The sequence below is a fragment of the Pholis gunnellus genome, assembly GCF_910591455.1.
Source record: "Pholis gunnellus genome assembly, chromosome: 9".
Taxonomy (NCBI): Eukaryota; Metazoa; Chordata; class Actinopteri; order Perciformes; family Pholidae; genus Pholis; species Pholis gunnellus.
The window spans coordinates 22,232,366-22,376,139 of record NC_136535.1 but is presented as its reverse complement, the minus strand read 5'-3'; the positions used below and the strand labels follow the sequence as shown (position 1 = coordinate 22,376,139).

At 43.5% G+C, this 143,774-nt stretch overlaps 6 protein-coding genes and 1 long non-coding RNA gene across 11 annotated transcripts; 2 read left to right on the top strand and 5 right to left on the bottom strand.

Annotated features, from left to right (window-relative positions):
- Positions 1-31,273: 31,273 nt before the first annotated feature.
- On the bottom strand, positions 31,274-32,704 carry LOC306700858. The gene is made up of 4 exons (XR_013767216.1): positions 32,592-32,704; positions 32,270-32,289; positions 31,918-32,070; positions 31,274-31,488 (listed from the first exon to the last, which is right to left on the bottom strand). It is a non-coding gene; the product is annotated as an uncharacterized lncRNA (long non-coding RNA).
- A 1,670-nt stretch (positions 32,705-34,374) lies between these two features.
- On the bottom strand, positions 34,375-36,966 carry LOC306700857 (uncharacterized protein). Its single transcript, XM_079165987.1, has 4 exons — positions 36,885-36,966; positions 36,534-36,619; positions 36,096-36,383; positions 34,375-34,548 (listed from the first exon to the last, which is right to left on the bottom strand). Exons 1-4 carry the CDS (start codon positions 36,904-36,906, stop codon positions 34,543-34,545), a joined length of 402 nt encoding a protein of 133 aa, XP_079022113.1. The 5' UTR covers positions 36,907-36,966; the 3' UTR covers positions 34,375-34,542.
- Positions 36,967-38,599: 1,633 nt separating this feature from the next.
- LOC306700853 (uncharacterized protein) lies at positions 38,600-49,067 on the bottom strand. Of its 3 annotated transcripts, none has more exons than XM_079165980.1 (29): positions 48,959-49,067; positions 48,300-48,457; positions 47,737-47,859; positions 47,127-47,189; positions 45,680-45,764; positions 44,917-44,969; positions 44,733-44,822; positions 44,322-44,405; positions 44,084-44,200; positions 43,837-43,953; positions 43,429-43,477; positions 43,267-43,328; positions 43,137-43,182; positions 42,917-43,035; positions 42,671-42,745; positions 42,357-42,449; positions 42,169-42,267; positions 42,007-42,075; positions 41,839-41,901; positions 41,674-41,745; positions 41,482-41,577; positions 41,317-41,397; positions 41,122-41,187; positions 40,945-40,986; positions 40,572-40,676; positions 40,378-40,437; positions 40,182-40,280; positions 40,041-40,085; positions 38,600-39,887 (listed from the first exon to the last, which is right to left on the bottom strand). In XM_079165980.1, the coding sequence occupies exons 1-29, from the start codon at positions 48,978-48,980 to the stop codon at positions 38,943-38,945; spliced, it is 3,198 nt and encodes a 1,065-aa protein (XP_079022106.1). In that variant the 5' UTR covers positions 48,981-49,067; the 3' UTR covers positions 38,600-38,942. The 3 variants fall into 3 exon arrangements, with proteins under 3 accessions (XP_079022106.1, XP_079022105.1, XP_079022107.1); XM_079165979.1 differs by having other exon boundaries at positions 44,084-44,204; positions 44,323-44,405; XM_079165981.1 differs by lacking the exons at positions 44,322-44,405; positions 44,733-44,822; positions 44,917-44,969; positions 45,680-45,764 and having other exon boundaries at positions 44,084-44,146.
- Positions 49,068-52,657: 3,590 nt separating this feature from the next.
- On the top strand, positions 52,658-59,634 carry tp53i13 (tumor protein p53 inducible protein 13). The gene is made up of 9 exons (XM_079165985.1): positions 52,658-53,091; positions 53,292-53,369; positions 53,645-53,680; positions 54,000-54,058; positions 54,260-54,338; positions 56,360-56,488; positions 56,648-56,842; positions 56,959-57,991; positions 58,145-59,634. Exons 1-9 carry the CDS (start codon positions 52,996-52,998, stop codon positions 58,249-58,251), a joined length of 1,812 nt encoding a protein of 603 aa, XP_079022111.1. The 5' UTR covers positions 52,658-52,995; the 3' UTR covers positions 58,252-59,634.
- A 3,236-nt stretch (positions 59,635-62,870) lies between these two features.
- On the bottom strand, positions 62,871-81,353 carry git1 (G protein-coupled receptor kinase interacting ArfGAP 1). 3 transcript variants are annotated; one of them, XM_079165982.1, is made up of 21 exons: positions 80,990-81,353; positions 77,334-77,467; positions 76,988-77,100; positions 76,090-76,195; positions 75,632-75,718; positions 75,387-75,517; positions 75,200-75,294; positions 75,021-75,063; positions 74,278-74,304; positions 73,463-73,511; positions 72,623-72,695; positions 71,919-72,016; positions 70,856-70,967; positions 70,233-70,357; positions 68,883-69,035; positions 67,360-67,716; positions 66,071-66,142; positions 65,577-65,653; positions 64,854-65,027; positions 64,448-64,511; positions 62,871-64,316 (listed from the first exon to the last, which is right to left on the bottom strand). In XM_079165982.1, exons 1-21 carry the CDS (start codon positions 81,039-81,041, stop codon positions 64,101-64,103), a joined length of 2,358 nt encoding a protein of 785 aa, XP_079022108.1. In that variant the 5' UTR covers positions 81,042-81,353; the 3' UTR covers positions 62,871-64,100. The 3 variants fall into 3 exon arrangements, with proteins under 3 accessions (XP_079022108.1, XP_079022110.1, XP_079022109.1); XM_079165984.1 differs by lacking the exon at positions 67,360-67,716; XM_079165983.1 differs by lacking the exon at positions 74,278-74,304.
- Positions 81,354-82,696: 1,343 nt separating this feature from the next.
- ankrd13b (ankyrin repeat domain 13B) lies at positions 82,697-116,232 on the top strand (the record flags this gene model as incomplete). The annotated part of the gene is made up of 15 exons (XM_079166113.1): positions 82,697-82,804; positions 95,504-95,639; positions 97,155-97,279; positions 98,332-98,377; positions 98,770-98,913; positions 99,944-100,184; positions 102,896-102,962; positions 104,876-104,957; positions 108,488-108,552; positions 109,647-109,783; positions 110,573-110,730; positions 111,017-111,205; positions 111,552-111,715; positions 113,378-113,454; positions 116,028-116,232. 15 exons carry the CDS (start codon positions 82,697-82,699, stop codon positions 116,230-116,232), a joined length of 1,944 nt encoding a protein of 647 aa, XP_079022239.1.
- A 4,583-nt stretch (positions 116,233-120,815) lies between these two features.
- On the bottom strand, positions 120,816-138,600 carry ssh2a (slingshot protein phosphatase 2a). Its single transcript, XM_079165767.1, has 14 exons — positions 138,162-138,600; positions 131,139-131,251; positions 130,477-130,541; positions 129,947-130,068; positions 129,776-129,838; positions 129,515-129,580; positions 128,683-128,877; positions 126,401-126,494; positions 126,142-126,270; positions 125,934-125,980; positions 125,479-125,625; positions 125,182-125,382; positions 124,140-125,088; positions 120,816-123,095 (listed from the first exon to the last, which is right to left on the bottom strand). Exons 1-14 carry the CDS (start codon positions 138,287-138,289, stop codon positions 121,449-121,451), a joined length of 3,966 nt encoding a protein of 1,321 aa, XP_079021893.1. The 5' UTR covers positions 138,290-138,600; the 3' UTR covers positions 120,816-121,448.
- Positions 138,601-143,774: the final 5,174 nt, after the last annotated feature.

Here is a 143,774-nt window from a genome sequence, read left to right as displayed (position 1 = left end):
TTCATGTTTGCAATTACGTCAAATAAATAAGAATTGATTTGATAAATATACTATTATAATACTAATATATAATTTGGCTTTCTAAAGCTGGTATTTCAGGATGCTATTTTGATGCTGCATTGACTTCCTGTTTACATAGTTGATTGCTTTTGATTGGATAGTGCTACAGATGTTTTTTAGCAACGGATTTAAGCTTTGCCAAGACATTCCTTAAGTTTAAATTGGGCGACCCAATTTAGTTAATCACCAGTTTGAAACCAGCTAGTGGTTACTAAGAATTTAGGAAGGACTTAACACACAAATTTAGTGATGGATTTACAAACAGCTGGTGCAACCCAATCCTGATGAGCACTTATGCTGAAAAAAATGTACATATAAAATATAGTTGATCTAAAGGACTTTCAAATTAGGAAACCGGGGGGGTATAGTCTGTGCTCATGAAGCCCAGATTAGGATTTGACAGCTTGTGGAAAGTGGTTGGCGTGGGTGTATATGTGTGGTCAGAGAGAAACGTTGTGAACTAGAGTGTGTAGAGACATCCAGAGATTTAAAAGAGGGCCAGACGAAAAGCAAATATTAGCAGGAGGAGAAAGAGGAAGACATCGTTAAAAATGGACAGGATGAAGAAAATAAATAGATAAATTAAGACCCATGAGAAAGAAGGAGCAGTCCGATTGGGATTAAGTGGAGGCAGGAGAAGGAAGGTGATGGAGAGTTAAAGCTTGAATATGAGAGGAGGAGTGGCATCATGATAAAAAAGATGCAGCTGCGAGGGATCATAAAATATAGAGAAAAACAAGAAGAGGAAATGCTACAGAAAATAAACTAGAGCGACAGATAGAGGAGAGATACTGAGCACTAAAACGTAGTAGAGGAGACAGCAGATGGTGGGGATTATTCTGGACTAAAATACTCTGGGATCTACACAGGGAAGGCCGCAGACATAAACCGTTACAGACTCCATCTGCCAGAAATAGACCAAAAAAAAGCTGTAGGCCTACCATCGGCATAATGATCAAATGCTGCCTAGATCGCAAAACCCCCCAAAAACGTCATCCTAGACAACACCATAAATACGTTTTTTAAATCTCAGGATAGAAAGAGTGCTGATGTTCTATTAAGTCAAATCAGTTGGGAGAGACATCCTGTCGAGTCATTAGCCAAAGACACAGTACATGCAAAAATACGCACAGCAGGGGACCTTTTAAGACATTTGTATCGACTAAAAACTTAGCTAAGCCAGCATTACCGTCTCTCGGATGGCATTTGTGTCGAGACATAACATAAAACACGAACAGGTACTAGTTGCATTCATTTTTTTGCAGCAGGTGCATGTGTGCTGGAGTATTTCACTCTGTGTTTGTGTGTGATTATGGCTGATACCATAAGACACCCCTAATCCACATTTTATGTTCACCATGATTAGGATAACAGGCTGCCGCTAACAGTGTGCGCATATGTGAGTGTGCAGAGAAAACGACAAACTGGCCCACAAATCCCCCCCCAGTAATGCCTCTATATCCATCCGCACACAAACCTGAACACACATAGTTGCAGATACAGTCTAATGCCTGCCAATCAAATCATCCCGTCTCCCTCCGCATGCAGAGAGAGAAAAAAAAGAGGAAAGAGATCTAGAAGGAAATGGAAGACTTTTGTCTTACCTTTCCCTGTGTGTAGATCAAACCTTGAACCTGCAAAAAAAGGAGAAAACATAATTACTGTTGTGTTCTGAGCGCACATAAGTGGGGCTGAGCAAATCATACAGGGAGCCGCCGCACTGATGAAGCAATTTAAACATAAAATCAACAACAATAGCTTTGTGTGCAGGCAGAACCCACACCAGGCTCGCTTTCTGTCAGCAGCTTTTCTCAATACTCCTCTATAATTGCCTATTGAGCCGTGTCACTCAAGACTTGTACTTTATGTTCCTGCAACAGCAAGTAATTGTTAGTACATTTTAGTCTCAGCGTTAGTATTAGCTTTGCAAACATATTGACTGATTCTATGTGAGTTTTGAAGGAGAGAGATGCGTGTGCATGTGTGTTTTATTGACTAATTATCTACCCTGGCTGGGGACAGTTAATTAAATCCTTTCCCGGCACTGAGCATGAAGTAATTATTGTGCAGGGGTGCATATCCACCAAAAGAAGTCAACATCCACATGTGCTAAGTACACATACTGAATGCACTTCTGTAACAGAGACAGACATACAACAAGCATTTCTCTTGCGCGCCTGCACACACTACTACACACCGGTACCTTGGATTGCAAACAGACACCAAATTGTTGCATCGTCACCTTGTCTTGTGAGCATTCGTACAAAAGCATCGGACATCTTTCCATCACCATCAGCTGCTTGACAAGAGCACGTACGGCCCAAACTCAATTTCTCCCTCAATAAAATCAGATGGCAGCTGGATGCATCTCCATTGACTTGCATCTGACAAGCCACCAGAATCATCTTCCTGCCATCATCATTACAATTGGCCTCAGTCAACCTTTTTGATTTCTGCTTGGCTGCACCAGCATGGTAGCAGCAAACAATGCTTCTTACATTTATCAAAGAATAAAGTCAGTTACAGAGATTACTGCCAGTGCGAGGGAACATTTGATACATTGTTACAGTGCAAAATATGATTAATTATTTCAGCTCTGAGCTAAGAGGTTTGGTAATGCTCATTGGCCACAGAGGACATAACAGAAAATACTTTGTAGATATGTTTGCATCTTCATTTTGATACATAATAAATCATGGATTCACTGGGAATTATAATGAATGTTTTATACGCCTCCCAGTGCCAAACTGTGCCCACCAACATTGCCAGTAGGGAAATCCCCAAAAAGAAAGAAATTCTCCCCAATTTCTTGAAGTACTCAATCCTCAATTATTGGTTTCCAGTCTGAAGTTGATGCACTTGAACCAACCAACTCATGTCTGCTGGATCTGGACCTGTTGTTGCTAATGGACACTCGCTACATCTGCTGCCTGATAACTACATCTGCTCAGTGGGAGGGTCAAGCCCCGGATTGATCAGAGACATTAATCTAAGTCGCTAACGTTTAAGATACTTTACCTTCACTCAAACGGCTTTGAATGCTATCATCAGTGAAAAAGCTGTTTGCCTTTGGATTCTCCTGGGAAAGACAAACATTTAGCTGTATCTCTTTGCTTTACTAAATCACAGTACTTTCTCAAGACCAGACTTAATTTCAAACTATTTGTCTTGTTCTTTAATGTCATGCAAAACACATGCTTCATTGTCGTGCACTGTTACGTTTACAGACTTGTGAAAAGAAGGGACTCTTTGTTACGATAAGTTCTGTGCCGAAAACCTTTAACTCACTCAGGCTGAACAGAGACTGACCAGCCAAGCTACAGGCGGCCTGGAAGCAACGGGAGCTGCTGCGGCATACAAATAAGCTTTACAATCTGCTTCTGACACACACAAAGGCACTAACATGCCAATGCTGTGCATGTACAAGTTCATTTCTGAGGTTTTCATCCAAAAAATGTGCACAAAAGACATTTACACAAAAGCTATTGTGTACATGTCCTTATGGTATTTGACACAAGTAATGTCTCAGTATTGCTGTTTTGCGTAACCAATGCAAATGACATTTCGTAGAGAGCCGAGTGCATATGATCTTGGAAACATATGCACTTGCTCAAATGGAGAATCCTATTACACCCTCTTCACGTGTGACAACATCAAATCCAACAGCAGCACGCCAAACTCCCGAGAAAAATGCTTTGTGCTTGTTAAGGCGAAACCTACGTTTACACATTTGATTCCAAGTCAACTAAAGGTTCTCAATGATGTATTCAGTGGTAAAAAAAAAAAAAAAAAAACTGCACAGAGAAATAATTGCCCATATTTTCAGCATGAGCTGGCTGTGAGGGCAGAAGTGTGAGGCTGACGCTTCGCCTGGCTGATCCTTTTCAGTTGCAGATGTTCACGGGCCCATCAGCAGCAGGGCTTAACACCACATACGGCTAAAGAGTTGGAGTGATCATTTCATCATTTGTTGAGCAGTGGTGCCTGACCACTTACATTCAGATTGGGCTTTCAGGTGGATCAAAGGCTCAAAAGGAAACAGGGAAGGTGTGTAGAAATAAGGAAAACAAGGGCTGCACATGCTGTATTCTAACAACTGATATATGGGATATACAGGCAATGCTTCAAATGACCTGGTTGGACGAACAGTTGGATCGGCCTCTCAGGAATATGAGCAATCAGTGACTATCGACACAAGAAATGATTCTAAAAAGAAAGACAAGTAATATCTGTGTGACTGACTGGCAGCCGAGAACAAAAAGAGCTCAAATAAACATCCAACCTGTGAGTAACAGACTATATATCTCGCTGTCTGAATGCCATCACACTCCGTCTTTCCTTTCCTTTCCTCTAAAACGGTGTGATTAGTCACTGCCTGAGTCTACAGCCGAGCAGGTTGAATTTAATCTCAACCTCTGAGGCACTTTATGAAGAATTTCAAACCATTACCCAAGCTCAACAATTGGCGGTGGCTGCCAAGCACCTTCAAGGGAATGTCAGTTTCCATGGAGACCAAGCCACCACCCCCCCCCACCCCCCTCCCATACCACAAGTAAAAGACGGTAAATGCCCATTGACGAGCACATATCACAAACCTCGTTTAGTGTCTCTTGTGTACTGTCTCGCCCTTTCTTTCTCTGCCTGACATCAATGTGTGTGTTAATCTATACGTCTCTGAGGCAGATGTTTGAACTGAGGGCAGTGTTTGTCCGTGTCAGTAATTGCTCATTTGCAGTTCCCCGGCAGTTTCCCCGGGACTCTGGGGGCGTTCGTGGGAAGAAACAGAGAGACGTATCACATTTGAAGAAAGTTAAAGAATAATAAACTAAGTCAGGAGGATTAACGCTCAGAGTTAAGTGCAGATGGAACCTAATAAATAGGAAGTGTTTTTGACAGTGGTAGTAGTTGGCCGATTAAAACGACTGTAATCAACATTTAACCATTAAGGATGGATGGAATGACTGTGTTTGTGAAAGGCGTCACTCCTAGTGACAAAGCCAGTCCCCCTCAGTACTACAGAGCGTTTCCGCACATTGTTTCCATTTTTCAGTCGCAACTTTACTGGTTTGGTTTACTCTCATCAGCACAGCCGGGCCTCGGTTCCCGAAAGAGTTCTTTAAACTGTTCACTTCCTGCTCAATACCAATCAGCAGACTAACAAAGTCAGCAACTCGCTGGTTGAACATAGCGGAGCATTTAGCTGCTAAAGAGACAGATATGTGTGTCTAGTTTATGGAGACCAAGACGGAGATAATCAAAGTCAATGGTCTTCCATTCGCCAGGTGGCCAGAGGCACAACTCCAAATGAATGATAATGTTGCTCTATGTCTGCTGCTGGATGTGTAAATGAGCAACGGTTTGCCATCATTGTGACATATGTGAAATAGGGAATACAGTATGTCCGTGTTAACGGCTTGTTTCTGTTGTCCAGGGGATGAAATTGGGCAAAATCACCCCAGAGCTCAGCTCCACTCTGATGGAACTCAACTGAATCTTCTTCAGTATAACAGCATTGCAAACTCTTTCAGACACTAACCAAACAGATGTGGAATGAAGGCTCCTTGTCTTTGACTTTATTAAATAGCTGAGGCCACCACACAGCAGCAGGATCGGTACTTGTGTCTGCAAGTGAAAGTTGTCACTGGCAGTGTATTTGGGAATAGGTCTATATATTTGGAGTGTTTTATTATTGGCTTCTGGGACTTCAGGTGGAATTCATATCAAGGGTAGCCTCATCCAAATTACGCAAAAATAAATATAATACAAAAATGTTTAAATGTATAATATCAAAATGAAAATGTTCTTGCTTCTCCCCAATGGTATCTGGCTATTTAGATTCAGTAGTTAGATGCAGGTGAGCGGCCAGGCAACTGCCGAACTAATGAGGGAAGTGGGAACAGGTGTGTCGATGTGTGGGGCAGTTCGGTGAGGAGGAGAGTCTGAGGGCATCTGGTGGATGGCTGGAAAAGGGCAATGAAGGGGCCTGGGGAATAGGGAATGTGGCTGTAGGGGGGGGGGGGTTAAAAGTGCAATAATTGCAAGGAAGCAAATCCCTCTTTAGTTATGCCTGCATTCCTGAGGTTACCATTTGAGCTGTGAAAACAAGCGTTTTACAGTTTTATTGCTAAATATATGCGTACTGTAATAAGTGAAATACCTTTAAATAGTCACGGTGAATCAAAGTTTATGTCCTGCATTGGTGCCAAGGTAAAGATTCACTCCTTGTAATCTAAGGCATTAAATCTGAATCTTTTAAGTAGAGTCAGAAATGTGTCTTTTGTTTGTCTGCCTCACACACAGTTTTTATTCCATCTTCGCGAAAGGGAACAAGTAAAAGGAAGAGAAATGCTCAATGAATGCAGCTTCAAGGAAAACAAAAATGTGTCTCCCAGAGGCAAACCTACGCTCTTCTCTCTCCTGCCAGCGTGTTCAGCCAGAAGATGCTCAATAGGTAGCGAGCGGCAATGATGGAGACAACATGCCCAAACAAACTCCCTCAGGAGGCGCAGCATTTCCTTAAAACCCACACAAACTGCATCTTTAAAAACACATCCTTGGCATGCATTCACACATGATTTCATGACCCACGGTGTTCACACCTGATTCTCTCCCCTCCTGAGTCTTAATCAAGTTGTTTGTTTCAGAAAGGCGTTGTTAGTTTCATCTTTTCTTTGATTGTGTAGGTGTGAATGCCTCTGAGTGAGCGTGTCTGCCCGCTCATGTGTGTGCACACTGTCCCTGAGAGTATTGTGAACACATTTAAAACGCAAGTAACAAAAAACCCCTCATGACTTCATCACATTGATCATTTTTAATCATCAGCACTCTTTGTTATTGGGAATACAGGTCATCACAATGCAGCGGAGAGGGTGTTAAAAGATGTTTTCTTTTATGGAGGATGATTTGTTTGTTTTGCGTTCCAGCTAGCTAGCCTCCTGGGCCCTAACCTACATTACAGCACAAAGACCATTAATCATTGACGATAAGTCCTTTTAATATTGCTCATATAAAATGTATCTGCACGTGATCAAACGCATGAAGAGCTCTGTTCCAAAGTACCGCTACACAATTTTGAGGTAGAATTATCAAGTCTGTTTTGTCGATATGTAATTTGTTTAAATGTGGTGCGATTTGACCACTTTGAATGCTGGTAGGAAACACATTATTTAAGTCCCCAACATCTTGAAATGTAAGTAAAGCCTAGAAATATTTCTAGTAATATTATGGAAATATTTCTGACACAGGCATCAAAGAAACATTTAAAATACGAGAAGTGGTGTGTCTCATTTAAAAAGTAATGAGCCACCTCAGAACTCAAAAGCTCCTGACAAATCTCAAATCTAAAGCAAAATGCAGAATAATCGCATTCAGACCTTCTTTATCACTGAGGAGAGAAACGTCTCCAGAGGTCAATTAACCCGGTGTGTGAACTGAGAACCCTTGGCGCGGGTGTCTAATAAGCCAATATAATAACGACACACTCACACAGTCACACGTGCACATATATGTGTATATATATTACACATAACGCATGGTGTGATCTCACATGCGCGCCAAAAGGCCAAGATAATAGAGCCAATGTCACAGAGACACTTGCCAACATGGCCTCACCCGCACAAAGGCCTGTTTATCTCCCTCTCTATTAAACTCACATACACTCACACATACTGTACATATACACCAGGCAGACTGCCGGCCTTTAATCACAAGTCATGTTTTAATTGGAAAAAGTGTGAAGGAAAAAAAAGACCAAAGTGACTCAGTCTGGCACAGATACGTTAGAGCGTGAGACTGCTGGAGCCAACTTAAGTGGATCCACATATGCTTTTATCAAAAGGTCATTTTATAGTCAATTTGTCGGTGGAGGTAGCAAGATTATTTTTACATTCTCTCCCAATCAGGCCTCCATCACTTGTCAGAAGCCAAAACAACATAGTAAGCGTCTTTCTGCAAAATGTAAACTGCTAGATTCACCTTTTTTCATCCCTAAATTAGCCTGGAAATGTCTTGATGACATGCAAACAGTTGAAGTCAGGGATCAAATCGCCAACCTGGTGGTTATAGAGTACAACCCGCTCTACCCACTGAGCCACAGCCTCCCATTACCCTGACAGTCTAACAGCACTTCTAAAGCTCATAAAAGAACATGTTATATGTCAAAAACCATAGTATGAAAACGATATGTTGTGGTTTTACATGCAGTTACGGTGCGTACCTGACCATTTCATGGCCTGTCACAGCTGCTTTCAGCAGTCCAGTCATGACTGTGAGGTTGCCAGGCAATCACCAGACACTCCAGTCTTTGTGCTAAACTAATCCCTGTTTGGTCAGATTTACGTAATGCTTCATCAGAAGTGTTTTCAAACTGTATTTTTCAGTTTTACAAAAGAAAAGGACTCAGTGGTTGGTTTGGCAAATGTATATCTGATTAATTTCCCAACCTCCAATAAAAAGAAGCGCACGACCGCTTCCCTTCAGCTTTTCTATGGGGAGCATCCGGTTCTCAGCAAGAAACACAATAAGCATATTTCTAAAATTGTCAAACAATGTTGGATTTTGTCTGCTTCTCCTTTATTGGCCAGGTATCTTCTTTCAGAAAAGGTTTCTGGTTCTCGATTTAATTTTGGATAAATTAAATAACTTTCAATAAAATTGATAAAAAAAAAGATCTGACTCAAAGCTAATTCTGTGTTTTATTCCTTTTTATTTTGTACTAGCAATTCCTAGAGGGCTTTAGCCTTCAAAACGCCCACTCCAGACACTCAGTTCCCCTCCACCTGAGTTCGGACCACAGACAGTAACTGGTCGTCTTCATAATACATGAGGCTTTAGCCCACAGAGGAGCCATTTTCTGGGTAACTGCATCTGTCTTGAATATGCTCAATCGCACAGGCTTCATGGGTGTTATTCATCTACCCATTTATACATATTAAGTGCGTGTAAGCGGCATGCGATCTCTCACCGATGCAAGTCGAAGCATTTCAATGTTGCTTGCGCAAGCAGTTTAAAGCACAGTACACACATGCATGAACACATCCATATAAGAGCCCACACACCCACGCACACACACACATATATATACCTGCCCTGACACACACTGATTCCCTGCAAATACAGCTTTACGACACCTCAGGTTAGCAGAAGGAGTCATGCTGTTGGGCCCCCTCGGCTATTCATGCCCTTAAATTGGTCCCAGTGAGATGAGAGAACTCAGACCACAGGGTTGACCTCTAACTCTACGCTCGCGTTTCAAAGAACTAGTCTGTGTCAGCTGGATCAATACCCCCAACAGCAGCTAGAGACCCAGCTCCGATGTAGGGAGACTGTTGTAGAGTATTACTGGGCTGATAATGATAATGGCAAAGGTCATCTGCTTGGTGGTTCTCCTCAGAGCACAGGTCTGATTCTAGGGAAGAATTTCCCCCTGTTGGTTGTTAAAATTGTCTTGGGATTTGATTAAGGAAAGCAGACTCAGGTCATCTGTTTTTTTTAATTAGTAGCATGGTCGACACTTAATACAAGATGGATTTCCCCTTTTTGGGGAGAATTATTCATAATATCAGTCAAATATACCTTTATTTAAGATTAATTAGGAAATAGTCAATCAACTTTATGACGGTATCACCTGGGACGCTCGGGTGAAGAAGAAAGCGAAGTTGTCAACTGATCACCACCTGGTGGTGACCCTGGTGGAAAGAGCACTTTGAGGAACTCTCCAACCCAACAAACAAGCACTCTGTGGCTCTGGACAGTGTTGGGCTGTGGATGCTGACCGAGGTGGTACCTCCAAGTATGAGCCAATGGTGTTTTGAACCATGATGTTTTTCCTTAACTCAACTGGTGGTTTTTCTTTGAATTCACCACATTAACCACGTATTTACCGCGACCGAAGTGGATCATAATAGTTTGACGCGCTGGGCTATCCTAGTGTGTCGTACTTAAAATGAGACTGCTATTGTAGAATTCAAGATTATTTCATAAAGTATCTAAATCCAATCCATAAGAAGCCAAATCATTTGATGTTTCTGAATGGTGTCTCTCCATCTCATTTCTTGCCGGCTGCCGAGATGCCAGTACAGATGGACTGAATCTGGACGAGGCCAACAGCAGTGTCTGTGGCACTAAACTCCTGGTAAATTGTGCCAGCGCAGAACCGCACCACGTTGGGGCCTGGCCGCTGTGTCGCTTGAGTCCTGGCAGAGAGAACAGGGCCCCACTTGTTTGGCAGAGGCGTGTTGACAGGAAACATAATGCATTCACATGATAATGAGCCAGCGAATACATGTCCCTCGTACTGCCCTGCTTCCCCCCCTTAAATACAGTACACGTCATTTCACAGATAAAAAGCAAAACACACACTTTTCTACTGTACGCTGACACAAACACACACACACACACACACACGTAGGCACACAAACATGCACGCTCAATCACAAACCCCTCAGTGTCTGGTGCGGAACGGCCTGATCGCCGGTCTCATCACCAAGGAGACCGGCACTAAGCGGGCGCCTGGCAGAGACAGACTGGCATTTAGCATTTAGGACCCCACAAAGCTTTCAGACAGAGTATACAGGCCTTTTTTCAATGAAGAGAGGGAGGCAAAGAGAGAGAGATTAGTCACGTGGTCATGCAGAGAAATGGAGAAAAGAGGGGGAATGAAATACTCTTTGACAGTCACATTAAAGAGCAGAATGATGAAGAGAAAGATTGGGGAGCAGAGACCAGGATAGCAGCAGATAGAAGACGAAAAGAATACAAGACTGTGGCTACGAGGCGGAAAAGCAGGCAGGTGGAGAGAAAAAAAATGTTCTCTTCTGTTATATTCTGACAAGTGCTGTACAGCGCTGACTAAATAACTGCTGAGAGTGATGTTTCTAATTAACATAAAACACCTCTGAGCGTTAAGAAGCGCATGTGTGATTTCAGCTGACGTCACGAACGAAGGAAGCTATTAATACTTATGCCCACCTGAGTCTCCACCAGGCTAGGCTGAGAAAATGCAGTGCAAATTAACGGTAAAAATATTAATAATTTCTTTTTTTTTTAATATTCATTCACAACTCCCCCAAAGCTGGGAATAAAGAAAGGAAATGAAAAGAGGGGAAATCAAGCATTTGGGTTGTCAAGAGCCCTCTGCCCTCTGAAACCAAAAGCGGGAGATCAAGGGATGGCACGGAGAGAACAAGTGTTAAATGGTTTAAGAGAGAGAGAGGGATTTAGACTATGGTGAGTTCCAGATGTTTTGGAGTTGGAGAGGAGAGGCCAGATGACTTAATACTTCAGAACTGGATAAAAGCTGCCACGATTCCTGCATCTCCTCACTCACTCTCGGGTTCTCAGGTCTGTCATCCTCCGACCAATTGTTAAACCAGGTGTGAAATCTGTCTGTGTGGCTGATTTGTTCTCTGAGCTTCATGCTCATCTGTCTATCAGTCAACTGGTCTCCAGTTATTCTCACACTCACGTTCCTTTAATAGTGTAGCTCTCATTCTCGGTGTCTGCGATGCTTTGATAACCGGCTGTGGAAAACTGTATCATCTCTGCCTCATCTCACATCTGCACGGCCATATTAATTTTTCATTGTAATTCAAACAAGGATTAATTAAAATTAGAATTAAAAAAAAAATGTTCTGGCTGCTGTGCATGGCGGTGGTGTAATCCATTAGAGTGGCTGCTTCCTCTCTTCAGTTCAACCTGTATTCATGATCTTTTATCTAAGCAGGGTTTTTTTATAACAATGGTGAATAGCGTCTCGTGTAGCATCTGATGGCCGTCTCCATGAGCACTCCTATTCCTCGTTTTAACAAAGAGGATTTTTTTCCCCCATTGTGCTCTAATATACATCTCCACGTCTCCCTCATCACCCAGTGGTACAGTAGTAAAGACGCGCTCTCTGCCCATCTCACACCCACTCTTAAGGCATAATATAGCCCTATTCTACTTAATTACAATGTACAATAGAGGGACAGCCACACATTGAAACTTGGCCATTGGAAACCCATATTCCAATGGAGAAATCATCCCCAACACTGTCCAATGTTGATAAAGCACCCTCAAGCCGAGTACAATAGAGTCACTGATCAGCTCATGTCATCGTTAAAACCCCGTGTTTCATCTCACAGCTTTAATTACGGGAAAATGTCAACCGTTTACAGGCCAGAGAAGATGGATCACTTGATATTCTGCCATTGATTATGAGAAATGTTTATGAATCCTTAGGATGCAACTCTCCGTGAGAATACTCTGTCCTGCTCTCCCTCTGACGGAGCTCACCCTTTCCGCACCCTGCGGTTTCTATGTTTGTCAATATTATAAAGTACAGTTTGATCATCTCAGCGCCCCCTCCGCCATCTTTACTTCACATCACTTTGGAGCAATTACAGTGAACTGTAATTGCACATCATTGTTGCTTTGCCATAATTACAGTTGTGATAGTGCACAGGGAGAAAACGACTTAATAGTCTCTGGCTAATTACCCCAATTGACTAGATGGTAGCAAATTGGATTGTTTGACATTGTATGGATGTGTGTACATCTTGCATGGGTGCATGTGTGTACGAGTTTGCACATGTGTGTGTGTGTGTGTGTGCGTACGTTGTATATGGGAACAGATGACAATAAGAAAATAACCGCAGGACACTATTTGTAGGAACAGCAGGACAAAAGCATACCATCACCGTTTTCAACCACCTTGATCTCTGGCACAGCACACACACTAAATGTTACTTCAGGAATCTATTTAGAATCACTCCTAATGACTTTCAATGTGCTCTTCATGTATTCATAATTATTAATGAGCTATGTAATCTCTTTCATTCTGAATTCTTGGACAGACTTTCAGTTAAGTGATTATTTCAAGAGTAAACTATGCTAAACATTTACACCACCACTAAAATCTGTCTTAAGAGCAATCTTACAAAGGCAGTGAAGGATTTAAAGCTTTGTTAAGATTCCAAAATCTGATTTAAAAAAGAAAAACGCGGGTGTGCCGCAAGGTTCATTCCTAGGCCCATTGCTATTTTCTATCTATATGTTACATGTTGGTGAAGTTACAAAATGATAATAATCATGACTTCATTTTTGACAGCTTTGCAAATAATACCCAAATCTGCATTCTAGAGCGCTGGAAGAACAGCCTCTGCTACAAGTTTAGCAATGAAACAAAATTGCATTCTCTGCATGTTTCATCAACAGTCACGCATTCCAATGCCATGTTTTCCAGACTACCAATAAGCAGCACCATAAACATTTAACCCTTCAAGAATATTAAATCAAATCAGAATCTGGTCACACTGCAGACATTCTGACCTCCCTTCACTGGCTCCCAGTTTGCATTAGATGTGATTTCAAATACTGCAGCTTCTGCGAGCCTATAAATAGCAAACAAGCTCACACAATCATGTTTATCTGATCTCACCATCCCATATGTACCCTGTCACGCCTTCCGATCACAGGGTGCTGGCTGGCACACTTTCACCGACAATCAAGAAGAAATTAGCAGGCAGTGGAGCGTTTCCTACCAGGCCACATATCTTTAGAACCGCCATCCTCTCAGGAAGATAAACTTGTGTAAATCTACACATCCAAACCGCTGTTTATCTTGGGAAAGAAACACTATCTTACTTTACTGTAATATAGAGTAGTACACACAGAGTCAGGCCTCAAGTGTGTTTGTCTCTCTGCTTGTCCGGACACCATCATGTACGGTGGTTTTACAGTACCTGACAGTGGATGCAAAGTCCTTTAAGAGATTCTTAAGGTGTTGAACACTGCAAGTACTTTAACGCAGCAGTCATCTCCTTCACACATCTCCAAGTGGATTTCGATGTCGGGAATGTACTGACAAAAATGGTGAACAACTGAAATGTGTAAAATGTAAAAATAAAAATATATATAAGATATATATACAGTAGTTTGAATGGTGTAAAATACAGTGTATAAGTGTGGCTTATGTGTATACTATAAATGTGTTTGCACGCAAGGTATTGCTCTTGTGTCACTGAACTGATCAAATAAAGCCAAAGCTATCTATAAGCCAGGGTCACAGACCAAATGACAGTCATAATCTGCAGCAAAGCCCGTCTTAGCAGATGATTTGGGCCTTGGCTCAATAGTTTACACATTGTTCCATATTCACAAATCACCTCTTAGTGGACAAGCTGGCTACGGATCAGCAGCCGCGGCTCATCAGAGGAGGCAAGTGAGCAACTCACAGCCTCCCCGGTCATATAGAAGCAACAAGGTTTTAATTTGGTGATAATACAATTACAGCGGAGGAAAATATATCAAAAGCAGAAGAGGAGGCTGCATGCGAATGCAATAAATTAAAAAGGTTTCATTTATGAACTTCACATCGCCTCACTTTCTCTTTTAAGTGAAGTCACGAGGACACCCATGTAGCCTATTTCTCTTGACTTGCTGAGATATTTAAGCTAATGCTAAGGTGAATCATTTAAATGATCATGTTCCATCATACTATATTCCAGCAGAGAAAGTAACTGTATATGGTTTGTACACTATATATATATTACACTCTATACTTTAGTATTAGAAACTAAATCAATCACTGAAATACACAGTCCATGTTGATTTTGCTATGCAACTGTAATGTTAGAGATTCAAATAAGAAGCAAGTCAAGGGTTTTTTAAGGCTTCTTAAGTCTGGGTTTATCTTGAGGTGAGTACCTTTAACTACAGGAAACTTTATCATTTTGAAGAGTGTCATGACAAAAGTCAGTGTCAAGGTATTTCTCCAAAGTTGGTTTCCTGAACAGAGTGCTTCTGTGCGTCCAGCCTAAGCCCTCCCCTCACTCCATGTCATCTGGGACAAACGTGCATGGACGGACATTCCATTATTGTGTTACGCTTATTTAAAGCTCCTCCAATAGCTGGGATCTACTTAAAAGGCTTTTTGTAGGATAGTGGACAAATAGGACACAAACACACACTATGGGGTCTGTGACAACACTACTATCTGGCATTATCAGTTAAGTCCGTGCAATATCCTCGTGATATGAATGCGTGTGGGAGGGTGGGGTAAAGGTTCTTTGTGTGTGTGTGTGTGTGTGTGTGTGTGTGTGTGTGTGTGTGTGTGTGTGTGTGTGTGTGTGTGTGTGTGTGTGTGTGTGTGTGTGTGTGTGTGTGTGTGTGTGTGTGTGTGTGTGTGTGTGTGATTATGTGTGGGTGGGTAGGTATATCCTTAACATGGGTGTTTGTGTGTGGAAATTTGGCCTTTGCACATTCTGGCAGAACTATCTAGGGCCGAGTGGATTTGCAAATTGAGCACATTACAAATACAAAGCAGTGTGCAGCGTACTGGACAGTGTTTCCCTGCCCCCACCACCAGTCTCCAGGCTGTCAGGGAGGGCAACCAGATAAGGCAGTAGAGGCATGGATTAAGAGTTGAAGGGAACCAGCAGCATATGGTGCCCCCTGATATCAATGCCCCTGCTATCCTTGTTAGACTAGAACCGCCTACGTGGCCGCCACGAGAAGCAGGTCTCGCGGGATGGAAGAAAACAGTGCTCATCTTATCATTTTTATCCAACTATTAACTTTAAAAGTACCCTCAACAAGGCTTAGTGGCCAAAGTTAAACCGACATGTGAAACATAAGTATATAAATAATAGTTTCAAAAGACAACTTATTATGCAAGCTGTGAGTAAGTCTGAAAATGAAATGTGTTTTTGCCCCAGGTGTCTCCGTTTGTGCATGAGCATGTCCCATGCGTCTGTGTTTGTGTAGGCATGTGCATGTACTGCAAACATACTGTATGTCTATGAGATTAGTTTGCAAGGGCATCTGAATGTCTGTGTGTGTGTGCACGCAACTGGGCAACTGTGCGTTCCTCAGTTTGTCAAAGTCCCACCTGTGCCCCCTCCTGTTCTATTGGAGATAAAAAGCAGCGATGTTAAGGTGAAGTCTGCTGTAACAAAGCACAGATGGGATCTCTCGTGCTAGCCTCTCTCTCTCTCTCTCTCTCTCTCACTGTACGCCTTAACTCGCCCATTCTTCCTGGCTGTTCACATGCATCAGATTTGACATGCTCATTCGTTGTCTGCGAGGACAGAACAAGCGGGGACCACTTTTCAGTCTCACCCTCATCCCTGGAAAGTCATTTGCGTGTGGGCAGAGTGTGTTGGAGGACGGAGAAAAAGAGGCAGAGAGAGAGAGAGAGAGAGAGAGAGAGAGAGAGAGAGAGAGAGAGAGAGAGAGAGAGAGAGAGAGAGAGAGAGGGTGAAAAAGAGACACAGCGAAAGAGTGAAATTGGAAAACAGAGTGATGTAAAGGGAAGCAAAACACAAATATAGGGATGAGTGAGGTTGGAGGGAAATGTAGAAGGACACAAGAGGGAAAGGGAAGTTGGACCTGTATTCTGAAGGATTGTGACCTGAGAGAGAGAGAGAGCAGAAGACACAAGTGAGAGAGTATGGCTGTGGGGCACTGTGCCAAAGAGGGACTTATAATGAAACTCCTGAGAACTGATGCACAACCTTTCCTAAAGGGAGCGACTCAGGCAGTTAACACACATTTACTGAGAGCCAAAGTGTGTCACACCAAGAGCTCGCCTTCCACTCCCGCAGGGAGATCTCATTTCTGAGTCCCAACTAACCAGATAGAAACACTGTAGTGTGGTGCTGACCCAACATTAAGAGCAATAGGCTATGTGGGATTAGCTGCACACACACTATAGTTGGCTTTGTTGGAATTTGTGTTTTTTTTGTCCAGACATTTGACTTTGAAAGATCATTTTCAGTCATGTTTATTGCCTTAGTTTCTTACCGTCCTTCCGATCGGTGACAATAACATATACTCATCAAAACATTGCTTACATTGCTCCATCAAAATGTGAAAACTAAAGCTGTCACACGATTTATAGTATTTAGATCAAAGTGAGGTCCTGAATTAAAGACTGAGAAAACCTTGAGATTTTTTACAAATGTGAGAAAGTGTATATACAGCCCATTTGCCTTCCAAATAACAAACCTGTGAGTTTGTTTTCTTTAGTTTCTGACTTACTTAATCAGCTTCAGCTCTGTTTGTATTTCTTGTTCATAGATTGTGAGAGTAGAGACATTGAGCTAGATTAAAAGAGCAAAAGCACTGCCTTACCCCCCAACAGCCAGTTTATGAATTACCTATGGCTGTGAAAAGCCCTGGGCATATTTAATGCAGGAGAATCTGTCCCCTTTTTCACTTTGTTCCCCTCTGTTCTCTTCAGTATTCTGCATTTTTCCTCCATTAGCAGACGTGAGCATCAGGACGAGAGGCAGAGGGTTTCAAATTCAATTCATCTGCTTCACCCTGATCACATGGATACACCAAACTTAACATGTTGCTGCCAGAGGGATACAAACATGATTTAGGAAATGTGCACACAAAGGAACGAATACAGAAGCAAATGCTGACTAGTTCTCCATCTTTTTTGATACGACGTCATGTCGGAGACCTCTGACCCTCAGAAGCTTTTAAAACTGAATAGAGAGAAGTCATTTCTGTAGGTGCTCTCAACCAGGCAGCTAATCGCTAAAGGTAGCCATTACAGAAGAGCGCAGACAACCCATTCTGTGCGACACTGAGCAATTTACAAAATGACATTCCTCGTATGAAATTATCCACAGTGTATTTTTAGAGTCTGCACAATTATCTGGTCAAGACAACTCAATGGACCGCCACGCAGACAAAACAGGTCACACGATCTGCATTATCTCTCAGCGCGACACACAAGCGAGTTCAGCTGCCGGGTTCATCAAGTGCTGTAAGGTCATTTAGTCGCGGTGTGGATCAATTAACAATCAATTTCAAATTAGTGATGCAAGGCCACAGTACTCCAGGGAGTAGAGTTGAACATACCTATATATAGTCCGTGCTTCAGGACTCGCTCGCGTCAGAAAACTGAAACCACCCGTCCTCCTCCCTCTCGGCATGCTGTAAATCCAGCTCCCACTACGATATTTCCTGTAGCGGTCTGTCTGCTTGCCTCCTCTGGAAGCAGTGAGATATTTGTTTTTGTATATAAAACACTTTAGTGATGTGAAATCTGTAACCCTGACCCAGTCAGTGCTCCTCCCGCTGTCTTGTGTTTTTACTTTTGCAGGTAGAGATGGGCAGGGCCATTGGCAATTTACCTAATCCATTGTAGAACTGATTTCATTTAGCCTACCACAGTTTTATTTATATGTTATATGTATGTACTTCTGATTTCGGGATGAATATCGTTAACATTACTTATACATGCTTTCTCGTGATATTGTTTAGATTGTTTCACTCTGAACAAAATAGATAAATAACAATAATAAAAAAGTAAGAGCAAATGTCTGTAGGTAACCTGAGAACATGATTTCTTAATTTTCAGGGAATCAATTTGCAATTATTGGAAACAAATTAAGTGATTTGAGGGTATGAATTACTAATTTGGGATAATAATTAATCAAAAAACATGTAGCCGATACCTTCATGGCTTTAAACAATTTTTTAAGTTTTTGAAAGATTTCCAATTTATTTCCCAAAAGGTTTGACTGACCAAGTCAAAATGCTATTCCCTCTATACGCATAAAAAAATAACAGGAAGCCTGAAGTTTCCTTTCATCTTAACATTAAGCTCACTGGACAGCGTGAATCTGCCTCACAAGACAAACTGAGTGTCTAGAACCTGATGATTCCTGATTGGTTGATCAAACTGATGAGGTCATTACAGTCCAGAGGAAACCTTGATCCTTTGGGATCCACAGTAATCTATTTGTCCGGGGAATATGGGGTCCCAGACACACACACACACACACACACACACACACACACACACACACACACACACACACACACACACACACACACACACACACACACACACACACACACACACACACACACACACACACACACATACTGCCTGTTAGCACACACTTGTGGGAATAATGTGTGCACAGGAGCATTTCCTTCGCCATTGATCTGAGCTCATACTGGCCTACAATGAGAAACACAGCAACCATTCTTATTAATACTAGAGATCAACTTAACGACGCTCTGGCAGACACTGATTGAGAGCAGCAGTATATCACACACACCATGAGGTTAATGTTGGGGGTTTTGTAAAATACAAGTCAACGAACGTAACCCTTTCATTGTTGCCGACGTGAGAGCAGGTGCCAGCGTGATTTCTTTCACGTTTGTGAGGATAGATAAAGTCTGAATAGGACCTTTAGTCAAGTTTCAAATTGTAGCTTTTAGATGCTGGCACATACATATTATGGGTTGAATGTAATTAATGTTAGAAAACTGTTTGGAAACAGGTTTAAATTGATAACTTTTCTGATATGGATGTAATATTGCGAAGGATCTTGTGCGTCTACTCTAAACAATAATTATTCTGTTGGGAGTGTAGTCTGTGGAAAACCCCAATGTGTGACTGTAGTTTATGGCGCTAGATAGATAGAGTAAACTAATGTCCAAAGTTTGCCCTGGGTGCCAATTTCCCCTCAGGAAGTCTGACTCGCACTCATGACTTTGCTCGGATTCATGGAATGAAAGAGACTTTCTTTGTCCTCCCTTTGTTCATTCTGAGCCTTTGAGACAACCCTTAACAGTAAGCAACTGTTATACATGAATTTGTTATGCACGTAAGCAGAAAACTAAAACTCATTGGTAGTTAAAGAGAGTTGAACATTTGTTTTTTTTACCATATGACACTCCTCAAAACTCTATTATACTCTATTATCTTAATGTTACATCTGCATGTACCAAATGTCTGCCGAGCTACTCGTGTAATGAAGGAGTCCTGTCAGCAAAGGTCCTGTCAAACCTCAAGAGCCAGCGAAGCAAAACTGCTCATTTCAAGGAGAGTATCTTCAGGGTGCCACGACAGGAGGAAGACATCCGCTTTAAATATGTATAAGCCCAGGGCTCTTCTCACACACACACACACACACACACACACACACACACACACACACACACACACACACACACGAAAGGTAAATCAATTTAAAGACGGTTTCAACCGAATGGTGCCGAATCTGTCACAGTATGTAACGGACCAAAATACTGTTTTATATGCATTAAGCGTGTAGATTGAGTTATGCTTGGTGGTCTTGTCAACAGACTGTATAAAGGAAATGGACGAAGCCACCGTGACATCACCCGAGTACCGTTTTGAAGCCTCAAGTTTGGCATTTTGGCCGTCGCATCTTGTTGTTTATGTAACCTGCTTTATGGCCTGTTTTACTCTAAAGGGACGATAATGTACTGAAACACTTCTATACAGACAGATTTATTTTTGCAACCAGAGGAGTTTATACGGTCCATCGTCTTGCACTGGACTTCCCTCCTGCACCAGACATACAAAGCATTGTTGCGGGACTGCAGTGATTCATTTTGCATGCTTGACTTATAAAGTGGAGGTGTTGCCTTTTCCAGGTTCTTAACTAACATCAGGTTTCATAATAGCGCTATTATCAGACTTCCTCCACGGAGAACATATCTTACCGCTCAGGGCAATTATCTCTTTGTGGCTCCAACATACTGAGATGAATCTGCATATTGCAGTACTGCAACACACATTTTTACTGTAACCGTTTTGATTCGCTGATGAAAACGTAGAATAAAAGTTGAAACCCTTGCACAGAGTGCTGCACACTTTGTTCATCTAAAATGAATGAATTTTCACTGAAAAGCAAAGTGTTTGCCACTGTAAGAGTTACAGATGACTAACCTGGATCTAAAACCGGTTTGACACGCATACTACCTGTCCATGGATCAGCTTCTGTTCCGATAAGCAGCCCCCTGCTTCCTTTTTTAAATCATTTAACCCAAATGCAGTTATAAACATAGCTGATAACATTTCAGCTTCAACAAGCATCACCCTGCTCCCCACACACTCATGATCCGCTCGTGCTTCCCTCGTTGGCCACTCTGATTAAAAAAGGTACAACCAAGCCCAAAACCTCAAAGCCCCAAACCTCTGTGAACTGACCACATCAGATGTTTGCTTCAGATGCTTGGCCAACTGCCGTGCAGCAGCCTGAGGACTCTTTGGGGCCTAGTTTAATGTGTGCTTAAGAGACCGTGGGACCAGGGCGAATGCTGCGCTCTCCTCCTCCAAATATCTGCCCATCATTTATTCATTCACACTCCCAGGATGGCCGCTGCCGCCGTCATCTGAGGAGCCCGTCGTCTGAAGTCGTCTGTCGCTCAAACATACACACGCACATGCACTTTGCAAGCGTTCCCAGGGGTCTTTTAATTTTTTGAGAAGCTATTTTTAGTTAGAGAAATAATCGAGGTGGAAAGTTCCATCTGTCCAACACTCTTGTTCCAGCTGCTCCTTTTTAGCAGCAGGCGGAAAGAGGAGGGGAAAAAAAACGCTACTTATCAGATAAAACTGACACAGACGGGATTTTCCATCACATGCATTCTGCATTAGCGGGATTTTTAGACTGAGAGGCATGCTCTAAGATCACATCAAAACAACAACAACAACAACAACAAAACTGCAAGATCGCCGGAGGTTACAAGCTGAGCTGTGTAGCTCTCGCCACCTCCTTAACGCTTGTTCTTGTCTTTTCAAAGCTCTTGTCTGTTTCTCTCATCTGTCATCCGGCAATCGTTTAAAAGAAAAATAGAAACACAGTAAACGTCATTTGGGTGATTTGCAGATTTATTATGTGACCGGCTATATATTGTTGTATTTAGTTATTTCGAAAGAACTTTTTTCAAATTTCCCAAAATTTAGCCCGGCTTTTACCTCAACTGCTGGATGTATTTTGGGCTGCAACTCACCAAAACCATCCTCACTGATACTGTGAACCCATCATATTTGAAGAGATTGATTGAGATGTAATCAGCAAACTGAGCAAAGGAGACCGTGTAAACAACAAACAGACCAGGCATGCTATATCATTTCATACCGGGACTTTTAGCCAATCCACAAAAGGTTAAGAAGCTCACACAGAAAGTGGAGAAGGGAGCTGGTCTAAGTTCAGCTTTGATGCAGACGTGAATGCCCTGAATGTCAATGAGCTGAAAAAAAAAACATTCCATGTTGTCTTTTTTATTTATGCTTGAGTGCTCCTCGTCCTCCCTGGACTCTTCATTTCAAACATACAGAACAGCGGGATTGAAGTCTGGAGGCTAATCCAAACATTTCACTTTATGCAAATCTGAAATGTTCTATATCTATATATATATAGATATATATATTATGCAGACAAGCAAAACAAACAGTCATTGTTGAAGAGTTCAGAGCCACCACCTCTGCTTGAATTTAATTTACTAAAATTGATTGAACCTCCGGATCAGTCCCTGCATCACCCTTGAGGGTTGTTCTGTGAATCGTTAACTCGGGGCATCGTGGACAGATCCGCTCTGTGTTGGTATCGCCATGGGGGTTCGTTGTGACAACAGCTGAACCAATCAGTTTATTAGCATAGAGCCTCCACTGTTTATTCTTTCAACTTCTACAAACTTCCTCCGAATGTTTTCAGCACGGCACACATCTGAACGGCCCAATATTCCTCCGCTGTGTAGCTGTAAGATTTCTAAATGATATAATATTTATAATATGTGTGACTGGGGAGGGTTGATGGCAGGAGAATGTCATGGCATGTCCTCCAACTGATGAGGAGTACACGTACAAACTTGGCCGTGGTTGACGCATGTCCAAGTCATTTATTTATTGGACTTCTTCCTGTCATAGTTGCTCACGGTTTTCTACTTTTCAAAACTTTCCTCTTTTCACCTCCTTTTAAATGTTGAGTGTACGTCAGCTACAAACGCACAAGTCTGTGGCTCAGTGGGTAGAGTGGGTCGTACTTTAACGACAAGGAGACGTGGTTTGATCCCCAGCTGTCAAAGTGTCCTCGAGCAAGACACAGAACCCCAACGAGCTCCCCAGGAGCAGAAGCCCTCTGCTCCTAAAATGCTTATAGGATGCGGAAGTTAAGTTGTGTGTATGGAACTATGTTTAAGTACTGTCTGCATTAAAGCTAAAAAAACACTTTTTTGTCAAACAGATAGAGATTTTGTTAAAAATTTAACTTTTCCGGTCTCACTGTGCAATAACCAAAACAATCCGGTGTCCGCTAACACACTGAACAGATCAGATCAATCTGGTGACAATGTCTGACATGCAAGAAGTGGAGGTCAGTACACAAAGCCAAAACAAGCACCCACAATCAATACGGACTTTGCTGCATCAGAATGTATTTATAGAAACACTGGCAGCCGTCCACCAAGACGTAAAAGTACAGAAGAAAAACTGCCCAGTAAATGCAGAACAAGCAGGCTTGTTAATAGAGCTGCTAGGCACCGACATGCTGAGCAGATTGTTCTCTCTATGAAGTCATATATACTTGAACCTTCGCTCATGACAATGGCTGTGGAGTTTTGGGAATTGGATGGACACGTGAATGACTTAGAGGAAAATAAAGAGTGGCCGCAATCCACAATTGTTTATTTCAAACCGTTTTTTTTTTCCAGACAAAGGGTTGGACATGGTCAACTCAAATAAGCTTGTGTGCATGTGTGTGTGTGTGTGTGTGTGTGTGTAACCCTGAGTGAAGCTGACAAGACACCATAAAACCCCTCACTCCAGAGGTATACAGCTAAACAAGTGAGCAGCGGAGTGAAACACCTGGGCAATCAGGACTGAATTCAATCTCACACTGTTGTTCTGTCTAAATTGACATGTCAGGCTGACGTGTATAGGCGTGTGTGTGTGTGTGTGTGTGTGTGTGTGTCTGTGTGTCTGTGTGTGTGCATGCGTGGCTCAGTGGAAATGCTTTGTGTGTCCTGACATGGGGCTCTAAGGGGACTAGGTTGGCATTGTCTAGGTTTTTTTCTGCTGTGCTTTGCCATTTCTCAACAATATAAAGATTTGTACACAATGTGAACTTCTTTACTCATCAGCCTATATCACATGAATACATTTTTTAAATGATGCTAATGTATTGTGTCATTAACCTTTTCTTTAATGGTAATTATTGTTCTTCCTAAATCCCTGAACTACAGGAGATCTCGTATAGCATTCATAAAGAACTTATTTGACAAATGTCATCGACAAGACTTAAGTGTCTTACAACAAAAAGCCAACACAAACATAGGAAAAACTTGCCTTCACCTCCAATACCTGTATTGTTGGATTACAAACAACACAACTAGACTAAGAAGGAAGAGATGGTCAACGAACTGTAAAGTGCCACATGCAAACACACACATTCCCCACAGGATAGGAGGATATTGTGATTTTTTTTTCAGGTTTTCCCCTCCTGAGTGGCCTGGTCTCCATACTTCTCGGGTACCCACCGTCTTTCTTTTTCAAAACACAGACTCTCTCACTGTGCCATGTTTTCATGTTTCATTTTTTAATTTTTTGTTGTTGTTTTAAAAGCAGTAATTTTACTCCGTATGTTGTGTAAGACGCGCAAAGCGATATCAGGCACGGCATGGCACATTACGGATAAGACGTGCACAATCAAAAGTGCTTTTGGGAGAGATGATACGACTTACCGGGCAAAAGTCATCCTAAATCGGTGCTTTAGTTTTTGTGGAAATGCTGGGGATTTGTCTGCCTGATCCAAACATACAGTATTAAGGAGGACGGGGGATCAAATGGACGTGGCACGCGCTCTCGGAATGGAGAGGTTGAGCTCATGGCAACATTTAATTCCAAATACATCTGTTTTTGCAGTATGATGCGGATGCATTGTAGCCTAATGATTCGTACACGTGACAGAAAATATGTAAGTCCTTTGGAATATTGTCCATAACTTATTATTGTTGTTGTGAAATTTGTATTATCATTACTATTATTTGTATGAAAGCCGCATTGTGCTTGCAGTTGAGGATATAGCTACACAAGTTTCCAAGTGTCACACAACTTACCCTCCATGCAGAAAATGACCATCCAGGCTATCCATAGGTCCGAGTTGTGAAACTTCACCATGGTTCGTAACTGTTCAGCGACTGGTTCTCAGTTTTAACCCAGTGCCTCCTTCTTGATGAAATCTCAGCTCCGCTCAGAGTTTCCTTGAAGATAAGTAACTGTTCCTCCTGATGGCGTGAGACATGAAAGCGGTCCGGGGGTTGTTTTTTTTACGCAGCGCACACCAGCGACATTCCCCGGAAACAACGTGAAATGTTCGGAATGAGTGGTACAAATAACACAGAGAGCATTTCTATCCAACGGGCACTCGTCGGTCCTTCGGGCGCTTTTCACTCCTCCTTTCCTCCCGTTCTTTGGTAGCTGCTGGTCACTCCAAGAATTTTCTTTCACAGACCTCTCCAGTCAATTTGCGCACGCTTGGGGGAAACGCAACATCCACCTGCTGGTGAACAACAATATGCCGACAGTCCCTGAAAGTGACTTACAAACAGATCAGAAACTGGCACTCATCCCGTCCGCTAGGCGAGTCTCTCCAACGCGTCTTGTTGCGCTCCATGGTTTCTCGTGTGTTCTGCTGCGGCTGAGCAGACCTGGGAGCAAATTAAACGGCATTAGAAGCTATGCGACTTCCTGTTGATTTTTATTTCAAAATAAAACACCCGAGGAGGTTTTTGTCATGAGGTGGACAAAGGAAGGACCGTCATTGCGTTACTGCGCTCTGAAACCTTGCGCTACAGCTTTTTACTGAGCAAAGTGTTGGGCACAGTGCGCCTGCGCCGTGCGCTGAACCCAGCGTCGAGCTTGAACCACTTCGCTCCTCTACCTGGGTGCTCCCCACACTTTTAAAAATAAAAAGAAAATATTTTAAATATTTTGTGAAGTCAGTACAAGTTGTAAGAAAAAAACAACTTAGCAAAATGTCTCCTCCAGTCCAAGGTGAAAACAAACCACTTTACTCCACTGAAGACCGGAGGGATCCATTATAGTCAGCCAGCACTCGTCTAAATAAATAGGGTTACAGTAAATGACTCTGTGAGAAACACACCTGAACTAAGTGTGCTTTTATTTTGTAGTTAAACTCTACCTGGGTTCCTGTTTTAGGCGGTGTGTCTGTGCGGCGTGACTGCGCTCACCAGCGGATGATTAAGACGAGCCCAGAGCCCGGCTGTTGCTGGGAGACCGCTGACGCCAGACGTGCGAGAGAGAGCGAGAGAGAGGGAGAGAGAGAGAGAGCGAGAGAGAGAGAGACAGAGAGAGCGAGAGAGAGAGAGAGAGACGTTCGTGCCCTCCTGCGGTGCGATTCCAGAACGACTTCTTTATATAGTGACTCCGTTTACACAGATAAGTGGAACCTTTAACGTTTTACAGTAAATAATAAGTAGGCTGCAATAGAGAATCAATAATAGAATATAATTAGACACACAACTGCATAGTTCTGCTGTTAGGGGAATAAAAAAAGACTATTTTCTGCCATAACGATACTGGAATGAATCAGCCTCTTTGATGATTGTTGCTATATTAGGCCCTATACATTCTGTGTCATTTTCAAAATCTGTAATGTAAAAATCTGTGTCAGTGCAACACTTGTGAGTGCTTCACTCAATCCAAGTATGTCACATATCAGAGGCAAGAAACACACACAACACAGACTGAAGACAAACTGCATAGAAAGTGGCATCTCTTTGTGTGTGAATGTGTGTTTTTATCTTAATGAATCAAATCATTGCATGTAATTCTGTAGCAAAGCTGTGACTGGACTATGTCTGGTTGCTGCACAGGTTATTAGCTGAAAAGATTATCCAAAAGATCAAAAGTGTTTTTTTTCCTTTTCTTCTCCAATTAGTTTTTTAGGCTTTAGGAAAGGGACAATGAAAGGCAAAGACATGATGGGGGCAGTGGCCTACATCAATCCCTCCGTTCTTTCTTCTGCCCTGAAGCTGTGGGCAGAAATTCACAAACGTTTAGTTGTCATTGGAGACAATTAAGGTACAAGTTATATGATCCCCGTGGCCTTCACATCCCTACGTTCTTCATCTCTCACTCACTTTCTCTTTGTGCCCGAGCTTTAAACTCTTCTCACATTCACACTCAGCTCCCTCTGAGAAGAGGTCATACAGCTTTGGTGTTGCAATTTTCCTGAAAACGCTTTTGAAAAAAGATTTGCTGCAAGCAGCACAACATTTAAATCTTTAGTCATTTCTGAGTCCAAGACATTCTTTTTTTTTAAATGCACAGATGCATCCACTTCTCTTGGATTGTATAACATATGTTGCCATTGTTTTTCATTTCTGGTTACACAATATATTGACTTTGTAAATGTTTGATCTAGCCTTTTAGTCAGTAGGTTCTATTTAGGGCTGTAATAAATGTTTTCATCATCGTTTATCTTGCTTTTTAGTTATTGATTAGTGTCCTGATTAGTTAAAAAGTTAAAGTTAAAAATGTAAAAATAAACATTTGAAAAAATGCCCATTATAACTTTCAACACCAAAAGTTACATCTCTATTTTATAATATGTTTGACCAATAGTCCAAAACCCCAAAATAGCCGAATCACTTTACTATCACACAGGGCTAAGACAAACAAAAGTGGCAAATCACACTTGATAAACTGGAACCAGGATATAGTTTTTAAAAAATACTAAAATGATGAATCAAATATCAAAACAGTTAAGATAACGTATCAGTCAATCAGCCAATCATGTCAGCTCTAGTTCCCATTGTGCCAAAATACTGTGGTGTTATGTGCCGCGGTGTCGTGTCTTGTGTTTTCTCCCTCCCCTGACTTGCCGCTCCAGTGAGTGATTGTATGCAGCTGATTTCAATCAATCACTCATCAGGGTCTGGAGAGCCGGAGAGGGCTACTGACGGGGTCACGTGGGCCGGTACGCTGATGTCTGTCTCCTTTGCAGACTTCAGCCAGGCAACAGTAAGGCCGTATGTAAGAAGGGTGAAAACATGCCCTTCTGAAAATAGACACACACGTCACATACATGTAAGCAAATGTTGTTGTAAATCATCCACTGATGTCTCCCTTCAATATTCCCTAAAATGAAATAAAGGTTTAAACATGATGGATGAATTGGGTTTCCTCAGCAGCCCCAGAAAGATGCACGCCTGATTTATTATTGATTCCTTTTTGAAACTGCTTCATTTTTCTTTTTTCTTCACCCCCATAAAAGATGCAAACGACCAGAAGGAGATCCTCCGTGCTAGATGTTGTAGTTCTCTTCTCCTGACACTCCTGGCCGGAGTTCATGACAACTTGAATACTTGCTGTCGGGTATGACGGGTTATCCTTTGTTTGGGGCATGGTGTCGTATCGGCCATTATTGACAGGCTTCACTTACTCTACAGTGCGTCCACTGCAGTGATGGAATACACGTTTTTATTACTCAAGCACTGTACTTGAGTACAATGTTGAAGTACTTGTGCTTTACTTCCATTTCACACTGCTTTATACTTCTTTTCCTGTTGCACGTCAGAGGGAAATATTGTGATTTTCCTTCTTTTTATAGAATAAAATTGCATCAACTCCTACGACCTTAAAATCAGTAATAGCAATAAAGTATACTAACACTGCAAACGTACATTCTTCTAAACAGCAGCCTACTTTTACTTGATACTTTAAGCTATATATTTTACTATAGTGTTTTTAATTGAGCAAAAATTTAAATGTTGAACTTTTATATGTAAGAAGAATATTTTTATGTTGTGGCTTCTTTAAGTGTCAAATGTTTTAAAAGTTTCAGTCCAAACGAGCTATTTAAAAAAATTACACTTATTCAAATAAAATGACAACATCAAACGCAATTCATTGATTTATTCTTTATCTGAAGAAAATGTATTTCTGTTCAAAATCTATTAAACGTTCCCTTTATTTTTTTGTGTGTTCTGTAAATTTAAATCTTCAAAATAAAACTGCTTTGATCTTCGACTTGGACTTCAAAACTGTTATTAACCTGCAAAAAGAGAGATAACACTGCCATCTTGTGGCAAAGAAAACACACTTTACTTGACAGAAGAACTTGTAAAAAAAAAGGCATTTTGTTGTCAGAACATTTATGTTTCTGTCACACCAATGAAAAGACACAAAGAAAAGCTGGCACTAATCCACACTCCTCATTTTGTGAACAGAGAAGATCATAAGAGACGAACAGAGCAGTCCGTCCTCCCAGGAAGCATCAGTTCTGAAATGACAAAAGGGACAATGCTGTTACTGCAGAAAGGATACATGATGTATTAAATCAGGCCTTTAAGTACTGCAGCTCCTTCAGTATCTTACATTGTAGTGGAACCAGCATGAGCCATAACACCAAAAATACTTTCCATTTTGGAGCAGGAATGTCCAGTCAGCCCATGACAGGTTTAACAGTTCACTTCCATTGAGGCGATGAGTCAACAACAACTCTTTTATGACTCCACTATCTGACCTGCTTCCCTTCTCTACCTCCCTGTGCTTGGTTCTTTACTCCTTTGCTTCAGCCATTTGCGTGGTAAACCTATATTATTCATACAACTATGACAAACGTGTTGTTCTGTTTCCTCTGAATAAAGGAAGGTAGCTGAAAGGTGATGCGATAGTAGAAGCTTGGCAGCAGGATAACATGCTAAAAAATGCAGATCTGGAAGATTTTTCACTTGACAACAGTGTGAGCCTTGAATGAAAACAGCATACACACACACACACACACACACACACACACACACAAAGGAGGGTATGGTGTGTCACGTCTGATTAGAACTGGCACCGCATGGTAAGACATGTTGTGGATGTTGCCAAGCTTTGACATGAGGCATGACAAGAATGTTACCTGTTGAGCTGCACTTTATGCTGCTATTCAACGTTCCGAAGAACTATAAATAAGTGTAACGTGGGAACACCTTCACAAACAAAGCACTGAGGGGAAATAATAGTGGGTCACAATAAGGTCGAGGTCAAAGAGTAAAGTTATTTCATATCAAACATTAAATGAGCACGATATCTCTAAAAATAAACTGCAGCATTGGGCCTATACCTCATCACTGCTGGAGGATGAAGATGAGGACGAGGATGAGGATGAGGATGAAGATGAGTTGCCAGATTTTCCTCCCTCTTTATTTCCCTTTTTCTTGTCCTTTTTCTTGTGGTCTGTGACTGACTTTTTGCCCGACTTGTCGTCTTTGCCATGCTTGCCTTTGCTGCTTTTCTATAGAAATGGCAAAAGCTGACTCTGAATAAATCATTGATTGTGTTGCTTTCGTCTTAAGGATTGTGTTTGAGTCCAGTAATCACAACTAATCAATTTAGATCAACGTTTTGGCTTTGCTGTCAAAAAAAACTGTTAAAATCACATGTTGATTCATATCAAACTTATGAACTATATGAGATTTTTCGATAGAATGTAAACATGAAACACTCTTACTTCATCCTTATGCTTATCGTCATCCTTATCCTTGCTCCAGGGCCATTGAAAATGATCTTCATGAGCATCCTCCTTCTTCACCTCGTCTTCCATCCAACCTACAGACAGTCGTTGTTTACACATTTAAATTTTGTCTCAAAAGCATATCGGATAATTATTGAAGTTGTCAGGCGCAACACAAATGCCTGTTGCTCTTCATAGACTTGAGAAATGTTGTTAAACTCAGAGACAAGCGTTCACATTCAAGATATTCCCCCAAAATACAGTCAACGTAGATTTGAGCCTACCTGAAAAGAAAGCCATAGTGACTCCTCTTCTGCGCTTTTCCAAACAATTAACCTCAGTGATACTCATAGGTAACCTGGATCAACCTTATCGTAACCATGTGACATAGCCATGCCCCCCCCCCTTGCATTTACTTCAGGAGCTGCTTTAAAGTGCAGGCGGAGACATCAGAGTTAGAAATGATGTGCACGTTACAAACCTGCACAGTGGCAAGTCTGAGTAGGACAAACTATTGTGTGATGTCGATGCTGCGATATTTTTATTTCTAGATAGATGACCTCCCTTTTTATTACTTTTAACTTTTTACTTAAAGTTGCTGTGAGTAAAGGTTTAAAGGATCTATACACGGTCTGGTCCGATGACAGTGTCAGCCATCACACATTCACTGAGGTTTTAAATTTTCATGGTTTCAATCCAAAACAACTATTTAACAAGTTCACTCTTATCAATGAGAAACGACTACTTTAAATATGATACATTTATTTATACTTTGTTTTCATTTCTGTTTTGTCTTTTCAACAAAATTGATTAAAATCTATTACGGTGACAAACGGCACTCTTACTCTTAAAATATACATCTTGAAAGTAAAACTCCTTTAAAATACTTTTAACTTTGATTGAGTTTAAAAATAAATAACACTGCCATCTTGTGGTGAAGAAAACGCACTTTATTTTGACAGAGGAACTTTTGCATTTTGTTGACAGAACATTTACTTCTAGGAATCATCAGGCTTGTTTTTACACAAGACCAGCATGTTTCTTTGACATCAATGAAAGGACAGCAGGGAAAGTTCCTTCAGACTCATGTTGTTAAGAGCCAGGGTCATAAGAGACCGACAGCAGTCCGGTGTCAGCTTCATCACTGAAATGACAAAAAGGACAACGCTGTTACTCAGACAGGAGACATGAATTATTAATAGCATCTTAAATACCACAGCGACTTCAGTATCTTTAGGGTATGAATCGTTGTGGCAGCAGCGTGAGCCAAAACAAACAAAAAAAAAAGCAAACAGCACACACACACACACACACACAGGAGGGCGTGGTGTGTCACACCCATAGCTAAAACTGGAACTGTGGGTCACACCTGATGATTATCCGGCCCCATCCTTTGAAATTAGGTTTGACCTGCTCAGCTGCATTTTGCGAACACTTTACAGTAACTTGGGAAGACTTTGACAAACTGAGTACTGAGGGGTAATAAAAAGCAAAGGCCTAGAGTAAAGCTATTTTCTATCAAAAATGTAAATGGCAAGAGATCTCTAAAAATGAGCTGTAACATTGTTCCTACCTCCTTGTCGCTGGAGTCTGAAGATGAGGAGTCTGAGCTTGAGCCTGAACCTTTCCCCTCACCCTTTCCCTCCTTCTTGTCCTTCTTCTCCTTCTTGTCCTTCTTTCCTTTGCCCTCTTTGTGCTTTTTGCCGTCCTTCCCCTTGCATCCTCCCTAAAAATGGCAAAAAGTTTGACAGTTGAATAAATCATTGATTGTGTTTGGTTTGGTCTCAGAGATCATGTTTGACTCCAGGAATCACAATTAAGCAGATTAAAAAGACTTAATGGAAAAGGAACTTTTTTTTATTTATTTTATCACAGAACCACTAGATTCATACCAGACTTATGATCTACACATGCAAAGCTCTCACCTTATCCTTCTTATCCTTTCCTGTTCAGGTAAGAATGAAAAAGTGTATCAGGTTAGAATAAAAGTGATAAAAATAAGAATTATCCTGTGACAAAATATAACTCTTTACACATCAAGAGAACAGCTACAAATAAAATACAACTTGCTTAGACTTTGCTTACATTTTCCTTTTTTCTAAAGCATATTAGATAATGAATAAACTTGTCAGGTGCGAAATAAGCCTTTAAAATGCCCGTGGCTCATCAAGTGTTACCGGGAATTAAAAAAAAGACAAGCATTCAAAGCGTTCCTCCTAAATAAAGTCAACATAAATGTGAGCTTACCTGGGCAATCCATTGTGTCTCCTGCTCGTGTACTTTCACAAACCACAGAGACTCAAACTTAAGTAGCTGGATTACCGCACCTAAACCACGCGTTTTCAACCTAACCACGCCCCCAAAGCACCGCTCCCTCTGGGTTAAGTGGAGATGGAGACACACAAGTATACGCACATTAGAAACCTGCACAGTGGCAAATCTAAGCAGGACTAATTCTTGTGTGGTGTGAATAAGTCAAGGTAAACATAATTAAAGTATCCAAAGTAACAAGTAGTCATTATTAAGAATGGACATTTTTTGAGAGTTTTATTACAGAAATATATATTCACCTCTGCATAAGATGGGAAAGCATTCGCATGTAAGATTTCATTTCAAATATTCTTAAACTCTTAACAGTTCCAAATAAGGAGTCATTGTATTATTATTAATACTATGGTGTTATTGTTGTTGCTGGGAATAAAGGGCTCCGCCCGGAGAGAAGGCTGTGACTGAACATACCAGTATCTATAATTATGGTTTGATTAAATAATTGGGGGGAACAGTGTGTACTGTCTCCTTTCAACAATGAAAACTCATGTTAGAGAATGCAGAACAGCTTGTATGTCATGTCTTATAATTACCAGTTTATTGTTAGAGTAGAACTGAAGGAGCTCTCTACGAAACAGGGAGTGCATTTACAAGAGAATTCACTAAATCAAAAACAGAGGAGTATTAGATACTAAAACTTAAGACTAAAACCAACAAGCTTTCCCTCTGAGCAAGATTCACCGACTGAAATGGGTTCTTTCTCAAATGCAAGGCATAAATAAAACACAACGGCACAGCTTTACTTTACTTTGCCAACCTTTAAAATCTCCACTACTGCAACAAAACACACGAAACAAATGTAACCTTAGTCACCAATTGGCTAACCAGTTTTTGAAATGCGATTGTATTTTGTATTACTTTTGGTGGAATGAAAATACTGCATAATGCCATCAAGTCTTACGGTAGCATACCGGTTGTTTAAATCTACAATCATTTACTGTATTTTGGAACACAGTATTGTTAGAATTTGGCTGTATTTTTTACAGCAGTTTACTCCAGTGAACGAACAGGTATTTGTGTTGATGTACAGACGCAGAGCAGGATGAGAAACAGTTGCGTGTCACACATTGCTCGGGGAAAACTACCTCAGACGTGGAACAAAGGCATACAGGTAGTGTGAGACGGAAATTGATCAACCGCACGATAACTGGGACACTACATGTCTGGTTCTGTTTGATGTGGTGGGGACACTTTAGTGGATCGACTGACGCAGTGAGTTATCAAGCTGCTGGTCGCAGAAACGTACTGATGCACACTCACTTCCTTGGCCTTTATTTTACACTTTTGGTTCCACATTAGTCTGACATCGTACATCACCAATGATAGATTTTGCGTTTTACTTACGAGCTTCCGTTTTGGGCTGCAACTAACAATTCATTTTATTATAATTTAAACTATTTTTAGTTACTTATTATAAACAATCACAATTTCCGAGCTCAAAAAGCGACATCTCCAAATTGCAGCTCAGTGGGAAACATTGTATTTTTTACTCCGCTACATTTATCCGACAAAGTGACTTTTTTAAAACCCACAATTAATTTATATGGTAATCTTCCTAAAGAGAAATTATTTCTAGTTTGTTAACTCAACAAAATGTATTACAATCACTTATAACGACAACAATGTGTATGTGTTTTGTACTCTCAAAATATAAATCTGCACTCCTATGTTATGGTGAAATAAACACACTTGACAACAGAACTTGAGGGAGAAAAAGAAGCGTTCAAACGTTTATTTTTGTGAATCGGCAGATTCGTTTACACATCAATGCAAGGACAGGAAGGGAAGTTGGTACAACAGCACATTGTCATTTTGTTGAATAGACAAGATGATAAGAGACTAACAGAGCAGTCCACTCTCCCAGGAAGCATCATTCCTGAAATGACAAAGAAGACAATGATGTTACTGCAGAAAGGACCAACGCTTGAGACTACGGCCGGAAACGCACAGCTAAGATCCTTCCCTATTTACAGTGTAGCTCTTTATACTTAAGGTGTACCAGCACAGTATGTTCTGATACATAGGCCTACACGTAGGCACGAGGCAACAACTTGTGAAGTCAGGTAATGAGGGTGTGACAATGGGGGAACTGAATAAAAATGGATACTGTAGGTATTTTTAAAGTATACATTGAGGCACCAGGTACTTCTAATATCACGGCCGTCATGATCATCCTTGGGGAGGTCCGGGTCACAAAGGTCCACCATCAACAGCTGCTGTTGTGGGACACTTTGGACATGATTTGCATATTGCATGTGGTTTTGGCTTTAGGCGTGCTTTTTACAATGACTGTAGTGTTTGTATCCGATACTGTTCATCATGGTTACGCTGTGACAGAACAGAACAGAAAAATCATCTTCTAGACCTGCCCTGGCTGTCACATGAACTCTCCTGGTACCACCTGAGGCATCTGAAGGCCCCTGCAAGTACAGAGTCGATCCCAATACTGCAAGAAGGCCTATGTTACAACCTACATAGTGACATATAGGTTAAACAGCCTATATGTTCAATTCAACCTCTATTTGTTCCAAGTTAAAAAACCTTTTAGGATTGTAGTTACCGTACCAACAGTATAAATCATTTTTAAATTCACAGATTGGTTCCTCCCTTTTCATCTTGTTCCCTCACAGCCGATCTATCATTCTGTACCGTGCCGGTGTTAGTCCAAATACTCACACTGTAAGCTGTATTCTAAAGTGATGCTGCAGAAAGGATACATGATTTATTACAAAGCATCATAAATGCTACAGCACCTTTTAATGAATGAATCGTCGTGGCAGCAGAATGTGCCGGAACAAGCAGCAAAACGACTTTTATTTGGAGTCCAGCCAGAAGGTAACAGCAGTTCACTGTCACGGAGGCGATGAGTCAACAACAGCTCTTTTATGACTCCACTATCTGACCCTTTTTTCCCCACCCTGGGGCTCGGTTCTTTACTCTTTTGCTTCAGTCATTTGCGTGGTAAACCTACAATTCATACAAAATACGACCGACATGCTGTTCTGTTCCCTCTGAATAAAGCTGCAACAAAAGACAGAAGTTTGGCTGCAGCTTAAAAAGTGAATCTGGAATGTTTTCACTTGACAACAGCATGAGCTATAAATGACAGCACACACAAACCGGAGGGTGAGGTGTGTCAAACCTGATTAAAACTGGTACAGAGGGCGAGACCTGTTCCACCAGTCTTCTTCTAGACCTTGTCGTACGCACACCGACCTTTGGCGTGAGGTGTGACGGGTATGTTTCCTGTTGAGCTGCATTTTATTGCTTTTGAAAGGTCTTGAGGTCAGCAAACTACGGAAGTGTATCTTGGGAACACTTATACAAACTGAACATCGGGAGGTGGTTAAAGTCTGTTAAATTCTATATTAACAATTGAATTAGCAAGAAATCTCTTGAAATGAACTGCAGAGTTTGGCCTACCTCATCACTGCTGGAGGATGAGGAGGAGGATGATGATGAGGATCCAGATCCAGATCCAGATCCTGATTTCCTTCCTTCACAATTTTCACTTCTCTTCTTGTGCTTCTTCTTGTGTTCTCCGTCCTTGTGCTTGTGCTCTCCGTCCTTGTGCTTGTGCTTGTGCTCTCCGTCCTTGTGCTTGTGCTTTCCGTCCTTGTCCTTGTGCTTTTTGTCGGACTTGCCGTCTTTGTCAGACTTGTGCTTTTTGTCGGACTTGTCTCCTTTGTCACACTTGCCCTTGCCGCCCTCCTAAAAATGACAAAAGCTGACTTTGAATAAATCATTGATTGCGTTGGTAGTTGCAAAGTATTACTCCTCGGTACCTGGAGAAGCTCTTGTGCTTATCACCTAGCCTGCATAAGCATCTTTGTTAGTATGGTCACATACAAAACCACATACCTTATCCTTCTTCTTGTTCCAGGGCCAAGAAAGCTCATCCTGCTGAGCTTCTGACTTCTTCACCTCTCCTTCCTCCCCACCTAAAGCTGCACACGTGCAAAAGAGACAGTTGTTAAACAAAACCCGAGTGACAAAAGCAGTACAGCTAATAGTCTTTGATTACACTTTTTGTTTGGTTTCTAACGCACACATCGGATAATTTAGCCGCCACCTAGGGCACCGGAAACTGGACTAAAATACCGGTTGCTCTTCAATTAGCTTAGAATTTGAAAAATGAGGTCAACCGAGACCAACATTAGACTAACATTCAAAGTCTTCCTCTTAAAATAGTCAAGATAAAGTTGAGCCTACCTGAATACAGATCGAAAGACATTGGGACTCCTTTTCGTGTTGCGTGTGCTTCACCAAACAAATGAGACTCACTCGCATAACACAGGGGACCTGGGATTGACCGCACCTGAAACACGTGACCCAAAACACGCCCCCCCCCCCCCTCCTCAACCACCGCTCAGCTGGGTTCAACATTCACCTGCATGTCACATGGCCTTTCACATTCACCGGGAGACGCTGTTTACCAATGCAGGCTGAGAATACAGCGTTGCGAAATGTATGCACAAGAGATCATTACCATTGCGGAATGTGAATCATTTTAAGGCTGTAGTTGTTGAATCCAAAGCGACTTACAATAAGTGTATTCAACATCGGTATTCAAGAGAACTAGTCACCAGAAGTCATAAGTGCATATCCCTCTTCAAACAAGTATCTAAGAGCATAAACCAGGGCAAACGTACAGTGCAACATACAATAAGTGCAACGAACTAACACGCAATACAATAAGTGCAACGAACTAATACGATTACAATAAGTGCAATAAGCTAATACGAATAAAATAAGTGCTAAGTGGAAGGCTCAGGGGAGGGGAGGTGTTAACTCCAACAAAACAAAGCTAACAATGAAGCTAATACAAAAATACTAACCTCGGTAAAATAAAAGCAGAAAAACAAGATTAACAAAAACTTGCAGCACACCTCTTTTATTTCCTGAAAACACACCAACACCAGAGATTACCTGAGACACCGGAGACCAGCTGTGGTCAGTGGTGGCTATCGAGATGCTTCATTTAAGTAGGAGCATCAATATTCCGTTACAGGTAAAATCCATGGATATAAAGTTAAACAAAAGTTTAAAAAAAACAACGAATGCATTAAATAGCATTATGCAGAAGAGCCCTTCTCAGAGTCGTTAATATTTTAAATTAACGTTTGAATATCATTTTAAAAGAAATGACCTCGCGAGTAATTCACAGTTTTGCAGTGTTTGCACTATTATACAAATAATCTACAAAGTAACTCAAACAAACGGATACATGTAGTGGAGTAAAAAGTAAAACATCTCTTTCAGAAATGTGGTGGAGTAGAAGTATAAAGTAGCACACAAGGAAAACACAAAAAGTACCTCAAAACTGCATTCACTCAAGTGCAGTACGTCAGTAAATACATTTATACTGTTCACCACTAGTTGTCGTATTATTTACTTTTTTCAAAAATGATGTCCTTACAAATGATATTACACTTTTTAAACAGTACAGATTTAATCAATATATGTTATTTATTATTATTGCTGTGGATTAAAGGCTTCGTCTGGGGAGAAGGGTGCATGGATCCCTCTAACATGTAGCACATGTAATTCCCAGCTGATGTTATTTCGAAGTGATAGTACTCTAACACCAAGACAAAGTAATGAAAATATGGGAGAAATTACCCCTATTATGATGTGCAGGCTATAAAATAAAGCAACCCTCGTTCACACCGGAAGTACAGTGTTTTCAGTTAGTATTTAACGGGCATGTACTAAATATTTACACCATCAATATGTTCACTGTCATTTACAAACTAATCTGAAGCGTTACCAACTGTTTTTGTAAAACAGCCGTTAGAAGCTTTATTCTCATTTCCTTTTTCATTCAAAATAAATGTCTAAATCCAGAGCCTTGTTCTGTTCCTGAAGAACCTGAGATGCAGGAGTACCTGAAGGCAGCATGAACAGGAGACAAGAAACAAAACAAATAGAATCGTATTGATTTATTCTGCACAGTGAGGAGTTTTCATTGTAGTATTTCATGTGATTGTCAAAAGAATTCCACAAATGTGCTTTTTATTAATAAAAAATACAATCTTAATTTTTTTTTAAGGTATAGTTATATTCCTCAACTTGAACATTTCCATCGTGTCACAATGCATCTTTACACAGTAACCTCTGTTATCCACCAGATGAGTCATCATATTTTTCTTGCATGAAATCAGGGCATCATTAGCTTATCTCATCATAACATTCAACATCCTCCAGTGTCATATAAGCTGTGCTTTTAAAAAAATATCTGTAACATGTACTTTGATCTATGACATCTCATTATTGGTAAGGCTTGGGGCCTTTCAATAGGTCACTAGAGGTGAGATGGGAGGTGGAACGGGTCCCTCCGTCTCCGTACCTCCGTGGGCTCCCCATCAGTGATTCCATGGGGCTGGGAGGTCTGCGATTGGGGGACCTATCTCCAATATTCAGTGTGGAGCCAGGGACAGAGGAGCCATGGACAGAGGAGCCATGGATAGAGGAGCCAGGGACATAGGAGCCATGGACAGTGGAGCCATGGACAGAGGAGCCAGGGACATAGGAGGCATGGACAGAGGAACCATGGACGGAGGAGCCAGGGACATAGGAGGCATGGACAGAGGAACCATGGACGGAGGAGCCAGGGACATAGGAGCCATGGACAGAGGAGCCATGGACAGAGGAGCCATGGACAGAGGAGCCAGGGACATAGGAGCCAGGGACAGAGGAACCAGGGACATAGGGCTTGGAGACAGAGGAACTAGTGAAAGTGGAACCAGGAACAGAGGGCTTGGAGACAGAGGAACCAGTAAAAGAGGAACCAGGAACAGAGGGCTTGGAGACAGAGGAACTAGTGAAAGTGGAACCAGGAACAGAGGAGCCAGGGACAGAGGGCTTGGAGACAGAGGAACCAGTGAAAGAGGAACCAGGAACAGAGGAGCCAGGGACAGAGGGACCAGGAACAGAGTGCTTGGAGACAGAGGAACCAGTGAAAGAGGAACCAGGAACAGAGGGCTTGGAGACAGGGGAACCAGTGAAAGAGGAACCAGGAACAGAGGGCTTGGAGAAAGCTGAAGTACTCAGAGGATCCAGCTTCACAACAGGTTTGGAGGGGAGTGGCACGAAGGAGACGACAGTAGCAGTGCCAGGCTTAGAGCAGCTGCCACTGGGAGCTGAAAGTCCGCCGCCATCTGAGCCTGAAACTTCTGTTTTTGGCTCGCCGCTTTGCTCGCCATCAGGGCTTGCCTGCAATGAAATCAATAACCACCACATGAAGGATAGTGTCAACGGAAAATTGAGTTACGGAAGATGAATAAGACAGTGAGGGAAGATCACGGTGTCGGTTTTCTTAGCTGGAGAAAATATTTTTCACATCATTTATACTAAGAGAAAACTTACACTCTTTTTCTTCTTGTCAGTTTCACTTCCTGATGAGCCAGAACTCTGAAGGCCAAACAGGAAAAAATGAAGTCATTTTAACCTCCCATAGATATAAGACAGACATCATCTCATGATAATCCCATTTCGCGAGTATTTCACCTTTTTCTTCTTCTTCTTCTTGTCCTTCTTGTCCTTTTTATTCTCCTTGTCACTGCCACTGCCACCATCAGATGAACCCGAAGGACCGGAGCTCGAGTCCTGCTCAAATATAAAGCACGGAACACTCCATCAACTATGTTTTGTAAAACAAAAAAAATAGCATACATGTGTTTCTCCTTACTTCACAATAGTTTACCTTCTTTTTGTCCTTCTTTTTCTTCTTCTTGTCATCATCACTGCTAGAAGAATCTGAGTCCTTGATGGATGCGAATATGGTAATTGTGTTACTGTATTATTAAAGACATCCCATCTTGATATACACAGGAAACTTACAAATATATGAAGCAGGAGGCTGCATTGGACAAATACAACACATTCACATTGTTTTACCTTCTTCTTGTCTTTCTTTTTCTTCTTCTTCTTATCCTTCTTCTTCTTCTTTTTCTTCTTATCGTCATCACTAGAAGAATCGCTGGATGATTCAGAAGAAGAATCCTGGACAGACAGAGAAACGATGATGATACACATGGCATTTCATTCACACCGTACTCATTAAACAGCGGTGATGTATCCTTCTGTTGTGAGTTGGTTTAGTCATCACACCACCTCATGCACGTTCACATGGTCATTCAGCTGTTTCACGTCACTGACCAAAGATCATCAATAGTACTTTTTACAGGAAATGTCACATATAACAAGTTGTTGATGAACAAATGTTGTAACTCATATAATCAACCAAAAACAAAGGATGAGATGTTCTCACCTTTTTCTTCTTCTTTTTCTTATCTTTCTTTTTCTTCTTCTTCTAAAGTAAAAAAAAGACATGTACTCATGATGAATTGTGTTGCCGTTTATCTCTGTTAACTTCTTAAACTTGGTTACAGATGAACAATTCACTAAGTAGGGACCGTAATATCTGTGTGTGTGTGTGTCATCTTACCTTGTCATCGTCACTATCAGAGCAAGAGGAGGAAGAAGAGGAGCCATCGTCAGAACAGCTGGCCTTCTAGAAAAAAAGGATGTCAGTGAGTCAGTCACTCATCCTGGTTCATTAAGACTCATTCATTCATTCATTAGACTGTTTATGAGCATCAGGAGCGTGACATCAATCCATTCAGTTTTCACATGGTTGTACCTTCTTCTTCTTCTTTTTCTTCTTCTTCTTCTTCTTCTTCTTCTTGTCATCTTCACTACCAGAGGAGGAAGAGCTGGAATCCTATAAAGAGAGCAGATGAATACGTATTAACATTAAACAACACACCTAAAAACAGTAATGTACAGAAGTGTTGTAAACACAAACCTTATCCTTCTTCTTCTTTGTCTTCTTCTTTTTCTTTTTCTTCTTCTTCTTATCCTCTTCACTATCAGATGATGAAGAAGAGGAACAGGAGGAGTCCTGTTAAGAGAGAGAGCCGAGGATGATATAATAACACAATAATAACAGCACAAGTACAAAACAAATGTAAAATACAGAAATGTTGTAAACACAAACCTTATCCTTCTTCTTCTTTTTCTTCTTCTTCTTGTCCTCTTCACTATCAGATGATGAAGAAGAGGAGGAGTCCTGTTCAGAGATAGAGCCGAGGATGATATAATAACACTATAATAACAGCACAATTACACAAATGTAATATAGAGAAGTGTTGTAGACACAAACCTTGTCCTCCTTCTTCTTCTTCTTCTTGTCCTCTTCACTATCAGATGATGAAGAAGAGGAGTCCTGTTAAGAGAGAGAGAGCCGAGGATGATATAATAACACTATAATAACACTATATTAACAGCACAAGTACAAACAAATTTAATATACAGACATGTAAACACAAACCTTATCCTTCTTCTTCTTTTTCTTCTTCTTCTTGTCCTCTTCACTATCAGATGATGAAGAAGAGGAGTCCTGTTGAGAGAGAGCCGGCGAGGATGATATAATAACACAATAATAACAGCACAAGTACAAAAAATGTAATATAGTCATGTTGTAAACACAAACCTTATCCTTCTTCTTCTTGGTCTTCTTCTTCTTCTTCTTCTTCTTTTTCTTCTTGTCCTCTTCACTATCAGAGGATGAAGAAGAGGAGCAGTCGGAATCCTGTAAAGACAGAGTGCCGAGGATGATACAACAACAATAAACAATACACATACATAAATAAAATATACAGAAGTGTATATTATACAAACCTTATCCTTCTTCTTCTTCTTCTTTTTCTTCTTGTCATCTTCGCTATCTGAGGAGGAGCTATCAGATGAAGAAGAGGAGGAGCTGGAGGAGTCCTATGGGTCAGATCAAATACAAATATTCACATTTCCACAAGCAGACAATTTAACTTTTTTAATTCACCAAGTCTGCACACAGAAATACTCACTCATGGATCCGTTTTATACAAATAAACTAAATTTACCGTGTGACACGATACAAAAAGGCAACAAACAATATACATCCCTATTCATTTGTGTATTTGTAATTAAAAAAACATCATCACGGCTTTGTATACCTTTTCCTTCTTCTTCTTCTTCTTCTTCTTCTTGTCTTTTTTGTCATCATCACTGTCTGAGGATGAGCCGGAATCCTGTAACAAAACACAGAAAATGTTTTTTTGGTGATGTTGATTATCCTTTATCATAACTATAACTATATGTTGCCGTAAATGTTGCATCAGTACACGGTGGTGACAACGTACCATAACAGCTGCAATGCCTCATTCTGTTTGAAAGGTGCAGCATGTACATAGTATAATCACCTTTTCCTTCTTCTTCTTCTTCAACTTCTTCTTCTTATCCTTCTCCTCCCCTCCTTCGCCCTCGTCATCACTCAGGTTGCCGTCCTCAATACCATCGGGGAATGCCTTGGCTCCCCCTGCTGGACAGGAAGCACCATTACCACCAAACCAACAACACTTTAACGAAGCCTCCAACATACAGTACGCGTGGTGTTTTTAAGAGCCTCGGTAGCACACCTACCAGCATTTGCACAGGACAGTGTGCCTTCTTCCGTTGCTTTCTTGGCCTGTCATGACAAAAGAAAGCAATGACTTTTAGTGCATCTGCGCATACATGTTTGGCACGTACGCATTATGTGTGAGAATTTCACCTTGTCAGCACATTCATCCTTCTTCTTCTCGCCATCAGCACATGGTCCTGCAGTCTCACCATCTGCAGAAAAGTCCAGCAACACTGCGTCAACCTCACGAACACAATGACCGAGATGTCTATTTGCTGCTCTGATCGTTCTGTCTAAAAGTCAAACACTCACCGGCAGCTGCGAGAGCAGTAACACTGCAGAGCTCATTCTCCTCTTCATCCTGTGGAAATCACAAACACAATCACGCTCAGGTTTACTGCTTAAACTGCAGCCTGTACATCCTCTAAACGGTGCACTGCATGCACACACACATAAAGGTTTCTCAGAGGGCGTGAGCACTGTTGGTTTATATATTACAAAGTGAACACACGCTGCTTTACAGTTCTGCATTCATTCTTCACATAGTGAAAACTAAGCCTCATGTGTGCAGAAAATAAAAAAAAATAAAAATGTATCCTGACTCAGCATTCCTACAATAAGTAGAATGCCCCGCGAGGTTCACGAGAAGAGCAGCCTCACCCCTGACCTAAAAAACCAACTGAATCATTTAAAAAAAAGAATGCAAGAAGGGCTGTTCACCTTTTTCTTGTCCTTCTTCTTCTTTTTCTTGTCCTTCTTCTTCTTCTTCTTCTTCTTCTTCTTCTTCTCATCTTTGTCACTGTCAGAAGATGAGGATGAAGATGAGGAGCTGGAATCCTGTGTCAATGAAAAAACATTTTTCAATGTATTACTGTATACTTTCTGCACAATCCTTACAATCTTATTTGACACAGTAAGTAACAGCAGCACTTTATATATTTAGAAGCAAGAGGCTCGTTTGCATTACCTTTTTCTTGTCCTTCTTTTTCTTCTTCTTCTTGTCCTTTTTCTTCTTTTTCTTCTTGTCATCCTCGCTGTCAGAGGAGGATGACGAAGAGCTATCTGAGGAAGAGGAGCAGGAGTCCTTCGAAAGAAGAAAAAAAAAAAAATTAAAGAATCCGTTTTGATCATTTGTATTTACACACGTAGAACAGACAGTTGAAACCCAACAATATTGCAACTGCATAGAGTCAAACAAATCATACCTTCTTCTTCTTCTTCTTCTTCTTCTTCTTCTTCTTCTTTTCATCCTCACTGTCGGAGGATGAACTGTCAGATGAGGATGAATCCTGGGACAGAGGAAGTACGGTAGATATTCAATAACATAATAAATGTAATTCATATTTTAACGTTTCACTGTTTTCATTACATGTAATATTTAATGACGTGTGCTTGTCCAATAAAATAAATTGCCCTTCCAAATTTAAAGTACATTATTGGGCAGCACATATACCCAGCATCCTGTTCCAGCCCCGTTATGATTATGTTCTGAACGACTGGGACTCTACTTGTTCTGTACAGTCCTCTCATTTCCATGAAAACAATAAAAATTAAGTTTAAGAAATAAACAGTTATTATTGTATAATCTGATGTATTATTGAAAAATGTGCACATACCTTCTTCTTTTTCTTCTTCTTCGTCTTCTTGTCCTTCTTCTTCTTTTTGTCTTTCTTCTTGTCGTCCTCATCATCTGACGAGTTGAAATCCTGAAGCGAGACAAGGACAAACATCCCACGATGACAACTTCACCAGCAAACAGCATGTTGTAAAATGGAAGAAGGTTTAATGAATCTCTCTCACCTTGCTTATCTTCATACCGTCTGCACACTGCTGCTCCATTGGGCCACCGGGACCTGAGAGCATTCAATAAGTTCTAATGTAAAGCATTTGTCTAATAAATGAAAAATAACAGTTCCATGCTTTGTCAGCTGAGAGACATTTCTTTAATCAAATGGTCGGCAGAGTAAAAAAGGATATTTATAGACAATTGTGAATATTGTTCAATGTAATTACAGCCACCTAGGTTTTCTTAACAAAATAAATGAATATCTGTAAACACAGAGCTTTGTAGACTTTTGTTTTACTACTGTAGAAAAGGACCATATGGCTGATAATAAATATCAGACTGTGCATGTCAGAGTTTGACTGACTGGTGGCTTAGTCTCTTCTGTGTCATTGTACACTTAAGCTGTCAGTCCAGACCATGATGACAAAATAATGAGCGAATGTGGGTGTCAGGGTGTCTTGAGAGGCCGTGTTATGACTGGAGGCTCTGGACAAGCTGGAAGTTTAAACTCACTTATAAGACAAGCAAGACACCACCTACAAGACATGCCCACGAGGCTGACCTCTATGCTACAACAATCCAAGTATTATAACGAGAGATGAACTGAAATCAACTTCTTGCGAAGAACCTGAGAACTGCTTTTTCAAGATTTTGGAATACAAGCGTACATGCAAACGTACATGGGGTGGGAAATATGAGAAGCAATATTTGTATTTATCCTCTCGAGAGCATAATAAACCAGTTTCACATAATAAATGAGAAACGTGTTGCACTTACTAGATATGATGACAGTGTCGTGCCAGACGTTCTCTCCTTCTTCGTCGTCCTTCTTCTTCTTCTTCTTCTTCTTCTTCTTGTCATCCTGCGAGGACATGTTGATTCTTTCACAACGGTACGTTTGGATATTTTAAAACTTCTACTGTATGTCTCCTCAGTGTATGAAGCTTGTCTGCAAAGTGAGTGTTGCACTTGCAAATATATATATCAGAATCAGGATTGGGTGTCACCAACTAGTTACCCATTAAGAACTCTCTGCCTTCGCCACAGTTAGATAACAAACATTCACACCTTCGGAAAATGCATCAAAAACTAATACATGATTTGATATGCACAGATTGTACAAGTGGCTATCATTACACACATAAGCATACAGTGTATGCAATTGTAAGGATGTGACATGATGTGACGTGCTGTGGTAGATATAGAAGTTGTTTAACACATAGTCGATGGGTGTGTTCCTCTCCTGTCAGTTACCACCTGCTATCAGAGACTGGAGCCCCCGCCCACAGCCCAGGGTGAAATGCATTCCAATGTTATGTACACCTACTTTTCCCATTTTCTACTCTCAACGCTTTTTTTTTTTATTGCTAAGCGGTAAGTTTGATCAGAGGTACACAAATGGGCGGTGGCCCACTTGTGGAATGCAAACTCTCTTGGCGTTGCTTGTGTTTAAAAGCTCGTCGCTGGCTTTTCCTGAATCACCTGATTTTCCACCCACGCCCTTCAGAGAAGCAGCAAGACATCACGCCACCGTGTGACTGCAGTCACTCGAAAGCTAAACTAGACAGAAGAGGTGACTACTGAAGCGGATGTGTTTTGGATTAGAGCTAATTCTGAAAAGCGGAAACTGTTGTTAAATCACGCCTGGGGAAGGTTGATTTGCTGATCCCTTAACTTGCCAAAAGACATAATAAAAGCTCCTTTTTTAGGCTTCTAAATACGGTCAATTCGAAAGCAATTCCTACCTAAATATTCTCATAACGGAGAGTATTGTTGGCTTTGACACTATCCTCACCTGAGGCAGTGACATAGTTAGAAGGGACTATCAATCCCCTGTGAGCTGATGGGAAATTGTTTGTGCTTGTGGCCAAGGACTTCATTTAGCAACGGAACAGGAGAGATTTGTGAAGGATTTACATAAACAAAACTGCATCGTAACAACCGTCACTCCGGCAGTCTCTTGAGCTCGTTTTGAAAAGGAAACCCGTCGGTTTCAACTGAGGGAATCCTGGGAGCTCTGCAGCAAGCATCACACACTTTGCAAAACAAAACTTTTTCCTTGTCATGGGTGAGTCTCAGGCTGGGCTCTGTGGTTTTGAAATGCACGTCATGACAGCAATGTGTGCGTGACACATTAGGGCAAGACAGGAGTTGCATGGAAGCAATATCATTCTATACACCTATGTGATCCTTGAGCAGCACCTATGCCACAACCGCAACTCACCTCGCTGTCACTCTCTGAAGAGCTACTGGAGGAGGAGGAGGAGGAGGATGATGAGCTGGAATCCTGTAAAGAAAGAAGCGGGGAAGTTGTTGATCAACTCAATTGAACAGGTTTCTATACGTTCCTTTGTGGGCGAAAGTGATAAATGAGAAACTAAACCAATGAGTCACTACGAACACACTGCGGCGAGGCAGCAGAAGGGAGGGGCTCTTCACACACTTAGAAAACTGCACGAGCAACCATTTTATCACACAAGAGCACACCCACCCATTCCAGCAGCGCCAGGAGCCAATCAAAGCAAAAGTGACAGTTGATCTGCGTTATAAAGGAATTAATTCCTTTCCTAGTTCTCTCCTGTTTAGACCGGCTGTTGCTAGGTGCAGGCCACATTGTCAGAAGTCATGATTTCTGCCTCACACGTGTGGCCGACACCCTCAGGAAGCCGTAGGATCGACATGAATTAAACTTATTAGATATGAGGAGACTGTTGGTTGTTCGGCAGCAGCGTCCCAACATAGTCCGTTTAACTTTCATTGGCGGAACATGACGGAGAGTTTTCCAGAACATACTCAATGATGGCGGTCAAGACAAGCTTTTTTGAGACACATACTTTCTTCTTCTTCTTCGTCTTCTTCTTCAGCTTCTTCTTTTTCTTCTTCTTCTCGTCTTTCTTGCCGATACCCTCGTCCTCGCTGTCCGAGGAGGACAGGGAGCTGTCACATGTGTACGGGTCCTGGTGACAGACAAAAGAATGATCTACTATGTCCCTCAACACAATCTTTACAATTCAGCCTGGTGGGCAGAGTTACACATAAACATTACCGTTACAATTGCACATTTTTTACTCAAATGCAATTAATCATTTTGCAGTTGCCAGCGCAATTCACATGTATCTTTTTATTGTGTCATGAAATCATAACTATAACTACTGTGTTAATGTTTCAATCAATGTTCTTAATTGTGTTTGAATCTCCTTTTCTTTTGCCTTATGTTTTGATGTTTTTAATGGTTTTACGTGAAGCACTTTGAATTGCCTTGTTGGTGAAATGTGCCTTGCCTTAGAAACAATGAATAGTAAAGTGTCTTGAATATCTGGTGGGAAAAGTAACATCGGTCCATGCGCCTTTTATTCAAATGATTGTTCTGTGCTGTTAAAATGCCGCTCCTGCTCACCTTTCCATCTTTTTCTCCTGCAGGCTGTCCAGGTTGGCTCTTCTTTTCCTCCACCTTGCCCAAATCTTCAGGCTCCACTACCTCAACAAGGGGCTGCAAACCACCAGGAGGGACGGCCGCTGGCTTCTGCACACATGCAGCGCCTGCTCCTGCTGGAGCTACACAGTACAGGGTGACAGTTTTTTACATTCAGAATCCTAAAAGCTCAGCTGATGAGCCACCAGTATCATCATGGAGGATCAGCTGTTGTAGCAACCTGCACTTCCTTATTGTCCAACTTCCTTAAACGGACAGTGAGATTAAAAACCCCAATCATAAAGGTGATGAATTAAAGAAATAGCGCTTGTAGATTGGTTACTTTTTAGTTCCCTTTTCCATAAATCCAGCCAATTGCCTAACTATTACCACAATCCAGAAAGCGCCACACCCTAGCAGTAAAAGGAAAGACGACAAGGTCTTTGTTTTGTGTAAATAGACGACATCTGTCATAGAAACACCTTTATCATACAAAAGCAACAAATGGATCATTAGCTTTCTTGGCTGAAATGATTGTCATCTGATGATTAAAGAAAGAGAATAGCCACAATTCAATTACAATACACACTTTGCAAACTAAGTAGATTGCTAAGAAAAACTAATAATAAAAAAAGAGAGCACACCTTTGAGCAGGGAGGACTCCATTTAGGTCCAGACCTCTCCTCTGTCAAGGGACCCACGTCTGGTCTGTCGGACCTACCTGTGCACTTTTATGGCAAGTGTGTACATGACGCCTGATAGTTTTATGGGTGGGGACACGGGCAAAGTGTCAAGACGTCCAAAATCAAAGAGACTTCCCTTCACAAGTTTCAAAATAAAACCCACATTGGAATACAATCTTCAACATTACCAAATACGTACCCCTCATAGGCTATATCGAATGTGAGCAGCTCAAATGTTCTCTGAGACAAAACAGCTGGCAGATTGTACGCTTTTATTTTTATAGGATATTTTTATGCAGCTGGTTTTATTTTGAAAGCAACAACATTTTACACCCAGACCCTGCTTGGTGTTCTAAATGTCCTCTTACACTTCTGGCAGCTCTGGCAGGTATTTCTGTGGTTGCACTCCAATGGGCCGGGCCTGTCAGTGTACTAAGGCACTGAGTGATTGATCAAAGGGCTCCTCGGTCACTGCTGTCAGGTCACCATGAGCTGTTACTTTCAACACAAATACTCTCTCTGACTTGTTGGCCCTGTGGTTGGTTTACCTAAAGCTGTATAAAGAGAGTCGACGGAAGTTCAAAGTGCTCAATTCACAATAGACTTCAGATAGTTCCAGGAAGTACATGGCGGACAATTCGAATGCGTAGATATTGGCAGATATACAGAGAGACAGAACTGCGATTTTTGCTAATTAGGAGTCAATAAATGAACTGATTTACAATATTCATATGAGCAACAACATATGTATTAACTTACATGAATTATGTGGTTTTTAAAAGTTAAATTTGCAAAACATTTGTGGAATAGAAAGTGTGACATCTGGAGTTACCTGCCTTATTGGCAAATGTTGAAAGGAACAGTGTGTAAGATTTTGGAAGACTCCATGGAAGAGGACCCGCTCCCTATGTAGATATAACAGGGATATAATATAATATTTAGCTATGGCAACGCCGGCGCATGTACATGCTGCAGCCAGTAGCTCCCAGGAATTTCTTCATGAATTGTTTTTGTTGATGCAAACTTAGAAAATGTGCTACATCAATGTTCTACTGTTTATGGATGGTTTGTCATGTGTTTGTTGTGTTATAAATGGGCTATAAACAGAATTTCAGTGTGCATCCCTGTGTTGCATAGTGACAATTAATGATCCTTGAATGAATGGCTTTATCAAAGCTTATAAAAACAATTATTAGTTTCAGGTCATTATACACTAATAAAAACATGGTTATGAATATCATATTTCATATTAATCACCCTAAATGTTACACACTGTTCCTTTAATGGAATAGTAAGAATCTGTGTAGTATATAAAAGTATTGATGTGCAAATTAGTTGAGATTGACTATTATTTATTATGTTTAACAGTTAATTGTTTTATTAATTTAGTCACGTGTTTTGATGTAATTATATTGGAGTGGCTGTAATGGTGATATTGTAACTGTCTTATTTACTTTACATGGGGTCCATGTAAAAACTATTTGCCATTAATACATTTTATATTCTAATACGGATCACAGGAAGAGTATCGGTGTCTGTCTGTCTGTCACAGACACACATACACAATCGTCATTACATTTCAGACTGCACCTCACAAGCGAACATTGTGACCACAGCATGATCTAAAAAAACAATGACATCAATACTTACAGTACGTCCACAGGTAAACATCACCACATCAGGACAGGGGGCTGGACACCCGTTGCAAGTGAATTTGGCACAGATGAACCGGTTACATCATGGCATTTCCTGCACTTCCTGGCTCAGGGGGGGGGGGTCTCACAACCTGGTAGACTTCAGGGGCTCAAGCATCTTGGAAGAAGATCTAGAAAGAAGGGGGTTGACCTCTAATGATGTCGTGGTGTTGTTACCTGGGTAAACTTAGAACAGGCTTTTTTCAGTACAATCTCTAGCAGGCTACAGCCAAAAACTCATTACGCTAAATGTCCCACTGGCACAACAATCAGGAGGAAAGCTCTGCTGCCGTCCCCGGAGAACATGACACAGCACTCAGGGAGGATTGTGAAAGCTCTTACAGTGACATCTGCTGTTTCCTAGAAAATAAACTTTGTCGCAAAGATGCATAACATTTTGAGCAACGATACCAATCTTGGAGAAAAGCTGGGAATATAGAGTACGGAACGGACAGGTTCCTTTGTGAACAGTGTGTGGAGAACCAATCGGGCTACCAGGATCTGGATGCCAGTTGGCTGCTGGCTGAATTGGGCTGATCCTCATCAGCCCGAAGTTGCCGGACCAAGTATGGAGCTAAATCCAGGTCAAAAGTTTTGTTCATTTGAAAAATAAATTTGAACCTGAAAGTTCAAGTTGTGGTCTTGAACATTGAAAAATACAGCAATGTATTCAAAGAAGAGAGAAGTATCTCCCAAGAACGCAAGATGTACAAAACAAATACAGGTAAAAACAAGCACACCATTTCAACTAGACAATTACTAAGCTATTAAACAGTTTAAATATATCAGCTCATAAAATACTATATCAATGGTACAATAGTAGTAAAAATTAAAGATGGTGATAGAGGGATTACTGACCATGCACGTGCCCTGCAAACTGAATGTAAAATTATAAAAAAGTGCAAAAAACACACAATAATGGGACAGAGTGAGGTGCACGTGAGAGCCTGCTCACCACTGAACGAACCCTCAATGGCCACTCGCGACCCCTGTAGTCTGTGATCCTCATACAAGAAATTATGATCAGTTCACAAGATCCACAGAATCACAAACTACCATCAGAATAAGCAGTACACTCTCCCAGGAGTGTCTTCTTCTTCTTCTCCATCGATGCATCGGAACGTGTGTTCGTCTTGCTCGTTGATAATGTAACCAATAAGTTGATGATAAGGAAGTGGGAGGTGCTAACCGCGTCTGCATAGGACTACGGTACATGTTGAACGTTCTAACTGGCCCCTCAGCAAGATGGGGTCTCTAATGCAGAGGATTTGTTGCCTTCATGCTTTATTACTGCATAGTATTAACAAATGAATTGATTCATCACAACCAGGTAAGGCTGGAGCCTTTGGGCCCCCACATAGTTTGGGGCCCGAGGGAAAATGTCAGCTATTGTTTGAAGTGGGTCGCAGACAGGAAAGTTGTTGCTTTGGCCTGTAGTGATCATGTACCTACAAGAGTTAGAGTGAGCACTGATTTAATTTAAATCATATGGTACTGGTGTGTGGCCCCCACGGGAAGTAACAGTTGTATAGAGAACGGTTGCCCCTCAGAGGCTATTCAAAGTTTAAATCGCAGGGTACTATCATAGACCTGTGTAATAGAAGGGTAGTATACCACTTTGATTTTCCATTTATTTTAAGCTTCCGTAGTATAACAATTGAGTAAAGTTATCCAGAAATAATAGAGTCAGCGCATTTCCGGAAATGGGATTTTGTTTTCAAAATAAATGAAATGATATTACAATTAAATAAAAAAATATTTAGGAAAAAACACTGGCTCGTACGTGGCTATTTAATGTCATATGAAACACTTACTCATTACATGTAGAATCAGATGAATATAAAATACAAACATGGGCTAGTGAGGTCGATACAAGACGACACAGCGATTAGCGTTTTATTCTGAAACGCATAAGGAAACACTATCGTTGAACGATATGAACAACTTGACATGTGTGTATCATACGGCTGGCGGGTGGCGAACTAGTTATGGAAGTACACAGCACTTTTTATTACCCGTTTCGCGTTAACTAACCGAGCTTTATCTTATTGTTTTAAACTTTCCAATGCAACGTAGAATAACGAGCTAACTTTAGCTTAACTTAAAGAAGACAACGGACACGCGACGCTGCGGGACGGTTACCCCTTTAACCAACGTTCGGCTCCTGCTTTTACTTTGACTTTGCCAAAAGAACATTTGTTATCGAAATATCAACGATCAGTTCCTTGTCACTCTGCTGCTAGCCGACCTAAGAGGAGCTGTGACAGCTATCTAAACATGCGTCTGGTCACACCTGAATGAACCATGTCGACGGTGGCGGTGCTGGCCGCGTTGTGGGTCAGTTTGGTTCGGTGCGGTGTCTCCTCCGGGTCTCCGGGACCCGGATGTGACAATGGAAAGGTAACTTTAAAATTTAATACCTGTTGAGTTTATTAGTGTTTGAGCCTTGGTCACCCACTGGTTTGAAAATATCAGTCAGTGTAGGCGTTAAACATGTAATCAATTGTGTGTGTGTGTGTGTGTGTGTGTGTGTGTGTGTGTGTGTGTGTGTGTGTGTGTGTGTGTGTGTGTGTGTGTGTGTGTGTATGTGTGTGTGATAGCTGTCTTTGGATAGGGACATGCCTCCGGATGCTCTTTATTGGGACTGTCCAGGGACTATATGGCCAGAATCTATTCGGGTAATTATGGATACAACCAACCACCTCCTCCTCCTCCTCCTCCTCATCATCATCATCATCATCATTATCTCTGCTAGTAGCATTATCTCCCAAAGGATCACTGGCTCACATGGGTGTGGGGTGTGCTTCAGTGTACTGGGTACCAGGAAGTTGTAACAATCCTGAGACAAGTACTTGTTGTGGTAGATCCTGTACTCTGGCACTCAGCCGGTAGTGTTTTGTTTGTTCATGTTTGCTCCTTCATTGGTTTGACCCGTGTCTTCTCTTGTCTACAGAGACTTCCCAGTATTGACACAGTGTATGATCCTGTGGTGAGTAAACACTTGACCAAGCACTTTGTTTCACCTTTGGCCTTAAGACACTGCGTAACATTTCCTAAAAACACCAACGCACAATGGGACACCACTTTGTGACGCATCCAAATTCCAAAATCTGTTTTCAACTCAACAAAAAGTGATGTATTGAAATGTGTTCATTGAGATAACTTAAACTTGTTATTGTTGTCAACAACAGCAAACGTGCACAAACTGAACGGCCGCTAACTCAGTGTTTGTCTTCGGCGACTGTGAGTGTTCACAATGAACCCGAGAGGCAATACAATCTAATTTGACTCATTTCTCTTCACTGCAGCCAGCCAGGCAGCTCTGCATGAATGAATCTATTTCCTACAACCAGACCATTCCCAGCAGGTAAGGCTGTTTGGACAGACACATGATGCAAATTAAGAGACACTGACACATGCACACACATATTAATATGGACACCTTTATTCACAGATTAACTCATGACAGTGTTTTTAATGTCCCTTCCTACTCTTGGTTGCTGTGCTTTGTATTACTAAAGTTGTTGTTGTCGTGACTCTGGTGTGTGTCTGTATTTGTGCGTTTTAGTGGAGCGTACAGACCGGTGAGGGCAGAGAGTGGAGAATACTTGTACTGTCCTCCTCAACGGTGGCTCAATAACTTGCACGTAAGTCTCAACATCAAACACGTCTTGGTTGTTCTGTCTCCACTCTCCCAATAGCTGAGTCACTTTGTCTGCTTAGTAAATTAAAGAGAGTTTTGGGTTTTGCGCAACGCTGAAGAGACCGTTTTTGTAGTAACTCTAGTTTCCCCACAGTCCCTTCTATATTATTTCCCAGTCTAGAAATCAGTTTTTGCCAGAAATGCATCACGACACAATCGATGTATTGTTTCCTTGCAAATTAAATTAAGAGTAATACGGGGAAGTCTGCCAACACTCACATTGTACCTGTTCAGACCCTCGGTAGCATGGCTGCCATTGAAAGTAGATTGTTTTGAACATCAGGGATTTAACACACAGTAATGGCATGCCAGGGATTTCTATTAGTGAGCCATAGTAGACCACAATGCCATACCAGAGCGTACTGGCGACCACAACATGTTGAACTCGTTCAACCCAGAAGTAGAGCTGGGCGGACCGGTTTTAATTTGCAGGGCCTGCTGCACCAGCCTCATCTTTGTTCAGAACATGGCAGTTGTCCAGCTGCCATGTTCTGAACAAAGATGAGGCTGGTGCAGCAGGCCCTGCCCTGTGAGAGAGAGAGCCTCGCAGACGGGCTGTCTTTTAAGCCTTCCTGGAAGCTCCAATCAGCTTGGCTGGTTGGTGCAGGTGATTGTCCCAGCTCCTCCCACCAGGAAACCATCCGTGAGCCGGCCCACAGCCTGGCAAGTGGGAGGGTCGTCACACTACATACCTCATACCGGTTGGAATAACTGCTGTCAGTCCTCAACTGGCAGCTAAATATATTGTTCGCAACTAAAGGCGTAGGTGTCGGAGCTAGTTATCTTATCTGTATTGAGAGGGACCGCTAGTCATGGTCATAACTTTATAACAATTCACAACCCACAACTAACGCTCTTTAACAGAGCAAAACACCACGACACAACAGTCTGTGACACATAAACAATTTGTAACACTAATAATTGTACATTTATAAAATTTCACCGCCGAACTGCATGCTGGGTACAGCTCACTCGCCTGCTAGCACAACAGTCTGCTAACAGCTGGGAGAGGCTCCGTCGCTCCAGTAACGTTACATTAAAAGAACAGAACAGAGCGATGCAGGATGAACAAAGACAGACCGGAGATGCACCGATAGAGTTTGACACATATGCAACGCTGATTACCGTGTAATATGGTGTGGTATTTGTTATAAATGTACGTTGGTACATAAAGGGTGACAAGAAGCTGTACATGGAGGGGCTTAGGACCCAGGGGAATGTAGTTGAAGGAAACCGGAAGAGATGGAAGACACACCACACAAACAGCTGTTCACCGCTCCTCACCATCCTGTAGACCAGTGAATCTCAACTGGTGGGTCCTTTGCCTTATGCAGCGGAGTTATTCACGCTCCTTTCCAGCATTTGCGGCACTTGTTCAGTGGTGCAGGAAAAACACCGACCAATGTGGTGTAAATCACGTCACGTGATGCAGTTTAGCCAATCAATTTTTTTCAAGTTTTCTGATACGTTTCCTGACTCCAGTGAGATGTAACCACACCGTGACACAGGAGGGAGAGACAAGGAAAGACCTCATAGAGCAGAGCTTATGATGTAATGCTAAATGCGAAAGTCAAATAACTATATGATCTCTCCAAAGAATCAAATTGCTAAAAAGACCACAGTCCTTAACCTATGCTCCAAAAACACTGTGTTGAAAGTGTCTGCTTAACAAGTATACGTGAAAAGATATACCGTGATACCTCCGGAATTTTGCAAAATACCGTGATACACACTTTTGGTCATACCGCCCAGCACTACCCAGATGGATATTTGTCAGCTGAAAAACCATAATTAACAGACAAGGAGGGAATACAATATTGACTTATTGTGAGCAGAAGTTACTGTGTCGTAATTATGACATAAATGTTGGTGAAAACCAAATCGGGGGAAACCTCGCTGTGCCGGTGAAGGCTGGTGACAAAAGACCGTCACATGTGTGTGTTTGTGTCTGTGTGTGTTTACCAGCACGGAGCGACTGTGCTGCTCTACCATCCCTGTGTTCCTCTCCACGAGCGTCTGCTTCTGTCTGTCCTGGCCCGCTCCTGTCTGTCAGACTACATCGTTAGCGCACATCCACAGCTCAAAGAACACATGGTGAGAAGATAGAACTCACTACCGGTGTGTGAGAGATACTTCAACACCACTGTTTGAGGAGCAGCAGCAACAGAAGTGACTTTTTCTACCCAGTTAACATTTGTTAGGACATTGAGTTAAAGAGAGCGAGTGGACCCTCACTGTTTGCTTTGTGTTCAGCCCATAGCCTTGGTGTCGTGGGGTCACACCTTGGAGCTGTCCACCACGTGGTCTTCAGACGTCTACGATTGGCTGGAGACCACAGCATCCGCGAGGAAGAAGTTTGTTAGTGTGAACCCGAGCAGGAAGTTCAACCTGCTGCTAACCCGGTCAGCGGAGCAGCACCGGCAGCAACTTGCAAATCCAGAGGAACAGGTTTGCAGACTCTGCGTGTTTATTTACTCGGTGTGAATAATCATTTGTGTCGTATGTGCTCCAATAACAGCAGTCTTGTCGATGTCTCTTAAGTAGCTGTTGTTGTAAATCCCCAGGAGTCGTTGAGGCGATGCTTTGATCGGACCATCTCCTCTCAGCTGAATGGAGCGATGGAGACAGTGCTACAGTCCAACATAAAGAGTAGAAGCTGGAAACTAAGTAAAGAGGTCGGCAAACGCAGGCGGTTAAGAGCCGCCATTACAGAAATACAGGAGAATGGTAAGGAGGAGAAGGAGAGAGAAGACACAATAACACACCAGAGCAACAGAACCAGCATCAACAGGACAGGGGCCATACAGAACAACAACTTCACGGTTGGGCCATCTACAGATTCTCCTCCAGGGAGCGGGACTCTCCCAGATCCTCCAGGTTCCAGCGAAGCTCCCTCTCAGTCTGATATCCAAAACACAAATCAGGGCCTTCCACCCAGGCCCACAGCTCCTTTGGGGTCACGACAAACAGCAGCACAGCAGCCGAAACACACTGACCTCAGAGTCCCTCTCGCAGGTGCCGTGAACAGGGAACAAAACCAGACTGCCAGGCCTGAAGCCCCGGCCCTCGGTTCCAAAGATGAAGGTACAGAGTCAGTCAAACAGAGAGACAAAGACTTTGGTAAACTCAGCCTGAAAGGTAATGTCGATAAACACAACACAGCAGACGGCACCACGAAGGGTAATGAAGTAGTAGACGTGAAAGAGAGAGAGTTGGAACGTAAGCAAACACACAGTGTCACACACTCTCAGCACAAAAGTGAAAAAATGGGCTTTGATTCCGTTTCAAAACCGCAATCAGAGCCTCCGCCCCAGAACCCGCAGCCGGCCAGTCACCCGCCCAACAGCCACGACTGTGCCGGCTGCAAAGCGGGCGAACACTGTGAATGCAACAAAGACTCGGGGGCCTCGGACGCTGTGGATACCGGGTCGCTGAGGACCCAGAGGACCGACGAGGCGTTGTGGGCCACAGCAGCGCTGGGCTTCCTGCTGATCCTCCTGACCCTGTCGGTGCTTCACACACGCCTGTGCCGCCACTGGAAGACCACGCCCAGCCTGTACTGGCGGGACTCGCAGCGGGACTACGACAGTGTGGCAGGTAGGTGGACCAATAACCAGAGAGCTGTTTTAATCCTCTGACACAGCCTAGTTTGATCATGCTAGGTTACCCAATCAGTTATATCCCTAAGCAGTTTGATTACGTTTTTTGTGTTTATCTGTGTGCGTGTGTGTGTGTGTGTGTGTGTCCTAGATGTGATCCGCAGGAGGCTACGAATTGCAAACAAGAGGCACAAAAGGAGCAGAAAACGTGAGTGTGTTCTTCTGCCCAGCTCCTCCAGCTCAGATGAATATCCATAGAACAATGAAGGATCACAGCACGAAGAGGAGAGGAAGAGAGGACGATACCTGCAACAGCCTCTCTGTCAATGACAAACAGCATTGCTAATACTCTTGTCTGTACAGTATATAGCACGCAGCAGCTATTCTTAACCACTGGTGTGCCTCAGAGCGCCATCTAGTGGACTGCGAAGGTACTGGGAAGTGGTTAGATGACATTGGAAAAAAAGGTAATGTGATGAGGGATAGCGGAATATCATTTATTTGAGTTTGTTTTTTCGTCTCCTTTTTCTTTGGGAAGGTGGTCTTAGGAATTTCTTTAACAATCAGAAGTGGGCCAAAAGGTCGAGAACCTCTTACATGCAATGTGCTGGATGTGTGCCTGTATGCTGTTTGTCTGACAGCTGGATGAACCACCTCTATCTAACAAGCTGCAGGAGAACCTGAAAGCTGAAGCAGAATTTCCACATAGCTGCTCAAGGGTCAGTTAGATCCTGAATGAAATGGTGTTGAGGGCTCTGAAAGAGAACCTTTCACATGTGTTTTTAAGATTGGGACCATCTCTATATCTACCACTCCTCTCTTATTAAACGATTTGTGTTTGCATGTCATGGATGTAGTTAGTCCAAAACGGCATTCCCCAAATCACAAGCGTCAAAGAATATTAAAAAAAAGAGGCTCATGTACATTGATGTAACCGTGGACTGATCCACAACCGTCATCAGTCATGTGGTTGTGGATCAGTCCTTTGACCCCTCAGGACTATAAACATTGCATCATAGAAGCCTTTTGATTTTATTTAGTCATTTGAAATGTGTATGTATTTGTACATCACATAGTACGTACTCCTTATTTTGCTCACTCCGTGTATTACTACAATATTTAGTCTCCAGCTCCGGTGTCGCCAGCTTTTCTATCAGAGGATCTTTTTCTTTGTGCTACATTTTTGCCAGAATTTTGTTTTTTTATTCATAGTTAAACAATGATATGTTGCTTTTACCTGTGAAGATGTAAGTTGTTGTTGTAAGCAATGCCGTGTGCATTAAATGGTACGAACATATGAACAGCTGTGTTTTTGAAGACGGTTTTCGGACAGACTTTAGAGAGACGATAAATTTCTCGGCTGAAATGCTGAGTGTGCACTTCTGTTTGAAACAGCTGTGTTGGATGTCAGGATGCCTTCTGATGCCTGTTTGTGTCGTCTTAAATGTGTCATTTTAAAGGAGTTGTGACGAAGATATGCACTGATCAGGACCGCATGTACAATAACAACATCATTAGTTTGAAGACCAACATGTAATACGGTTTCTAAATGCTGTGGTGGGTTGTCGTGGTCATATTGTAACTACGTACTTTTTTCCAGCTGCTTTCTCTGGAGCTCGGTGATGGAAATAAAAGCTGTGGAACCAACAGTGGCTGGATTGTCTTCATTGGGAAACAAGAGAGCTCAGTGTAGAACCAGCTCAACAAAATAAAAGAATAAATTAACTTTAATGGTGGAAATGTGAAGAATAATCGAGGGGCCTCTGCAAATTAAATTTGACTAAATGAATAAAAAGTAACAAATAATAATACAAATGTGGCTTAATGTCATCAACATGGAATGAAAATCATTTGAAGTACAAACATAATATGTGAGTAAAAACAATGTAGGTTAATATTAGGGAATAAAGAAAACCTTTAATAAAGGCATCAGGGATTGCTTGTTTTGATCTTTTACTGATTTGATTAAAACTACAAAAGTTCATTCTCACTCCTTAAGTACAGGGTTAGGGTTAGATGATTGGAAGGTCCTAGAGCCTCGGGAGTGGGCTCCCAAGTGTCTAGGAACTTGGGAAGAGGTGGATCTCATTAATGATCTCACTTCAAATCACATTTACAAACACAATTTGTCTAATTTCAAATGAGATTTTATAGAAAATGGTGCATTATTACAAAATAATTTTAAAACAGGCTAATAGCAGACCACCTCGAGGTCTCACTCTGGAATAACCAGGACATTCTGATGTAGCATTCCAAAATTAAAGCCCTTCAAAATCTCATTCATGAGACAATTTGTCTAATTTAATATTGAAAGGTTTGGGTACTCATCTGGACTCAAACTGTCCTTTACACATTACGGAGATGTAAATACACACTTGTCCTTATTAGAGTGCGCATCCATACAGTAAGAAGAAAACGTGCAAACAGACAATTGACTTGTTTTACTATTTTATTACAAATGTACAGCTTATGAGTTTCCATTACGTTTGACCTCTTTTAAGTCATTGTTTCATCTACTTTATACAGTTTTTAACGTCTTCTGTTAAAAGATAACTCTCCCGTCGCTCATCTCCCAAAGTGTAGCGCTGTGAAGAAACACAGGGACAGCAACAGTACAGGCCACAGTGCACTGCCAACGGCTGCGTGTCGTGTGTGTGTGTGTGTGAGAGAGTTTGTGAGTGAGATTCACTGGCTGCAGACTTAATGTTTGTACTTTGTAGAAGGCTTGGTCCAACTGATAAGTTGGGAGTGTGTGTTTGTGACGTTGGAGAGTATGTGCTGAGTCCTGGACATGACGACGGTGTAGAACGTGTGTTGGACATGAACTGGCGGAGGCCTTAGACATTCATACTAGAGGCACCCTACGTAGTGTCCACTAACTCGGGGAAAGGACTGGGCCATGTGCATTTTTGACCCTCCTCCCGACGTTTTTTGAGATGACCGTGTAGTGCTAAGCCGAAGTGCGCTTCAGACCTTTCCTATTGCCCGAATCAAACCCTGCGTCCTGCACCCAATGTACTTGAACGAAGACCTTTGGGGGGGGGGGGGGGGGTACATAATGTAGATCCTACTTCACCCCGCTGGTGTTTGACAATAGAACTGTTGTTCTCGCTCTTCGGTAGGATCGCTACTATGTACACTATAACCTACATAAGGCGCTAATATACCACAGCATGACCATATTCACGAGACTCAAAAATACCTACAAGTACATTGGTGTCAAGACTGAAGCGCTGAAGGAACAAGTTGGACAGCTCCCGTAGCCTGAAGCCCACTTGGGCCAACAAATAAGACATAAATATCTCGCAGACATACCTAAACATATAGCTTAATATAAAATATAGCATGAAAATATATGTTCATATATATGGCTCGAGTCTAAAACTTGGGCAATCATGATTGAAGGGACGAGCTCTTCTGCTGGCCACCCTTGTGTGCATGTGTGTGTGTGTGAGGAAGTATTTCTGTTGTTTCAGCAGTCAGTACAACATCGCTGTAACTCAGCCAGTCAAACAGGAGCCGATGATGGTGTCCGATATCAAACGATGATACATTTCACGAGTCTTCTGGACATGATTTGTTTTGACAGGGTACAGAAGAAAAACAATCCATCCTTCCCTACGACTGTGTCGGCTGACGAACACGGACACTCACAGACCCCGAGTGATGATAAGGGGGGGGGGGGGGGGGGAGTGGATAAACTAGACATGAATAGAGCGGACAGGGAAGCGCTGAACGGTGGTCTAGCATCCGACTCTCAAAGTGTTCGGGGCTAATTAAAGGTCTAATTGCTTCTTGCTGAAAGGCAGCAGTACGAGAGAAAAAAGGGACTGAGATGTAACAGCTGTTTGGAGGATGAGGTCAATGTTATGTGCAGAGGCTTTCTGAGCACCAAGCCGGATTATAGAATACACCAAACGCGAGAACAACCAACTATTAAAGCCACAAAGACTTTTGAGAAACTGTCAGTGGTGACGCTGAACTAGAAGAGGACGGTCCTCCTGCCCGCAAAGGAGAGAATGTTAGATCCCGTCTGCGTACTTTGTTACAGATGTGACCTTATCTGTTCAGGACACGGCGCAACAAGCGAAGGCCAAGTGCGCTGTCTTTTTTTTAAAACATAAAAAAAAGAAAAAGAACTTTAAAAACATCTTTGTTCCCAATGCCGTCTCCCAGAGTTCAGAGATGGTGAGCTAGAAGCGACAACTTCTGTGGCCCAGATCAGCAGGCCGTGACGGAGGACAGAGCGGCGTGATTGTGCTTGCCAGACAGTCTGAGAACTGAACATAATACACGGCAAACTACATCAAGCACTCGTGAGGTGGTTGAATCCATTTCAAAAGGAGCGTACTTTCTCAGATGAAACAACGTGACGAGTATCTATCATCACTTTTACTTTTTCAGGGTGCTGGATCTGGTGCTTTCCACAGGACTACTTTACATATACCAGGATGTGCGTCAACTTAAATGTGACTGAACCTTTGTTACCGTGCATGCAAATTAGGGCTGCTGGGTGGGGGCTAAATATCATCCTGCTTGGCGCAGCAAACATGAATATGAGATCGATTCTGAGATGATTCCACTGGCTCTGTTAAATGAGGCAAATTATACGATACGTCAGGCCCAACGACAGCTGAGGGCCCATGAGGAGAGCATTGTGATCCGGGTCCTGTCGTAACGCACCAAGGGGCTCTCGGTCTGACAGAAAATCTAAACCAAATGTCCCCCCCCCCCCCAACACCCTCTCCCCTTTTGGCAACCGTTCAACCCCTTGGCCACAGGACACCTCACGTCATGAAGAAACACCCTCAACTGCCTCCCAGCAAAGCAGTGCTCGGGAAATGTTGAGGATCATTTCACAGGTTATTTCATGTGTCTGTGTGTGTGTGTGTGTGTGTGTGTGTGTGTGTGTGTGTGTGTGTGTGTGTGTGTGTGTGTGTGTGTGTTTTCTTGAATCCCAGTTGAGCACATACTCCCACCACTAAATGAGAATCATATTTGAAACAATAAAATAAACATACATACACAGTTAAATCAAGATGACAGTAAAAATATCAATACAAAAAAAAAAAATAGGCATGATAAACGACAACAATAACTAAAAATTATTCCAGTGTAAGTGTTTTGTTTGTGTCAGTAATCTTTGTCCTCAGAGGTGCAGACCAAACCAATCTGCGTATTAAAAAACATCAAAGAAAAAGAAGAGAGGAAAGAAATGATAACATGCCAGATCATGCTGTGTACCACCGACAGTAGGGGGCGCCGGTCAGAGAAATGCTGGAGCCCCCCCCCCCCCCCTTCCAGCAACAAGCTAACCCAGGAGGAAGCATCTTGAGAGCCTGGGTGGGGTGATGAGTAGGGTGGAGCCGGATGGGTCCCGGGGGGTCTTTTCTCTGCACCGCAAGCGCATCCTGTCTGGGACGGGGTAGGAGACGGCGGAGCCTCGTGTCGGGTTGGAGTGAGAGCGAGAGAGAGGGAGGGAGGGAGGGAGGGAGGGGGGAAGTTGAGAATATCCCGACTCCACCTGACGGAGGGATGGAGATGATGTGGCGTAGCTCATGGTAGGTCGATACCTACTTCTCTCTCTCGCTCTCTAGCTCAGGTAAACAGTAGGGGGGGGGACGGGGGACGAGTGACAGGTATGAATAAATAAAGCGGTAACATCTCCGGATCCAGTTCACTGTACATCGCCGTCGTTGTGTTTTTCACGTATGCTTGTCACAGTTTTTAGCGGTTAATTATACACATCTGATTCCAACAGTTTATTTAGCTTGCAGCAGGCTGTGGGACCCTTTCCACTTGTCCTTCCCTACTTTCTCTTCCACACTTGTGGATTTTCTCCTTCTCCGGTCCTCTGTAGTGTTTCTACTAAACAATCAATTCTCTTTGCTTTCATCCGATTCCTTTTCCATGCATATTATAAACTTCTTCTTTCCTCCTTGCGCCCGTCGTTCTCCCGATCACTCCCTCTTTCTAACATCTATAGTGTGGTGAGGTTTTCCCGCCGTCTCCCCCTCTTCCTGCTGTAGAAGCCCCTCCCATCCCTCTTGGCCCACCCATGCATTAATCCGTTCCCTCTCCCCTCTCCATCCATGCATTTGTGGGGGTCACTGTTTCTTCTCTCGAGTGGTGATGGTGACCAGTTGCTTGGCAGCCTTGGCGATGTCGTAGGCGCACTGGATGACCTGCTGAGTGAGGAGTTGGTAGTCCACCGGAGGGCCCCCGGGCTCCGAGGGCGCCGCCTTGCGGCACTCTATCTGCAACCGCGAGGCACTGGACGCCAACAAGCGGAGGGAGCAGTGCACTGCATCCAACGCCGGGCGCTACGGAGGAACGAAGGGAATCAAAACTCAACTCACATAGTGTAGACACATAAAGACAGATGAGAAGAGACACACCGAGACAACGAGAGGAAAAGAGACACACAAAAAGAACAGAAATACGAGGAACTTACTTTGGGGAAGAGTGAGGCCATCTCAGTGACAGCAGAGTGGATCTTCTCAGAGCACGGAACGAAGCTAAAGAGGAGAGAATTTACTTTATTTAGCTTAGCAGCTGATGAGATGAAAGAGGCAACAAGGTTGTCTAGTGCTAAATTATGCTTTGAACAAGTACAAACATTTTTATATATGTCCAAAGTACAACCACAACATTAGCGCACAACTCCCTCAACAGTGGCTATCGCAACACTAACACCTGCATTCACCTGGTGCAGCCGTTAGTAAGTGTGTACAAGAGAATTTCTGAAAAGATGATTCTGGCGCTAGATGTTCCTGTGACTTCTCAATGTGTGATCCAATCAAGAGGATCACTTGTCAGCGAGGGTATAATGAGCATCGTTTATTCTCAGGTAGTCTTACCTGTCGTGTTTGAACTCCTGAGCAGCCCTGAGCAGCTCCTGGATGTTCTTGGTCACCTGCTCAGTCTTCAGTATGACGTCCTCTGTGCAGGGCAAGGTGGGGTCCGGCTCCCAGGCGTCCCCTCCTCCCTCCTCAGAGTCCCCACGACCTTCCTCCTCACTGCTGCGGCCCATACTGACGAGAGAAACACATAAATACACCTTCATCAACACCTTGGATTAAATCCATTAATCACCCTGTAACACTGGAAGAGTCCAACATCTAAAGAGACAGCCTGTTGTTTTCTCATTAGCAAACTGACAGTAAATATCATTAACCCTTTCTGTGTGTGATACGAATTTACAGGACTGCATAGTAACAAACACACAAACACGGAGCAAATAAAGTGAAATATACATTTTCAGAATGATTGTAAAGGTGAATTAATGACAAAATGTTTAGATTAACATAGATAATGCCATTCCTGTTAGCGTATATGTAATAATAGTGTCTGCAGAGAACCTGTATTTTCTTATTTTGCCAGAAAACCAGAGTAAATCTGGGGTTGACTTTCACTATCGCTGTCACATGTGATGCTGCAGGTGGTGCAATGAGCTGTCAGGGGGCATGCTTCTCTGGGGGAGGAGGGGCCAACTTTGACTGTTAATAGCAACATATTACACCATTTCCCAAAAGAATCACGAGAATAAAGCACACTCATCAATGACTTGCAGTGTGTCTGACCTTAGCGAGAGGTCGTATGTCTGCGTGTTGTCGTAGTCGCTGTCAGTGCCACTGCCGTGCTTCTCTGATTTCGTCACCTGGGGAAAGAAACAGGGCAACAACACGCTCCATCAGGGCAATTATCACCCAGCTCACCAAACCTCCTGAGCCGTTCACTCCCGCAGAGCTTAACAAATAACTCCTCCCACAAAGATCAAGCATCTGTTCCCTGTGAATGGGATGATTTCAACAAGAAGTCCACTAAGTTGTGTCAAATCATCGGTTTGAATATTTTAAATAATCATTCCTTTTCTTTGCTTCACTGAAAAAATGCAAATAATTTGGGGATGTTTACATTTGAAGCCCAAACATTTCCAATATTCCAAGCAGCGTCTGTAGGAGACGGATTCTGATACAAAAATGTAAATCCATGATCTCAACCTCCCACTGTAGATGGCGTGCCCGATCATGAAAATTCAGAAAATCAGTCTAGAAACCAAGCCGGTAGAACTCACCATGTATCGGCCCATCTCTGCGGATCCAGACAGATGATGGCCTCCATACGGCGCTGTACCACCCTTCCGTGCCTGTGAAAAAGGAGGGGAACACACGGACGGGGGGAGGAAGAAGAGAGAGGTGGAGGGATAAAGATAAGAGGAGAAAGAGAGATGTGTGGACGAAGAGACGGAGAAGGGAATGAAAGATCAGCAGACAGATGGATGAAGACACGGGGGGGTAAAAAAAGAGTGAGGGGACAGAGAGAAGAGATGCTTTTATAAAACAGCAGAAAAAACAAGATGAATGAGCCAGTGAGAGCAGCGGCAGCTCACCCATCATCCCCTCAAGACCGCATGCCTCTATAGTTATCTAACACTGAAATGCAAAGAACACTGTCAACTAAACTAGCTTGGTGAGGAAGGGCTGCACACATCACGTCTAGAATGGACTACACACATACTAACGTTGATCTCCATTATGATAATGCATAATGAGCAGCAGTCCTATTATACTATTGGATGAAATGGCAAACAATGCAATGACAGATAGAATGCTTACATCCAGAGGATGCACGGCTGCACTGCAGTGAGCAAAGGGACAGACAGGTGAAGAGACAGACAGACAGAAAGGAAACAGACAAACAGGTAAATCTCGGTGTGCGGCGATGGTGACTCGGACACGACTCCGTGGAGGTCTCCCTAGAATGGCTGACAGACGTGGTTGAGTGTCTGCATATTGTAGCTTTCTGTTAGTTAAAAGCTGCCGAATGCTACAACTGGTCAAATGTCCTTCCCTTTGTGTGTGTGTGTGTGTGTGTGTGTGTGTGCACTCACATGTGTGTGAACATAGCAAAGCCTGAATAAATTAAGCAGCTGTCCAGAGGCAGGAGCGCTAACTGGGAGGTCAAAAAGGGGTTGAGAAGGTGAAGATCAGAGGGTAACGAGCAGGCCGGAGAGCGGAGGAATCAGAGGCGTCCCCAGGCAACCAATCAGAGAGCATAACCCCTATTTCCCATCTTTCTCCTTCACGCCACAGTTATGCACTTCACCCTTCATGGTGCTACAAATCAGAGGCCGAGGTCTTATTGTTCTGAGACAAACTTCACATTTAAATGGGGTTCAAGCACAACTGGAGCTGTTAAAGAGAAGGATCGGGAACTGGGATGCAGGGGGGGGGGGGGTAAAGTCGAAGGGAAATAGAGAGATCAGGATTGGACTATCACCCGTCAAGCAGGCCGGAGAGAGCCAATCATGGCCACCGAAAGGAAGGTGGGAAGTAGAAGGGGGCCGGGGGAGTTCTAACTTACGCTGGGTGTGTTGAGGGGCTGCAGGCGGGCTGCCAGGGAGTCCAGGACTGGGGGACCATGGGCCGTGGGGCCGGGGGCCGCCCCCGGTTCGTACATTGAGAAGGCCTGGCGGTCCCTTCGGTGGGGATGGGAGTTGGGGGCGACCGAGGAGGGCGCTGACAGCCCCGGGGGGTCCCCTCCTGTCCCAAACCCACTCAGGCCCCCTCCGCCTATTCCTCCTCTCATCCCGCCCCCATGCCAGTGGCCTCCTCCACCGCCCCCTCCTCCTCCGCCAGGTCCCCCTACCCCATGGCCAGCTGCCCCCCCAGCCTGCTGGCCCCCCCGCAGCGCACTGTTCTCTGTCTGCATCCGCGTGATCTACAGGAGAGGAGGAAGGGAGCAAGGAGGGAATGAAAGGAGGGATGGAGGGAGGGACATGGGGAGGTTGAAGGGAAGGGAGGGGGGCGTCAACTGAATGGTTAAAGACAAGCATCCAAAATCACAGGTACAGTAAAAGGCTCACACAAGCTCATACATGTTAACTCACATCAGTACCGGGGAGGGAGGGAATATGTAGTAAAGACACTTAAATAGGTTACATGTCGAAGTAGGGATTAGTTTTTGGGAATGGGATGGAAGAAAAACACAAAAATGTGTATATATATGTGTGTGTGTGTGTGTGTGTATATATATATAAATATATTGTTTTGAAGGGTAAATGAGGGCTCACCTGCACTGAGGTACTTTAACCACAGTATTTGTTATCTGCGGTGTTTGTGCACATAAGTGAGTGCTTACAAGTTCAACGCGTCACTAAATCCTCAAGTCACATTACGAAAATAAACACATGAATGAATCATGAATCCCCATAAGCTGACACTAGCAGCCACTAATGAATACGACGAGCTAATGATGATGACAACTCGCATAAAAACCAAATGAAGCGACCACGAAGAAACGTGATATTAAGTGAAAGCTGTCTGAGCTGAAAATGAGTATCTGTCGCAGCCCTCGCTCCGTATCAGAATGACGTCTGCTTTAGTTACTGAATCACACTGAAAAGCTGTAACCACATACATCTTCCAGGGACAACACTGTAGGAAAATGACAAGACTGTCAGGAATAATACATCAGCTTGCAAAAGACATTAAAATATTCACTTGTCTCTCCATCATCCTGCCCTCCTTCTGTCTGAATCAATTGTTCCTTCTCATTTTGCCACCCTGTCTAGTCTTCAATACTCTCCCTCTTTGTCTCGGCTTCATCCTCTATCTGATTTAATAATAGGTAACTTCTATATTTCAGGTTCTTATGTGGACCTTTTTAAGAAACAATTGATGCTGGCCTTTCTTGCTTCATCCCATCTCTCTTCCCTGCCCCCGTTTGTTCTCTACTCTTATCAAATAACGTAAGAAGTGAGCTAAACTCCCACTTTCTGCTTTCTCAACATTCTGCTGTGGTTAAGGTTCTGCATAAGCTGACCCCCCTGACCTCTCGTCTCTGCCTGTCCTTTCCTCCGACCCTCGCCCTCCATACTTCCCTACCTCCTTCTGGAGCCGCCGGAGCTCCTCGCTCAGGTTGTTGTTGACCTTCATCAGCTGCTGCACCTTGGCTTCTGAGGAGGCCAGAGCCTTCTTCACCTCCAGGTACTCCTGCAGGGTGATGGGGCCGTCTGACAGGTCTGATGAGTCCATACTCTGGATTGATAGGACATACAGGCAGGCAGGCAGATGGACAGGAAGAAAGACAGACACACAGACAGGTGGACAGAAAGGCACAGAGAAAGTGAGGAAACTGACATTGGGAGACTTGGGAGGCTATTCCAGGGTAAAAAACCCAATGTGGAACACCTCACTTCTTTATGAATCTGCTGTTAACTCACCATTCTATCTTAAATACAGTATGTAATGTATGCAGTCTTTCTGATTCGGGGTTAGGAAGTATGAATTAGTGCCTTTTAAACTGGATACAACACAGCTTATAACTGTGTGAGTGTGAGAGGAAGTGGGCTGGCATGCAGCCTGGAGGGTCAGCACTACAGCTGATCACACACACACACACACACACACACACACACATACATATAGACAGTGGTGCCTCAGTTCTTGCTCCCAAGGCACCATCTGGCCCCACTTCCTGTGACCCCCGGAGCATGCTCAAACACATGTCTTTACCACTCCCTAAAAGGCTGCATAAAACATCTTTCATTGACTATTCTTAAGAGCTCTTTGTTTACAATTCATCCACCTCCTACCCAATCCATTTCTGTTTTACTCTGATGCCTCCACTTAGTCCTATAGATAACACAATGCATTAACTGAATACACTGACATTTGATACGAGCGCAACAAATTAATGCACATATTTTTAGAGTGCAGATGGGAGTGGAACCTCACACTTGCGGTTTGTCAGAGTTCTGCACAATGAGCTAAACAAGTCCACAGGAGCAGGAGATAGTTACTGGTTTAGCTGTTTACTTTGTCATTTCTACCACTCCCACTCTGCACCATTCCTCCCCTCTTTTCCTCTCTCGCTCAATCTCTTCTTCTCTTCCCTCTCAGTACACACACACACACTCTCTCTCTGTGTGTGTGTGTGAAACAATGCCTCTCTGACAAGCACTCAGAATAGCTGATGATGTCACTCAGGAGCTATGTGGCAGCCCTGACTGTGGCCGCTCCCCGCAAAGCATGCTGGGACAAGCAGTCATGAAGAGGAAACCATGGAATATCTTTGCTAGCTAACGCGACTGCTTTTCCAATATCCTATTCGAGAGGAACGTGACTGAATTGCTGAGAAACATTTTAAAACTCAAGAGTGTGTCGGCCTGTTGCAGAGTTGTGTATTATCAAGACTAAACGGTGAGTGTGCACGCGTGTGTTTTAGTACTATACCTTTGCACGGTTGCTGCGTTGCGTGTTGTTGTTGTTCTGGGTGGTCAGCTCGCTGTCTGTGTCTTCATCCGACGCTACGCTGTCGTAGTCATGCTGGTCATCATCAATGCCCAGATCTAATGGGTCTGACAAAGCAACAAATGTACATCTATTACACTACTCAATATAAAGTGGAACACTCCATGCCTTTAGGAATGCTCAGACTGATAAGACTGCTCACTGATGTTGGGGGTTTCCATGTTGGTTTCACATAAGAGCCAGTTGTAAGATTTCTATTCAGATGAAGATATACATGTAAACGTAACTCTTTAACAACAAATCCCAAAGAAATCACCCGTCTTCCCTTCGTCACTAAGTTGCTGGACTGGAGCTCGTTCAACATGATGCTGCTTGGAACAATAATCACGTGTGCTTCTAAAATGTTTGAGGCTTCAAACAAAGCTCCACATTGTTGTACAGAGCGGTGTTGCAAAAAGTCCAAGTGAACTGACATATCCATCTATATTTGTAACTAGGTTAAGTTATATGCCCTTGTTTTTTTTTTTGCTCTTCTTTAAAAAGCTTAATAATTGCCTTCAGCCCTGCGTCCTTAATTTGTCTGTCCCTTCCTCCCAGTGTCTCACCAGTAGGGCTGCTGAGTCCTTTCCCCTGCTGTCTCCTTTTGGCGTCACTCAGGATGTCGATGATGAGCGTGGCAAACTCCCGCGCATTGAAGCGAGCCAGCTTCTGACGGCCCTGAGAGCAGAACGAGTCAGCAGTTAGAACTTGTCTCATCAGTTGTGTGGAATACATACAGATACAATCCAGCCCACAGTCAGTGGTTCGCTGCCTGTGGGACCGCTGTGGTCAACGACCATGTGCTGTGGAAAAATACAGTCATACTTTAACACTCATCACACACACACACACCATCAGAAGTGTGCTCACACGCTCACTCACACACACACACACACACGGGGAAATAAACCGTGCAATTACGCGAGCATGCTGGCATCCATATAAGAGAGTAAAAAGTCCCTTTCAAATGAAGTGCTAATCTGTAAATACTGCACGAAGCGATGTGTTATTCATAACATATGTCTTTGGAAGACAAAAGCAGGTAAAAAGTTCAACTCTAAATGCGTGCGAGGTGTGTTTTTCTTCGGTTTCCCTCCATAAACAGACAACACTTACTGACCACAGTGAAGTGCCCAATCAGGGGAAGAGCCAACGTGAGCGACGCAGGTGTGTTTTTTACTGTGTGTTAGAAGTCAATGTTTACACTAATGAGCCACACAGACGAGGAGAAACTATGTGAGAGGGCATATGGGAATTCTCTCTCACACACACTCACAGAGAGAGTGAGGGAAAGAGGGGGGGGGGGGGGGGGGGAGAAACACAGATGGATTACATCTTTTACTCCTCTTTCACAGGCGAAGAACATCCCTCGTCAATTTCACACTCATTCTCGGCCTCCCCCCAAAACACATACGCGGTCCAACTCTCTGAGATATCCCGATGCTCTTTTTTTTGCTTTTTGCTCGCAAGTTCTTTCACCGTAGTTTCTCCTTTTTCTCAGTTTCATGACTGTGCACAGGTAAGAAAAATCGACAACACCAACAAATACGAGTGCATGCATGCCACCTGGGATTGTCTGCACTGTAGGGTTGTGCATGTATGAATGTGTGTGTGTGTGTGTGTGTTTACCTGGTTGCGTGTGGCAGAGTATTCAGGATTGACTGGAAGGAAGGGCACCGCGCTGCGCTCTGTTACCAGAGTGCTGTGGTTCTGGGTCGTAAGCCACACTGGAGACACAAATATGAAGCAAAAAAAAAGTCTGTGTGTGTTTAGCAAGGAACACCCAGTCCATCCACCCACACGTGCATACAAACCAAAACAACATAACAGTAGATCCTAAAACTGAATTCCGGCCCCTATAATCCACCGTTGTGATTTGAGCCCTCCCCTTGTGTGTGTGTGTGTGTGTGTCTTTGTATCCTTGCCACTTACCTGCGGTGCTTCTGTCAGAAAGCACAATTTGACTGCTACTGAAGGAAAAGAGAGAGAAGAAATGGAAAAAGAGAAGGAGACAGAACGAGAAAGAGCCAAGGAGGAGGAGAGAGACTCAAGAATTTCGGAGGCCCTTCCTCGCTCCGTCTCTCCTCCTCCCTCTCTCTCCTTCAACAGTCCTTTTCCTTTTCTCCTCACTCTGTCCTTCAAATTCACTCTCTGTTCTCTCAACATCTACTTTCTCTTCCCCTTTCCTTCTTAAACTTCATGTCAATGCTGTCATGTTGGGGGTGTTTTCTGTGACTTTAAACATATAGTTTCCATATAAGGACAGAGTCCGCACACAAGACAGATATGTCTGCTTCATAGAAGGATGTGACGAGGGAGGAGTTTAGGCTCACCCGCATCGTTTTCTCTGCGATCGACCTCGTCATAGACGTCCATCGCCAGCTCCTCAAACAGCCGGTTGTTGAGCTGTCACACACACACACACACACACAAGCAAATTGAGCCCAGATACAGTATATATTAACAGGTGTATTGGTTCATGCCTACACATCAGTGCTGCAGATGCCAGTGTGAGAAAACAACCTGATGCGCAGTCACTTAGCTGAAAATGTTAAGATTTTACATGACTACATTTTCTGCCTCATTTTGAGACATTTTGACAATATCACTCTCAAAATCAACTTTGTCAGATTTTTACTGTATTTATTTACCTTACTCTTATTGCTATTATATTCTATTTTTCACTGGTGTCAGTATTACTTCTTTTACACTTAATACTTGTTATTCTATTGGTCATACATGTTTATATCTTTAATATTCTTCTGTCTTAATCTTTGATCAAACTCTGGCTCAAGATCTTCCTTCAGGATGAATAAAGTTCCATCTCATCTTAATCATGCTAAAACTTCTGCGTGATGATTTGTGAGTACTTTAAGTACTTTAAATGTTGATAACCGTCCATCAGCTCTCAGTTTCTTTGGATTACCGAAATATGGAGCTGAACAGATGGCCCCGGAACGGACAAACATAACTTTGGAAAGGAACAGAAAATCTGGCTGATACACCAACCAACCTTTTGAACCAATGTTTCTTAATTACTCTCCGTTCACATTAATTTCAAGGACACAAGAAAACTTGCTCAATTTATTGACTAAAAACTAACTTGACAATTCTTACCATTTTCTGTAATGTAAATAAGTCATCATTTAAACCTACAATTCAATCCAACTCACCGCTTGGAGCTTCTTCTTGGCAGCCTTGGCCAATTCTGAGAGGTCCAGACTAAAAAAAACACAGAGAACAACAGTCAGACAGTCACCGCGAAGATGCAGTGGAGTAAAGAGACGGAGGGAGAGGTGACGGAGGAAGACATGGATATGGAGAGAGTAGCAAGAGGTGAATGGATGGGAAGGGAGTTTGGTTCAAAGAGGGGAACAGGGAGGATACATTTATTTAGGGTGGGATGCCTTGGGTGTCAGACTGAAAGGGCTAGATGTAAATGGTGACTGACATTTAGAGCGGTCTAAAGCTGACAGCAACTCTCTGTACAGACACAAAGTGCATCTGTGATTTGGCAAGCTACAGCGCTAACATTTTTAAAATAACTGCACATATTTATGTCTACAATATGTTGCTCTAGACTCAAATGCGTTAAGACTGTAATGAAGTTTTAGCTCACAGACATACGAGCTAGAAATAAAACCGCTTCCTGCATTATCTTTAATCTTATTTCTGGACAAACTGTTGTTTATGTTGCCACTAAGGACACATGCTAGTGTGCAAGGTGAGTGTATGGATATGACTGGTGTGATTCTCCTGAGCACAGCAGCACCTTACTTACTGCAGGAGGCCCTCTGTCACTATTTCCTGTATTTTCTAGTGATAACAGATTAAGGCCTAACAATCTCCCCCACTCTGAAACTGCTGAAGAAGAGATTGTGGTGTACAAGAAACATCTATAAAAAGATGGGGTAGCAGACAGAGGGGACTGAAATGAAGGAAGAGATTCTAGGGGGGGGAAAAAAAGGAACAAGGAAAGTAAAGATACCTCTGTGTCGGGCACTTAGGACGAGCTCTGGCTCCACCAAGCGCAGCGAAATGGAGAGAACAGAAGACGAGTGAGAAAAAGGAAGAAAGAGACAGAAAGAGGGGTAGAGAGGCCACATCAAAAACGCTTCAATTGTTATTATCAAGAGGAACCATTTACCAGAACAGAACAGATGCAAGTGGAGTTAAGACGGCAGCTCAGAAGTAAAATACTTCCTTACATATGCGAGTGTATTTTTAGGCTACTTCTCTGACTCAGCTGAGAAAACCCCAGCACCCATCAAAAATATTTGAAAGAAGCTGTGCCAAGTAGCACTGAACTTGATTTATCATAACCCGACTGTGCACTTCTGCACCTCTCAAACCAAAACCTGCAGTTTAGGATTAATAAACCAAGCGCACCTCAAGTGTCTAAATCACCGCGTGTACCTGTAATAGCTTCGATCGACATTTACGATAAACAGACGCCTTTCATAGAGACCTCCTTTAATTACCTCCTTTTTTTTTTGGGTGGGGTTACATATACTGTGGTGCCACCCTCTGGTCACAACACTAAACTGCATCAGTATCAATTTACCCACGCCAGGGAGACGCAGTGAAAAGAGTAATGGAAGTATAGTCAGGTAGCTACAAAGTCCAAGTATACTAACAAAGACACTTCATCCAATCAAACCACACCATGCATGCAAACGCAAGGAAAGCATAACCACTTTATTACTAAAACAATAGCGTCATGGTGCATACCTGTCTGCCATTTGAGGAATGATATAATGGCCATTCTTGTGATCTGAGGAGAGGGAGAGGAGGAGAGGAAAGAGGAAAGGAGACTGAACAAGTGGCTAACAGCTCCCGCATATGTCACTGAGGTTAACTGCAATGTACAAGGGCATGTGAGGCGCACACAAACGGGTGCAGTGGGTTACCTGGACGCCGTCCACAAAGGTAGAAAGCTAGTCTGTCCGTCAGTTCGTACTGACACTCGACCAGCCGCTCTGCTAGCTCTATATGACCCGCCTGCCTGGAACACAACACACACAAACAATTCCATTTGAGATTTGATTTAAATGCAAACAGTGTTATTAGTGAAGTAGCGTTTCCACTGTTTTGTACCTCGCGTAGTCCATAGGCGTGCGTCCGTTGATGTCCGGTGCTCCGGGGTCAGCGCCGTACACCACGAGCAGCTCGGCCTGCAGGATCTGCCCTGCCTTGGCTGCCACATGGAGCGGGGTAGTGCCTTTCTCCTGGAGTTGGACACGCAAACAGAGTCAGGACAAGAGACCTGGCATAAAGAGAGTAACTGAACAGCACGGCTCATTTCTAGACGAAGTGAGTCGGCCAGTAGATTTTGTCCTGACCGGGTGGAAGAAGTTGGCCTGAGCGCCGAGGGACAGCAGCCGAAGACACGTCTCCAAACTCCCCGTCCGCACACTCGAGTGTAGTTGCTAATTAAGAAAGCGGAGAGGAGAGGAGAGAGAGGAACACAGAGTGTCGGGGGTGGAAACATTAAACGTCGTGAAGAGACAGAAACAGACAGAATCCCCTTATTAGCCCGATGGAGCTCCACAGCATTAGTGATCATCATTACATCCTGCTGTGTCATTCAGACCACTTCCTGCCAGGCAGTTACAGGCATGAGTGTGTGTGTGTGTGTGTGTGTTTAGAGATGCACATGTAAGTTTTTTTATATGCGAGCTCTCCCACTGATATCTTTACACAAAACATAATTTGTGCTCACACATGCAGTTCAGCAATATGGCAATATCCGAACACGCTAATTATGTCGAAATCCTGCTGTGAAGTACTGAGCCCTCACCTTACTGAGGTCCTTGGTGGTGACGCCGTCATCATCACGGCAGGGCAGCTTGTGCACAAAGGCCAGCATCTGGTATTTGGCTCTGATGAACTCGGACTTAGTGGGACTGGACCAGAGTAGAAGAAGAAATACTTCATTAATCCCTCTTTGGGGAAATTTAATTTTACCACTCCGTTGTTATTTTTTGCATACACAGGATGTATAGAGAGGCATTATTTGCCGCCCCACGACATTCAAACCTCAGAAAAAGTGCATTAATCTGTGTTTAAGTATCAAGTTTTTACCGAATGCCACAAACAGCTGATTTGTATTTTGGAGTGAAAAGCAGTTCAAGCTTTGAGATCCCTTTATCTCCTTTGATTCTTAAAGTCTTAAGAACTCGGCTACACGCCTAAACAAGACTGCGGTTTCCCACATCTTACTGAATGAGCCACAACGGATGGGTTACTACTGGCTTCCTGCTTGTTTTACAAACACAGTTACACAAAATACAATACTGTGAATGTTAAGGGATTAGGCAGAATGTTCTTCCACACATTTGTGACATGACTCATTAAGTGAAAAGAACAGAAGATTCAACTGCTGATCTCATGACACTCCCATAGCCACATTTCAACCCAAATGAAGCACGACAAACCTACAACGACAAACCCTATCCTGCGTTTAGATACACAAAAACCCTGAGAACAGAACAATATTCATTAGGAAGGTGATACATGACTACGAGACGACTGTTTAGAGGGCATTAAGGAACAATCGGGTGCAATAGCTCTTCACTACTGCAAACAGCAGTTAAAGGTTATATAACATTCCTGTTGCAGCAGGGACAATCATTTCCCACAGCAAAAGTGCGATAGTTTTGTTCAGTGTATGTTGAGCCTGTAGGGAGTATACTTACTGGACTTTGTCCTGGGGGTTGGGTTTCCTACGACCGCTCTGTACCTGAGCAGGGTCCAGGAGACTGTGTTCCCATATGGAGTTGGCCCCGTTACTGGCCAAGGTCTGGACCATCTGAAACCCACATGCAGCAGGGACTCAACTGACGGTTCACCGCAATGCAAGAAAAATATAAGAATAACCGGGTGTCCCCTTAAAGCCCCAATGCTATATTGTTTGTTTGCTTTCATGACCAAAACGCTAAAAAGTTTCCCCAGTGCCGAGTCAGATTTCTGTAGTCGTCAGCTTCTGGACCTCAGGAAGTGCATTTGCTTCAGCTTAATTTACCCTTTATTTCTCAGCCTTACCTGCAGCAGTGCGGGAGGCCATCCGCTGTGCCTCAGGTGCTTGACTATGGAGATATGGCGGCCCAAGCTGCGGTGGACTGAGCAGCATTCGTCACAGATCAGGACCCCGCGGTTGATGCTGGTCCAGCCCGGGTCTGACAGGGAAACAGAAAGAGATGAATGCTATTACAAGCCATATGAAACAATGCTGGGTGTGACGCTGAGACTTTGCAGCACTGTAATGAGCAACAGCACGACACTTAGGGTGATCCGATGTCACCAAATTACAAATGAATGTGTCATTATATATATATATATATTACAGTATTATACGAGGCACATTAATAGCAAAGCAAGCATGCACTTAAGAAGAGATTTCCAGAAAGTAAATATTCCTCGCTGCAAGGAATAGTCAACAAGAACATACTGAATTATGCCATAACAATAGTAATATTTTACTTACAATCATTTACAGTATCTAGACATGAAATTCATCAACAGTAATACCGCGATATGATTATATGAAGAACATACACATAATAACACTGAATCATCAGACAGTGTGTTGTGCGAGTTGCTACAGTTAGAAGATGCCGTGTGGAAGTATTAAATACCTCGATTATTACACACACACTAAATATTCCATATGCTGGGTTATACTGTCATAGCGCAGTATACGTGTTACTCACTAATGAACCAAAGCATGCACAGAGTCCTGCTCACCAATGTGGGGCTCAATTGAACCTAGAATTATTTAAAACTTAGTCTCCTCAGTGTTGTACAAAACTGCAGACAACAATATGCAGTAAATAAAGTTAAGTCAGAGTCCAGGGGACAGAAGCCCAGAAGATTTTCACCATATTATATATTACTGGTTATACATATGTGAAAAGGGGAAATGTTGTCGAGTTCTGGGTCCCATTTATGCCCCCCAGGAGCCTGATGCGATGAAAAGCTCACAACTCATATGGTCTGCAATATCAAAACAATTATAATGCAGACTTGGATGCATTCGCAAACACGCAAACACACACACACACACACACACACACACACACACACACATCTACTATCTGTATTAGTCACTCTCAGGCGGGGATAAAACTGTCTGGGCTTAGGGTATTAATGCAGCTAAAATAGTCCATCATCAGATGAACTGACGCGCTGCAAGTGTTTTCGCCCCGCAGAAAGACGTAGCAGCGATGCAAAAGGGCTTTGATAAGAGCTATAGCCTAGTTTAGAACGGTAGCCCGTGGGCTCTGAAGGCTGGACTGCAGCAATGTAATTCCTTAATCTTCGTAATAAATATTAAAACTCCCACAGGCTACGCTATCTGCTTGGCTCGCTGGATCAATACGAGGATACACCATTAGGCTGTTAGACCTGAAATTATTGGCAGCTGGTATTGGACAAATCTGCAGCATGACATAATTTAACCTAAAGTTGGCTTAATTTATTAATAAAACATGGACATTTGTTTTTAAGCCATGCATAAAAGCATGTACTACATTAAGTATTAATGGTGCTGAAATAAACACTGTAACTTTTGCTTGCACATAATTACATCATTTGTTTCTACACTAAAGCTTGGCTTTAATTCAATATCCAGGAGCAACGTGTAGGTCCGCTTGCTTCATCTTTTCTAAGTTTTGCTTTTTAAACCCGACCAAACATCGGTCACAGCGTCAACAGAATCATTTGACAACACAGCACGATGAAGGAATTAGACACCACTGTCAAACTGCTCTAAACGCTTGCACGAGAGCTTCTGATACAATTGCATCTGCGCTCAATAAAAGAGTTTACTATCATGACAACGTGATTCATTGTTGCTGTAAACTGTGCAGATTGCCACGGCATGACATTAAAGCCTCCTGAGGCTTGGCTTGGACTGGGAGTATCAGTGGTCCTTTGTAGCCATGCCATCGAGTTGTCCCCACGACACAAAGCCGGGGTAGTAGGGAGGTGGCTTGTTGTCACCAGTGGCTAGGTCAGCACTTTGCAGAGCGCACTGCGTGTGTGTGTGTGTGTGTGTGTGTGTGTGTGTGTGTGTGTGTGTGTGTGTGTGTGTGTGTGTGTGTGTGTGTGTGTGCATGTCGTCATAAGGAGGGGATACATGAAAGGAGCTGATGTAGTAGAAGAAATATACAGCTAGTAACAGGTACACCAACGCAAAGAAGCCCACCACCATTGTGAACAACTCTGTATTAATGTGAGAAAACCCAAGTAAAGAAACAACACTTGCAACACTCACACACACACACACACACATCGACCATACTGTAAATTGCTATGGCGTTCAAGGGAACTGGGGTTGGATAGTGCTGGTCAGTTTATGAGGACAGACAGCAGGAGGGTTAGTAAATATAATAGTAGCAGGAATGAGGTTCAGGTCAGAAAGCAGAAGTAAGGTGCAGCCGGCATGCTTTTGAACACTGAGCAGTAGAGCTTTATGACAGTTTTGCACACACAGAGAGACACTGCTATCAGGGGGAGCAGCTGTGAAGAGGGCAGCTGTAGAAATGCATGTAAAGACGAATGAATGTAAGCAACACACACACACACATCAATGAACAAGTGCTTTAAACGAGACATGAGGGCATGTGAGGCTACAAGGTAGAGGCATGGGAAGGGATACCAAGGTTGATTTGGCACTACCTCACTTTCTGACATACACAGATGGGGGTAAACGAGGTAAACAGATCTACAAACACGAATACTCATTGTGGTGGTTATACCTATTTCATACACAACAATATGGGCAACATGCTGCTTTTCTCTGGTGAAGTCAGAACATATGTATTCGTTTCGACTTCATTGTGAATCAGGTTAAATGTTCCACTTTAAGGTGGCTTTCAAATGGATTCCCTCAGCGTTTGTAAAAATGTAATTTCTAAACTACGGAGAAGACTAAAAATACAGTGAAATAAATGAGTATTTTATAGAAACCTTAACTCAATAAGGTAAGCTCTTTGGTGGTTTTCCAACAACCTACGGAAACTACCAATAATGAATGTCCGATTCCTTTAAAAGGACTAACTGACGGCGCGTTAGCTGAACCCGCTTATAGCAATAACTTGCCGTGTAGCAAAAGTTAGCTGGAGCGGCTAACATTGAAGCTAAGCTAGCCAGGTACACAGCCTCAAAACGCCGCTGGAAAGAGCTAACATTAACACAGCATATAAGAAATATAAGTATGTTGCTAGTATACAGTGTGTGTAAGCTAAATGTTTAACAATAGCTAGCAACGCAGTGAGTCACAATCGCCTGCTCGTTAGCGAGGCTAAGCTAACGCGATGAGAAGTCTGCCCCGGTTACGAAAAATCAAAACAAACGTCTCTTCAAGAAGAAAGGCGACATAAATCTGACACTCAGATCCACAATGCAGAACATTACGTGGTTGTCCTCGCTTATGGTCAAATGAATGTGCACATCAAGCCGCTTAACTAACGTTGGGCAGCTATTAACCACAGATTTTTCCCGTTGTGACAACACGCCTATTTTTCACTGTTTATTTTGGGCCTAAGCGACGCTTGGGAGCCCTGGCCGTTTTCCTGCTCTGCGAACCCGCTGACAGTGACAGCAGCTTCGGCCCTTATTGTCCCACCGTATCGCCCTCCCGACGTATTGTTCCAAGTAAAGTGGTCTATTTAGGATTTATTTTCCCTCCTCCCTACCTGGCGCACTGCAGTCGGCGCAGACCTCTGTCCTTTGTAGCTTTCTTGACATCTCGAAAGTCGGTGGATGGCGGCGATGATGTGGTGGTTCGCCCTTACTCCCCCGGAGCTACCGACCGACGTCTGCTGTCTCCCGATGCGGCCCTTGAATCCCCGGAAGCCGGGTGGAGTGATCGGTTTTCCCGGGGCCAGCTGACAGTTGGATTTCCCGTTTGTTCCTGCGGTCTCTTCGCCCACGTCCACTGCCGAAGTCAAGCCCGGAGCCAGTGCTATGCGAACATGGTTAATCCGGCTGTTTGTATGAACCTCATAACGGAATATTTACTAAATCTGTTCGCTGCATTGCCTGCAACTCACCGGGAGACGGCAGCTCTCTACCTGTCAGTTTCCGCACACACACCCAACATCCCTGCAGCCTACCTACGGAGGGGCAGGGGGGGGTGGGGGCAACAACAATCATGCTGTCATTATTTAGGGGAGGTGGGTTTCATAGACAGCTCAAACTCGACTGAAACATAAAAGAGTCCACTCACCAACATATTTTGTTTATATGTTGCTGGATATTTACGAACACAATTTAAATGTAAGATATTGACTTTATCTCCTTAAAACATCAATATGAGGAGTGGTTCATTAGTAGCCTATTTACTGCAGGTATTTCGCATCTGTGAACTTTTTAACTTGTCATTATTGGCAAAATAAGGGGCATACCTTTAACAAAACTTTTGTTTTAATTTTGTTTTTATAAAAAAAAAAAAAAGCTTTAGGCTCATCCATAGATTTGGTAGCAATCAGATAAATAAAATACATTAAACAAATATGTGGAATAAATATACTATTTTTAGTATTATTAATCCTGCTGTTATTACTGTTTAATAATAATTTTGATTCCATTCTGTCATACATTTAACAACACACACATTCAAATACAACACACAAAAAAATAAAAAAGACAAATTTAACTCAACATGAGACATAGACAGAGACAAAATATAGATTTGATTTAAATGAAATTAACTTACGTGTAACAAAGCAAGGTGTTATGCATAAAACTGAAGCATGACATACAACAAAAACACTTTATGCTTTGCTTCCCCCCTACAGTATAGCACTACTTCAAGAGTCCTGTAGGGGTTGTGCTAGATAGTTTCCTTTTAAACATTTGTGTACAATTTCTGCGGTTCTTTTTTTCACGATTCGTTTTTTATCACAACATTCTTGACAGCGGATTGGCTGAGTGTGCGCCCATTTCATTGCAGCCTGTCAATGCATCTTTCTCAGTCACCGCCGGATGGGAGGAGGATAGATGTGTTAAGAGGAGAGAGAGAGAGAGAGAGAGAGAGAGAGAGAGAGAGAGAGAGAGAGAGAGAGAGAGAGAGAGAGAGAGAGAGAGAGAGAGAGAGAGGGAGAGGGAGGGTGGTAAGAGGTGGAGGAACGGGTAGTTAAGAAATAAAGGTGTAGCCGACACGGAGGCAGTCAACGAGGGGTTTATATCTCTAAATGCTTCTCACAGGGCTTTGCCGGTTATTCTAATGAGAGCATGCGGGGAGTAATTCACTGTTTCTGACGCGTAAGGCTGCCCTTGTACGCCGTTGGGCATCACCGCCGATAAAGGATGATCCGTTTGATTATCTAGCGTGAATTGATAACAAAGTATCCTTACAATCCACAGTGAAGAAAGAGGAGGAGGCAAACTATGATCCGAGGATGATTTCTGCTAAGAAAACTCCGGAGAAGAGTCGCTATCCTATCCACTATTTGGTGTGGCACAACAAACACCGACAGCTGGAGAAGGAGCTGGCAGCGAACGAGCAGGTGAGACGGTGATGAGCGATCAAACGCCTCTCTCCTTCCAGACACAGGGGCCTGTGTCTTCATTATACGCGTTTGTATGGGCGTGTGGGTCCACAGATTAGGTGGTAGATGCCATCCACTTCATTGAAGAACCTGCTCAATAACTGGGAATAGCGCAGTAAATTGTTATCAGTGGGGTGGAGGGGGGACACGTGTAGATATCCCCACACTTGCATTCACACATATTATTTCTTTTAGTCATTCATATTGAACTCACAGAGTGACACAGCAGACTTTATATGTCAAGGATCTGTGTTGTTTACTGCATCAGGGCTTAAAATATTCACCATCCCAGTCATTTTAATAGGCATGGGAAGTTGTAACTGGAGTTTATTCCTGGAAAAAAATCCAACTGCAAATGTCTGTAATTGCTGACCCTGATGGTGTTGCAGTACGTGTGTGTGTGTGTGTGTGTGTGTGTGTGTGTGTGTGTGTGTGTGTGTGTGTGTGTGTGTGTGTGTGTGTGTGTGTGTGTGTGTGTGTGTTTGTGTTGTTGGAGTCAAGAGGGGCTTTATGCCTGTGTATAAGCAGCAATATTTTGCGATCTACTCACAATTGTAGACTCTACCTTCCCCCCCGGCACCTAAACCATATTTGAGTGGGTAAGACAATGCAGATACTGAGCATGTGGGCGAACAGTTGCCAGCCACCACCACAGTATAACCAATAATTGAATCATTAAGGCATTGGGTAAGGTTTCCAGAGAAGATTTGAAGTTTGTCATAATCAAAAGCATGGCAAATCATTTTCTCCCACTGGTAAAACTACTTCAGTTTAGGGTAAGGGACTCGATAATATGATAAGAATCACATTATTGAGTGTGTGTTTGTGTGAGAGAGAGGGTGACTGTGCAGGAGCATGCATACAAATTCAGTTCTTTTTTTTGTAAATGCACTGAAGCGCTTTGCCATTATATAAGAGATGCTCTGCAGGTTAGCAACCAAACAGTGCATGCATCATGCATCGAGACGTCACGCTTCCACACACACTTCCCTGCTCATGCACACTCTTACCTTCCCGTGGTTACAAAATCATAACCCGGGAAGCTTTTCCTTTACACCAAAATGGCCAGCTAGTGCCCCAAAGGCAGCTATCAATTGGTTTACCACAATCCCTACATTCACAGTAAGGGAGCATGCAAGTGACTGTTACCATGTAATCCTTGACCATGATTATAACTACTGGGAGATAAATGGCCAAACTGAATACACCTCACAGTGAAGAGGGACCTCTATTATTCAAGTCGATGTCTGAGGTAACGCCTGCACGTATTTCCTTGAAAGGGGAGCTGGAAACTTGAATATAATTAATTCCAATGACTTCGGCGATCCCCTGACTACCACCAACTGGTCAAAATCCAAAAGTGGTCCAACACCGATGCAGGATGACTCTAAGGCTAGTGACCGGAACAGGTCTCGGGTGACATTTATGCTGATGTGTTTGGTTTACACAGAGACTCAATAAATGAGTCCTCACAACCCCATTGTCATTCATTTTTCAGGAACCCTTGTATCTATAAATATTATATGATGCAAATGTTATTGCTCCTCTGCTGTGCATTTGAACCCAGGACCTCATATTTGATCTTAGCCAACAGCCTGTCTTGTAGTTATAATTATTGTGTAAAGCTATATGTCTACACACACACCCACACCATATGTTTCAATGGCTTCTTGACTATATTGGATTTCATAGGTTCTATGGTTTTTATGGCTTTAAATCTTTTCAATGCTTTCAAAAGAATCACAACCGAAATAGAAAAGAGAGAGAAAGGCAATGATTAGGACTTTTTCTTTTCCATTTTTCACAACAACCATTATTCATTGCTCTTTTCATGCCACCTCCAGGGTCACTCTCCAAGATCCGAGACCTCAGCTATCAGCTATCTGTGTTTGAAGGTAGATCAGAGCAAGTTGTGATGAGGCAGGTAGTAAACAACTGAAAAGCAGAGCTTCACTTCTTATTTCTCCTGTTCCCCTGTCGTTATTAATGAATTTCTGCTCAGTCTAAACCTGTAACTATTCACACGACCTCTCTATCTCTTGCTCTCCTGCTATTGCGAGTGTTCTCTATGTATGTGTGTGTGGGTTCATGCACAAGTAAGTATGCATCATGGTTCTGCATGCATCGTACAACGCAGTGCTTTGTTTGCCTGGTCAAACATGTTTACATCCTCAATTAATTTAGTCTAATGTCAACTTCGCATCCCGAAACTCATTTTGACGTTAATTTGACATCCACTTTATGTCATAAAGTGGATGTCAAATTAACTTCATATGGTAACCTGAGCCTCTCATCTATATGCATGGTGCTGCTTATACTAGGGCGGCACACACACACACACACACACACACACACACACACACACACACACACACAGACCCTATGCATAACTATGACATTGTGTCCCATGCATTGACTGGTTTTATTGAACATATTCTCTTTGGATCACTCTTTGGATAGCTGACAGAGAGATCTTGCATGCACTTGAGATACACACATACAGTACACCTGGCATACTGAACTGACTTCAAGATTTCTATTGTGAGCATCAGCCATGACAGAAAAAGACTGAGGGAGCATTTAGACAAAGAAAAATATTGGAAATACATATGCGTAAAATGCATATTGTATATTAACAATACAGTGCATTGTGATAGATCCTATATCACCTTAATGCAGATATTGCATGATAATGGTTGGTCTCTGATGAATTCAGTACCCACTCAGCTGTAGAAGAAGTGTGTAATGTTTCTGACCTCTGCTTTATGCCACAGTAAAATAAAGGTAATCTACAGCCGGCTCCATATCAGCTTTTTTAAAGCCTGCCCAACCTTTGGTGAAATGATGAGAGTAATTTCATTTTTTCCCTGTGCAGGCATCAAATATCCGGCACTGTTCCTGATCACACTCTTATTTCCTTCCACAACAATGCAATGGATGGCTGGTTGATGAAGTTTTAAAAAATGCCTTTTCCCCACTACTTGCGTTATGAGACTGTACAACTATATGTAGAGACTTCTATGCTTGCCCAATCTTCTATGAGCAGCATGTAGCAGATTGTGAGTGAGGGGAGCGAAATGCTGCCACAGCAGGCTACTGTGGAATAATTGGCACATCGGATATTGATGTTACGACGCAAAGCCAGAGAGGAAACTGACCATAGTAACAGGAGGAGTGGTTGAGTAAATGCCAGGGACACACAGCTGACCACAGAGAGACGTACGAAGGGAAAGACAGAGATGAGGAGTAGTAAAATAGGCAGAATAACAAGCAGTGGGGGGTAAAGGAAGTAGTGAGAGATACCGTTTTAGCTGTGTTCACCAGATTCATAAAACAAAGCCAAATAACAGCCAGTAAAGAGAAGTGAAATAGCGAAAGCAAGGAGGTAACATTGACTGACTGAACCGAGGAGTGGAGGCGCAACCAAGGTGAAGAAGGGAGTGAGAGTAAGAGAGTAAAGAAGAAGGGAGGCGGTGGGGAGGGAAATAATGACAGACGTTTGACCATGAACAGAGTCCATCTGGGTTGCAACAGACGTAGAAGCCCAGTGTGATTGAAAAAGAACAGAGCCACGCAGACAGGGATGGTCTATCTCAAGACGAAGGCAGGAAATGACAAAGAGATCTGCTCATTGCTGTTTCTTGTCCTCTCTGTGACTCTGTGTCTGACCCCTGCTCTCTCTTTCACAGTGCGTGGTTTGATCATCGCGCTCCTCAGCAAGGTGCTAATGTTAAATCAGCATTATAAAATCATATGCTGGGTTGCTGGCGCGAGGGAACGGAGCCATAAATTAAGTCTCGCGGGTTCATTGTGATCACTCTCGGCCCGAATCTTTATGCCAACCATCTGCTATCTACTTTCACCTGTCCCCTCCCAAGCTCCTTCTCTTCTCTTCTCAGCCTGCTTGTCGCTGTTTCCTCTAATCACATCCGAATACCTTTTTCATAGCTGCTATGCCCTGGTGCCCTCCCTCCCTCCCTATTTACCTTTAACCATCCAGCTATCAACCCCTGCTTCACCCGTCTTACTTTCATCAGTGTAATGAGACCCAAGTCCTCACTGCAGTGCAGCAAAGCCTACAAAGAGAGGCCATGAGGGCTGGGTTAGGGTCAGATTTAGTTAAGCTGCTGAAAGCATTTAACAGAGAGAGAGAGAGAGAGAGAGAGAGAGAGAGACAGACAGACAGAGAGAGAGAGAGAGAGAGAGAGAGAGAGAGATCGGCAGTTATAGGCAAAAGGAAAGGAGGATTGGTGATTGAATAAAGGCAAGATGGGGTAGTAAGAAATGAAAGTGGTAAAGAATGGAAACAAATAGGCCTACATAAGAAATCAGAGGAGATTGAACACCTAGACCAGTGCAACAGACAGGATGGCACACGTGTGAATGCTGACGATAGAGATTCAAGTCCTGGACATGAAGTATTCCTAGTTTGAAGTCCAAGGAAGGATCAGACATAATTTTAAGGGTAATTGAGTCCTTTCCGCCACAATTTGCCTCGAGTATTTCTCTGGTAACCCTCGTTTATAAACTCTCAGATGGTTGAAGTAAGGCATTGGAATGGTTAAGGTTGGGATAGTTTGCCGGGCTAGATGGTAAGCCTCGACTTGCAAAACTCTGGCACGATGGGTGTGGTTAAGATCGTGATCAGGCAGCCAATCTATAGGGTTCCCATCTCGACACGGCCATTGCTCTCCATCTCCGTGCTACCGATCCTTTGTAAGAAGCATAAGATCCCCACATCTGAATATTTCAACTGCCATGTTTGACTGTAGGTCTTCTGCCCTGTATTAATCTTTCATGCGGTTTTGTTGGCCTGCCAGCAACTTGTAGGAGGTCATCATCACCCAGGCCGTGCTCTGCATGGGCTCAACTATCCTGACATCAAACTTTGAGCAGCTCCTGAGCCTTGTGGTCATGTCATCCATGCAGTCCGGAGGGTCACATCCCATTATTTGGGTAGATGTTAATGCAAAGGTGAATTTCCAGTCAAGTTCAATAGTTCTGCGATGGCACGGCACCAAGGATGTTCTAAGATATTCAGTGACTGTTGTGTGGTTGATGTGCCATTGCAATATTGTATGGACTTTGGGATCATTGTCTGATGGGGCTGGTTGTCCAAATTTAAATAAAGAAAGCACTTGGTGACGCAGATTTCATTACTAGGCAATCATACTGTAAAAAGTCTATGCACGACTCTGATTATTATACTGGAGGGTTTACAGGATATTTTTGGACAATTTGTCTAATTTCAGATTCGATTTTAGAGGAAATGGTGCATAGTTGCAGAATCATTTCACAACAGGTTAATAGTAGACAACCTCAAGGTGTCACTCAGAGAGTACCTCTACATTCTGATGTATCATTTGAAAATGAAAGCCCTTCAAAATCTCATTAATGAGCGAACTTCAAATCACATTCATGAGACAATTTGTCTAATTTCAGGTGGTTATTACCCCCTTAACCTCTTCCCAAGGTCCTAGACACTCGAGACTGATACCCATCAAACTGCAATGACAGCTTTAGTGGGGGTAAAGCCCACTCCCAAGACTCTAGGACCTTTCTATCACCCTAACCCTAACCCTAGCCCTAACCCTTATCCTGTGCTTGGCCACGCCCCCAGCCCAAAGCAATGGGATTTGTCTAATTTCAGATTCGATTTTAGAGGAAATGGTGCATAGTTACAAAATCATTTCACAACAGGTCAATAGCAGACCACCTCAAGGTGTCACTCAGAGAGTACCTGTACATTCTGATGTAGCATTTTTAAAATTAAAGCCCTTCAAAATCTCATTAAGTGAGGGTTTGCTGCTGTCCCAGGTGGAAAAGTTCAAGTATCTCACAAAAGCAGAGCTCTAGTTGCATCAGCTGGAGTAATATTGATCCATTTGGGACGATGGTTGTAAAGAGGTAGTGAAACCTGTACGTGAGGCTTGTGATAATTATTCTTTTTTTACTGACAGATTTGAACAATTCCTGGTAGTGGAACACACTGAATCAATACGCTGACTTTTCTTCTTGTTTTCAGGGAGAAATGCTCTGTTGTTACACGTACCAAGTACCAATAAATGAATACATGTAAACCAATACATTTTAGACCTTTACTTTGAGCCAGCACATTTTCTGCCAGTTGAATGCGAAATGTCCGATAGCAAATGACCCTCTGATTTCATTACCAGCCCAGGCTAAGTGCAACTCTTGCCAAACCACTGGGTTTACCTGAAATTGCTATATAATTCACATGCTCCCATACGAACACACACATAAACACAGGAAAGAAAGTGACAGCTGTGGTGTTTCACTCCAATAGACTACAGCCGCTACATTACGTGATTATGCTCTTTTATAGCGTATGCGCTGTCTGCCTCAAGCAAAAAGATTTGCTTTCTCCATCTGTGGGTGTGAGGAGTGAGAACCAGTCCTCTCTCTCTCTCTCTCTCTCTCTCTCTCTCTCTCTCTCTCTCTCTCTCTCTCTCTCTCTTTGTGTCGCCATGCACGTCTGTCAGCTCAATGTAACAAATAGGTATCACCGTTTTAGATAAACATTAGAGAAACTCTCTTTTTCTTCTGTTTTTTTCTTCTGTCAGGTCCAACAGCATCCTACCCACGTGTACTTTGTCTGTCTCTATCTTTGCGTCTTTCTGTCTGTCCGCTTATCTGTCTGTCAAGAATGGGGATGTCAAGAATTAAGTGCAGTGAAACAGAGAAAGTACATAATGCTGGAATGGAGGCCATTCCGGTGTTGTCATCAATGATTTGGTAAATTGTTGTTATTTCCTTGATTTCACAGTGCTTTAGTGCACCTGCACAAGTGGAAATGATGGCTGTGTTAAGATGAGCGTTAGACTTGGCGAGATGCTCTGTTGCTCTTCTGTGGGCTCATCATCATTGTCCCGGCCTTTTGTATTTCAAGCAGTGCCTCAAAGAAAATGGATCAGGGTTTCGTGGCAGTGTAGCGTTTGTCAGAGTCTCCGCTGCATGTAGAATCACAGAGGAGCGAGAAGGGAGGCATGGGGGGAGGAAAAGTTATTTTTATACTCCTCCCTCCCATCGCCACCCCCTGCCCCTCTGCGCCCCGTGCACAAACATTTTGGGAAAGCTTCTGTACACTATATGCACAGTTTTGTGTGTGTGTGCGTGGTGTTTGTATGAAAGATTGATGTCAGCCTAAGTACCTGCCAAGCTGCACCAGGCCAGGCACACACTGAGGGAGGGAGAAGGGGGGGGGGGGGAAGAAGGAGGGAGGGGAAGTGAGAGAAGGAGCAGATGCCATAGATAGAGATGCCTATCAATAATGCAACCTCCACTGAGCTCACTATTGAGGGATGGCAAGATGGGAACGCATAAAACTGAGAGAGGAAAGCAGAAGGAGAGGACAATTAGTCAAGAGTTTGATTATAAGACGTAGATATTGAGTTAAGGAGAGAGAAAAGAGAAAGGCAGGAGGAAAAATTTAGACAAAATAAAGAGGGAATGGCGCAAAGGGATACATTGTGAGGGGGACTTTGAAAACCAAAATAGAAAAATAGAGCAAGGACAGAGATACAGATCTGTAAGAAAAAGTTTTTCAAATGGGCTGGAGGCGTTAAAGAAGTTTTAGAGAAATAGAGAAAGAATGCCTCTAAGAATGGAAAGCAGATCAATGGAGGCAAGAAAGAGAAAACATGACAGTGTGCTTCCATTAGGTCAAAATTTTATCCAACACATGCAGAGCTGCCACGGTGAAAGAAGACTTTTCACAACTTGTTCTGCAAATACTCCATTAAGGCACCGTTTTTCTGCCAAGAAATAGTCCAGCACGTAACCACCTGTAAAACCACAACATGACCTTTTCACATTTCTTAGATGCATTTGGTTATCGCTTGGTATGAGAACACATTCATTGTGAAAAGGGTTTGTTTCATCTTTTAACAAATGCTTTTATTTTTGTCATAATAAGCCTGTTTTTTTAACTGAAGACATTTGTCTTGTCATAGTAGGAAAAGCACAGGTGTACATAGCAAAAATGACTGATGGCTGGATTCCATTTAGCTGATTCGGTTTTGGGTTACGGGGCTTGTGCATGCTGGCTCACTATCACACTGTCGTAGCTTATCGGGGCGCTTGAATAGAACAGAGCCGTCTTAAATGTTTACACCTTTCCTACTATGGCGAGTTAAAATGTCTGCCGTCGAAAAGAGCCTTTGAAATACATCGCATCATTATAATGTCAGTGATCAAGTGCTCGATTTACTCTCTCTGTGTAGTAAACACTTCCTCACTATCTGTTATCAGCAGATAACCTAAAAAGATATCAACAATTTCCTCCAGAGAGCTCCTGTTCTGTTAGTGGGGGAAGGGAACTCGATGTTCTTCATCATGCTTTAGTTTCACGTGTGTGTGATGTATGTCTGTGTGTGTGTTTTGTTTTTCAACCGAACATTGTTCACATGTGAATCAGTAATTATGTCAGTGTGTCTGCAGGTCAGTGTTTAGTGGTGGGAGGACATTACCTCTGAGTGGTTTAAGTGGTGCTCCTGTGTGTGTGTGTGTGTGTGTGTGTGTGTGTATACATGTACATGCATGCCTGAGTTTGTGTGTGTGTGTGTGTGTGTGTGTGCCACTTATGTTAGTGTGTTGCTGTTCAGTGCATTGCAATGCTCAATAGCTACGGTAGCTTAGCATGTCGCTGTCGCCATCAATAGCGGTTGTAGTAGCTTCCTGTCTTGAACTTTTATTTTGAACTCACGGTGTAAATCCCAGCTCTGTTAACTCTGATCTCTGTCTCTCACCGCTTTTCTACCTTTCCCTGCTACCTTTGATTCAAATTGGACCAAATGAACCCCATGCTAATCGTTGAGTCCACAGAGACATGTGCTCGAAGGTGTCATCACAACACATGCAATGATAAAGGACAGCTGGCGATGGACAGGTTGCGAGATTAAGACCGTGATCCAGATTGGGGATGCCTGGCCCCTCAGAAGAAGTGTAGAAAATATGAACGTGGCAGCAGATTTATGATGCGCTCAGTCAAGACGTTGTTACTTTGAGCAAGGTCAAACAATAGGAATAAGGGCGATGCTAAACAGAAACATGTGGAGACATGGGAGGGAGGTAAAGTCAAGAAAGGGTTGCAGTGAGGTGATTACAAGGGAGGATGTAGAGGCAGACGGATCGGAGAGGGCTGTATGTGAACTATATAACATGGGGTGACAGGGAAACAGCAGCGTAATCCACTGAAGTGTAGCTTCTGTAGCTGCTCTCACCTCTGCTCAACTGCACCTGATGCAGCTCCCGTCTCGGTAAAAGAACGGTTGAAAAAAAGCAAGAACAGGAGCACCGGTCTATTTGGCGTCTGTGGTGATTTAGGTAGTAGTTGTTATTTGTTACATCCATTATACTCATTGCAAGTCACGCTAAGCAAGGTTGTCAAATTAAAGCTTATAACATTGCTGAGTACACGTCAGCTTGTTGATGCCTCACAAAAGGCCTTATTCACGTCCCTCTTTCTCTCCTCTCCTCCCTCCTCTCCTCCCTCCTCTCCTTCTCCCCTTGTGTCTCTGTGCAGCGTTTCAGCCGTTCCCCCTCAGCTGTTGCACCCGGAGTCATTGAAATCAAGCGCAGCTGTAAAATAAGCTTAAACTGATAATCACCAACATTACACGCAGCCACTTAAAGGGGGAGCAATGGATGAACGGACTGCTGTGAGACAGTACAAGTGGCATAAAGAGACAAAAAGGAAAGAAGAGCCAAGTTCCTCCTCTTTTTACTTCCCCTTTTTCTCTCATCTATTTCTTTTACCATCAGCTTTGTTCTTGTCTCTCTGTTTCTCTCTTCTTTCCCCCTTTCATGTGCTGACAACCATATGTGAGGGGTTTCTTTCTTAAAAAAAAGAAAAGGTTCCACTTGGGCGGTAAATGTTTTCAAAGACTCCATATTAATATTCAGTCTGGGGTCTCTTGTGTTGTTTAAATGATGGACACTTCACTCTCGACTTTTCTCCCTGTGACATTGACAGTTCTTCATATTTGTGCTGCCCATGCACCATTGTCCTCCTTGTGCTACACATGAACACACACACACAGAGCACCGAATGAGGCTCTATTTGCATGTTACACCATGTTCGTTATCCAGCACACACAAACAACGTCGACTGCTCTCATTCTCCCCCTGCGTTGCTACGCTCCCACCCTCTATTCCCCAGTCTCCACGGCTCCTGAGGGACTCCCTCATGTTGTTGTCTCCTTCGGCTCCCCTCTCTGCCTTCATCCTCCATCCTAACTCTCTTTCTCCATCTGTTCTCTTTCCTCACACCTTGCCATATCTTTTTTTTGTTTGCCGGAGCCATCGCTTGCCACAGCAATCTTTTCTTTTTGTCTCTTTTTCTCCACCTTCGTCTGTCTTGCACGTTGCAGTTTATTTCAATATACATTTCTGTAGCCACATTATTTCTGTCTGCCTCTTTCACTCTTACTCTTTCTCGTCAGGGTTGCTTTTGAGAGAGCTGGGGAGAGCAGAGAACGGTTAACCAAAGAGTGGATAGTTAGGGATCATACAGAGATAGCACTGCCATTAACACACTGAAACAGTCAGGGCAGCTCTTAACATCGTAAGAGCCTGTGAGTGTCCTCCTTTATGCAAGCATGTGTATCTACATATTCTATTTTTGTGTCTGTATTTGAATTCATACGCTCTATGATGTGTGTGTGTATCCCGTGCGGTTTTCCTCATTTCCCTTGCAAATACCAGCAACAGAAACCCGCAGTAAGTGAGTGATAATGTAATTGCTGGGTCTTTCCTGCTCTGCTCACCCTGTGTGTTTCTCAGAGCGCAGCAGTAAACCTGTGTTGGACAGTAGCTGCCAGTCATTTTTATTAGGATATTATACACTAAGAGCAGTAAACAGTCTGGGCAGCTTCCTCATATTGAGTTGTTGAGTTGTTTGGTTTATTCTCAGTTGCTTAAAAATTCACCCTTAGTTCATTTTCTCAGCCTCCACTGCTTTGATTTAAGGATTTATGTGGATCAATAAGGACTCAGGCCTCTTCCTACTAATTCACCTACTCTGCCATATTTCTCATAATTCAAATATTAAAATGATAAACAACTCAAATTGCTCTCCAAATAGTGTCATTTTTATTCCTCAAAAGAAGTGTCCACAGCTTCCTCAATTAAGCTCTTTATTAGAGTGCTGATTCTGAGTTACTTATCTCCGAGAGAAATCCTTAGGTGGAATTCAAGCCTGCCACTGACTGACAGACCTGGCCGTGGATCAGCCTAAAGGTCCTGAATAATGGGGGGCTGTCAGCGTCTGTTTAATTGGATGGCAGACCTGAGATCAGTGCAGCACACTGCAGAGAGACTCGACATGAAAACAGTGGTGCATAGAGCGGCCTGGCGGTCAGACAGACAGAGAGAGGGATGGGCAGTTCTGGCGGAACAATACAGCCTTGTAGTCAACTGAGTGTAGAGACAGGAAATCTCATCAGGTGTACAAGCACCACGGCTCATGTTGTAATGAACAGATTGTAACTAACGTGGGCCCTGTTGCTGTTTGACACGGGAACACTTGTGGGATTCTCAGACTTCATGATCAATAATGACACGTTACATGTTACCTTTATGCTAAGCTAAGCTGAGCTGGCTCTAGCTTCTTAGTTACAGAAGCCTTTTCATCTAACACTCGACAAGAGAAGAGAATTGGCGTTTTTTAAGGCTCAAATTTAGACATACAGAAGTGTTTTTTTAAACTTAGCTTGGCACAGACTATTAACCGCCTTTCTTATTTTGTTCAATTAAACGATGCGACCAAAACCAGAGACATCGATAAGTTAGTTTTCTGAGAATCTTAAATTATCCATAGGTGTCTATCAAATGAGTTTTAACATGTTTGAGAGGGATTTAAAAAGCAATGATTGTTTTGTTAAGTCAGTGTATCAGAGCATTGGTATGATTGATGTTACACAATAGCACTAATGTAATATGGCTGACAAATGAGGTCTCGTTGACATGCTGAGAGCTGAGAGCACGAAGTGAAGCCGGAAGCATTAACTATGCTTTTTGTTCATCAATGTTGTTGTCAGACAGTTACATATGTTCAGAGGAAGAAAGAACAAGGCATGGCAGATGGGAAACTGTGCTCCTTATTTAGTTTACTGTTTACATTTCCCTGTCAGGGATTCAAAGTGACAACCTGCTCTGAACCTTTTGAAGGATGACAGAAGGCTGCTCAAATCGCTCTGGGTGTTGAGCAGATAGTTGTACTAAAATCTATCCATCCAGCCCAGAAAATAAGTGGGCGACATGTAGTGTGTTGAGTGAACAGTATAGAGTGTAACACCCAGTCATGTTGGAGTGGTGACAGATGAATTAGCACTGTGTCTCTTTCCTTCTCTCTATCGTCATCTTCACACTTGTGTCCCTATTGTGTTTATTCCTGTTTCTCCCTCCCCCTGTCTGGGATAGAAGAGAACTACAATGACACACACTTAACCCTAATTTCCTCTCCTCCTACTTCATTCTTCTCTGTCTGCTCCTCTTACCTTTATGCTAACTCTCCTCCCTTACACTGTCCCCTTTCTCTCTCTCTCTCATTTTTCTTCCTTTTCTTTTCTTTCACCTCCTCCTCCTCCTCCTCCTCCTCCTCCTCCTCCTCCTCCTCCTCCTTCTTCTTCCATCCAGACTGATTTAGAGTCTCTGGACCCTCGTGGGCGGACTCCTCTCCACTTGGCTGTCACGCTGGGCCACCTGGACTGTGCCAGGGTCCTGCTGCAGCACGGAGCTGATGTCAGCAAGGAGAACCGCAATGGATGGACCGGTGAGTGAGTGAGTGTGTGTGTGTGGAGAAGTATTGTTGCGTTAGCATGAGCAATGTGCAGCATATGTAATGCATTATTGGGTGGTGTGTTGGGGGGTTAGAGTGAGTTATATATCATTGTCAAAGGCAGTATAATGATATGATCGTAGTGGAGACAATTGGTGCTTTAAATTTTACACCGGTGGTTAAAACTTATGATCACATTTCCCATGAAAGGAATCAACTGAACTGAAAGGAATTTAAATCCACGACATGTTTATCCTTTCAATTGCTTCCTTTAGAGGATAGGAATGTTCTTGATTTTAACTCCTTTAAAGTTTCTGTCATTGCAAATAAACCTGAAAGCTGTAATTGCACTAGTTAATAGGTGCCATCCTTCACACTGAAAGAGATTTCACACAATTTAGCCCAGAGTCATTTTAGGCATTTATTCATCTCTATATAATTCATTAGTAACCAAGAAATAAATCACAAACCAACCACTAATTAATATGGATATGACCCGTTTTATACCTTGATTGATGTATTATGTGCTTTATGAGTGAATAGATTTCTTTATTATTTGTGTCTCTGTCTTTGTTAGTGAGCTCACTAAGACGAATTCTAATCAATTTATTTAATTGTTTAACGAATACGTCCAGAAAATGTTCCTTCTTCCAAAGAAAAGCGTAATCACAAATGGTTCTGCAAATGTCGTGGTTGTAGCCCCCTTGGTCACAATAAGAGGACTACGATCATATATAATGTATCATTTATTACACACCAAATGGTACACAACAACATTTCCCACTGGCTCTATTTAATGAGGTTTGCAGATCTTTGTCCTCTTGATTGTTTTAGAAAATACAAACCACTCATGATGCTTTTCTTCGCCACCTCTTTCATAGAACAACGGTGGCTCCTGCCAGACTCCTCTTATCTGCAGGCACTGTGCAAATGTAATGTGGAGGTCTGGCAGTTGGAGACTAATGAAGCATGAAATCAATTCATTTTTTAACCTTGAAATTCTATTGGCTGATTTGATTTACCACCCTTCAGTGTGAGTCCAGTCTACCCACCCTCATCCTTAGCTTTTTGTTTTTAACCGTCATTCCCGTCTGTGCGACACTGCATGTAACGTACGGCCTTTTTTTGTCTTGATTTTGATGAATTAATCGCTATAAAATCAGATCTTTGTTATTTTTCATGAATGATTCTGGGAGTCTGTGGTGCATCATTAAGTTATCTTTTTTTCCCCTTCTAATCTGATTACTGTGTCGTGTGTCAGCAGGTGAAACAGCAGGTATAGATTGTTTCAGCTGTTCGTTTGAGCCTCTACTCACAGATTTGCTGTTAGAGAGAGAGAATGATGGGCGAGCTGCAGTAATTGGTTGTACATTTTACTTTGGCCTACTTCAGTTTCGGCAATCCTTGCTGCCCCCCCCCCCCCCCTTAAATTGCTCATGTACATTCATTTTAGATGAGGTCTGAGTGATTGGCTCTGTTTTACTCTCTGCCTCTCTCTCTCTCTTTCAGTTCTTCAGGAGGCCGTGAGTACAAGAGATCCGGAGTTGGTGCGTCTCGTGCTCCGCTACCGTGATTACCAGAGGACTGCCAAGAGACTGGCGGGCATCCCCGTCCTGCTGGAGCGACTGCGCCAAGTGGGATTTCACACACACACACACACACACACACACACATATACATCGATGCACACATGGGGAAAAAAAGTCCTATCCATGACGACACACACCTGAATAGACACAAACAAGCCTGGAAGCACAAACACACTAAAATGACATACATAAACATACATACATACATACATACACAACTAACAAAGGCACATCAAGGGAGTTTCTGAGCAGAGATGCAGTCTTTTGGAAATGTAGATTAATCACTTTAATATTAACTTCTTAATCTTCGTTTTAGGATAAAATATTCTTGGTTTTGTTTGAAGGTATTAATAACTTTGTGTACTACCCAACAAGGGAAATACAGTCAAATGATATGTCTCAATGTTGCAAAACACGCTGTCTCTGGGTAATTCGAGTCATCGCTTTCCCCTGAAGGGGTATGGAGTGCAACACTTAAAGGCACAATAGCAGCGACGGACAAGCTGAGAGCGGAGAGCCCGAAGGTTGGCGGTTATGAGAGCATTGAGGTGCAGCTGATCTTGTTGAAGCCGCTGCAGAGAACAGATGCAGAGAACTGCCTTCACACAGTCTGTCTCCCTGTGTATCTGCTCCAGCTGGCTCCCCGATATACACACACACACGCACGCACACAATCACACACACTCCAGCATACTCACATTGTTGACACAACCCCCTCACACTTTGACAATGAGTACTCGCACTGAAGCACACATGCAAACATCGCACACTGTTCTTCTTCTGCTGCTGCTCCCATCCACATCGTTCTCGTCCACCCCTCCATCCATCACTTCTATTATTAACCCACACACACATACACACTCACAGCCCCCCCCCCCCCGTCTTTGGCACAGACAATAAAGCAGCATCACTGCAATTCTTTTCCTCTACTTTACTATTGCCCGCTCTCTCTGTCTATCCATCTTTAACTTCATCACTCTCTATCTCCCCGATTCTCTCACTATATTTTCCTCTTTATCAATGCCCGTTGCTATCTTAATTGTCTCCCCCCCCCCCCCCCCCGTTTCTTCCTCCTCTCACTCCATCTTTCTGTCCAGGCCCAGGACTTCTACGTGGAGATGAAATGGGAGTTTACCAGCTGGGGTGAGTGCAGTGTTTCATTCCAGCCAGTAAAGCAGTCCGGTACCGATCAGTCAGAAATAATGAGGTTATCATCTCCCTCTTGGGCTGAAGAGGCCTGCCTCTTCCTGTTGTACTGCACACTGATGCTCACACACTTAATGCACAGCAGAATGCATGTGACTTTGGTTTTAGAGTGAAACAGCTTGAGTTTTTTTTATCTTAAGTGCTTTACAAAGTGGATGTAATTTCAGTATTAGTCTCTATAGCGGACTTTGACTAATTGTATGTTTTTGTGCGTGAATTGTCTGTGTTAACATGGATTCATCAGAGCTCAAGAACTGTCAGCATGAATCAAATGAAAGCAATAGAAGTATCACAGTTTCATTTAAAGCCCATCCGTGTGTTGTCCTCAGTGCCCCTGGTGTCTCGGATCTGCCCCAGCGACACCTACAGAGTGTGGAAGAGTGGTCAGTGCCTTCGCGTTGACACCACCCTGATGGGCTTCGAGCAGATGACCTGGCAGAGAGGAAACCGGAGCTTCATTTTCAGGGGACAAGGTCAGAGGTCAAACCCTTGACTTAACTGTGTGTGAATGTGTGCCGAGTTCAGTCTTTGTGCTGTGCTCAGCTAACCGGCAGCTGGCAGCAGCTTACAGAAGTACAGACATTAGAAGGTATTAATCTTCTCCTACAACTCTTGGCAAGAAAGTGGATATGCATCGCTCCGAAAAAAAGAAAACATTTTTAAGATAAGATGCCAAACTGCGCATTGGCTTGTAAATAAAAAGTAAGCATGTGTTTGTCATTCTGTCTTTCGCTGGCTCCTTTCCTACTCCCTATCCTCTTTCCTCCTCCCCTCTGTCCTCTGTCCTCTGGTTTTTCATTCACATCTGCGTTCAGTCCAAATAAACCCGCTGTCGGCACTGAAAATGGACGTATGTGATATCATTGGTCTGATGAAGAAAAATTGAGCAGAAAGATTATGATCCCAGTTGTTTATTATAGTAGTGTAACATTGTATCAAACAAGCTTGTGGGACAGCATATGCAGCAAGACAACACTGTTCACTGGTCCAAGTTGAACAAAGCTTAATTTTAAGAAACACATTCCAGTATTTATCAGTCACACAGGCATTATTTGAAGTAAATGTGAGATGGAGCAGATATTCACAGAGACTGGTGCCGATGTGTCATTGCCTTTCTAGATGTATCTCCCCCTGCTTCTTTGTAGCCTCATTGGACAGCAGTTTCCACTCATTCAACTCTGTACCGGCTCCTCTCTGCATTATTTCACCTCGTTCTTCTTTTTATTTCTGTCTTTCTTCCTCTCACCACTTTGAAATATTCCTCCTCTTCTAACCTTTTCCCTGGACCTGCCTGCCTGGATATTCTTGTTTCTGTGCAGCTGCAGCATCTGCAGTCTCTTGACATCGGTCATCATCTCCCTTGACTTTTCCTTACATGTACATGTGTGTGTTTGTGTTCTTGCTGCCTCATTTGGCATGCTCGTGTTGTAGTCCCTTCCCACTGTCAACTTCTGCCTCTCTCGTGCTCACTAACATGGCTCTTCTCGTCCGTCACCCTCTCAGAGTCCAGCGCAGAGGTGATGGAGGTCGACCATGACAGGCAGTTGGTGTTCTGCGAGACCTTGTGTGTCTCGTCTCTCGCGGCGCTCTCACCTGCCAGGGGGAAGGGCGGCGCTTGCAGCAGCGACCCCGCCGGTTTGGACCGTCTGGGGGCGACGCAGCCCAGCGATGAGCAGGTAGCAGCCAGGCTGTCTGCCGCCGTGGTGACCACTCAGCTGGACACCCGCAACATCGCCTTCGAGAGGTCAGCAACACTGATACACACGGAATATGAGTATAAGAAAGTATTAAGAGAGTTAAGCTGCTGTCTTTTGATGCAGAAATCTTCCAGTCATGACTGAGCCAAATGAGACATTCCAGCTTCAACAACTAACACTTAGCTATTCTTAATTGTAATTTTGTGGTGCAAAGGTAGACGATAGGATGTGTCAGTTTCCGATGCAGCTGTAACAGAAAATCCAGCAGGAAATCAGCATTTCATATAACTCCTCTCAGAAATCCAAGAGCAAGGGCATCAGCCTCACTATTTTGCAACCACAATCATACTGGAAGAAATCTTCCATTGAACAGGCACAATAGCCATTTTCTCCACCAATGATAGCCTCAGTACAAGACATTGTAATTCAGCATCAGACATTTTCTGCTCTGAGCGTTGGCTTTCTTTTTTTCCTGAGTGGAGAAAATCTCTCTTTTGTTGTTGAATTTCTGACACTCTTCTACGGTTGCTGTCTCCTACGCTACAACCCACAGCCGAGTGCAACAAGTTCAGGCACATTCTCTGGTGGCTGTCAAAATGCATTTAAAAAATAGAGCAAAACACTAAAAGAAATGCAGCAGTAAAGGGGGAAGTGGAGACATGAAAATACGTTAAAAAATGGCTAAAATGTCGTGTATAAATGTGTCAAGAGTAAGTGCGACGTGGAGGCAGTGAGGCACAAATTAGTTTCTGGCTGTGTGAATGAGCCTCAGATCACTTCGAAACAGCTCAACACTGTATTGCACCTAAGTTGCACCAGTGAACACAAAGATGGAGAGGCAGATAGCAGAACAGAAAGCAATGGAAGAGCAAAACAAGAGCTTACGAGGAGAGGAAGGGAGAGGAGGTGTAGAAAAGAAAATTGGATGAGCAGGAAGCTTGTGTGCAGTCAATTTAGGAGCTTTTTATTACGCTAACGGTACAGTTTTACGGCTCAGTTTCACATAAAGTACATCAGCGCAAATATTGAAAGCAGTGGAAGGAGGAGAAAGGAGGAGGACATAGAGGAGAGATTGACTGATGTGACAGAGAGAAAGAGAGAGGGATGACAGTTTTGGACCTTGAGGGATAGAGGGGAAATAATGGTAAAGAGAAGGATGAAAAGAGGGATAAAAGAAAGAGATTGGAGGAGGAGAGGACAAGGGATGAGGGAGAGAATAAGGGATGGGACAGAGAGAAATGAGAGAAGACAATGCGGAGAGAAACGGGGAGAGAAAGATGAATGGGACACAAAACTATGGGGGACAAAAGTACAATATGGAGGACAAAACCGGGAGTCGATGGTTTCTGAGGCAGGCGGAGAGAAAGAATAGAAATGGACTTTGGGGAGACACGGTGATAGATAGGGGACTCGTGGAAAGAGACGCAGAGTTAATATTAACAGATAAAAAGCAAGAAAATGGAGAGGGGGCGACAGAGAGAAGTGAGCAGGAGGAGGTGGTGTTTGGGGGAGGGGGGGGTGGGGTTGTGGTAATCATCTCCCTGTCAGACTTGTAACTCAGTGTCACCTCTGTGCATTTTCCCTGGTCAGCACTCCTGTCTACATGCCAATAATCCATTTATGATGCTTTAGTGCAAATAACTTTGTCAAGCACCACAGACAGGACATCCACCTCTGGAAGGTAATACGTCTATACGCAGCCATGCACAGAATCTACAGCACTGCAGTTTTGCTGTTTTATGGCGAAACTAAGGAGTACAAAGTTTACTGCACATCCAGTAATTGAACTATGATGTAACTTCAAATCATCTAGGCGGGGACATGACTTTGTCTGATGTTGGATTAAGTGGAAGACAAGACTAAGGGTACACTGCTGTGCAAGTGGCTCTATGAGGCTGGAGCTAGATGCTAATGTCAGCTTGCATTCAGATGTTTAGCAAGTCATTTTTTACCTTAGTTTAGCGTGTTAGCATGCTAGCATTTGCTTATGAGCACAAAGCACAATTACAGCTAAGATTGATAGGAAAGCAATTAGTTTGGCAAGTATTTGGTCGTTCCATTGCATTGAGGTGCAAAGCTGACACAACATCATATGGTGCTGTCAAAGTGTGATATACAGTGCTGCAAGGGCATCTGTTGGGAGACCCAGGGAGACCAGATAGTCGTCCAAGAAGTTTCCTCTGGCGGGATGATATTTGGTCATAAATAAGTATTGGACAAAGTAGAAATTTTACCTGATTAGAGTGCTAAATTAATAGTCAGAGGATAACCAAAGTAACTGCAATTCATCCTGACTATTCACTACTAGCATGTCTGAAAAACATTTCTTCCAAAATTGTCACATCATTTAAGATATGTTGTAATATACCCGATATAACTATGACCTTTCAAATATAAGAGCTAATATGGTAAGAGAACTCACTGTCAGTGGTGGGGTCCTGAAGGAATTCAGTGATGTGAATAGATCATGAGGATGGGATATGCCTCACTAACTTCTGGGCAGACTACCTAATTGCACACTGAACTGTTGAAGCACAGACGACAAACAAGGACAACGGCTGAAATGTTTTTTGGCTCGCATATTATCGAGAAAAAACAGAACCTGTGACTTGCAAGTGTATCTGTATTCATGATTTCCTCTACTGGTACATATCTGCAGATTGCTTGGGACAGGAGAATAATCCACAAAAACTGTGTTTGACTTGGAAGTCGAGTCCACAGCGAACTGATGTGGCACGTGTTGAATCTTTTGTTGCAGGAACAAGACGGGTATACTGGGCTGGAGGAGCGAGAAGACTGAGGCAGTGAATGGATATGAAGCCAAGGTAGAACACAGGCTGCTCGGACAGCTCACTGATCTCTCGCTCCGTCCAGAGAAACCACTGCTGCCAGAGCTCAATTTTATATTTCCCGAAAGTCCACTTCACTTGAAGAGTGTCATTTCAAGAAATAATCACTCCCAAAGCTATTTTAAAACCTTTGGAGGAACACAACCTTCTACAGTCTCAAATAATGACGGATGAATTTCTGAAACCGGAATTCTTTATCTCAAAGTGAGGAAAATTCATCAGCCCTTAAAAGACCAGCGGGCCTATCAAATTTAGTTAAAAATAAGAAGTCCATCCATCCCGCAGACACATGCATTACCGTGACCCCGTTTGTTTTCTTGAACCCCTGGAGGGATAGATGGGAGTCAGACACCCAGGACCATCAGTCACTAGTGGTTTAAAAGCACTTCAGACCGGCTCTACAGTAAAACACTGCTGCTTGAAAAGCTTCTATTTTCTGCATCATTGATTTAGAGATACGAACGTAAACAGACAACTCCTGTTGAGCTGCTCTCCTACTGGACGTGTCTTTAGCTCTCGCCTCCACTTGTCCGTCGTCCGGTGTAAACTCAGAATCAGCCGCCTGCTCAATTTTTAATCTGGTCACTGGTGAAGAATTCCAGTATTCTGCTATGAACTGTAGCTTGGAGAAGCCGGCCTGTATGATGAAGTAGACTGGGAGTGGATGGATAGGTTTTGTACATTTTAGAGATAGTGAAAAAAACAAAAGATTAAAATTGTTTTCTCTTATTCTAACAAATATAAACAGTGGCTCACTGTCCATTTAGTGCAGTAAAAATGAGGGCACTCTAACATTTACATGAATAAATAATGAAGAAAGCAAATGCTGAGTCAGCATTGCTCCAATTATTTTTTCCCCATTTTATTTTACTGTTACAATCAGCTTTGTATGGAAGCTCATTCCTGCCAGCAAAATAAAATAAAAAATCCACCCGAAAAAAATAAAATAAAATAAAATCCACCCAAATTTTTTTTTATATATATATATATATATATATATATATATATATATATATATCCACCCAGAAAAAAAAATTGCATGTCGTATTTGTTCCGGAAAAAAGTAAAAAAAAAAAGAAAAAAAGATTATGATGTTTTTTTTTTTGCCAGAAAATATACGACATGCAATTCTACACAAGGTAACTATTACTGGTGACTTTTGTAAATGTTAGATGTTATATATCATTAGAAGTATTAATATGTAGAATTGCATGTCGTTTTCATGGAAAGACTGGCGAGGGGATGAAGGGACCTGTGAGGAGATCATCACTGAAGCGCATGCGCACTTCTAATCTCTTTTGCTAGCAAAAAAAACAAAACATCATAATCTTTTTTTCTTTTTTTTTTTCTTTTTTTTCCGGCTACAAAAAAAACCCACACAATCTTTTTTTTTTTTCTGGGTGGATATATATATTATTTATTTTTTGGGTGGATTTTTTTTTTTTTTTGCTGACGGAAATGAGCTTCCATAGTTTTGCCTCTCATTTGCTACCATCAATCTCAATCTCTAATGTAAACTAATAATCTAATAATCTCTAAACATACTAATCTCTTTCATACATTTGTTGATCAAAGGTTAATTAGTGAATCAAGACTTCTCTGGGGTCTAATTGACTAAAGTTACATCACTATGTAGAATAACATACGTACATCTCCTTGTCTGGGAAGGACCTTAGGAACCAATGTAACAACCGTACTGTATGCCCATTTCTGTATTTCATGGCAGAGGATATGGGTACCAGTTCAATACTTTTATACATATTGGTTCATATTAGGAATAAATTGGTTGATTTTGCAATGATCATTATCATAATAACTATTCATATTAAACAAGAAAGTTATACCGGTGTCAACAGAACACAAGAGTGAATTGTCTCCTCCTCTTTCAGGTGTACGCAGCCTCCAATGTGGAGCTGATCACCAGGACCAGGACTGACCATCTGTCAGATCAGAACAAGAGCAAGACAAAAGGTATGTCACTTCATTTCAGTGTCTTAAACATCGTCACCTCTTGCACCATGAAGGTGTTCCTTGCGTGCGGGCACCGTCACAGCTGCAGCAGCTGAATTTCTCCATCATCCCCTCCGTGCCGTTGTAACCCTCAGCCCAAGTGTGACATCCGATTAAAAGAGTCACTGATGAGCAATCGCTCTCACCTGAGCTTGATGAGAGCACCCCGAGGCTCCGGCTAGCAGCCCGTGACGTTAGATCGGTGTCCCCGTCTCGTTTTCTGGTTCAGATCATAAATCAAACAGGATTAGCTGGCTTCTCTCCTCAGACTGTCGCTGTCAGCGAGGATCAACCGTCACATGCCCCTCTGAGGGCTCCGCTCTCCCAGGTCACAATCCCCCATCTGCACTCTGCTAATATAGAGGAGGGGAGTGTTCTTGGAAGCTACACTGACTCCTGAATGGGTGACTCACTGCATTTGCCCTTCTTCCCTTGTGCTACTTATCATCATTTTGTCAACACGGTAGAAAAAGCTTATGAGTGTTATATATATATATATATCCTAAGAGAGACACACATACTATCTTGAGTCAAGCAGCAGCTGTACACTGATCAGCGGTCGGAAGGTCAAAATTGTCTTATAACACACACCTGACACCGCTGTCATTAACACTTATTGATGGACCGCTGCATTGCTTTTAGTGCTCATTCAGTTTCTGGTTAGTGAGGACAACCACAGCACCGCTTCCATCTGACAGTACAAGCCACACACGAACATGCTGCTCATATTTCTCTCACGTCTCAATGAGCTGCTGGTATTCCTACGGCACTCTAAACCGACATGAGCACATTTTCTGCTAAAATTACAGTTATGGCCATTTCCCACACGAGATTTCTGTATTTGTGTGTTTCTGTGTGCTTTTCTCACTGGTGTGAAGTGTGCAGGGCTCAGTTAGAAAGTTAAAAATCATGTAAAGATCAGGATTTAGCGACATTAGGAATCATAATGTGATGACCGTTGTGTGGTCACTGTCAATTAAATCTGCTCAAGCAACACCCACACAGTCCTAATGAAGCAGATTAGCTGAGCTTTTGAGAGTTAGATGATTGATTCAATATTTACCTAAGATGTTTTTATCCAACTTTGATACTTATGAATTCTTAATGTTGTAGATAAATACTTCAGATTAGATTTTCTATTTCATTCAGGTAATTCAACTCAAAAAACGTGTTTTGCTTATTGGTACTTCACTTGGATCCTTGAGTTTCAAGGATCAATCTGAGTTTAATCCCTGTACATATAAACAGGGTTTTGGGAAATCTTATGTCCACAGCTAAGCTTTGGAAAGGTAATATCGTTGCATATTTGTAGATTTTGGCTTTATTGAGGGCAAAGAGTAAAACATATCAGACACACATTATTGTGTCAAGCAGAGTATTTCTACTTGTATTACTGTAAAACATGTTCTGGAGGGAGTCTCTAAAATCCAAGGAAGACATCTTGGCACTCCCCAAAAAGCCTTTTTTTTTATCTCTCTCTTTAAGACCCGACAATGCTTCTCTGACTTTTGTGAAGATTTAATTTTCAGAGAGTGAGTTCACAAAGTTGTTTGCTTGCTTAACAAACTTAGAGATTCCTGTTTTTTTATACAATTATAGTCTAATGGTGACTATAGTTTCAGGTCCACTGATATTTAGTCAAATATGCTGGATTGACTCTACTGTTATGTAGCGGCTTAAAAGCACAATTTACTTCAGTTAAATTCAATTCAGTCCAGAGTGGCTCTGTTTATTTAATACTGGTCCGTAGACCACAACACAAAATGCAATAAGTTGTCTTAAGCAAAACATTATGGAGCAGAATGACACCACAGTGGAGATTTATGAGCCCATTCTTCATCATCTCCTGATAAACAAGCACCAGCTGAAGCCAGCTTTGGGTGCTCTGTAGTGTAGTGAGCAGTGGCGGGCCGTGGATTTTATACCTGGGCCTTCAGTGCTGTTCTCCACTTCTAATAACCTCATTATGACGTCACAGCTACGGGTTATTATTTGTTTCGTGTAAAAGCCGCATATTCACATAACACTGCAACATTTGACAAATGAAATAAAATGTGCAGATACATGAATACGAGCATGACGGGACGCTGCGTCATTAACGGACAATATAGTCCAAATCAATGTAACACAATACCAAACTCACAAGAGCAGTCGCATATATTCATATGACAACAAAGCAACAAATCAATCCAGCAGACCTGCAGCGGATCCACGCATTCCACCACACAAGCACGAGCCATTCAAATACTATTCATAAAAACGCCACGATAGACAAATGAACAGTAGAGGTAAACAAACGAAGTTCACTTACCAAATGCTGTCTATGCTGACAAAGAGCTTAATCCCAGTACATCAGTTCCAGTAAGAAGTCCAACCGGATCCGCCGCCTATCGGTTGTCCGTGGTCCGCCGCTGTTCGGTCGTCGTCTTCGACCGACGTTCGGTTGTCTTCCGCTGCCGGTCGCTTGTCCGTCTTCCGTGGCCGGTCGGTGGTCCGTTTTCCGCCGCAGTTCGGTGGTCGCCTTCGACCGCGTTCGGTGGTCGTCTTCGGCCGTGGACCGGCGAAGGGCGGGCCGCGGTTGTGAGTTGTAGATCCACTAGAGTCTCTCCAAAAGTACCGACGCTCAGTTAACATGAAACACATTCCCAGCCATAACATGTGCAACGCTTCTGACGCTGCATACAAATCCTTTTCCTGGCTGGGTCAGGGCTGCTAGCTGTGGGGTGTTTCTTACTATGTCCAGTTTGTTTAGAAATGTCCTTCTTGAGAAAAGCGTTCCCAGTATCTCCGCCACTAAATCCGTTTCTCCTCCTTTCGCCATTTCATATTAAAAAAACAAAGCTAGGTAAAATGTCTTTCAAATATTTCCACTTGAACTCTGTCTGCTACAAAGCTCTGCTAGCAATCGTGTTTCGCGGGCACATAGTCACGTGCCCGCCCACTGACCAATCACAGCACACTCTGCACCTTGCTGGCAGAGAGGCATCTGGACTCTGAGCTGACGTAACTAGGCCTGCAAACTGCTCTGGTGGGGCCATGAATCCCAAACTAAAGATCTGATTGGTTGAATCAACAATATCGTCCCCATTCAATTTAAACTGCACATGCCAGCACTGGGTGAGTCTGCAGGCTGGGGCCTCTCTTCTTACTAGAGACACAGAGGTGAAATCTGATTGGATAAAAGCTCTACTTAAAACAAGCTGCACTGGAAGCAGAGCAACTGAGGAGCACAGTAGCTGTGCAATGAGAAAATAAGATAATGGGAAAAATATTTTTATAAATTATAATACATATAAGAAAAAATTAAATGTATTTCAGAAAAAATATTAAATTATAAAATAGCTATAACTTTGTGATTCTGTTTAGGCCAGCAGAGAAGGCTTTGCAGGCCCTGACGGCCCGCCACTGGTAGTGAGTGTTTATAAAACTCAGACTAACAGGACAGTTTGAGTTTAACCTATAACTCCTCACTGCTGTTTGTCTGTGAGCAGGTGGGAAGACTCCACTGCAGAACTTCCTTGGGATTGCTGAACAACACATGGGACCGAACAACGTCGTAAGTGGACAGTTTATTTAGACGCTAAAATTGCAATTTTAGGGATTTTCCTTTCAATGAAGGATTGCATTGTTTTCGTTCTGTGAGTTGAGGAAATGTCGGCAAATCAATTCAAACCCAATCTAATAAATTAAAAACGCACAGTGGGTGAGCAGGGAACAAGGAAAGTGATTAATGTGATTAAAGTGATCAATGTGATTAATGTGATTAATGTGATTAATGTGATTAATGGGTTCTGGTGCTGGTGGTCAAGAATGAATCAGGGTTTTTAACAGTGGCATCATCACCACTGAACAGGATGTGGATCGTGTATGAATCCTGGTCCTCTGTGTTAACAGGAGAGCATGCCTGCAGAGAGAAACAATGAGTCAGGGGCTCCAACCTGCTCCCAAATATTGATTATGTTTTTTTTAATTTGTTTCTGCTGGAGAGCTTCTATGACTCATACGTCCCCCCCTCCTTCTTTGTGTGTTGTTGTTCCCCCTCACTGTCACCTCTGCTCTTCTCAGCTTTATGCCTCTCTATCCTCCCTATAAACAAAGACACACAACTCTGTGGTTATTTTTGGTGCTTAGACATTATGCTCTGCAGATACTTTGTGCCACTGTAAAGCTGTAATGTTTCAATTTAGCTAAACACTAAATTGATTGTGAAGAATTGACTGCAACTGAAAGGAAAATGCAACAGCATGGAAAGAATTTAGTTCTTCTCTTTCACGAGTCTTTAGCGGGCTCTCCCTCCTCCAGGACTGGTGCCCTGCCTTTGACAGGTTCATTAAGACAGTGAGCAGTGAACCAACAGACACCTCATTTACTATAGTGATGTAAAATACTGGAATAAGAAAACTGCTTTGTCATTTGTTCCGAAGTTTTGGCTTCTGAGCCGATGTTTTTTTTTCACTGAGCTGTTGAATGAGCTGAGGATAGCCTTGACATCCCAGTGAGTGTTTTCTCCATGACAGAGAATAGCAAATAAAGTTAGTTTGAAATGCCGGACATATTTGCAGTATGGATCAGTGAAAACTTTGCTTCAAAAAGGCAAAATGTGGTTACATCAGGTTTCTTTTTTTTAATTCCTAATTTACTTTTCCGCAGGCCCTGGTGACCCAGATGACGTGTCCTGTGATGACCAACCCCGCAGCGCTGACAGCTGAGGAATACTTCAACCCCAGCTTGTCACCGACTCAGAGGGACATCGGCCACCCGTGCCAGCTCACCACCAAGACCCAGAGGTGACACAGACAGACGGGAAAACAGACAGGCAGCCATGCTTACAGTGAAGTCCCCCCCCCCCAAACTCACCGCCGAGTGCCAGAGCTGACAAGCTGATGGACAGAGATTAGACAGGCTCACACAGACATGCAGGCAGAGTAAAATCAGCCGTTCATGGCAGCTGCCCACCGAGATCCTGAGGGGAAAGACGGACAAATAAAAACCATATTCAATCAGCTCAATCAGTCATCTTTTCTTGGTTATTTGAGCAAAGGAAATAAAACAAAAAAATATTTCAAAGAACCCAGCAGCTTCTCTCAGTATGAATTGTATGTTATTTATTTGTAATGTAGCTAATGATACTGGTTTTCAATATCCTGCTTCTCTAATCCACCTGCCAACCTGCTGTACAATCAGCTGCCCCGTGTTCCTCTGACTATCGGCCTGTCTGTCTTTCTCATTTGAAAGTTTCATTGTTCTTTGGCACTGAATGAAAAGTGACGGGACATAATGAGAATGAAGTGTTTAGAGGTTTCAGAGCTGCCTCCCAATGCTGTGTTGATTATCGGACAAGTTAAAATATAACCATTGATTGGCCTCAATGTCAATACAACTCAGCAGGCAGCTTGTGATGTAATCAATGGCTTTGTGTAGGTCTGGTCAAAGAGCTCATCACTTGAATGAAGACAATGAATTGCTTCTGCACCCAGAATTGTATTTGGTCATTTACGTCAACAAACTCTGTTACTGGTCACGTCATCATCATCATCATCGTCATCCTCAGATTGTGTTTGTGTTCTTGTTTCCAGGTTTAAAGCCAAGTTGTGGTTGTGCGAGTCCCATCCTCTGTCCCTGGCAGAACAAGTGGTGCCGATCATCGATCTCATGGCAATCTCCAACGCTCTGTTCGCAAAGCTGCGAGACTTCATCACTCTGCGTTTGCCGCCTGGCTTCCCTGTCAAGATCGGTGAGTGCTGGGAGAGTGTGACGGATGGAAGGGTTGAGGGAGGGGAGGTTGAAATGATGGCTGGTTAAATAAAGAAATTAAAATAGATACAAAGATGGATGGAAAGAAATGAAGACAGAAAGATAAAGTGAGTAAAAAGGACAGGACACACATCAAATAAAATAATTGATAAAAGGATATGCATGATTAACTGGATGATGAGACTGGTGCAAAGACAGCAAACAGATAACTTAATAATAACAATAAAAATGCCACCTTCTGCTCATGTTCTCTCCACTCCCTGCAGAGATCCCTCTCTACCACATCCTAAATGCCAGGATCACCTTCAGCAACCTGAACGGCTGCGAGGAAGGGACTGGCGTCCGGGCTGACCACGAAGTGGGGGTGGAGGGGGACGGACAGAGGGACACCCCGAGGACAGACACCCCATCTCCAGGCAGTGACTCCTCCAGCGTCTCCAGCTCCAGCTCCACCAGTAGGAACACACTCCCATGCACTCTACCTGTTGCATCATAGTGCCGTCTTTTGGGAAATCTTCTTCTTCAGCCGATCAAATTAGAGTCTCAGCTCAACTTTGTATTCAGTAGATTATTTTCAACAAGCTGTTGTTTAAATCTCCACTAACATTTTCTGCAGAACCTGGGCCATACTTCAGTCCACAAAGGACGTTTCTTTTTTATTTATGGTTGTTGTGAAAAGAGTCAGGAGATGTAATGAAGTTATGGGAAGTGCACAATAAAGTTAAATGTGTGAACTGAAGCTGCGGTCTGCAAGTTATTGGCATAACTTTGCCCTTTGCCGTCCCCCCTTGTGTGTTGCAGTGTCATGTCGAGCCGGAGAGATTCCCCCATGTGTGTTTGAGCCCCCGCCTGGATACTCCATGCTAGGGGGTAAACAGAGAGACAGCATGAGGGATGAGGAGGAGGACCTGCTGCAGTTTGCCATACAGCAGAGTCTGCTGGAGGCCGGCTCCGAATATGATCAGGTGAGCTGGTTACAGTCAATCGAACAGTCAATTATCTCCCACTTATTGTGTTGAAAATGTTTGGCTAAATTCCTCTTCTGTCTCCTTGTGAAGTACTAAATTAGCACAGATTGCAAATGTTTTACACGACGCTTTCAAGGTTCACAAAGCCATGTTGCCATATCAACAGACGTGGCCAATACTCCCCCTTTGAAATATCCAGTACAAGTTACAGCAGTAAAATTCACCAATAAGTCAAGCAATACCAGACAAATAGACACAGTGCAGCAGGGGGAAAAAAGCAACCACTTTCAAAACATAAACAATCGATAAGCAGAATAAATTGCCTGTGATGTGTGGAACCCAGACCCATTATGCTCCACACTGCCCCGGGATAGGTGCTGGTTTGAAATCCCAGAGATCCTGGTCCTGATAGGACTTGGCCTTCTTCCAGCGGGATAGAGAGAGAAGAGAAGTATAAATAGTCTCTGTGAGACAGGTCAGAGAACGTCCTCAGTGCTTTCTTAGCTCGGATACAGGAGGGGAGGCAGAAGCAAGGTTGCTGCTGATGATTTGTGCATAGTGTGTACAATCATCCCCAGCAGCCTCCTGTCCTGAGCTTTTGTACTGCTGCTGCTGATGAAAAATGTGCCGTTTTTTCATTACAACTCTAATTTGGAAGCAGGACAAGTTCTAAAGGACCATACTGCTGACATTTCGTGTAAAACATACAAAGCATTAAGTATTGTACAAATTGCCTATCTTCTTCTAGAACACCATTAGGTTGTAACTTCCCATCTTTCATTTACATTTTCATTTAAATGTGCTACAGTATGAATCTTAACTTGCAGTGTCATGAGAGTTTATTCAAAGCTGCAGCCAGGGAGATTTGTTTTCTTTGTCATAGGTAGGTAGTGGAAGGATGTTGATAGCATGTGCAACCCTAGTTTGGTGCAGGACAAAAGCAGTACACAAAGAATCGGAGCGGTAGTCTGCATTCAACACAGATGTTTGCCTGATCATTCAACTGTGAAGAGCCTGCACCGCATAACCACACAACTTTGTCAAAGAAACCAAGATTCATATAAATTCATGTGAGTTTCTCAAATTAGATTTTCACAGTGTACTGAAATTAAATTTGGGACCCGACAGAAGGGAGGAACAGGGAGGGAATTACCAGCTAGGGGGAACCGAGGCTGATATAAGGGGCCTCAGCTGAGCGCCCCAGATACATGATGTTACACAATAAAAGTAAACATTAAAGGTATTTTAACTCGGTTATAAGACAGGGCCTCGAGGTTGAGTAAAAACACAGGAACCATGCTGTTGAAATTGATCACATGCACACTTTGTTGTGAAATCAGGCCAAACTTCCAACCCTGAAAGTCATTGTTTAGAACAAATGGTGTAACAAGGTGTATTAATCGTGTAGTATTTTTAACAGGTGCTTATCAATATTAATATCGGGCGAGTGTACAAAAGCACCAAGGCCAGGATCGATCTAGTTCACATTCAGTCAGTTCATGATTCATAATAAAGCCAGCATGCTGTTGCTGTGTGTGAGAGGTACTTTAGCATACATTAACAGGAGAAGGCCTCTCTTTAACCACCATCTCTTTATTTGTCCACTACTCACTTCCTGTGTTTGCTCTCTGACTTCCTGTACCTCCTCTTTGTGTCTAGGTGACCATCTGGGAGGCGCTGACCAACAGCAAGCCAGGAACACACACTCTGCCCTCTGACCCGAGTCGTCTGGAGAGGTCAGACGTCTCTTTCTCTTTAATCTCCTGCATCGGCCTTTTTTCTGTCTTTTTCCATCTTTTTCTCTCATCCTCAGTCTTGCTGTCTGTTCTGTAAATTACCGTATAGTCCAATCCCTCTATTATCAGGAAACGCATCAGTATCTTCAAAAGAGCTGGAATCCTAAAAAAAAACATAAATTTCCATGACTGTCAGGACAAAAGCGATACTTCCTGCTGTTCCTTCACCTATATTATCTCTGACTTCCTCTCACTTCTGTTACATATTCTCATTCTTCATTGTTTCAGTCTTCCTTTGTATTTTTTTCCATCCTGCAGATCTCTCCCGCCATCCCTGACTCACATCCTGTATTCCTGTCCTGTCCTCCCCAACTCTATTCTCTTATCCATCCTGCTATTCTCCTCTCATCTCCTATTTTCTGTGTGTGTGTGTGTGTGTGTGTGTGTGTGTGTGAGAGAAAAGGGGGAGACTGGAGGATGGGAGAGTTTCCTGCTTTCGCAGTCGGCAGTACTGCTGTTGACTTAAGCGTGTTATCTTTAGATGGTGTTTTCTCTCCCCCCTGTTTGTAGGTCTTTCCCTTATTTAACACAATCTTTCTGTTGCAGTGTTTACTTACATCAGTGTTATAATGTTAGAGGAAACTGGGGTTGAAAGAAATTGTTGTGGTGTTCTTTAATTCATGGACTGTAAGGGGTAAAAAGGCAAATGCAATCTTGGCTGTTTTGACTGAATATGATGTTGAACATCTTATCGTCGCGATACCTTGAAACAAATTATTCTTCATGCATTATAGAGACTTCTGACTATTTTGAAATTTAAAAAAAGTAATTTCAACATGTCCTCTTCATGACAAGAATTAAATGATCCCAGAGAGTCTAAAATACACTTGAGATGAACGGAGAACATGGTACCACTTATGGGTTATTACCGGTTTATAAGATAACTTTTGGCTTGCCAGCTTGTCCAGCCAGTGTCCTTGGTGTCTTGTATGGTTGCATTTGGGTCTAACTTTCTATTAAGCCATCAATTCTGAAGCTGAGCATGTCAATAAAGCCATTACTAAAGGTCAAAAGGCCTGATAAGCCGACAGCAAACATTTTAAATGAATCTACATTTAACATTGATAAATCAACAATCCAGTCTGCGGTTGTAAAAAGGAGCTAAAGGAGCTAAATGCAAAGTTCCTGATAGTCCTTGGCCTTCTTCCAGAGGTACAGTGGGAGAAGTATAAATAGGCGCGGTGAAACGGGTCAGAGAACATCCTCAGTGTTTTCTAGGAAGGGAAGGCAGAAGCAAGGTTGCTTCTCATCCTCAGCAGCCTGCGGTGCTGAGCTGTTGTATTGCTGCTTCAAACTGTGATAAATTACAGCAGGACAGGTGTTAAAGGACCATACAGCATGTAAAACATACCGCATTAAGTACCGTACAAATCTCTTATCATCTTCTAAAACACACCATAAGGTTGTAACTTCACATCTTTCATTCACAGTTTCCTTTAATTTGACAACAACATGAATCCTAACCTGCAGTGTCATGAAAGTTTATTCAAAGTTGAAGCCTGGGAGATTAATTTTTTGTCATCGTTGGGTTGTGGAAGAATGTGGATAGTGTACTTATCCAACCCCAGTTCAGTGCATGTGCAGGACAAAAGCAGCATACATAGGAAACTAAGAAATCTGCATTCAACATGGACGTTTACCTGATCCCTCCATTTTGGGGAGCTTGCAATATTCAATGTGCAGAACAATAAGGAAATGTGTCTTTTATAAGAGGGGTTTTGTGAATAGTCATATCTTTCATTAACGTGGTTGTCGAGCGGAAGTTTGTCTCTCATGTCTTGGGTGTCAGAGTTCCCACCGTCACGTAAATGCACCAAAATGTGTGTTTTCATAACGGTCTAAGCTTGCACAGCTTTATCACAAGACCAAAACTAGATTCATAGACGTTCACATATTCAGTCATGTGACCTACCTCAACTAAACTTCTGGTTTCTGTAATTTGACCTGATAGAAAGAAAGTAGGGACAAATAAACCTGTTCAGGGGCCCCCAGGGGAAATGTTAGGGCCTGAATCGAGCGCCCTACATACATGTTCCTCCAACACATTTTCCCCAGAAACCAACGAACATTTGTACACTGGAACACTGCCCTGCCCCAAATGTGCTGTATGTCAGTGAGTTTGTGATTATTTGGCTCAGATGAAATTCAGAGCATATCTATCGCCAGCAGCTCTCAACACGACGACGGTTGAGCCGGTGGCTCGCAGCTAACGGTGCTAACGGTGCAAACAAAGGCAACAGTGCTGCCAGAGCTAACGGTGTTAACCTGCTGTGACCAGGAGGGTTCCAAGACAATATGGGTCGCATATATCGTATAGAGAACCTTTAATAAATTCATGTTGGTTTAGATTCTCTGTAGTGCTTTTCCAGAAGTTACACCTAGCAGCATTGACAATGTAGACGAAAGGTCCCAACTGCAGGTTTAAGTAGGATGTGACATACTTTTAGTCCTAGAACGGGTCCTTTAACCTGTGTTCTTCCTTCCTCTACCCCCTTCACTGTTCCTCACCCCAGGACCCCCCAGCACAAGCCCCGAGCCCCCTCCAGCCTCTGCTCCACCCCCTCCAAGAAGCAGCAGCCGACCACCTGCAGCTACGACGAGCAGCTGCGCATTGCCATGGAGATCTCGGCTCGAGAGCAGGAAGAGGCGGAGCTTCGGCGGCGGCAGGAAGAGGCAGAGCTGCAGCGCATCATCCGGCTGTCACTCATGGAGAAATGAGAGCCGAGTGGCCCGGCAGGGGTCTGAGGGGACGGGTCTGGACCAAGGACACATGGGAGAGAAGGGCAGTACAGGCTACTTATAAAGCACACTCTGTAAGTGGCCGGGAATAAACGAGAAAATCATCTTGTTGGTTCCATGCGGTCAATTGGCCTCTTCCTTTCTCTCCCATCTCCCTCGACAGACCTTTCCCATGAAGCCATACAGTGATCTGGTTCTCCAGCCTCAGTTTCCTCTTTCTGGTGCCACATGGTACTGTCATTTCTCGACCGGTGCCAGTTTACAACCAACAATACACCCAACGCAACAAGTTTAGTGGAATGCCTCTTTGGATGAGTGATTTCTGTCCGTTTGCAAGTATGTGTGTGTATCTCTGTGTGTCTTTCAAAACCAGCTCTCAGCACAGTTTGTCAACAGGTCACCTTCTGTCCTGAAAACATATCGTGTTAGGCCCGACTCTCTGCTCGAGCACTAGCACACACACACACACACGGTCAGTGTTTTAACACTGAGTTGTGTGGTTATCATTCTTAACTGATATTTAAAAAACGGTTGTGTTTGTCGAGTTGAATGTTGATAAAACTGACATTTAATGATAAAAAAATTTTTTTTTTTTTATTTGCACAAAATCCAGATGTACTGTATTTAGCTTGTGGGCAGATCACGTAAAGTATATGGCTGTTACTGGATGTAGATGACGAGTATGAGCACAAGCTGAACTCAGGCCCGCTCTAGGTTTGGCCTGACATTAGACTGCAGGAGCACAGATTTGATGAGGCTACCAGGTGAACTCTTGGTGTACTAACTATATTGTATGTGACTGAATGAGTTAGTGGCTGGCCTGTGTGTAATTTAAACAAAAAGGGGACTTGATAGTGGTTTATAAAGTGGACTGTGGAATAGAAATGTTACAGAAAATGTGTTTGTGTACATTTGCACCCTCTCACCTCACGTGAGCGGAGGATTTCTTCAAAGTCACGGTACAATGTGTGCAATATTTCAGCATGGTCTGCACGCGTGTGAGGTTCATTTTGTCCGACTTGAGTCTAGCCGGGAGTCCTGCAACATCAGAGCACGCTCTCTGAGTGAAAGGATCACTGTAGAGGCGATTGACTGCAATTTTAGATTTTACTCCACAAACACAACATGTTGAAAACAAAAGCAAATCTAAAATCGCCCCAAAAACAACAACTGTGGAGCATTTTGTTCTTGGATTGGAGACATTGTTCAGTCTCGCTCTCATTGTGGTACGTAACATCATGTTGCAGGGCTCAAGGCTAGCCAAGCACCGAGGAACATTTGCAGTTTTGTTGCAACGAGGACGAGGGCGGACAGGCACAGCTTGTTGTTTTTTTTCCTTCTTTATTTTAATATTATTTCTTCAAAAGAAATGTACAACTTTCACACTCCAGTATCAGCACAAACTGAGGAGAACCACCTCTTACTCCTCTCCAATTCACATTTAAGCTTGCCTAATTGATAAGAATATGATGTTCATTTTTTTACTTTTTAAAAAATATCGCAGAAAAGAGATGCAGCGAGATGTTTTCATGGCGAATGCTGGGATTTGAGTTGAGATAAGGATTCAAATAAAGAAACATCTTTTGGAACAGCATTGCACGAGTGGCTTATTTTTTTTTAAATCTATTTTTTTTTAAATATTCCCCCCCCCTACACCAAATTTCAGCTGCAGCTCTCCACTGTAAGTTAGTTTTCCGGTCCTCTCGAGTGAACGACGGTGACAAAGGCAATTAATTTCTCACGAGATAGGGGGAAGCTGCAGCGTCACTCAGCACCAGCGAGAGTTGATCTGTTTTTAGCAGCTCCCACCTCCATCATCCTCCCTGTGACATGGATTCCCAGCGCCTCAGCCTAATCCAAGGCAGGTTATGCGTGTAGATATTTAAGGCTTGACAGGGAGGAAAAAGACAGCTTAGAGATTCTAAAACCTCGAAGAAACCCCACTCAGAGCACCAAGGCTGCTTTCTGGGATTTGGTGGTGGGCTGGAGAGAGAATGAAGCAATTTTCCCAGTGAATCAGCAGTAAGCAGCCGCAAGTTCTCCACTGCACTGACTCAGCTCCACATTATGAATAACATCAGGACGGTGGAAGCAACGGGCTGCAGGCGTGTGTGAAGTGAATTTGTAAAGAGCCACAGACAAAACAAGGTGTGTGTGTGTGTGTGTCGGAGAGAGACGGGGAAGCTGAGAGCATCAATATGCAAAGAGGAAGGACGGCAATCTCACGGAACTCCCTCTCTCTTCTACTCCACAGATTTTTATTCCTCACTATTCAACTATTTCCCTGCCGACAGTTCAATTTGGGACACGCACTGTATAAAAAAAAGTCCTCCTTTAACCAGTCTGCTCTGTCCACTGAGGTAAGTGTAATTGGTGAAATCCTCAATCAAGGGATCTTAGCTTTTCTCCTGATACATGAAGATCAGCAAAGAGCCTTTGTTTGTTGATATTTTAACACGCAAATTAGGGAATTCTAGCGTAGTGTGTGTGTGCAAAACATGCCTGTGTGGAACAGACTGATTGGTTGGCCTGTGGTGTTGATGCCAGCAGCTCGCACGAGAGGCGCTCATAGGCTACAACTCCACACACACAACACAGCACTTCTTTGGGTATCCTGAGAAATACATCTGCCATAACATAGTTGTGTCACACACCCAAGTAAAAGCCACTCACGCTATTCTAAGTCATTGTACCCCGAAATAACTTACAAAGGGCCCCCAAAACACTTTTAAATGTGCAACCCAAATGTATACTACGTACTGTGTACTTCTACTTCCACTTCAGAGGAAAACAGTATAGTATGTCAGAAAAAAGTCATAGTATAGCAATTCTAAAAGTCATAGTAGAAAGTGTCGAAAGTCATACAAAAGTTGTAGAATAGTATGTTGAAAAAAAGTCATCAAGTAATTGTATTTAAAAAGTATTTTTTTTTTAAAGTCATAGTATAGTATGTAAAAAGAGTAATTGTAAAGAATGATAAAAAAGTCACAAAAAAGTCAGAGTATAGTAAGTCCCCCAAAAGTAATATTATAGTATTTAATTTAAATTCACAGTATAGTATGTCATAAGAATATAAATGAAAAAGTCATACTATAGTACATCATAAAAAGTCTAATAGTATAGTATGTCATTGAAGGAAAAAAACATAGTTTAGCAAGACAACAAAGTCATAGTGTTATAATATAATTAAAATTCATAATACAGTATCTCATAAAAATAGTATACAAAAATCAGAAAAAAATAGTATGTTAAAAAGTCATAGTATAAAAATCATAAAAGATATAGTATAGTATCTCATATAAATATGCCACCTAACCGTTGAGCTTCTGCTAACCACACAGAAGGCTGATGGCTGCAGCTACAGTCAGGAGAAGGTTAACCTTTGAGCGACGCTTTCTCTCAATCTCACTAATAGTTCCGTCTCTTACTTGAGCAATAATCTCCCACTGTGGTTTCACAGAAGGCGACAGCAGGGGCCCCGGTGGCCTACATCCCAGAATTTAATTACCCACATGAAACGGTGGGTAAAATGTCAGCCTGAAATAAGCTGCGCCGAGCGCCGATGGAGATCTCCCCCCCCGCCCCCCGAGGAGGCAGGACTGACTTGTTCACAGAAACAGAGACTCGCAGTTAGAAATGTATGCCCAACAATAAGGTTACGAGCTTCATTTTGACCCATTTAAAGTGGTCAGTTTGACCACAGTGGAGGGCTGGTTATCTGGTTTTACTTTTAAGACGTAAACTGCTGTATGGAAGCCCATTCCCACCAGCAAAAATAAATACAAAATCCACCAAAAAAAATAAAATAAAATATCCACCCAAAAAATAAATAATATATATATCCACCCAGAAAAAGAAAAAAAAGATGATTTTTTTGTGGCTGGAAAAAAGTAAAAAAAAAAAAGATGGTTTTTTTTTGCTAGCAAAAGAGATTAGAAGTGCGCATGCGCTTCAGTGATTATCTCCTCACAGGTCCCTTCATCCCCTCGCCAGTCTTTCCATGACAACGACATGCAATTCTACATATTAATACTTATGATATATAACATCTAACATTCACAAAGGTCACCAGTAATAGTTACCTTGTGTAGAATTGCATGTCGTATTTTTCCGGCAAAATAAATAAATAAATAAATATAATCTTTTTATTTTTTTTTTAAACTTTTTTTCCGGAACAAATACGACATGCAAAAAAAAAAAAAATATATATTTTTCTTTTTTTTCTGGGTGGATATATATATAATTTTTTTGGGGTGGATTTTATTAAATTTTTTTCGGGTGGATTTTTTATTTTATTTTGCTGGCAGGAATGGGCTTCCATAGTAACAACCCACGTTCTTCACACATTACATTATCTCACTCCTCCTCTGGTGCTGCAAGACAGGTTAAACACTGCAGTTCTCTGCTTGGCCGGCAGGTGGCAGTAACGTTGCCAATACTTTTAGTAAATTCAACATCTGTAGCTCATAATCACCTTCATTTTTTCCCTCTTCTTCAAATATATGTTTGTTTCCGATGAAGCACATCTTAACACAAAACAAATGCACACACCATCACAGCAGTCAAAACAAACTCACCATATTTATTTAATGCTAAAGCATTGAATTAAAAAAAACAAACAAGGTATCAGCTTTGTCCTGGTTCAATTAAACTCTGAATAAAGACATGTCTGTGCACTTTGAAAACAAACAACAACAAAAAAAAAACAACACGCTACAAAGACAAGTCGACCGAGATCAGTGCAAAAAGAATCCTCCCCGGAGTAAGAAACATTTCAAATAAAATGAAACAATTGAAACAGTAAAGTGCATGTTTGGAGAAAAAGCCCTCTCATAGTTGTAGAAACAGGCAGTGAGGGTCAAACACTGAAAACAAACGCTTCTTTAAAAAAAAAAAAAAAATGGGAGCGAGACATAATGGAGTGCATAAAGTATGCACGGGTTCAGTCTTCATTTGCACATTCATAGTTCATTAACTGTACATACAAACCTGAACTCCAGTTGAAACAACACATCCAGTGGTTTACATGCAAACATATGTTTTGTTAATTCAGTTCTCACACACTAAACGTACATCGGAGGTTACACGAGGTCTCCAGTTTACCTGCTACACATTCGTACACATCATGCGGCCTCTCTCACACACACATCTGCACGGCTCCAGTCGCGTCCTGCTCCAGTCCGTTGCGCTGAGGTTTACATGGTGTTGTATAGCACAGTGACGGCTCGCTGCTTTTTCTCAGCGGAGCCTTTGCGAGATCGTCTCGACGAGTGTCCCCTCGCCTGCTGACGCGCCGGCACCGCCGCGCCGCTCCCGTCCGGCTCCTCCCTCTCACCCGTGTCGTCTTTTGGACAGCAGTGAGGGGCAGAGGAGGAGGAGGAGGAGAAGCAGAGGGAGGGCGACGAGGATGACTCACCGCCGTGGGACAGACCTGTCTTTTCAACGGGAGCGCTGCGAGCCAACACTTTCTGCTTCTTCCAGGTGTCGTCGGGGTGAGATGTGGACACGGAGAAAGAGTCCTGGGAATGTGACGACGTCGCCCTGGTGTGTGTCCTCAGGTCCAAGTCGCTGAGGTCGTTGGCCGACAGCTCCAGACAGTCCAGTTTAGCCAAGGAGGCCGACCTCTTCATTAAAGAGGGGGGGGTGAGGCCCGCCTGGCGGATACGAGCCTCGAGCTCCATGGCTCTGTGCCACATTATCGGCTCCAGGAAACTCTTCCCCTCTTGTCTCTCTCGCCGCCGCTGGCCTACTTCCATGTCTGGAGGGGTCCGTTCAGAACTCGACCCTTTTTTACAAGGTTCTGGCTCCGTGTCCATAACGTCTCTCGGCCCCTGAGGCCGCCCCGGTTCCTGGTCTTGGCTGTCCGTCATCTCCAGGCTGACGCCCTCGTGGAGGAAAGCCTGCAGCTCCCTCAGCGTCTGCTGAATCCTCTCCAGCTCCTGGCTGCCACGGGCCAGCCTGCTCTCGGCGTCGCAGCTGGGGCCACAGCCCCCTCGCAGCACGCACTCAGGACCGGATTCCGGCCTCTCGTCCGTGTCCGACTCCTGCGCTGTCGCCCCATCCAGAGTCATTTGGTGTGAACTGGCCTGGGTCTGAAGTTGCTGGCTTTGGCTGTGGAGCTGGCTTTGTCTTTGGGCTGAGGTATCTAGAGATGATTCTTCTAACTGACTAGCAGAGGCCAGCGATGAGTTCGACATGTGGCTGTCTATGGAAGTGGGCACAATGGCAGGTGTAGCACCAGAGACTCGGCTGATATCCGAGTCGGGGAGGTCGTCCGTGCCTGAGGAGTTGAGCTCCGTTCGTGACCCCGTGTGCTCTTCTTCGTCTTTGGACTTGGCAGACAAAGCAGCGACCTCTCCCTGAGTGATCCTTCGTTCTGTGGAGTCCTGAGGCGAGCTAACGGGAGGATGTTCAGCGCTCAGGGGACACAGGGACAGTCTGACCGGAGGTTGTTCGGCGCTGGGGGAATGCAGCGGAGATCGCTGCGACGCGGCCATCTCCATTTCCTGCTTCAGCTTCTGCTCCAGCTGCTCGGTGGCTCGCCGCACCGAGCCCGCCGGCCAGTCGCACGGCAGCATGGAGGGAGACTGCGGGTGGGAGGGCGGAGTCAGAGAGCCGTGCGTGACCTCGGCCGCCTCCGCCTCCGTCTGATGGTCCGATCGGATGAGCTGAGGGCTGTGGGAGGGCGGAGGGAGGGACGCAGAGGAGGGGGCAGGAAGGCAGGAGGCAGGGTGGCATATGGCTTCAATCTCTGTGACAATATGGCGGACTGACACTCCGTTGTCGTGGGGAGTTCGGTCAGGGCTGGCTTTGTCAACGCTGTCGTCAGACTGTGGAGACGCCTGAGAGACAAAAACAAGAGCAGTCAAGTGAGACGTGTGCATAAAATATGAGTTATCGTCTTGTTATACATAAAACACCAACGATTGGACGTCGCAATAGAAAGGAGGAGACAAACGAGTGACACGTGTTCCTATATTATCTGGACTATTCTGTCACCTTCCAGAAGGTGTCACTGTGATTCATAAAGACTGAGTGTGGAATCTGTGCTATTGGCTCAGTTCATTCGCTACCATTCACACCCAATCAAGCGTTACGATGATGAGAGCAGGGCTGTGCAGCGGGGCGGGAGTGTCTCGCTGCTAGTATGCCCGGTCCTACGAGTCTGTCTGCATCAACAGATTCAATTTCAACAAGTAATCCGGATGCGAGGCCTTTCAAAAATGGTGGAGTTTAATCTCGTGCATGAAGCTAAAATTGAGTGACTACACGTGACACATCATGTCACACATCGGGTTTTGGTCACGCATGCTGCTCATCTCTCCGCGGGCGTCTTACGGTCGGATCGCCAGTTACGAGATTGGCCGCCGCAGCGTGCCGTCGGGTTGTTGTTGTCCAAAAGTTGATTCTGATTCAGCCTTTCTCCGTAGTGGCCCACTGCGGTTTATTTTTTCCGGCATCCCCTGCGGTCCCCAACGCTGCAGCCTAAACGCGCTACCCATTGACCCAGCCTTATAAACTCATTCTAGTGCAGTCAGATTCCAGTTTTACTTCCAGTACAAGACCCGCTGTGCAGAAATCTGCTGTGTCATCACAGACTGGTGTGTTGGTAGAACTGTATCTCTAAAAGGCAACAGTAAAGTTTGGCTGAAATAACACCACAGTGAAGATAAAACCTTTCCCTCGTATGTAGCTCTTTTTGCATGGCTGTGGGCCTCTTGAATTAAACTTGCAGTCCAGAATACGAATACAAACTGAGATGCTGCTGTGACCGTTGGGCAGACTGGGGTAACTTTTGCATTGCAAATGTAACACACAGACAGGAAGCATGTTGTACTAGCAAAGACAAAATGTTAACAGAGGGATAAAGCTGAATGACAGCGTACCTGACTACTCCCATAGCCTTGCTCCTCTTCCTCCTTAACCTCAGTTTCTTCGTTCTCCTCAAACGACAGAGGTGTCCTCTGCTGCGCCTGCTCAGAAAGCGTCCGGGATCGGCCATCTTGGGCCAGGCCCAGAAACTTCTCCCTGGCGCTGAAGAAGTCGATGCTGTCCGCGCTGTGGTTGGACGACCCGTCGGCCTCGCCGCGCCCGCCGCCTATCTGCAACTCGCTGGGGTTGTTGTTGTCGTCACTGGCAGCAAGCGGAAGAACCAGGGGGAGGGGAGGGGCGTTCGCAGGGCTGAGGGGGCTCTGCTTGTCACTTGTAACGTCCGACAATGATTGGTCTATTACGTCTGAGTCAGCGGATCCCAGAGTGAGAGGAGAGGTTTCTTCCGAGCTGCTTCGCTCGGGCAGATTGAGGGACAGTTCCGCCGCCGGTGTGTGTTTGGGCACTGAAATAGACAGATGTGTGGGGGGGCCCCGGTGAGCACGTTGGAGTTCAGGAGTCGGGGGTAAGATGTGGAGTGATGGCGGAGGGTGGGGCAAAGCAAGAGGCACAGTGACGGCCACGCTGGTTGAATTGTCCAGCCTTTCCTCCGGGACGACGGTGGCTGCCCGGGGTCTGGGGAGGGGGAGCAGGAGGGGGTCTCCGCAATCGGATCCGACCTCCTCCTCCTCCTCCTCCTCCTCCTCCTCATCCGGTGAGTCACACACACCGTTGGAGTCTGCGTGCGAGTCAGAGCCGTTTGTCTTGGCAGCGTCTCCAGGCTCAGCGACGAGCGCCTGCAGCACGGCCACGCCCAGGAAGTGATGCAAGGAGGGGGAGGAAGTGTTGTTGTTGTGCGAGTCGGAGCGGCCCAGAGAGTGAGACGAGGCCTTGCACACGGACTCTGGGCGATCCGATAGCTCACTGTCAGAGTGCGAGCGCCATAGCTTATTATGCCTTTGTTTGCTGTGGAAGCGAAGAGAAACAATAGTTTGTTAGCGCCACAATGCTCCCTGAGGAACGTGCATATTGCAGAGCCGCTTGTACATGAAAGCACACCTGGCCAGCAGAATTCCCTGATACTCCTCCAGCTGTTTCATGAAGGCCGGGTTTGGTTTGGTGACGGCCCGTCTCTCTTTGACGTAGTCAAAGGCAGTGTCCAGGTCCCAGCCGTACTCCTTCATGGCGTAGGCGATCACCGTGGAGGCGGAGCGACTGACGCCCATTTTACAGTGAACCAGACACTTAGCACCAGCTTTCCTAAAGAGAGACAGACAGAGAGAGGAATGGTGTTGGATTACAAAGACTGAGAACACCAAGTAGAACCTAACAAAGCTGGCGTGCGCTGAAGCCTACTTGGCTTTGGTGATGAACTTGAAGGTCTCGTTCCAGTACTCCAGCAGGTTGGTGGCCTCTTCATCGTACACGCGGATGTTGTGGTACTGAAACGTGCCCGGGAAGAAGTTGTCTATCTCCCTGGTCACGTTCAGGATGTAGAGCACTCTACATAAGAGACAAAAAAAGGCGGGTTAATGACCTCTTAGTGTCGATAAAACTGCCATTAATCCATATGCAGCTATTCAGTGTTAGTTATCTGATGATGAAGACTGTGAGGTATCAGTGAAAGCTCCAATATTAAATCCAATGTTTCAACCCTTGCAGCAGTACTTTGATTCAGAAGTAATGAACTCTCTCATTTCAATGAACTTCCATTTGTAAACAGGTTTAATTCATGAAGCGTAGTCTCTCCATTTATTAAAATGATATTAGTGAGTGTGATTTGCAGGGTTGGTTACTGACTGATGTCTTACCCGCTGTTCTGCAGCTCGTCCAGATTAGAGGCATTCCACTCAGAGCCCTGCAGACATCACAAGCACAGTTAATATCATCGTGAATGAAACGCATGACAAACAAGTAAGAATGAGTAGCTATAGCGAAACAAATGAGGGAGATTTTGAGTAAGGTTCCTGTACATTGTTCATTCCAAACATCCACACTTTGTACTCATTAGGTTCTCACCAGATAGACGTGTTCAAAGATTTCGGTGGGGCTGTCCATCTGTCCCAGGATGAGGATCATCTCGTTGTCTATATACTCCTTAAACTCCCTCAGGTTACAAACCATCTGCATCTCCAGCTCTGTTCGGATCTGGTACGACGGGAAAAGAAATTAAAATCGGCACTCTGGTATCTCAACAAGTAAAGCTGCATTTGCAAAAACCAAGACGTATGCCGAACCCAGCTGCTAACGTCACCGCATTCATGCGTGTGCCTCTTACCTCCTTACAGGTGACGTTCTCCAGGTCCTTCTGCATCATGATCTCTCTGAGGCATATCTTGATCAGCCTCTCCGTGCGCTCCCTCTCTGTGGGCCTGTACATGGAGACAAGACGCCTTTATGAAAAAACACATTTTCTCTTAAGCCTAAAAAAAATAAAACCCCACTCCACTTTGACACAATTAACCACCTTCACAGTCACAGCTACGGCACTTTCCTTCTGTTCTTTGGAGTGTTTTTTCACTTTACTCTCAAAGCGATTACTTGTTTCCGCGAGAGAATTGCCACTTTGTCTGATTCCCAGAAACTGGAGAGGGAACAGAAAATCCGAGAGCGTGGCCCATCAGCGATCCACAACAAAGTCCCCTTGTGCCTGTTGTTGTGCCTGGCTCCGTTTCTAACCACTCTGCTGGGGGGACGCATTTAGCTTTTGGACGTCACACTGATGATACCAACAAGTGGCCCAATTACCTCTCTGGCGAGAAGAGTTTGTCTCCTAGACTCTCCGTCTTTCATTGTCTAAATGTCTCTTGTTTTGCCTCTAGCTGGATCCGCACAGTACTAGCAGAGAGCGGCGTGGGTCAGCAGCTACAAAGAGGGTCAGTGTGACGGCCACGAGTGTGTAACCGCAGGCGCATAAAGCATCCATCTGTGATGAAGAATCGGAAACAGTCGGCTTGTTTACCTCAACGCTGAACGTCTTGACCCCGAGAGACTGAGTCCACGGGGGGTAAGAGACACAAATACGGGTTAGTTACGGTCACCCACTGAAACTTTAACCACACAACAAGCCTCGACTTGCCCGCAGACAAGCCTGGAGGAGAGGCAGCTGGGCCAAAAAATAAATAAAAGACACATGTGTGACGACACAAGGAATGACACTAGTGAGTAACCGAAGAATGGAAAATATATGTCACTTCCTCGAACGGCTGATAGAGGAGCGGCCAACGGGAATTCACGGTAATACCCATTACTCAACGAACGCGATAACGGTGCCAAGATTATGCCACTTCCTGCAATCTGAACTTCACATCCAGTGGTTATACAAGGCCATGAGCTGCCATGTCAACAAACACCGGCAGGTCATGCGGCTTTGGCAGCCTCCCTGTGCGGGACAACAAACTGGGACTTCTGTGTGTTTGGATGTGTGTGTTGGAGCTCATAAAGTGCGGGTGGCAAGGTGGCACGTATTTCTGTTTCCAGGCAGGCAGTAAACATGGGTGTTTCTCTTTAGTTAAGTTTTAAGTAGACCCTGATTTCTCTTTCCGTCCCCGCTTCTCTCTCCTGTCTCATCCAGAAGCATTTGTCTTAATCCCCCCCTAAGACCCCCATCCTCTGACTCCTTCACTCTGCCTACCACCTGCCTCTGTCCATCCCTCTGTCGGTCTACCTATTCTTCTGTCTGGTTCACATTTTTCCAACCGTAAATCAAGCCGACCGAAGCCTCAGCTATTTTTGACCCTGGAGGATCTCTGAAGTGTGTGTGTGTGTGTGTGTGTGTGTGTGTGTGTGTGTGTGTGTGTGTGTGTGTGTGTGTGTGTGTGTGTGTGTGTGTGTGTGAATGAGAGACGCTCCAAATACGTCGCGAGGCACATGACTAAGCAGCAGAGAGGGGAATTTCTCTGGTATTAGTAAAGACATAAATCCAGCAGCCGGTGTCTGCGCTTTCTATGTTCCCTTGTGGATCCCTTGACATCTCTGTCTCAAAAGATTCAGTGCGTGTGTTCATCAGCATGTTGTCTATTTGCACATAGTTAAAGTATTTGCTACTCTGACTGCACTTTGTGCATTAGTTTTACTTTGTGTTGCTTCTCGTCACCCCGAGAGGTGACATGGAGCGATGTGACCCCAGCTGACTGATGCCCTGCAGTGTTCTGCTGCAGTAGCAACACCGTCTGCTCCGTGAGAAGAGGTTCGGCAAAGCTGTTGTGATGGAGTACGTTCTATTTCTAATAAAAAGTAGAGGCTACACCGATTACCTTTTAGTTACTTTTCACATCCGGTTGTTTTTTGGGGTCAAATTGATTTCTATAAAACGGATGATTATTATATTATGATTATTATGTTGACTTTTAAAAAATACTTTTTCTTTGTTTCTCATGCAGATTGCTGCGCTAGTTGAACATTCACTCACTCAATAGGAGGTTTGCACAACACATCAAAGGGGGCTCTTGACTGGAGTGCCCCACAGAACAAATAATATTCCAGATATTACATCATCGGTATGAACTGTGGATTTGCGCAATGTGTGTGTGCGTGTGTGTTCACGTGGTCTCTACTCACAGGTCTGTGAAGAGAACGGGTGAGTTGGCACGGTGCGACTCGACGTCCTGCATGGCGTTCCACTCGTTCATGCAGAACTGGTTCGATGAGACCCTGCTCTGGTAGTAGCTGACCCAGGTCAGGAACAGGCTGCCCGGGTAGTGGTTGTGGCAGCGAGCCACGTCGCAGGCTTTGTGGAGCGACTGGAGGGCCGACCTGAGGCACAGTGAGGAGGAGGAGGAAGAGGAGGAGGAGGGTTCACACTTGAGAGGTTGTCTCGAGGCCAAAAAGACTAAAAAAAACTGCTGCAGAGTGAAATTTGAACGGAACATGACGGTGTCCTTCAAATGACTGCTAGAGTAAAATAAGCTAAACCAGGAGAAGGCTATAACAACGGGCTAAGGAAGGGAGGTATTATGAGTAATGCTAAATAAATTGTGTGAGGAATGAATAACAGCAAATGAGAAATATAATAAGGGAGGTGGGTTGAATAATTAGTGAGAGAAACAAGGTGAGAAAAGGGGAAAGATTGCAGCGATGAAGAGACATAATAGAGATATGACTGCAGATAGATGGAGGTATCAGGAGACGTCGGAGGGAGAGGAAGGGAACAAAGGGACGAGGAAATGAAGACCTGTACGGAAATGAAGAGGCAGCACTGGCATGTGAGACAGGGAAAGATAATGAAAAAAAAATAAGGAAGGGGGGAGAGAAGATAAGTAACAGTAACAAAGGAGGTCAAAGTCAAAAGGGGGGAGTACAATGGATACAGTCTTCTTAAGCCTGCAAACTTAACCTTGATGCAACTTCACAGAGCTGTTATTTGCTGGAAACAAGAAACAAGGTTGCTTACCACATGGCCTGGACAGAAACTGGCTTGAAAACATGAACCCTGTTCACCGTCGAAACACTGAAACCACTGCGACGACAGAGAGAGAGAGAGAGGGGGGGGGGAGAGATTAGGAAGGGGATGCCCTTTAATAGTTTATAGCCATCTTACAACACCGACAAATCTTCCTACAATAAAAAATGACTAAATAACAGTCATCAGAGTAGAGCAGAGTCAGCCGCCCCAGGGAGCAGTAAGAGGAAGCGGGTAGGTGTGGCGTCTTACCCGTCTCCATCCAAGTGGATCAGAGTGTCACTCCAGAGAGGTAGAACCAGACCCACTGTACAGCTGCAGGGAGGAAGATCAAGACGTTAACACAACCAAACAAGAAAACACACGAGTCCGACATGATACAGGGACGCGTGCTAGGACCGTAAGCGCTGCTGTGCCACTGACCTATCACAGGAGACGAAGTCCATGCCGAGCACGATGCTCTCCTCCGTGTCCTGTCTGCCGTTGGTGGAGACCACCACCATGTAGCGGGTTACCTGAGGGTAGGCGCTCTCCAGACGCACAGCCTGCGGGGGTGAAGACAGAGAGGAGATTGCAAGACATTGCTGGAATACCTCTATTTCAAAGATGTTACAGGGACTTAAATAAACAAAACGTAATAGTACTGTATGTGCTGTATGTCTTTATGTAAGAGTATGTTTGTTATCAGATGTCAGTAAAAGACTTTCAATGTCCAATTTTCAGAACCAGTTTCAGGTCTTTATGTTTACCAACAAAGAACTGAAACCAGCCTCTCCGTCTGGAGTATAATCTCCCTGATCACAATGCCCCCCCCCCCCCCCCCCCCCCCTGCTCCTCTGTGTGTGTGTGTGTGTGTGTGTGTGTGTGTGTGTGTGTGTGTGTGTGTGTGTGTGTGTGTGTGTGTGTGTGTGTGTGTGTGTGTGTGTGTGTGTGTGTGTGTGTGTGTTACTGACCAGTCGGATGGTGTCCTCCGGTCGCAGCACAGTGAACATGGTCTGAAGATGTTTCTGGAGGTCACCTGGACAGAAAGGATTTCAACATCCTCATTTAGCTTCAGCTCCTTTTGGACAACACTTCTTGGCATTTCGCAGGTTAACATAACACCGAAGATAACGTATCATTTATCCCTGTGGCAAGTTTCCAGAGTCTCTTTCACTACAGCCTACATTCAACCTGATCTCCACATCTGAGGGGGGAAAAAAAAGCCTGATATTTCAGAAATGGAGCTTTTGATGCTTTTTAAAAGTCATCAGCCCATTTCACATCACAGAAGCTCCGACAACAAAGGCCGTCTTCATCCACAGACAGCAGCACATTCTACTTTTCTTGTTTTCCAAAAATGTTTAAACTTTGTTTTCGTCGTCCTACAGTGTGAAGATATGTAGCGTGGGTTCTTTGACGGTATTTATTCCTCAAACCCTCTGACCGTGGTGGTGAGAGTGCGCGCACCAGTGAACCGACTTGTTGCGAAACAGCGTCGGTGAAGTTAACACCAGCTGTTACCGATGATGCTGCGAAGGAATGTCCATTTGAACACGCTGTGCTATTTAACCTCGCGTTCATTTGTTGAGGCGGAGAGAAGCTGCGGCCGTCATCGGCGCGTGCGAGTCTTTACCTGTGTGCTTGTTCCTGCTTTGGCTGATGCGAGGTGCGGCGTTAGGCGTGGGGCTGTTTCCCCTGGGAAGGAACAGGGCCGCGCCTTTCACGGTGAGGAAACTCTCACTGATACTGGGGAGGGAAGAGAAAAGAACAAACACATGAATAGAAGCCTCAAACACAGGGGGGCTCCTTCCAAGTTGTCCAATCACACTTTTGTAATATGCTTCACATAATAAGCAAAAGATGGGAACAGGGGACAGACGAGCACCGTCGCTCAGCTGGCCTCTGGTCCACGGGCTCAGCCAGTTGCAAGTTAAACAAGACCCAAGCCCCAGTTTGAACTCGGAACACAATGTTCTCCTCCACACAGCTGGATTACACACACAGACTTACTCACACTTGCAGCTGCCAGTAAGGGAGGGATTGTGAGGAGACCGGGGGTCTGAGAGGGAAGACAGCGCGCGACCTCTCCTCCACAGTGTTTGAGCGGAGATAAGAGCTGGCCAGCACACAAGCGCTCCACACAGGACAGGATGTATGCAATCATGTCTTGTCAGTGAGTGAGTTAAAAATGTCACGTGACTGCATTCATGATCATTACGGAGCAGGGACACCAGCCTCTGTCGACTCCATCCCCGCCTCCCAAGTGAACGTGACGAGCGCGTAAGGTTAGAGGGACCGCTTTTCATGAAACGATCCACTTAGCTGTTACAAAAAACAATTTTAAAAAGAAAAAAGAGGAGGAGGAGGAGGAGGAGACAACGAGAAACTCTGACTCAGACGCCACTGATGACGAAGGGGAGACCGACTGAGACGGTGTCATTGATTAATACCAGAGGTGGAAGAAGTACCAAGATATTTTACTTGAGTAAAAGTACTAACACCATGAATTAAAAAAAACATATATTTTCAAGAAACTGGAGCCTACCTAAAGTTTGAAACAGAAAGGACTCCCTATGCAGTCAAATGAGCTCTTTAGTTGTTACATTATTATATATTTAAAGATTGGTTTCTTATTATTGACGCAGTAACATGTAAGATGCATTTTAATGTTGGAGCTGGCTGCACTCGAGTTCATTTTTATTTACCGTCAAAACTGTACTTGAGTGCAGGAGTACTTCAGTAAATGTACTTCGTTACCTTCCACCGCTGGTTGATACCATGCGTTAAATAAAAGGGTGCCACCAACTGCAGAAGGTTGGTGGCACCATGATGGAAAGGTGAGTCTGGATCCATCAAAGCAGGTCGCATCAAACGGGGCTCCGTTCCTCTCGGGAACCCTTCATCTTATTACCCGTGACTGAGGTCACTGCACGGAGGACTCCTCGTAATAAACTGAGGTCAGTGTTTCAACTGGACACCAAACATTGAGTGCGTTTGTTTTGTGCGAGCACCTGCTTGCATTCGTGAATAACTAGGCCGTTCTTTAAGTGTCACAGTGGCACACTAGACACCGATAGAACAGGTCGGAAGACCCACTTCTTCATGTCAAATGACAGCCATGGGACCAGTAAACCATAACCATAAGGATGCTGAGCAAGAGCTCTGCCACTTAGAGAGAGAGAGCACTTAGGGCAATGGTGCTCCTGCAGTTATACGGTGGATGCAGAGAGCACATAAAAAGGCAATAATGCTGAATAAAACTGCATGTGAAATGGTTATTCACACAGCGGGCGTAGTGGCTCTGCTGGTTTTGCCAAAATTGAGTCCAGTTGGCAGGAACTTAGCCCATCTAGGAACAGCAACATGTGCAGCCACAAGCAGGTCAACCAGCCAAAACGTGGGCCTTAAATTGAAACATAGCTCTAGAAAAAAGGAACATTTTGGTTACTTTACAGCATTTCTATGAGTATTTTAAATGATCTGCCGGCTTGAATATGCCCAGCTGGTTCCACATTCAATATTCTACAGAGAATCTTTGACGGAAGGAGTTTTTTTTAAGAGGTCATGTTACGTGCCGTGTTGTGTGTTCTCTCTGCTTTCTCCCCCTTTCTCCCCCCCAGTGTCTATGCAGGTGCCTCCCTTTTCCAAGCCCAGCAGCTGCAGTGTGTGAATGTACTCGGCTGATTAGGACCTGGTGGTTAAGAGGCCGGTAGAGGAAGACAGACAGACAGAAGACAGACAGCCCCAGTGGGCCGAGTGGCGAGTTCAAGCTGTGTGTGTGTGTGTGTGTTGGATGTGCCGGGGTTGGTAGTGCAACAAATTACAAGTGTTGTACTCTGTGGTCTTTCTTTTGTTACTTTTGATAATCAGTACTGCTTTCCTTTTAGAAAGTAGTTTGTATTGTGAGCTTCTCATTTAACTCTTAATAAAGTCCTTATTTAGTTTACTCATCCGTTGCCCGTGACTCTGTGTCTCTGGGTTTATTTATACTCGTCCTCCCCTCATCCCCTCATCCCCTGGGCCTTAATGAGGGAACGTAACGGGTCAAATGCTGTCAATGTCAAGTTTGAGCTAACCGTTGTTTGTCGTCCGTAACAACACGGAACAAATACTGTCGTATTCGTAGAGGAAACACTGATCCGGGGAGTTGGGCGACCTGTGCTGCTAAACTTTAACGTGAGCGTTTTGACAACTACATACACACACACACACACACACACACTGAAGATCTTCTGGATCAATCCAAGGGACGCACTGACGTCAGAGACAGAAACATATTTAGAAATTGCGTAAAAAGATTGGTTGATGTGCTTATTTTGAGAGCTAACCGCTGTGCAGGATAATCCATCTCGCCCCTCTGCAGCAGGCTGCAAGTCTACACTCAATGAAGCCAACTTGTACAGTTCATCAGGTTCTGCGGTTCTTCAGTTTCACACTGTCTGCCGTCTGCTATTTAGCCTCCCTGTCGTGCCCCTTTTCTCTGTAACTCCATCTCTGCCTCCTACTGTCCTTCCTGAGATTTGCTGAGCCAGTGGATGTACAGGATCAGGAGACACAACGGAGCTAGAGGGGGGGAAAAAAAACTAAACCGCAGCTTTGTGCTGAGCTAATTTCCCACAATCCACTCACCCTTGACCCAGCTGTTTCCTCTCCTCTCTGTCACTTCCTCTTTCCTGCATTTCTCACAACGTCGTCCTACGTTTCATGTCCGTCATTCTCAATTCCTGCTGTTTTACGTCCCACTGTGCTCACACGCAGACTCGTGTACTGTACTTGGCAGCGGCCATGTGTAGCAGTGCTGCTGCACAATGTCATCCGTAACACAACACTTGCACTCTCCCTGAAAACCACGGGTGGAAGGCGACTGCACAGGCATGCACGCTAACACACGCTCTTACACCTGCACACAGACACGCCGACGACGTGGAATCTAAGCCTGATGGTTGGAAAGACTTTCAACTACAGTCTCTAAAAATACTTTAAAAAGTCTCATCTATTGATAGACTGCATTCAGAAGACTTACTGTACATAAAAGCCTTTCTATGACACGACTGACGCCTGCAGAGGTGCAACACTGAAGCCTGCGTGTGCTCTGTTATAGGGACTGCTCTTAGGCTACTTGTACAGAAACACGTAAAACAGGTTAAGCTAAGCAGAGACAAAACGCACACACACACACACACACACACACACACACACACACACACACACACAGACCACCACACACTGATTCCACACTAGAGCTGCAGCGAGTGGCTGATTATTTTATTGATGACTGACAGAAAATACACCAGTATTCACCGTTTTGATAATCAATTGTTAAAAGTAGTTTTAAAAGCAAAAATGCCTCACATTACGTTTTGATGGTTTCTTTGCCATAGATTGTAAACTGTATATTTAGGATTATCAACTGTTGGTTGCATAAAAGAAGGAATCTGAACGCGTCTCATTGGGCTGTGGGAAATGATATAAAACGATTTTCTGTATTTTCAGAGACTGATAACAACACTAGTCAGTCTGTTGGCATGTAGCCAGATGAAGTACAATATTTGCATGTTGAGCTCATTGTTACGCTCCAACAACAAAAGGACAACTGCAACGGTGCCAATTTCAATCAGACTCATTTAAGGGCCAAAAACACACACAGAAGGATAAAGCTAGTGGAGGAATGTAAAGAAAAAGGGCAACGAGTTCAACTCAATGTGACTTCACAGAGTATATAAATGAGGAGAAGTCCTAGTCAGAGCGTGTAGAGAGCGGAGTGGCTCATCTCTTGGCCTTCGGCCATCCCGGGGCTTTGGGCAGAAGTGAAGCAGTAGGTACTTGCTAGGGCAACAGTCACAGACACAATCATCACTATGTAAGGACCACATAGTGGGCAGATAAGTGGGAGACCCCCCCTCCTGCCTGTGCCCTTATTAGTCACTCTCAGGAGGAGAGAGGGATAAATATAGGGCCTGGTTCTATGGAGGGCAAGCCCCGCTAAGGCCTCATGAGTTTACACCAGAGACGGATACAGCCCATGGGAAAGACAGGGAGTTAGCTGGTGTGTGTGTGTGTGAGACATGTCTGCATGTCCACAGGTGCACGTTAGGCCCTGCTGTTTGGAAGTTCGGCAACGGAAAATGTGTCACAAGCAGAAGATGGTGACAGATGGGATGAGAAGGGGGGGAAAGGTCCAGTTCATGGGGTGTCATGAAAGTCTCCAACGTTACAGTCCAGTTACGGCAATTTTGCCCTCGAAATAAGATTATTGGGCAAAGCATTAAGACAGGCGGCAGCCGGAGCGGAAGAGGGTCAGGACTGATAAGGAGAAAGGAATACCGGGTCATACTAAACATAGACTTTCATCGGCTAGCACAGACGACCGTCAGCCCGTTGTCCTCTGGGTGTGTGCGAGTGACACCCACATGTTTGGCGCCACTACTGCTACGCTTTCTTTAATAATCCAGTGTGCAGGCCGTGGTCCAAGAGCCGGCCACCTTAGTGGACTAAACATAACCCGCCGCCGCCGTGCCGTGCTATTCTGAGAAGGACTCAGATTACATTTACAGTTAAAACAAACTACAGGCAGTAAAGAAGCTCGGTGAAATAAAACTGAATGCTGGTCGAACGAGGACATCTGTAGCTCGGTCGGTTGGCTCAATAAGTGCTTCCATTCCCACTTTAACAGCTCGTGGTAATAAAAAGTGTAATTGTGCTTTTTGTCAACCTGTGGAGCATCCGTTAACAAACAGACACTATCAGGTAGCTACACGGCTGATCCGATCTCGAGCCGGTTTCCTGAAGCTAAGTATACAAACTTAACTTTATTTGATTGTAGTGACCCTATATCCAGCTGCTGAGAGTTCCTCACACAAACACCTTTCGATCTCTTCCGCTTCCTTTTGGAAAACACGCAACACAAACGCAGCGGAAGAGAGGGGTTTACTGGCACTTCTAAGATTGCTGGGAAAACAATGAGGGTGTTAGATGCCGTTTAGCCACAGGTAACACTTAACTCCACGGAGCGCCTCGAGGCTTGTAATTACCCATTCAAACCCTCCCGGTTAAAACATTCTGCCGCGTACAGGCGTCCACACTACGAACAAACAGGCATTATGTGCACACACAGTAAACATGCCGACACACTGTAGGTGCTACGGATGAAAGGATGCCAAAATCCCCCCCCACCCCCACCCCCCACTGTGATGAAGGCCATCCTGAGCAATACGAAGGAGTGGTGATAAAAAAAAACACAATCATGCAACGTGGCCAACCGATCCAGGAAGTCAGAAGATTCCCACATCTGCTGCTATTTACTAGACACACTCGCCTGTATGGGTCTTGCAGTAACGTCTTCCCATAAACCTTCTTTATGCAAACTCACTTTACTTCCTTAAAGACAGGGTGCCGCCCTAATAAAGACTAAATGTTCACTTTGCTCAATAGCCTCACTGCACAATCATGTGTAATAAGACTGCTGGGAAACGATGCAAGCGAGAGGCAGGCGGACCTCGACTCTCCTGAAAACCGCCACAGAAGAACAGTTCTCATGCAGCGCACAACCAATTACTGCCTGCACGGAGATGTTACGCAACAACATCAGAAACACTGGACCGAGACAGATTCAATTGGGTAATGTTGATTTCATCCCAGTTGCAGTAATTTTCGACATTGATTTTCCCCCAAATTTGTTCAGCCGGCTCCACATGAAGAGACCAGCCTTTGATCCGGACTTGAAGGGCAAACTTGTCTTCGCCGCACGAACCAGTGAAATGAATCCTTTTTTTAAAATCTCACAAGCAGAAAGGAGCCGTTACCTCACTTTGCCTTGATGTCCGCAGACACCGAAGATCACAGATGAGATCAGCGTAGGATTGATTAGCGTTAACTCCCTCACAACTGCTGCATTAGTATCAATGACCCCAGAATCGTACACGATAGTGAGTCCAGTCTTTCTGGTCAGTGGCAAGTTTATAGTTATACAGCACATTTTATACAGAAATATATAAATTCTAAACATTGTTGTCTTTTTCCATCTTACTCAGGCTTTTTCTGAATGTTTACTTAAATCGTAATAACAACTTCATAACACCAAGCACTCACAGGTACAACACCACAAAAGAGTCCAGCCTTGGACAAACACAAAGGGAGGGACACAAACTCCTGATATGACGTTCAGCAGCGACGTGGTTTCCCTGTGTTACCAGTGACTGGACCTGTGGAACAGGTCGGATGATTCACACGCGGAGACATTATGTCTCAGTAAGGTCAAAAAGGCAGCGGCGAGATGAGTAAGAACCTTCTACGTCACCAGGAAACGCGTGCAACACAGATGTTGCAAAACTTTTATGCAAGCTCTGCTTACTCACAGTGTTACAATGTTAAAACTCGGAAACATTGTTACTACCATGTCGAAACACAGACCGAATGAGGAAACATTTAGTCCACATTTACATGTATTGCAGAATATCAACAATACAACTAGTCAAACAGACAGTAACCTCACAGTTTCTCTATTTTAGAGGTGAAGTTGTGCTCCTATGGAATCAGGTGCTGTCTGGTGACACTGTTCCTTCATGTGTCCATGTCTATTAACGTATAAAACCTTCCCAAACTACATTCTCTACTGTCCAAAACGTGGCACTTTGTTGTTGTTTTTTTTTTAACTCACAGCTGGTTGATCTGATTTTTGGACACCACCGCGTCGTCGCTGAAGTAGGGCACCATCTTGGCCCCGCAGCAGGAGCAGAAGCTGACCGCCGACGAGCCGTCGGATCCGGACACCGCGCCGAGCGTCATGCCGGCGACGGGGCGCGGGACGGCTGTCAGGTGTTTTCTTGGTCCGAGAGAGAGAGAGAGGGAGAGAGGAAAAACTTTCACTCTGTTCCCACAGTCACGTGCTCGGTCATGTCGGAACGTCTCTCAACTTCCTCCGGTGTCGATGGTCGTGATATAGTGGAAAATGACAGATTTATTCCGCGTAAGTAAGGCGCGTGTTTCCAAAACGCGCAATAAATGACGCGTGATCCTGCTCACGACGAGATTTGCAAATAATGAACAAGTGTCCGTACCGTTTTCTAAACATTCATTATTTATTCAGCAACACCCTCCACCACGTACAGTACAGACACATATGAGTTGGGTCAAACTCTCGCTGTAGAAGTCAGAGGAGGGAGGAGTTGGAGACATGTGGTGGAGGTTTTTTTTTTTTTTTTGGGAAGAGTGGGGAGCCAATGAGGACAGCGGGGATGTAGGACCGCCCACAACCGCCAGCCCCCTCTGCGCCGACACTTGTACAGAAAACGCTGGCAACAGTACAGGTATTTAATCCAGCAGTTTAGTAGACTGTTTGGTTCCTCCTCTCTGGCTGAGGGCTGATCAGAGATCATGTAGTGTTTGTTTAAAAGCTGCATACTCTACATAGTAGCCCATGAAGGATTATATCAAACAGAATTATTATTATTCCTTAATTCTATTGTTACAATAGGGTGTGCTGGTACCACAGGGTCAATAGGTGATGTTCTCATTAAACTAATAAAATGGAGTCAATTGAACCCACATGGGATTTTTTCAGTTTGGCGGTGAGCTCATTGAGGAGCCTTCACTTGTCTCCTCCGCCCTTTTTCCTCCCAACACGCAGGCGTAGTGGTTGAGTTACATAAGGAGCAGGAACAGATGAGAAACAGGCTGAAGTGTATCCGGGCCGAGGCTCGCGATGCCTCGGTACTGTGGAGATGGTGAAGGACGTGTGGGGGGGGGCAGAAACGACCCTCCTCACATTCAGGTGGTCTGAACGGACACGCTGCATGCTGGGAGATGGACGCGATGTTTTGGTTCATTTTATAGCCTATTATTAGGTTTTGTATGCTCCTGGCGTGCAGACATGCGCGGATGTAAGCGGACAACAATTTGGAAAACACTGTAAAACTGCAGCAGCCTCATCATATTCACACCCACGTGTGCCAAGAGCCCGAGAACTAAACGAATACGTCTGACTCTGAAGCGGCGCCACGCTCTATTGTAGTGTTTATAGAAGGCCTGCTTCATGCTTTGGCTGTTTTCCAGAGCAGAGTGGTTATCAATGAGGAGTCTGACTGAGACATAGGGCACTATTTAGCATGCTCAGTGTTCACAATCTTTGTTCACCGTAATACGCACAGTGTTGTTATTCTAGGTCCATGAGCATCCTCTGACCTGTGAGGCTGCAGTTGAACTTGCTACTGATCCTGGACCGACCACAGCACATGAAGCCTGGACTAGATGGAGATTTACAATTTGTAGCTGATGCATCTTGACAGATTCACATGCACAGGATCTACTGTGGCGTAGCACACAAGCCTCATATTTTCACAAGGACCCCGGCTACATTTGTGGCCAATGGAAACAGATTTTGGTCAGATGTATGGTTATGGTTATTGCTAGTGGGTGGGACTTCTCTGAAATGACTCCTGTTCTCAGTGTTTTCTGATGTTTATGCATCTTATGTTCAGTCCTGCAATAATACCATGCAGAGATCAGCCTACAGCCTGTGTGTTTTAGTAACAGCTAAAGCCAGGTTTCCTTTACACAGTGCATCAGATCTATTAGTGGGTTTCATTTAAAGTCAGAAGTGTGTCCCGTCCTCCTCAGTAATACAGAGGACCACAATAACAGATGAGACACAAAACACAATACAGGAATGTCTATGACAAGCCTCTTCTTCACATAAGTGTGGGAACAATCAGAAGAACCCTGCATACTCTCTAACCGAGTGAAAATTACAATGTTATCAAAGATTGTAAGACTAATTAAAATAGCCACTGAAATAGAATCGTTTCTCTTCATGACTAAATTGGAGAAAGGAACACGGCCGCTTTGTTACTTGAAGCTCTCTTCTTATTACTTTGAAATGTTTACATCTGCAACAATAATTCATACACGTTTCATGTTATCAGCGAAGACACTAGACGTTAAACAGAAATACACACAATGTACTTTAAGCAAAGCTATTGTTAGTTAATATGTTTTTAACATATGAAGGACAACTTATTCAAAATATTCACTAAAATATCTGATCAGATCAACTTTATGGGATATTATAAACTACGTGACTAATCATTTTAGCAATGCTTTACATTTAGGCCGGTCACTTATCATACAATACAGGGACGTCAATTATTCTTGATGATCTCGTTGTTGCCCGTTGTGTTTACATGCGTGTTTGTTTACGAGTGTCACCAACATTTCAGCCAACAAGATGCCAGAATTAACCAGCAGGGTTTTCGTACTAACAGCTGCACACACATTTTTATAACAGACATTTTATTTATTGTTTTGTTTGTATGGTTTTATTACGTATTAATCCCAATATTCCTAAGAATTAAAAGTCCACTGCTCTTTGAAAGGATGTACTTGTGTTATTGTGCTTTCATATCATTTCATTACATCAGTGGTCTATCAATGATGTATTTCTCAGACAACATTGTCCGACCAAAGCCGTTATCTTGACCGGCCTTTTTACAATCCCGGTGGGGTTGAACTATTTTATTGGACATTTTCAGGCAGATAACAAACACATGGTGAGGGCGAGTGTATGAGTATCTTTTAACGACGCCACATGTGACTTCTGCTCAGCTAAACTGATAACATCCAATATGAACACACCAACAGCTGCCCTCACACTACAGTAAGCTTTACTCTGTCTCACCTTCCCATCAACAACTGTTGCATCACAAGGCAGGTTGCCAGCAACTTTAACCACAACACCCACACCCCCACCCACCCACACCCCCACCCACACACCCCCACCCACACACCCCCACCCCCCACCCACACACCCCCACCCCCACCCACCCACACACACACACACACACACACACACACACACACACACACACACACACACACACATCATGTGGTTCTGTTTAGTGTCGTAAAATTGACCAGTGCTCCGTGTCTGTGGGCCGGTAACGTGAGAGTCTGTTGTGGTTGTCTAGCGGAGACCTGAAACAAGTTGCACAACCGTCTTCTTCTTTCACTTTGACTGGAATTGGCAGAAACATGCAGGTCAAAGGTTCTGTGGTTATTAAGTTGTATATATTTCAGTGTGTCCTAGAGAGAGCCCTACAGTACATCATCGTGGGGCCTCCTTGGTCAGTGCATGACGCCAGCTGTTTGCCATATGCTGAGCTGGAGATGGGCTACTGTTAGAAAAAGCTAGACAACATGCAGAATGATTTACACTGCCGTGAAAAATACCGTACAAACCGTGACTCTCATCTTAAAAAACGCCCATCACACCAAAAGTGCAAGAAGTGTGATGGAGTCGTAAGCTGTGGCTAAAAACACCAAACATCAACACAGGTTGCTAGATTGAAAGCAGAGCAAAGAACAGCTGGACTGCAACGCCTTCCGTTCAAATGTTTAAGCAGGCGGCACTCTTAAGATAATACAGACAAAGACTGAGCTGTTTGCATAAGCAGCCTGTGTACAGTAACCAAACATGTACAGCAGCTAAGAAGCAATGCTGAGAAAAAAATATATTTTTGCGTTGGGTGATTTGAATGAATTTGGGCTATACATGCCCATGTAGTGACGAACTAAGAGAGGGAGTATGTTCTGTCCATGTTTAGCTGCAGGAGGCAGGTGTGCTATCCACTGTTGAGTGTAATTAACCACCTATTAACTTAAAGAGGCATGTCTCCACATGAGGAGACGGAGCTCTACCAATGAACACAGGTGGTGTTCTCCGGCTTGGAGTTCTTTACAGAACCCTGCTCTTCTTGTTCTTCTAATGGCAGACTCATTAAAGTCTTGGCCGGGTGAACCTGCTCTGCTTGTGTGCATCGAGTGACGCACGGGTCAATAACATGCAAACTTAACTGTGCAAGAAGGGACTTGCACCACAAAGTTAGTCTGATCAGTGAAGAGTCAGGACGTACAGCTCGGTCAGTCTGCGGTTTCCATCTTGTGATGCTGCAGCTTGTGACAGTTGTGCCACGTCACACCCCTGCAGATAGTCCCCGAGAAGGATAGGAGGCCGCCACAGCAATCGGCAGCTTTCAACATTGTTCCAAATATTTCAATATTGATTTAGAACAGAACAAAAAAAAAAACCCTCAGATGTTAGTTTCGTAACTCTGGTTCCTCTGTCCTCGACAGTCGGCGTCAGTCCTGAGGCAACAGTGTGTGGCAGAGATTCATTATTGCACTGCAGTGACGCTACTCTTCATCGGTGTGGTGCAGGGGGTACAGACAGCTGTGTGTGTGCATGTCATTGAGAGAGAGAATAACTGAAAGGTACAGGCTGCGAGTAGTTAACTGAATAGCTGAAAGAGACAAAGACTCAAGAAAGATTGAAAATATCACTGCGCTGCAAATGCCAAAGCTCCCCCTCAGTCTCAGTGGCTCCTATACAATATATTGGCCCCTGCTGCTACTTGGATCCATATGTAGGGTGGGGAGTTAATTGGACCTCGGCTCTTATGTGACATGCATTAGGGGGTCACTCAGCGGGGCCCCCGGTTGCACCCTGCATGTCCGTGCGAGTGTGTGCGGGGGTTCGTGCTATGCTGAGCAAATGGCGAGCAATGCAAATGGTGAAACAGGACTATAATGATGTTATGCACATGGGGAATAAGCTGTGTGTGTGTGTGTGTGTGTGTGTGTGTGTGTGTGTGTGTGTGTGTGTGTGTGTGTGTGTGTGTGTGTGTGTGTGTGTGTGTGTGTGTGTACATCCGTGGGTATGACTTCACCAGCTGCTGCTGCTTTGTTGTATTACCTAACAGATAATTGGGACCACATGTCCTTCTTGGCACTATTGGGGTGTGTTAAAGGCTTGCAGGAGTGATGTCACCACGTTTCAATTTTCATATACGTGTGACATTGCATAAAGTCTTTTACAGTACGTTTCACTTTGGGTTAAACTCCACAGTGTTCCAGGTGTCATGCACTAGAGGTGCATCCACAAGAGGCCCCTGGCTCATCGAGGGCCAGTTGCAATCATAACCTTAAATTGTTATCATATGGTGTATGTGGGGATTGAAATGGTATTACCGCTGCCAATGAGGTCATGCTTTCAGACCAGTTTGTACATATTTAGTGAGCAAGATTTGCTTTTGGCAGAAGGTTATTCCATAGGCCCGAGGAACAAGGGATTCTTTTTTGGAGCAAATCCATACGTGGGATGCAGGAAGTTCATATTAAAGGATGTAAAACATCCGTGTTTTCACTACTTTTCTGTCCCTTAAATATGTAGTAGCGTAGATTCAGCATGAGCACATCGCTACCACCCACCCTGAAATGT

Coding starts and splice junctions, on each gene's coding strand:
- LOC306700853 (XM_079165979.1), bottom strand. CDS start 48,980: ATGGAGTCCTCCCTGCTCAAAG. Junction 44,823..44,916: donor ACGGTATGAAGATAAGCAAG/GTGAGAGAGATT, acceptor GTCTCGCTTCAG/GATTTCAACTCGTCAGATGA. Junction 43,183..43,266: donor AGGATGAATGTGCTGACAAG/GTGAAATTCTCA, acceptor TTGTCATGACAG/GCCAAGAAAGCAACGGAAGA.
- git1 (XM_079165982.1), bottom strand. CDS start 81,041: ATGTCAAGAAAGCTACAAAGGACAGAGGTCTGCGCCGACTGCAGTGCG. Junction 73,512..74,277: donor CCTAAGTGCCCGACACAGAG/GTATCTTTACTT, acceptor TGTTTTTTTTAG/TCTGGACCTCTCAGAATTGG. Junction 72,017..72,622: donor TCGCAGAGAAAACGATGCGG/GTGAGCCTAAAC, acceptor TTGTGTCTCCAG/TGTGGCTTACGACCCAGAAC.
- tp53i13 (XM_079165985.1), top strand. CDS start 52,996: ATGTCGACGGTGGCGGTGCTGGCCGCGTTGTGGGTCAGTTTGGTTCGG. Junction 54,339..56,359: donor GGTGGCTCAATAACTTGCAC/GTAAGTCTCAAC, acceptor TGTGTTTACCAG/CACGGAGCGACTGTGCTGCT. Junction 57,992..58,144: donor GGACTACGACAGTGTGGCAG/GTAGGTGGACCA, acceptor TGTGTGTCCTAG/ATGTGATCCGCAGGAGGCTA.
- LOC306700857 (XM_079165987.1), bottom strand. CDS start 36,906: ATGTCTTTCGATCTGTATTCAG. Junction 36,620..36,884: donor GTCTTTCGATCTGTATTCAG/GTAGGCTCAACT, acceptor GCACGTGTGCAG/CTTTAGGTGGGGAGGAAGGA. Junction 36,384..36,533: donor GGAACAAGAAGAAGGATAAG/GTATGTGGTTTT, acceptor TGTCATTTTTAG/GAGGGCGGCAAGGGCAAGTG.
- ssh2a (XM_079165767.1), bottom strand. CDS start 138,289: ATGACGCTCGGCGCGGTGTCCGGATCCGACGGCTCGTCGGCGGTCAGC. Junction 129,581..129,775: donor ATCCACTTGGATGGAGACGG/GTAAGACGCCAC, acceptor CTGTCGTCGCAG/TGGTTTCAGTGTTTCGACGG. Junction 128,878..129,514: donor GTTTCTGTCCAGGCCATGTG/GTAAGCAACCTT, acceptor ACTGTGCCTCAG/GTCGGCCCTCCAGTCGCTCC.